The 121,148-nt window shown below is 44.6% G+C and overlaps 2 protein-coding genes and 2 long non-coding RNA genes across 5 annotated transcripts in view; 3 read left to right on the top strand and 1 right to left on the bottom strand.

Moving 5' to 3' along the window:
• The window catches only part of LOC142602644 (uncharacterized), a 19,844-nt gene extending 1,729 nt beyond the window's left edge, over positions 1-18,115 (top strand). Inside the window, exons 3-10 of one of the 2 annotated variants that reach the window (XR_012836402.1) lie at positions 2,321-2,466; positions 3,396-3,436; positions 4,813-4,917; positions 6,039-6,123; positions 8,888-9,064; positions 9,146-9,332; positions 14,298-16,002; positions 17,741-18,115. This is a non-coding gene — a long non-coding RNA (uncharacterized LOC142602644). Of the gene's footprint in view, positions 1-2,320; positions 2,467-3,395; positions 3,437-4,812; positions 4,918-6,038; positions 6,124-8,887; positions 9,065-9,145; positions 9,333-14,297; positions 17,093-17,740 lie in introns of those variants that run through there. The other variant, XR_012836401.1, reaches the window with a different exon arrangement.
• Positions 18,116-26,256: 8,141 nt separating this feature from the next.
• Positions 26,257-28,958, top strand: EGR2 (early growth response 2). The gene is made up of 2 exons (XM_075758840.1): positions 26,257-26,688; positions 27,061-28,958. Exons 1-2 carry the CDS (start codon positions 26,511-26,513, stop codon positions 28,278-28,280), a joined length of 1,398 nt encoding a protein of 465 aa, XP_075614955.1. The 5' UTR covers positions 26,257-26,510; the 3' UTR covers positions 28,281-28,958.
• Positions 28,959-30,717: 1,759 nt separating this feature from the next.
• Positions 30,718-34,224, bottom strand: ADO (2-aminoethanethiol dioxygenase). The gene has a single exon (XM_075758842.1). The coding sequence runs from the start codon at positions 33,899-33,901 to the stop codon at positions 33,164-33,166; it is 738 nt and encodes a 245-aa protein (XP_075614957.1). The 5' UTR covers positions 33,902-34,224; the 3' UTR covers positions 30,718-33,163.
• Positions 34,225-36,531: 2,307 nt separating this feature from the next.
• On the top strand, positions 36,532-96,962 carry LOC142602643 (uncharacterized). Its single transcript, XR_012836400.1, has 13 exons — positions 36,532-36,934; positions 37,321-37,471; positions 38,297-38,407; positions 40,480-42,615; positions 52,292-52,397; positions 52,871-53,951; positions 59,448-59,645; positions 68,423-68,550; positions 70,767-70,861; positions 72,758-72,886; positions 83,327-83,481; positions 93,536-93,694; positions 96,268-96,962. It is a non-coding gene; the product is annotated as an uncharacterized LOC142602643 (long non-coding RNA).
• Positions 96,963-121,148: the final 24,186 nt, after the last annotated feature.

Raw genomic sequence — 121,148 nt, 5'->3', positions numbered from 1 at the left:
TTAGCACATCTGTACTGGAAAGAGAATATTACACTTTTAAGTTATAATTCTTTGATATACTTGTATACTGTATATTCTACCCAAGACTAAGCTCTCTTATGCTGTTTTATGCAAGAGTAAACTTGGGATGAACTGCCTTGATGGGAATTTCCGGAGTCTTGATCTTGACCCTGCCATACTACTTATTCCTTCTCACTTATGTAATGCTTATTTTTTAAGCACCATTATGTTATATGAGCTATTAGTAGGAGACTCAAATTATCACTTGGGTAAGCTTTTGTCTCCTTTTTATCTGTTTGTCTTTGCACTATCTGACCTTTAGAAAAATACCATTAAAAAACATTTTCTGCTGTACATAAATGATTTTAAATGAATTGTTTACTAGAGATAAGACATTTCCATGCAGTGTGAATTACTTATGCATGTGAATGAAGAGATTAAGAGAGCTTTTTTTTTTATATCAGGTGCACAGTATCACATTTCTGTTAAGTGTCTACCTGCGATCAGTGGCCTTCTAAGACCTCTGATGGTTAATTTACAGGTTACAATCAAATTTCTTGCCCATTGGTGTGCTGCTGCTGATTTTACTTTTAAACGCTTGTTATCTTCTTGAGACACTTCTCTGTGAACTTAGCCAGAGATGCAACATAATGCTGAATTCTACTGTATCTCTGCGAGTCATTAATTTCAACCTATTCATGTCCTCATCTGGTTCCCTCTGAGGCTGCTGCTGTTGATTGAACCAAAGCTTTGCGTTCACACAATATGTAATTTGTGTAAATGTATATATCGTTTAGCTCTCTGGCTCTTAGTATTCAATCTGTCTGTAGCAAAGACGTATCTTCCCCCAGGAAGGGAGGTGGGGCAGCAACCGTGTTCTTGAGAGCAGCGGTCTGGGATTGCTGATGGCTGCGAGCAGCAGCCTGATGCCGTACTCCTGCAGGAAGACCAGCGCCCTGAGCTGTAGGAATAAAAACCAGGATTCAGCATCTGAAAGAAAGTGCGGCCCATGAGATGAGGCAAGCCAGCACAGAGTATTTCATGCTCATTCCCTGCAACCACCTCTTGCAGCTTCATGCCTGACTCCTCCTGTGTTTGGAACAAAGTCCTCTTTTCTTACATATCTAATCAAGCATGATACATAAGCAGCTGGCTGTAACCCAGCACGAGACTGAGGGTGTATGTGAGAAAGACAGAGGTAAAACAAGGTAGGTGACAGCCCTCCCCAAGGTTTTTGGATCACTCCAGTGTCTTGCAAGGATACCAAAATTCCTGTTTACAAAGTGAGACAGCAATCAGCCTCTTCCCATTTTTAGGGCCTGCATCTGCAAGGTACTTGTAAAAACCATACAAAATACAATATTGGATTTTTACATTTTTCTCTTTCTTCTATGCTTGGCTTGGCAGATCTGTCTGTGTACCCATTCAATCTGCTTCCATGCATCTTCTGCAGATACCAGTATGCAGCACGTAGTCCTTGCATTGATGTTGGCTCCCATTTACAGGCTGCTCTCAGTTCTTTTGCTCCCCTGCCTCAAAGCCCTTCCCAACTAGGGGTCAGGCAACGGCAGGTATATCTCTGAACTCACAAAATGCTTAGAGGGGTGTCTTTGTTACAGTCAAATCATCTGCCAATTTACTTCAGCTGTTACAAAACTTTGGCTTGCTTTCTTTGAGAAACATGATCTGTCAAATGATTCGGTGTGGGCGTTTTTTCCCCCCAAAGGTTTCTCTTCTTTTTCTAAAACAAGAAGATAACTTACAATTTAGCCAGTCTGCATTTTTCCTGGATCTGACCATTAGTTTTGCTAAAAGGAAGAAAAGCACAAGGAGTACCACTGATCATAAAAGGGCAGCTTTTGTGTTTCATGGACTTATCTTGTGGTTGATGGTCATATGCCTTTGCTGCTTCCATTCAGGCAAATACTGGGACTGAATTTGGCAAATTAACATAACAATGTCAATGTCAAGACCCATAACAATAAAGAGGGAAAGTTCTTATTTGCAAGATAGTGTCTTAACAGCCCAGTGATGGAGGAACACTTTCCCTTCTTGAACTGTGTGAGTCATATAATCATGAGGAAAGTAAGTCAATGGTGGTTAATTTGTTGGTTTATTTTACCACTGTTGGATTTTTTTTGGTTTGTGGTTTTTTGTTTGTTTGTTTTTCCCCAAAAGAATTCCTAAGGCGGCAACAGAAATGTCATTTATCATGCTTCCATCGGTCTTCTGAAAAATTAAGCTACGTAAGTTGTTTTTCAGAAGCACCTATGTAAGTTGTTTTTCATTCCTTCAGTTTTGTTCAATGACTTCAGCTGAGGAACCTGCTTGAAGTTGCACCTGGCAACTTCAAAATTTTCTGAGAGGACAGTGTGACTGTGCCGTCTGGAAGATCTCCAATCTGGTGCTCTGCAGCTTTCAGCTGACTCTGAGGGCCATATCCTGCTCCAGTTGTATCTGTGCAAGGTTTGTTACTGTAATTTCATTGTGCTCACCTGCATGTCAGAGAGTTGGGTCTTAAAGGCCTCATTTAACCACACTGTTTAAATGGGTTCTTTCTCCTGATTGTGAGGACTGGCATGACTGACTCCTGCAGTCCTTAATCTGGCAAATACCCTCATAAAATCAAAGCAGCAGCACCTGTGCTTTAACTAAGTGACCAAAACAGGGCCCTTAGCATCAATACAGGTGACTTAGCAGGACTGCTAACTGATGTTGCTTGTCTTCAGACTGTTACTGGAAATACCACATTTTGTACTGATTGTGCTTAGCTAAAGATGTGTCTGGGTATAACTGTTGTTGGAGTAACATCCAGAAGAATTGTATTCAGGCAAAAGGTCCTAATCTGTGCCCTTGGATCCACCCTGCCAGCACCTTGAGTTTATGGAAGGTGAAAATATTCAATGTGTTGCAGGATCTGATTAGTTGTTTACATGCTACTTTATATTAAAGCTATTGGCCTCCCTTTGCTTTGCAAAGGATATTTTCCACGTTTTCGTGACTGTTAAAACCAAATGTAAATGCTGGTGGCTTACAGTGCTGAGATTTTGCTGCATTGGGACATTGGTGGGGAAATTTGTCAATGAATTCTCTGAAAGGCTCAGGATGAGCTGTGTTGGGAAACCGGAGCCATCAGCTGTTTCCTCATTTAAGGAAATTGTTCCAAGTTCGTTGTAGTTCCACATGCTGAAAATTAATGATAAAATTAAATGCTTAAAAGAGTTATTTTGGGGCTTATAACATCTGAATAAAACCAAACAGGAATGATTCAATTGTTTATATAAAGGACTTCTTCCAGGAATATTTGATTGCTTAACTACAGTCTTCACTAATTTCTACCACTATGCTTGTGGAGTTTTTCTGCCAGTTAATATTTGGTTTTGTTCCTCTTTTAGCTCCTCCTTTTGGAGCTGTGTGGCTGTTCTGACAGCTTTCGGTAAGACGAGTATGTGTTTGTATGTGTACATGTGTGTGCGGGGAGGGGAGGGTTGTCCTTTTTGGTACTGCTGTGTCAGTATAATGGATGTTTTGTTGTCGGTTAAATTGATACTATAAATATCTCCTGCTTGATAACAAATACTGCAGTGTTTTAAAAACTTTTTCTTGCAGTTAAGGCAGTATGTTTCAATAATGAAAAAAATACATTTCTAGTAATAGCATTTTATATTCACTTCACAGTGCTGTGGATTCAAATTCCGTAGTGCTAGGTCTTAATAAGATGACATGGCTTTTCTCTTTGATAGCAACTGCTCTGTTTTATTGTTTTATTGATATTTTAAGCCAAACTGAGCACAACAGTTTTGAACAAGAAGGAAATAGCAAAGGAGACTGAAATATTTTTAATTATTTTTTTTAAGCAGATGACTTTTTGGAAGGCTGTATTCTGCAGTCTCCAAAATGTTTAAGTTGCTGTCGTGTGAACTCGTGTGAGAGGAGGAAGACAGAGAAATCAAGTGCCTCATTCTATAGTGTGAAATGAAGTTTGTGGGTGGACTTTTCACAGGGCCACATTATGCTTTGTCTCCATGTGACACGTTGGTTAAATGGACAGGACGAGCCTTTGTAGTTTTGCAATGTCCCATTGTTGTTTAGCACATAAGATCAGTGCGGTATTGGTGCAGCTGTTCATAAACTGGTGATTGGGAAACCTTGTGCAGGGCAAGACAGAGAATGTTATATCATAATTTTGAGTTTGAGTCTTGAAGATGCTTCTGGCAATGTGAAACTCTCCCTTTCCTTAAAAAACATGATTACCTCTAATCCTCATTGTGTGATGCTGCAGATGGAGACAGTACTGAGCATCTATTAGCAATTCAGATACACAGGGCTGAGGTTGAAGTTTTGATCTTTTATGCTCTCCGAGGATCTCTGAAGAGTACTTTTGGCCTGGGGGTTTTACACAGCCCTGTTTTGTGAGAAATGCTGAGCTCCCATTTCTTTTCTTTCTGCTTTGCTGAGGGTGGGGTTCTGAAAGCCACTGCTGAAAACTTCAGTTGTAGCCTGTCTTTTTGAAGTAGTTGCATTTTAAATACTTTGTGAGCTTAAAGTATTCTAATTTCCTCTGGAATAACAAGCACCTTCCTCTAATGGTAGCCGAGAGGAGACTAACTGACAACACTTTTCACACACACTCCCCAACTCATGTGAAATCTTATACCTCAGGGTACCAGACCTGCTCTGCTGGCCTGGACATTAGCCATTACCTTTAACTTTAGCAAGGAAGGAAGGGTTTGACCTGAGCTGTGGATTCGGGATGTCTGCTGGAAGGCTGGGGTGTATAAACCAATAACTAGATGTCTTCATCTGTTGCAGCTGCCACCTTGGGTCAGGGGCTCCTGGGAGCTTTTGCTGTTCGTAGAGTCCCAGAGAGCTGGTGCCGTGCAGGGAGAGCAAACTGAAGGGTCAAGGGGATGTCAGGTACATGATCATCTGAAGTTTCAGGTGCCCTGGAAAAGCCATACTAAAATGCTAGGGTGTATCTGATGCTTTCCCACATTCTTTGCCCAGGTTTGCATTGGTGGTTTGGAAATTTAGTTTTCCTGTATACTGGAAGGCTTTTCTGGATACTCCCAGGTTTTATCATGGTCATTGAAATTCAGTGTACAAGGACGGATCTGTCCTTGCTATTATTTACTCATAGGTGCTTAGTTTCGGAAGCAGCTATCATGGAACAAGGGGAAAATATCAATTAGTGTGTTCATCACAGAGAAGGTAATATGTCACACATATATTTCTCCTGTGGAATGTGTAAAAAATATGGGACTCATGAGATGACACCCTGTGTTGCACTGGCTGCTATATAAAAGATTAAAGCTTGGAGCAGTTTGTTTGATTAATTCCAGTGTAGCAGAGTCCATTGCTAGTATGTGACCAGAGGCACTGAGACAAAGGATGATCTTTAGAACGTGTTAACCGCGGGGGAGTGGGGGCAACTTTCACAAAGGTCACAGAAAAGGGTCCGTCCTGACTCAGTGGGTAAGTGATCTCCCTGCAGGAGAGAGCAAATGCTGCTTTTACATTCGTGAGGCTCTTATTTGCTCATGATGTGACAGTACAAAAGATAATCAAAATGAGTTAATATATTCATTCTTTTCTTTTTTCTCTTTCTTGATGAGTCATTGTAATTACTGAAAACTAATCTATTTTCCAACATTAAAATATTGCATTGGGCTATCAATATTCTAGTGTACTCTTTCATGTTCAAAATGTGAAAGGGGGTTGCTAGAATATAACTTCCTGTATTTAATTAAGTAGCTTATATGTACATGGCACTTTTCAGAAAAATGAAATGAACAATCTCAGAAAGGATAGTCAGGGTGCAGAGTATGAAATGATACATTACACTGTCTTACCTTATCATTATTTTCCATTAATGAAAACTAAAAAAAAAAAAAAAAAAAAAACCACCCCAAAATCATGAAATGATTATTCAATATTTTTACCAGCAAATATTCTCACACCTGTGTATTTTGGGTTTTTTCATACAATCAGCAAATACTGCCTAGAAAAACTCTGTTGATCCTTTTATCTCTGCACAGGGTCACCTGGAATGATCTCAGCTTTTCCATATGAGCAGTAAAGAGCTGCTCTTTCCAGTGTCAGACTTGCTTTCTGGTCCAACAGGTATGCGAGTACGTGCTGAGGTTCTATTACCGTGAGTTACATATTTATAATTTTTAAAGCACCTCTTTTCAGAAACAAATTAAACTCTTTGGACAGGATTTGTAAAGTTATTGAGGTTCCTAAAATGCAGATAAAGTCTAGCTGAGACTTTTAAAGTAAAAATCAGGACTCTAAGATACTTCTGAGAATCCAGGTTAGTACATATTTGCATCTTTGGGCCAAATGTGGCCGTGAGTCATTTCTTGAGGACAGGATTTAGGAACCACTGTCAGTTGGAGATGTCCCTTAAGGTAACCACTCTACTGGTGAGCCTGGGCTTACCTTGGACACTCATAGGCAAACAGCTTTAGACTCTGTTGTTACAATGTCCTAAACTGTCTGAGACAATATCTAAATATTCCCAAAAGTCTATTTGTCTTTGTGGGTGTCCTTGTTCCTTGCTGAAAAATAAAAGAATGCCATTAACATATTTTGTAGAAAAATTAGGCCATCTTTGCTTTTTTTTACCCATTTCCTTCTGAGAAGAAAAAAATAAAATAAAATCAACCTTTTGATGACCAAGGTACTGGCTACATTCACAGGTTGTACATGTCACGTTTTTGGCGTTCTTGGCATTGCCAGGACAAGAGGTTTAGGATTATGAACAGCTTTAAGGTTCAGCTCTTCAGCAACAAAGCTGTCTGCAAAGCTGATGTTGCAGTATCTTTAAGCAAACTGAACTCTTCTAACCTGATGGTTGGGTTAGGAGTAAGGACTAAGTTTCTCACATTTTGCTATAATTTGGAAATATTTAGGGCTGAATATATTATAGTCAGAGATTTGAAGCCACTGCATTTCATTGCAAGTGTACTCACTGTTAAAAGACAACCTAGATCTGGTTGAGAAGCACGCTACGTCCACTGAAGTAACAATGTATTTGTTAGAATTAATTGTAATGGTAAATCCCCAACACAAGCAGACGTGCAACTTGGTGGCTGAGACTTGTTCAGTGCTGCACGCAGGGGCAGGCAGCACCCACTGTTCAGCATCTGCCGCATACAAGTGATCAGCTCCAGCTGCTCTGACACACCGGTGAGGCGTGTTGGGAGAGCATCCTTGCTGCCTTGCAGCAGCCAGGAACATCTGTCATCTGGCAGGTCCACCCTCTCTCTCGATGGAAGGAGCCCTGCCTGAGAGCACACACTTTGGCAATACAAAGTTTATATAATATGCAAACAGAGAGCACATATTCTATTATGAAGAGTAATTAGATGAGGATATAATTATAGAAACACTGAACTGGGAGTTCATGAAGATAATTTGTACTCCAACCCAGTGGAGGACTTGGATGTCTGTTTAACTGTAAGTCTGTGAGCCTCATTGTATAAGTATCAAATGGAGCACTTGCAGAAGCATTTATAAGATCATGATCGTACTGGTGAGAGATGAGGAAACATCTTTGTGGATGGATACGCAGGAATAGTGCCGCCGCCTTGTGTTTTTACAAAACAAACAAAAATTTCCTAGAGTAGAATAAAAATCATAATGGCAGAAAGACGCAATGAAAAGCCTGACATTCTTCTAGTGTTCAACAGCCTTCATAACAATGCACCTTGTTCTATGGCAGAGTGTCACCACCCAGAGTATTTAGATCAGCAGTAGGCAGATTCATGATCCTGCAAGAAAATTTATAATTGTGACAAAAATGGAATGAAATCCAATTTTCCTCCTTTTTACGTATTTTATCTTGAATTGTATCTTATGTGACAGGACCGCAATTAATATCTCTTGTAAAACAGAAGGCTCGTTAAATTGGTCTCATTATGGCTGCTGAGGTTGTGTGCTGCTGCTGAAAGGGATTCCCCCATTATCTGTGTTTGACATGTACTCCTAATCAACCAGGCCAATTCTGCTTTATCAAAGGTCTGTCACATGAGCAGAGATAATAGTTATTCTGACTTGTACTGTTAGCATAAAAAATGTAGGTTGCGTTGGCAGACACATAACCCTCTGTCACAAATGGCCGCACAGAGCATTTATTGAGGTGTTCCCTTTTGGCAAAGGTGGTGCTAAATATAGCCCACTTCACCGTGCCATGCAGTGGATTCGGGTCATTTTGGTTTCTTAAAATCTCTACTTTCAAGGGGTGTTTATGAAATTAAATTTAAATAGACTGTGAGGAAATATCACAGCAAGAAGTGTTAAGGGGCAAGATTAATATCAATTCTGCAATTTCCTCCACAATTTATTGATGAAAAAAAAAAAATCCAGCAGCCCTACATATCCAACTTTGGAAGCTTGTTAGCAATAAGAGGTCTTAATATGTATCACAATATTACTGTGTTGAAAACTTTCTGAACACTTAGTTTTGTTTTATGTTGATACTCAGTTTATTAGGGATACAGACATTTTCTCTGTTTATAGAACTGTTCGTAGAAAATTGATGAGTTTTAACAGACATGATATTACTTTAGTCTGTTTGGTTTAGCAACACTAATACACTAACGAAAGGCTTAAGAACATGACCTGTAAAAGATTTGCACAGATATTTTCATACTGTTAGAGTGTTATGTGTTCTAAAGAAACATTTGTAGCTGTAATGCAGCCTCATGTATTTGTATGTGAAACCACCTACCCCAAACCACAAACCAAATGCTCTCTTAGTTACTTGTAAGACATTTTGCATAACAGGTAGATCCATACAAATATATATATATATATATAAAACTTATACAAACACTACAGACTAATTTTTGATTTTTCATCCTTTTTCTTATATATACAGCATCTCTTACTAGAGGAGGATGCTTCCTAGTCTCCAGTAATACAAAGCAGTTTCCAATTTGAGGGAGAAGATGGGAACTGGCAGGAAGATGAATTGACGTTGCTCATGCCAGCTGTTGGAAGGATGCTGCAACATCCTGACCAGGACCAATTGCTGGGAGAATGACAAAGAAATGAGGTGCAAGGGTGTGATCAGCTATGGGAGTCCTTCTTTGGTTGTTTAAACTCTCATTTTACATCAGCATAATTTCTTTCATAGGTTACTGTGAAACTGAGAGAACACTGACCTGCATTTTGCAACAGACCCCTTGGTACGGCAGTGCTGAATATTGGCTAATACTTCAGACAAGGTAAATGAAGCCAGGAGAAAACAAGCATCCTTCCTCCCCAGAAGGAGGTGTCGGAATGTGATCACTGGAGAAGTCGCTGTCACATCAAGGAGGAAGGTGAGGAGTTGTAAGGGTGCTTGAGCCCAAATGAAAGCAGATACTGTCCTGCAAGTGCGTGGAAGAGGTTTTGCAGGATAGCCATTATGAGCACAGTTTAGTGCCAGATCTCTTGGCCTCTCCCTTCCTTTTGTCTTGGGGCTGATGGCTGAAATGCTGGGTGTCCAGGAGTCAAACAATTTCCTAGTCACTATTCTGTCCCTGGGAAAGCTTTGTCTGCTAATGAGGGCCTTATATTTATGATTTGCTCCGCTATGCAGAAAAGCTTCAAATGGGACTGTAATTCAGAAGACAACATTTGTCTCTGTCTACAAGAGATCATCTGAGTCAGTGTGTTGATGCCAAGAGATTGAGCCCTTCATTCCCTATTGAGAAGGCAGCTTTCCTTTCTTCTTTCTGTCTTTCTTCCCCTTCCAAGGTGAAAAGGTCTGTATTGTTTCTCTGGTCCTACACAGAATGATGGAGGAATAGCTGTATTTTACAAATGAACAGAGACAGAACACTGCACTAGAAAGGCTTTAGTCTGATTGTTCTTAGGCACAGTGTGTAGAATATTGAAATATCATGTAGAGGTATCATATGCTAAATCAGTCAATCACAACTTGGAAATTATTAATACGTTTTTAGCCAAAACATCCAAAACGGGTGAAGCTAAAAGTAAAATAATGTAGATAATAATCGTTCCCTTTTGCAGACTTATCTTCCATGAGTTCCCACTATTGTGTGTACTTCTAACACTGTGTAGCTTGGTGCATAATTAATGAGCTTGGTATAAAGCCATATTCATACCTACTTCAGATTTATTAGATGGAATATCCTGAAAGTCAGTGTTGGAAATCATAAAGCATGGAGCTAATCTTTTGATGAATAATTTGTTGAGAAGTTGATGCTTTTGCAGGCGTAAATAATCAGTTAAATAAACATGACAACAGAATGGCCCTGGTGGGGTAGTGTCTGCCCGTGAATCTTAACCAGTCCTATTCACCCAAAGTTCCTGCAGGCCTTGTAGAGCTGCTGCCTTGTACGTGCCCTGATCTGCTTGTCAGCTGCACCGTAGCAGTCTGGGTGAGCCGAAACTTCCCAGGCATTGCTGTTCTGGGAACAGTCAATGGCTGCATCTTACTTTGCAGGGGGGCAATTGCTCCCGGCTTCAGTAGGGTTTGGAGCCAGCCCTCTTTTCAGATACTTAAAGTACTCGGAGAAAAGGACACCTACATGAACTGCAGTTTGCATGGATTACCAGTGCACAACTCTGCTTGTGCTCTCAAATTTTCATTCATTTTTGTTGCACAAGGTATTGTCTTAAGCACTTTGCAAGATGTGGCAGGAAGGATGCAGAAACACAGGGCCACGTTTCCTGCAGTAAGTCCATCTTTCCCTCGTTAGTGGACCAAGGTCTCAAAGTTGATAAGGGCAGGGCATAACTCTGTTAACAGGGATGAGTGGGCAAATGCTGGGCAGGTCATAAGTCCAGGCATGGTCTGCTGCAAGAGGTTAATGTTCTGTAGGAACTTCTGAACATAATTAGCAAACAACAGAGGCCAAATTATTTCCTCTGTATCTTCCTAATCGGAAGGAAAGAATGGAAAGAAAAGTCTTGCATCTGCAGAGCTCAGAGAAGTACGTTATCCCAAAACAGTGAGACTGAAAAGATAACTGTTAAGTATTTAGGCCAAAGATGAGCCTTTAAAACTTTAAAGAGTCTTTCATTTAGAGGTCTGGAAAACTGGAGAAACAGAGGTGAAGATCTCTGCTTGCAGTGAGAGCTGATTTCTTGAGGTCAGTGATACTGGGGTCAGTTTTGGCTGGTTGTGGAGGACTTCTGTTGTTTTAATAATTGCACAGACATATCTCAATATTTTGTCAAGAGAATGCAATGAAACCAAAGGGCAGTGGTTTATCTGAAAATACTGAGATGAAATATTTGTGTTGTGAATGTTAGACTGTAGGAGTCAGGCTGGTATTTTGCCAGAAAATGTGATTTTGGGGAATTCTATGAAACTTTCAAGAGATTATAAACAAAAGCTGTCTAGCCAAAGGTATGAAATCAAATTTTTTTGTCTTCTGAAAAAGGCTTGTTTAAAAATACTACAGATATGTGAACAATTGAATGGTACAAGGGGTAGGGGAGGAACTCCTGTTCTTAATTTCCTTCTGACCAATCTCATTTAAGTATCAAGAGGACTGATTTCTAACTGCACCCAGCAAAAAAAGAGAATGGTTTCTTTTTACTCTGTTTAAATTTAAAGTTTGATGTGGATTTTTAGAAAAAGAATATCTTTATGGAAATTGACAATGCTGATGGACTTACAGTTTTCAAAGGAAATTCAATCCAGGCTTCATCAGTTCGGTTACTAATATATATATGCATGTATATATATACACAGCCTCTGCTGCACTTTTATTTTAGAAAGAACTTGAAGTTAGACTTCAGTTTAGCACCTTATCTAAATAGTCCCCATAGGGAGATGTGTACTCAGCTGACTAGCTGCTAATTCAATAGCTGCCCTAGAAACATTGTCCTGACACTTTAGTATCACAGAGGCCTTCTGTTTTAATTCCTTATACATAAGGAAAAATTGAATGGGTTCCAGTGTGAATAGGACAAGAAAATGGCATGCACATGTGTGTGAAGTTAAACATATGTGTAAGTGCTCAACGTACTGCAGCTTGTACTAATAAAAATTACCGATTTGGTAACTTTCAATTACTTTTTCACTCGAAATGGTTGATGAATGACTTTTTATTCTGGTTTGGAGATGTATTTTATTTTAGAGTTTATACAGTATTTCAGACTGCACAAAACATACAGCTCTTACTTGTAAAGCAAATAGAAATAAAAAATACCAGCCTGACTCCTACAGTCTAACATTCACAACACAAATATTTCATTTCAGTATTTTCAGATAAACCACTGCCCTTTGGTTTCATTGCATTCTCTTGACAAAATATTGAGATGTCTCTGGGCAATTATTAAAAAACCAGCCATTATGCTGGAAAACTGCTCTGCGTCTGCCTGAGTCTTCTCCCAGTTTCTCTTAGTTATTGCAGACAGCTTGAAGTGCCTTCCTTTTTTGTGCTTATATACAATGCCTATCTTGCATCCGTATTTTCTATTCTCTAGATAATATTATAATAAAACAGTGTGAAAGTTAGAAGTGATTTTGGCAATATATCAATGTTATTTCAGGAGTAACCTTGTTCTTAATTTTCTATTGATAGGTAGCATTTTTATAATAAATTTAATTTTTTTTTTCTAGCAGTCATTATTCATCAAAAAGGATTTTTGTGTTTCTCCAAATGGGTAGTTCAGTGCTTTTTTATTGGCTTTAAGCCTAAACTTCAACAAGTGTGTGATCAAGTATACCGGAAAAATCCTTTGTCCATTGCTAAACCTTATGAAATTGTAGATCAAAAGAATTTTCCTATCTTACAAGGACTGTGGTACTATTCATGGGCTAGAAATGACTGTCAAAGTAATAAAACAACTACTGTTGTCAGGGAAAGATTAAAAGCAGCAGCTGGATTGTACACAGTCAACTTTAAAATCTTTCTCTGGGAAGGTAGATGCTTTAGAAAATGATCTGGCTTTTCAGTTGATTTGCCATGATTGGCAGCCCCATAAAATGGCTACTGACACAGGAACTTGCAAAAGAAAGAAGCCTTTTTTTCCCTATAAAGAGAATATTCTGCTTCTTGCCTTCTCCCAAATTGGACTCTGCGCTTGGAAGTGAGATATAAGGCAAGTGTCATGGCGATGATGGGTGCCAGCCTTTTCCTCTGTTTTATCCAATTTACCTATCCTCTTTTTTTTTTTTCTGAAATCATGCCTGCTGTCAGTTTTCTGCAGCTTGTATTTTAACCTATGTTCTTTTTACTATTTTAGTTTTGTTCCTTGAGTTCATCTGTACCTTTTGCAATTCTCCTTAAATTCAGTATATTGCAACATCAGTTTCCATGTAATTTTTCCAAGATCATAATCAGCTGGAACAGTACGAAATACACCTGATCTCTATTCAGATTCTACATTTATTCCTGGTATCAAGTAGTGAAATTTTTTAATTGTCTCCCAAACTTCTAGTCATCCTGCTCCTCAGATTAGCATGTGTGCAATCTTTGAAACTTTATTTATGCAAGGTCAGCGTAATGGTTTCTTTAATTCCTTTCTTTCTGTTTTCATTGTATTTGTTATTTCTAGTCATCCAGACTTTCTTGTTCTTCTGAATGAAGGAGACTATCTTTCCATCTGTATCACAAGATTTGGCCATCTGCCTTGCACTTGGTGATTTTTCCCAGATTGTTGTTGAACTGGGGTTTTCTTTCCCTATAGCTTCTTGATTTATGTTTATTTCTTAACCTCTTCCCTCAAATATTTCTGACCAGATAACTTGTTAACTTGGATGAGTAGTTTATCTTTCTTTCATCCTGACAGCACTGCTGGAAATCAACTGAATAGTTTGCAACCCCTTTCTTCTCCCTGGCTTCTGATTCTAGTCCTCCTGGTATATCAGATTGTAATTCTGGGCACACATTCCCCTGTGAACATCACTGCACCTCTACTCACCTCTGCTTGGCTAGCTTGACAAATATAAGACCTATTTGTCTGTGCTGTGTTCCCTTAGGGCTATGTGCAATGAAGTAATGAAATGGACAGCTTTGTTCCACTGCATCCTTTTTTCCGTGCACTGGTCTTAAAAACATGTATGTGTTTGGCTTTTTTGGGTATAAGAATGCATGTGTGTCGCATAATTTGTCCCAACTCAAATTTATTAGTGGTAGCCAGGCCTGTAACGTGCCCAGTTTGTAAGCATGTACGTTTTCTTCTTGCCTGTTCAGATGCTGGGCTTGGAACAACCTGCCCCACAGTTATCAGGTAACATCAGCAGTGTTCTTTATATGTGTGCTGAGGGTAGAAAACTTCAGCTGGGAGCCAAAAGTTACTGTCCCTTCTGATCTTTTTTTCAGTGCCCTGCCTGAAAATCACAAGCTCCTAGGTGATGGCTGAACTGATTCAGAAGGAATAGTGTGCAGAAGAGCTGCTGAGGAAGAAAGGCTCTGGATGCAGCTGCTGGCACAATGGCAGGCAATGTGGTCCACTCTCTCGGCAGTTACCCTGCTTATAAACTCCCTTTACCCAAATCTATAAGCACTGCCGTCTGAATGCCTTCAGCTTCTTTTTGGGCTCAAGCTCTAACAACGGCACCAAGCCTCACCCTTGCTGACCGTGGACCTTGGAAAAGAAAAGGACAATGTCTGATGTTTTTTTCAGATCTTTCTGAAGGAGAAATACGGATAAAAGCAAAGCTCTTTGTGACTGATTTTTTTTCACTATCTACTTGAAAGGCAGTGGGTCAGAATTAAGGCATTTTTGCTGTGGAGGAAATGTGTGGGATGTTGGCTGCAAGCCAGTAGCCACTAACATCCCTGCTGCACTAGGAATACTTGAATGAAGTGGGCGTCAACCTCGGGAGAGCGGGCAGCACTACCTACATCAGAGGAAAACCTCTTCACTGAGATTCAAGGAGTAAAAAATATTGAATGGAGATAAACTGGTCTGGTAGATTTTTCTGTGAGCGACAGTGAAAATGCAAGAATCGTCATCCAGTCTGGAAGAACTTCCTCAAAGGTCCTGTGCCTGTCAGGTCCCGTTCATTCTGTGGGAAAAGAGATCCATACAGTCCCTGACTTCTCTGGCAATTTTAAAGTTTCATCTTCTAGTTTTGCTTTCTCAACACAAAGAATGGTGAAATAACATCCGGAAACTTTCAGCCAGTAGTCCTTGCTATAGCCAGTCTTTTAGTATTTTTTTCCAAAACCAGAATAAAGAGCTGAAGTGTGTCAAATGTTTCTATAGAATATAATTTATTCAGACACTCATCCTGCTTGTGTCCAGCTGAATATCCACTTGGAAAAAAGTGATTTCTGGAGTTCCTTTGTACCACTAAATTATGAATCTTGAAGGATCAAACAGAATTCTCCCAGTGTTGTCTTTCTCATTGTTATCTGCCCTGGTTACAGAGTTAAGCCATGTCGCTGAGTCAGTCACCAGTTCTATCCAGTCTAAATATGACCACATTTTTCTTGAATCAAGTCCATCATCAAAACATCATGCCCATGAAATAGTTTTTCTTTCCAGCTCCAGCTGTAAGCAACAGATTTTTTTGTCCAAAACTACAGATCTGTTTTCAGTACGCATAAGGGAAAGGAGATCCTCTTCTTATTTGTGACATCATTGAATTAGTAGAAAGTAATACATTCATGCTTTCAAACAAGGAAAATGGCAATGATGGAAAAAAGAGAAGGAATTGTTTTGCCTAAGTGTTCACACTGAACAAAAATGGCGATATAAAGACAGAATGGCTAGAATAGAGCAGCACAAATACTTTAAAAAGCTTTTCTCCTCGCATAGAAAATAGGGAGATCCTGGACAAGTGACAAAACTACTTCCATGTAAATCTAGATGTTTACATGGTAGTGATGATTTAGATTTTGGATACAGTTGTGTGTGTTGGCTCAACCATGTCTGGTCTAATAACACTGAGGTTACAGAAAGCTTGGGGCTAGAGGATCCTAAATGACAGCTAACTTACATGGATGAAAAAAGTGAATCTGAGCAGGATTTGGGAAAACTAGACCCATGAACTGGAGCAGGTCTACCAAAGCAGGCAAGGTAATTATTTGCTTTGCTTTTATTATGGATAATAGCTTTGTGTTGACAATTTGCCTTTCAAATTCTGATTTTGGACATGACCTGTATGTTTGTGGACAATTGGTTTGCAGTGTCCTACCTCCTGGGCAGAAAGCCTGGGGCAGCGGGGAGAAACAGCTTTAGTGCCTTGGGGCTGTGTAGTTCCTCTGGCTGGCAAACTGAAAAACAGATCAGGTCTAGGTGGGTTGATGAGTAATGTCTGGTATGAATCAAGCCTGTAAGATCAGGGAAACAAATGTACTTGCTAGTGCAAAACTAATTGTTGGACTTACTAATGAGTTGGAAAAGTGAATTAGGGCTGCGGCTTGAAAAAAGGGATGAGGCTGAGGAAATGTGTAGCCAGGAGAGCCCCTTAATGGAGTTGAATTGCCAAGGTAGGTGTGGACATCTGTGAGAAGACACAGAACAGAGCTGGGAGTCAAAGTCTGAGATGAGGAGAAGGACCTGGAAGAACATTTAATGGCAGCAACATAGGAAGGAGAGGAGGAATGATGCAGAGAAGGTTTGGATGCAATATTGGAAGATGCTTAGACGCTTCAGCAAAAAAAAAATGGTCCAAGGGGTAAAATACTCAGGAAAGTGGAAGAAAAGAATATAACTATAATGTCTTCTACTGTCAATAACCTTTGTTTTTCTGAGATCCCTGGGTAGCAAGCAGCAAATTAGCAAATCCTCAAAATGAATTTTGAAAGTAACCACACTTTCTGCTCTGAGAGAAAACTTTAAAACGTCTAACGTAGTTTTTATAAGGAAAAGGAAAATGTGCCGGAGGGCTGAGAGTTCTTAAGACCAAGTTATAAACCTTTGAAAATAGGATTTTATAATGGAAATGCAGAGATCATTAACTATTGTAAGCACCTCTAAGAATGACACCTCTATAGTAAATTACATTCAAATTAATATAAAACTGTAAAGATTCCCTGACAGCTTTGATTATGTAAGTTGATTTTAGTAGTTAAATGTTGACTTTCTATAATGCATTCTCCAAATATTATACTGAATGCTGCATCATATATAACAATTACCATGTCACAGTGCTATTTTGTGTAAATTAAATTATTGACAGCAATATAATTTTGTATTCACTTTATTATTTTGATTCATTTTTCTGTCAAAATATACAATGACTCTTCACTAGATTTAGAAACCAGAAAAACTCTTTAGATGGTAAAGTATTATTCTCCATACATTATTTTTCCTTAGCCTGTAATGAGGTTGGGGGGGCGAGAGGGAAGCAACATTTCATTCCTTCTCTGACATTGTGTGTGTTTTTAGACACGTTGTCAAATTTAAATTGTGTTATGAGTGTGCTTCTCGGCCTGCAAAGTCCATGGCAGCCCTGGTCAGCCTCTCCAGGTGTGCTGCAGACCTGGTGTTTTTAGTGTGCTCCAGCACAAGTGCTGTCCTGAATCACAGGATGAGGTTTATGACATGTTGATAATTCAGCCTAGCTTTAAGGAAGGTGTGTTGTACATCACAGGGTGAATACTTCCTGTTCTTTGCTATTTCTTATGGATAAAAGTGAAAAACATCATCTGTTTGGTGCTGCTCTTTCTTCACACCTTTTCTTCCCATGTTCTTTGTGGGTTATTGCAACAGTGAGTATCCCTCCTTGGAAAGTACTTACGGGTTGTGCATGTAACTGCAAATTGATACTTGTAACACAGCACTTAGAGTTTTCTCATTAACTCTCCTCCAGACGCATACCTTGTCAGCTCCTCATGACCTGCCCGAGTGTGGAAATTGGGACATCCGCTGCATCTTCCTACTGGATCTCGGCTCTTCTCCAGGCAGGTACCCTGACCTCTGCTGTGGAGCCAGAAAGACACAGGCAAGCCCCAGAGTGACTCTGAAACATGGTTTTGGGCGCCATCCTGCAAGGTGGAAGAAATGGGCTCAGCTGCCTTTAGGCAGAAAAAGAGCTGAATCCAGTGTGCTGCACACTGTGGGCAAGGACTCTAATGCTGGGTATAAAAATTCCCTCCCATTCTGAGTGGTGGTAGAAAGACTCAGAAAATGCTGATCATCTCAGCTGGTCCAGACCAAGGAGGTTGGGAAAAGCCTACTTTGCGAATCTCAGTGGGGTTTAGTTATGGGTTAGTTGCAGCCAAGCCTTAGTCACATCTACATTTGCTCAATAATAAAAAGCAAAGGCACATCAGCACTCCTCAGAGTCTGAGAAGCAGTTTCTGGTCCCTGGGCCAGTAAATGCAGACTCTTTTGTGCCCATACAGCTGTGGGCTAGCTCCCTCTTCAGCAAACTGGCCCAGGTCTGTGCCCCACGTAGTGCCCTGGGAGCCTTAAACATAAAGGTTATTTTTCAGATGCTCTTTGCAGTTGTGTTATTCAGCTGTACTGAGCATATGGAGTTGAGAAGGCTGAGATGAAAGCTGCAAGTTGCCAGCATGGTGAGGATGGAACAGAGGAGGGCTAAATCCTCTCTGAGTTCACCATGGATTTAACAGTGTTCTCCAAATACATCAAAGTTCATTTGCTGTTGACATGAGGTTGGGAACACATAAATAAAATATATTCACTTTCTGTGGAAGCACAAAATTGCGAAAACTCATCTGATACTGATGAAAAATGCTCAGCTATTGCACTTGCGTTTAATTCAGTATGAAATGTTATTATATCATTATGTCTGCAGCATACACCAAATTCCCTTGTACTCAGTTTTAAGGGACAGAAGCCCAAAGAGACACTTGGCAGTCTCTGTTGGGGATTAGTGGTGCTGAAAGTAGATGTCACTTCTTAGCCTGGATCATTCCTTTTTCCCTTTGCTTAGCTTCCATTTGATACGGCACATTCAAGATCTGCAGTGTGGTGGCAGTAGTAGTAGTGTGGACATGGAAAAGAATGTGTTTGCTTGAAGACTGATCTGGTTTTCTGTTAGATGTTTTTCTGACAGAAAAACATTCGAGCTCGGTCAGCCTTGCCCTCCTAAGATATTGTTATTAACGTGTATTCTGTTGGCAAACTGAAGGTATTAACAGTTATTGCAAACACAACTGTGGAAGCCCATGTCAGCATGACCATTTGTGTTAGCTACTTTATAAAATCCCAGGAAGTCATCAATGGATGGAAGAATCATTTCCTTCTAGCTTCTCGTCTAACATTTAGCAGCCATCCCTCCTTTGAATGTTTAACTTGTAAGGAAACATCTTGTGCCCGCATCTTTCCGTGTATAATGTCATGTATCTTTCCTTGTATGAAGCCGTTTCACACACAAACATGCATACAGCAGTACGGTTTTAATAGAACCGGCTTTACTCGGGAGCAGGCACATAGACTTGGGTCTTCTTCTGGCAAAGGCACAAAATGCTAAGCAGTGATGCTGAATTTCTCATTTGGCCTCATTTCTTGTTTGGTTTGCCAATGTGGGAGTTAATCGTATAAACACAGAAATAGGGGGGCTCGGGAGAAATACATTCCGTGCTGCCCTGTTCATGTAGCTCTGTTTCTCACTGGCTTTGTTAATGTACTACTTACATTATGGCAGGGGTGATGAGGAACAGGTGGCGACGAGAAGGAGTTAATGTGAGAGGACATGAAGAAATCATGTTGCTGGATAGGAAATTGTTCCTCCCAGCATATTTCTGTGCTAGCCCGTACAAGTGGGACTCTATAACAGTATCCTGTGACTACACCAGAAGATACAATGGCTTTGAGTTCAAGCGTTCGACAAGTATACATCCTGTTTCAGCTAATTCTGGCACCTGAGCTTTTAGGTGGCAGTCATTCCCCTTGATGTGTGAGTGCCCAGACACTGTGGTGATGAGCTAAGCCTTGTTAGGACCTCAGGTTACTAACCTGGAGAGAGGAATTTTGCACAAAAGGAGGACTTAAAGCTAAACCAGAGCAACCAGGAACTAATAGCTGGTTAAGTTATCCTGAGAGTTGGGAAAGATGAACCTGCTGGGCAGGTATTCCCTAACAATGTCATTTTGACTCTACTAGCCTCCCTTCTCCTCGATGTATCCTCTATTTGTTCAAAGAAAATCATCTGCTCCTCTCAGTTATTTCAAAGCAAAGTCACAAGAATAGCTTGTTCCCACTCTATTCCAAATATAGCTGTTGGCAGCAATTGCTGAGATAAGGGGGAAGGAAAAGGAACTACCAAGGAAGAGGAAAGGCAGGAGGGGGAAGAGAGGAGAGAGAGCTGAAAATGTTGGACAATAGAGAATAGAGAGAGAGAGAGAGGTGAATGAGAGGGGAGGTGAAAGAACAAGGATAGTGCATCGCAGCAGAGAAAACAAATCAAAGATAGAAACAAACTCCCGCAGAACAGGTGGAAGCAGCCCAAATACTGAGTGAAAAGGACCATGCCCACCCTCAGGAGAAGTTTGAGTTTCAGCCTTGAAAAGTAAACAAACCTTAAATAAAATCATGTCCAATTTTGACTTTCACTCAGATTGTAAGGGTTATAGCATCAGAAAACTTAAGCTAATTTACACCGCTTGAAGATCTGGCCCTAGAAATTTTAAAGTAAAACATGTTACTTATTTTAATCTCTTGTGGGATTTAAAAAAAAAAAAAAAAAAAAAAATCTCTGCTCCAATAAACTTTGCTGGCAGTTCCTGACAGAAAGCCATCCATTGGGTCCCTTTGCTGAAAATGAACCTGAACACCCTTCTCCTCAGGGGTTCACAGTCAGGATGGTCTTCTGGTGAGACTGGAGCATGTAGACATGGCCTCAGGAGCAGAAAATAAATGACAATAAAAACTAAGGAAAAGGCAGAACCATGCTCAGACTGACTTACCCAGAGTAAAGAGCTGAGGGTTTCTGAGGCTCAAGGCAGACTGGTTTAAGACCAAAGCACAGAAAAATGAGACATAAATGGAAACAGGTTCTGAGAAGTGGCACATAGACGGGGCAAACGCAAACGAGTCCTTGGCAATCTAGAAATCCTGTGACTGGCTCCAGCTTCCCTGGAGGGGTGGGAAGTTTCTGAGAAACACCCCCCAGAGCTCTTCTGCTTCTCTTCTCAGAAGACTGCTTGGAAAATGGTGCCAGAGTTTTGCTTTCCTTCCTGGTCTGCTGAAAAGCAATGTCATACATGACCTTACTCCTCAGCTGAGGATAAAAAGCCGTACCCAGATCTGAAGGCACTGTTTCCTATAAATAGTGGAAAAAAGTCTTCTGACAAGCTTTCTAACTTCTCAAACACTGGGGAATGGGACCAACAGGAGAACTGAAAATGTGACACTTTCTATACTTGTTTTATTTCAGTCCTTCAAGGAAGGAGGCCACTTGCATCGTTAAGGGATGTGCTCCATTAGTCTCTCTCTGGACTAAAGGCCTGGTGCGGCCATGGCACAGGGCAGTATTTACACACAGCACGGGAGGCATGTTAGAGCAGGAAATACAAGGGTAAGTGAAACTAGTTTTGGAAGAAAGGACTGGAAAGTAGAGCTTAGCAGTCAGACTATCGCTATTCAGAAACAAAGTCGTCATTATTTTGAGAGTCTTGTCTCATGAACGATATGTGTATCTGAGAAATTTTCCCTGTTATGAGAAGCAATTTTTTTATTTTTATTTTTCTTCCTGCACCAAGGATCGTGCCAGAGCTGCTATATTAGCCTTTCAGTAGGGATGCCCCCTCTGTGGCTTGCTCCCAGCAGCTCTCTGGGGTAGGTGGTCTCCATCCTGACACCTTTGGGGAGGCTACAGGGGTCACAGCCTGTGGGACAGCCATCAGGCAGCCCTGCTGCCCTGGCCGGCATCTCTGACTGAACAGGACTATACTTCGGTCTCTCTATAGGTAGCGCGCCTGTGATGTAAAGCTTTAGGGGCGCTGTTACATGGTGAAACACCCGCAGAACTCAGCCCAGCGCACCGCTTTTTGCTCAGCTGCCGAGTCCTCGCCGGCTCCCGGCAGCGCCTTCCCCCAGGAGAGGGCAGTGGAGCCCGCACACGCTCCCCGCTCTCCTCCCACCGCCCGCGGGGAACATCCATTCTCTCGGGTGGTACGTGAGGAACCAAGGGCTGAGCAGAGGTAGGAAGACAGATTTAATACATGTGTTAGAAACGGTGTACGGGAATATCCAGGAAGCGTTCTGCACATTTAATAACGAGAATAGGTTTTGGGTAAACGAGGTTGTTGTTGCTTTTATTTGACTGGAAGTTTTGTGTGTCACACGTACTTGTTTACAGCCGTGCAAACTTAAACTAGTAACTTGCTGATTCCACACGGGTTTGTTTAATTCCTATAGCCCGAATTAGAAAATGTTATTGACATTTAAATAACCCTTCAGGATGCTGCTAAGGCTCTCCTGAGCCAAATCCTCACAATAAAGTCATTTACTTATTTCAAATTTACAGGCATTCATCCTAAGACAACATGCAGCCTTGGCTGAAAACTGCAGAGTGTGGTTTCAAGGTACAGTAATTAAGGGCAGACTGGGATGCCTTCTCCTCTGCTCTCTAACCATCCCCTTCCCCTAGCATTCCAGCAGCCAGGCAGCTGTTTTCTGTAAGTTCATGTTTACAGCAGGTTTCCCTGGCTGGGTACCAGGTTTCAGTGGCTGGCCAGTACAGTCACAGCGCCTGTATCAGGCCTGTGAGGGGCAGGCAGGGTAGATTTAAGGGAATTGGTTTTTGCCTGCAGCCTGGGAATCTAGCAGACACCCCTGGCAAAACAAAAGGTGTTAGTAAACCAGCGCTTCCTCCTGTGAGAACATGACAAATCTCTCTACCTCCAGTGGAAAGGGGCAAATATAAGAAACTCTGAAATCCAGCTTTGGAGAGAAGAACTTCTCTCTTCTGTGAAAGGTTAAAAAATCCCACCGGCCCCAACCTGAATCTAGTCCAGACTTAGGACAGATGTCCCTTGCCGTTGTCAGAGGACAAGGTCACTCACTTCCTGTCCAGGAACAAGTCCCTACTCCCAGCTGAGTCCCCATTCCTGAGGGCACCTGCTGAGCTGGGGCTACCTTAACATTCCCAAAAGCAGCGGGGTGCACAGTGGAAGTGGCAGGGTGCGTTTCCCAAGCAGGTCTGCTAGCATCATTGCTGTTAGCATATGAGGTCAGTCGAATTTTGCTACAAAAGCATAGTAACCCCTTGGAGAGTTTATTCAAATGTGTGATGTTAAGCTGGTTAAATTGCATTGCCAGCTCCGCAGATGATGAGCTGCCTTTTCTTCCTCAGCCACTCTCAGGCTCAGCTACGGAGGCAAGGACAATTTCATTTCTACAGCTCCTGTCTCAGGTACTTGTGGTAGAGAATGACTGCAGGAAAATATACCCAGTGCAATGTCAGCTAGCACCTTGTTAAAAGAGCAAATGCAATAAATCCAAAGTGGGCTGGTTTCAAATAAATCGGGAATAAAAGAGAAGTTCTGCCCTTCAGCTCTGAACCTCCTCAGTCAGTGCTACACCCAGTCAGACGTGTCATGTGCATGTGAGGTGCAGCTCCTCTCTTGGTGTGAGTGGGGCTTTGGCAATTTACACCAGCAATCTGTCCGTCATATGAAACCAGGTGGTTTATAGGAACCACAGGAATCAGAAGGACTTTTTGCGTGTGAGGCTCATTGACGTCAGTGTGAGTTGGACGGTCTAACCCTCGGAGTCTGGTATAATCAGCCAAACGGGGATCAAAGGCACAAAGCACATGCGAAGCACCACAGCAAGAATATCTGAAAAGGGACCAGAAACATTTGAGTTTCATCTGTCAACATCTTCCTGAAGACTAAGCACTAACTGCATTTCCATCTTGCCCTGCACCAGATCCTGCTGCCATTCAGACAAAGCTCCCATTGAGAGAAGTCGAGTGACTTGATTGTCCCTGTAAAGGCTGGAAATCAGACACAATTTACGCCGTTCTTGAGAAAGCTTTTAAAATTAACCAACAAAGACAACTCATAGTAGTATTCCTTAGGCGAAATTAGCCAGGAGATACATTACATTTTATTAGCGTCAGTCTTTCATTGAACCCTTCCTCGTAGTTGAAGGACGTTAAATTTGCCAAGTTAGTTCAAAGGCAGAATTGAGACCTGGGGAGGTTAAGGTGGGATGTGAAACCTTGGTGGTTCTTTCCACTGTGTGCATTATGATTTAGTGTCAGTAGTGGGCACGTGGTATTTTCAAATAATACAGGAAGATGTTGTAGAGTATCCCTAAAACCTGTATCTGATACATCTGTGACGTTTTGCAGTAAGGAGGACACTACTCAGAGTTACCTGTTTCACAAATTCATATAAAGTAACTTGCCCCACTGCACGACAGATTCCAATATTTTGTTCTTTCATAGTAACGATTAGACCAATTATAGCTCGGCTGTAATGGAAAGGTACAATACAATTGCTCCTACTTCTCAGTCAAATTTCCCAGAACCTGTCTCTCTCTCTCTGTCTCTCTGTCACAATTTAACTTTTAAATTGAGATGGGTTTTTTAAACGAAAATATCTAGAATCCTACTGAAATTGAACACGAGCTTTCTTTCAACTGAGTCGCATATGCCAAACTGTATTGGCTGTATATTAAGTGCTAGAAAGGACTGGTAACAAAATCTGCGTTAAAAAAGTCAACTATTATATATTTACTAATTACTGTTCACACTTCCCCGATCACCCTAAAGGAAAATATCTAGGTTTATGCCTACTATTCCTTAGCAACTATGACAAATACCCCTAAAACTTTTACTTTTTTCAGGCACACCCCTGTCTAGCCCGGGCTCTGAGGTGACCATACAAGTAGTGAACTTGGAGCATCACCAAAGGCAGTGAAACAAAAACGGAGGAACTGCGAGAAGCCTGCCTCAGCTGGGGTGCGAGGTGCTGCGTGGATAAAGAGGGGCCTGGGAGACAGACGCCTGTGACAGCATTTGGGACCCAAGGCAGAGGTAAGTGCTCGCGCCATGGGGACACCCGAGCATGCCTTGCTTCTGTGGCACGTGCCGTAATGTACTAAAACCTGGAAATATTGATAGCTGCGGTTAAAAATGTAAGTGAAGAGTTTTTAGCCTTCCTGTGTATTCTCTGGCTTGTTGCTTTGGAACAGGAGTGCGCTTTTGTAGCATCTCTCGCATGTTGCAGTGTCTTGCTGCTGCTCCGGTTGTCAATGGGGTTTTTTTTCCCGCAGACCACTGAAAAGGGGCCTTGCACGCTACGGACCATATGTGAGGGTTGCTTTCCTAAATGCAGGAATAAACAGCCCTAAGATGAAATATTCCTAAGTAATGAGATTAGTGACACGAACGTAGCATGGGATACAGCTTTCAAAAATAATTACATCTGACACCGTCGTCAGCAAGAAGATGTAGGGGCTGCAAGCTCTGAGCTTGGGAACAGCATATGAAAGATTGGCTTCTCCTGGGAAGGGAGGCACAAGGGAGGTTATTTTTAGTACTTTGAAAAAAAAATCAGCTAGAATTTAAGCACTCTTTGGTTTGATACCCTCATTAGGGAGGAGCTCATAGGGAAAGAAAAGCAAAAACGGGAGTGGGAATGGCAGTGAGGCTGGGGCCGCGGGACGCTGCGGAAGCGGGACACGGCGGTGGAAGCAAGAGGCTGGCCCGAGCGGCGGGGACGGGACGGGACGGGACAGTCCCCCTTCCCCTTCCCCTCCCCGGCTGCGCCCGCCGGCACAATAACAACCCACCGACGGCGGAGCAGGCGGTTCCGTTTTCGCGACGGTGTATATAGATCAGACACTTTCCAAAAAAAGCAGCGACGCGCTCGCTCTGCTCGGCACCTCTTTCCACTCGTAACTAAGAAAAAAAAATATTTTTTTTTTATTATTTTTAAAGAAAGGAGAAGCCGGATTCCGTAAATGCGGCTGTTTTCTGACCCGCCGCCGCTTTGCGGTTACGGGCTGCTAAGAAAGTGAGCAGGGTCCGGCGGGGCGGCCCTGGGACCTCCTCTGCTTTTCCGAGCTTTTTTAAATTTTCCGGAACGAGCCCTAAAAGGGCAGGCGGGGCGGGGCCGGATCCTCGCCTTTTTAGGACAAGGGCCCCGCCACCGGAATACCCCCCTGGGCGGCGCGGCGGGCGGCGGCGGGGCGCTGCCGGCGCGGCGGGGGCCAAGCGGGGCCGGGGCGGGTCGGGGCCGCCCCCGCGGGGCGCGGGGTGGGGGGTGGGGAGGGGGGGAGCGGGGCGGGTGCGGAGCGGCGGGTCCCGCACGCGGGCGCCCACGTGACCGCCAGGCCCCGTTCCTCAGTCCTTATATGGGCAGTGACGTGCCGGGCATTCAGGGGGCCCCCATAAATACTTACCGCCAGACTTGTCCTCCAGCGCGAGCTGCGGCGGGAGCGCGGCTCTCCCGGGGCACCGCGGGCACCGCACCGCCGCGACGGGGCGGCCGCCCGCCCGCCCGCACATGCCGCGCCGGCTCCCCGCGGTCCCCCCGCGCCGGTAGTGGGAGGCAGGGGGAAGCGCCCCCTCCTCTCTCTCCTCTCCTCTCCCCTCCCCGCCCCGAGCGCACACCACCGGCCGGGAGCGCCGCTCCCCCGGCCGCCCCGCCGCCCCCATGATGACCGCCAAGGCGGTGGACAAGATCCCGGTGACCCTCGGCGGGTTTGTGCACCAGCTCCCCGAGGGCATTTACCCCGCGGATGACATCTCCGCCGCGCTGCCAACTTCGGTCGCGATCTTCCCCAATGCCGACCTGGCAGGGCCGTTTGACCAGATGAGCGGTGTGGCAGGAGGTAAGCGGAGCCCCCGCGGCCGCGCAGGTGCGGGCCGGGCTGCCCGCGGAGGGCGGCAGAGCGGCGGGGAGGCGGGCGGGCGGGCGGGCCGGGGGGGGGGGGGGCGGACTGGGACGGGGGGCGCGACCCCCCCCCCCCGGGCTCGCCCGCCGCCCGGCCGGGGTCCCCGGCGCCCCTCGCGGCACCCCTGCCTCCGCGCCCGGCTCGGGGGAAAAGTTGGGGCCGGCGCGGAGCCCCCGCAGCCGGAGCGCAACATGTGCGCGCCGCAGCCCCGCGCCGGGCCGGGGCGGGAGGCGGCCGGGACCTGTGCCGGGCCGCCCGGCGGGTGGCGGCGCGGAGGGCTGACCGGCTCCTTGCCCCCCCCCCCCCCAGACGGCATGATCAACGTGGACATGGGCGACAAGCGGGCCCTGGACCTGCCCTACGGCGGCGGCTTCGCGCCCAACGCCCCGGCCTCCCGCAACCAGACCTTCACCTACATGGGCAAATTCTCCATCGACCCGCAGTACCCCGGCGCCGGCTGCTACCCCGAGGGCATCATCAACATCGTGAGCGCGGGGATCCTGCAGGGGGTCAGCACGCCCTCCTCCGCCGCCGCCTCCTCCGCCTCCTCCGCCGCCTCCTCCGCCTCCTCCTCGGCCACCGCCGCCTCCGCCGCCTCCCCCAACCCGCTGGCCGGGGCCCTCGGCTGCACCATGGCGCAGGGCCAGCCGGCCGACCTGGAGCACCTCTACTCGCCGCCGCCGCCGCCCTACTCGGGCTGCGGCGACCTGTACCCGCAGGACCCCTCCTCGGCCTTCCTGCCCGCCGCCGGCGGCGGGGCGCTGCCTTTCCCCCCGCCGCCCTCCTACCCCTCCCCGAAGGCGGCGGCGGCCGACGGCGGGCTCTTCACCATGATTCCCGAGTACGGCGGCTTCTTCCCGCCGCCCCAGTGCCAGCGGGAGCTGCACGCCGGCCCCGACCGCAAACCCTTCCCCTGCCCCCTCGACTCGCTCCGAGTCCCGCCGCCCCTCACGCCGCTCTCCACCATCCGCAACTTCACTATGGGGGCGCCCCCGGCGGGCGCCGCCTCCGGCAGCGCTCCCGGCGGCGGCGGCGGGGGCGAGGGCGCGGGCGCCCGGCTGCCCGCCGGCGCCTACAGCCCGCACCACCTGCCGCTGCGGCCCATCCTGCGGCCCCGCAAGTACCCCAACCGGCCCAGCAAGACGCCGGTCCACGAGCGGCCCTACCCCTGCCCCGCCGAGGGCTGCGACCGCCGCTTCTCCCGCTCCGACGAGCTCACTCGGCACATCCGCATCCACACGGGCCACAAGCCCTTCCAGTGCCGCATCTGCATGCGGAACTTCAGCCGCAGCGACCACCTCACCACCCACATCCGCACGCACACCGGCGAGAAGCCCTTCGCCTGCGATTTCTGCGGCAGGAAGTTCGCCCGCTCCGACGAGAGGAAGCGGCACACCAAGATCCACCTGCGCCAGAAGGAGAGGAAAGGAGCCGCCGCCGCCGCCGCCGCCGGCGGGTGCCCGCAGCCCGGCGGCGGGACCGGCGCGGCCGCCCTGGCCCCCTGCGCGGCGCGGACGCGGACGCCCTGACGGCGCGGGGCGCGTAGGACCCAGCGCTGAGCCGCTGAGCCGCCGCCGAGCGCGGCGGGGCGCGGAGCCCGGCGGGGCGCGATGAGCACCTGGCGGCGCCGCGGGGCTCCCCCGGGCCGGAGCGGGCCGGGCCGGGCCGGCGGGTGTACATAGGGTCTGCGGCGGGAGGATGGATGCATGCAGTGCCGTCGTGGTGAGGTGTCCTTGGTGCCTTGTGTGGTGTAGAGCCCGGTCCCCTGTCTGCATGTGGGGGGTGCCTTACCGATCCGCTCCGACGACAGCGGCGACACCGAGACCGGAAAGTTTTCCCTCCCTGGTTTTAGTACGGCTGTACATTTCTGCCTATTAATATTGGGATTTTTTTTTTTTTTTTTAGAGACTATATTTTTGTACGCACTGGTTTGGGGTTTTGGTTTTGTTTTTCTTTTTGGTGACTTAAAAGTGTTACGTTTGTAGTAGGACTGGGGCCGGGATGTAAATACTCTGGCTGGAGCCGACGTCCGTTGTCCGCCGGGACCCGGCGCGCAGCAGATAACACGAATAATGCACAACCACTAACGGGAGCTGGAAGGAGAAAGGGTTTCTTTCTGGCCGCTCTGTAAATAAACTTTTCGACAATAGGGTCGGTGCTTACAACGTTTATAAAAGACGACAAATAAATCTCTTAATTATGCTAAATTGACACCTTTATTTCCGTAGGTTCCCCGGCCCGGCCCGGGACAGAGAGTGCCTCCCTCCCGTCCCCGGGCCGCCGCCGGGCGCACCGCACCGCCTCGGCGCGGAAAACCAGCGGCCCCGGCCCCGGCGTACAAACACTCGCTCTGGGGCGCGGGGATTTCCCTCGGAGACGAGAGACGGGCTAATATTAACCGGGGAGCGGGGTGGGTTTTTTTGACTCACTTTCTGTTTTGTTCCGCGGTTACGATCCGCCACAGGAAACCTCCCCGAGTGGGCTCCGGAAAAGTGAGCGCCGCCGCCCCGACGGACGCTGCTCGGGGAAAGCGGCTCCCGGCGGCGCGGGGCTGCGCGGGCGGTGCCGCGCCCGCTCTCGGGGGGCTCCGCGGGGGCCCGGGGGCGGCGGCGCTCAGCCCCGCGGCACAGCCGGGCTTTTTCTGCTGAACCCATCTGGCCGCAACATCGTGGGTTTGTTTGTTTGGGGTTTGGTTTGTTTTTTTTTTAACCTATTTTGATTATTGTTTTTAAGATGTTATCCCGGCCTGGCCCCGCCAGGGCCCACCGTCGGGTCCTGCCGTCGGTGCAGGGCAGTACCGGCCCCGCGGGTTCACCCCGCTGCCGCAGAGATCCCCGGTACGGCCCACACGGCACCGGTGAGCCGTGCAGGATGGGCCTCACCGCTAACGCCGCAACCCAGCACCGCAGGGAGCGGGGCAAAGCCCTTGCCCAGCCGCTCCCAGCCTCTGCTTGGCCCGGTCCCGCTGCGCAAAGCCCAGGTGGCACCTGCCTTTTCCATCTGAAATGCCCTGCTCCCTGTGTCCCAGCACTGGCTTTTGGGGCAGCTGCTCTTTGCTTGGGAAAGGCGCTCAGCGGTAGCTGAAGTGACGTGCCTGGTTTTGAATCGGACGTGAAGCAGGCTTCCAAACCAGGCACGTACCAGTCTGTGCGGGATGGAGAAACCAGAGAACGCCGCCAGCTCCAGAGCCGCTACGCTCACCACCCCGCCGTCCACTTCAGCAGTGCAAGTAAGCCTTCGCCTCCCCTGCTGCACGTCCCTGTCAGTTGCAGCTTCGCCACCTGATCCCGTGTGCTGCTGGCCCCCCAAAAAGAGACCGTGGCCTGCTGCCGGAGGGATGTCATGCGGGAGTGCAACCCCACAGGAGCCGTGGCCTCCTCAGTTGGCATCGGTGGGCTGCGCTGCAGGGAGGTGTACAGGGATCCGGTGCTCTCAGCATGTTGGGCTCCCGGACGTACTGCCACGGCCTTGGATAACCACAGCTCGGTCACAGCCAGAGTGTCGTGAGCAAAACTGGGATTGCGGCTACCCAGGTGCACAATCCGAGGCCCCGCTTGCGCTCTCCAAGCTACTGTCTGCAGCCACGCTACAAGATTCAAACCCCAGTCAAAAGCAAAACGAGATAACCACCACAGAAATTGTCGATGAGCTGAACTAAGGAAACTGCCGATGACTAGCGCACAGCTACAAGAGCCTTACGTTGTATAATAGTATCAGCGATCTTAAACCTGTGCCTTTGCCTGACAGTAACAGCCAGCTTCAAAAGCGGTAACGTTGCATGTGTCTGGATTTGTCTGCGGGGCGCCAGTGGAAGATTTGGGCTGAGAACCCAGTGCTAAGCATCGCTTTTCAAAGAAAGGCCAGTTGCACCATCATCTGGACCGTTAGGCAAGAGAAAGCGCACTCTGTACCATACTTGGTTCAAGACTCTCATACCTGTGAAGGAAAGTAATGACTGGCCAGTGGTGAGATATCCTGTATTTATTCTACAATTCAGCAGTAACAGTAATTTTGCTCTTGTGAAAACACAATAACCAGACTGCAGAGAGAAAGAACGGCATTACAGACTTAAACCTCCTGCTTACAGATATCCAGAACATATGAAGTAAGTTTCAATTACTGAGTAAGCAAGAAGTTACAGAAAGAGGCTTTTCTTTAATGCATCTCAGGTTGTCTTTGCTATTTTTCCCATCTTTAATACTTTGACGCTAACACCTTTATTAAAAAAAAAAGGAAGGAAAAGGTTTTGCCACGGTTGTTAACAGCACTCCGCAGTGTAAAGGGCCATGCTGTCCTCTACGGAAAGATGCATTAAAGTCCTATCCCATTAAACATCTCAACTAGGTTTTACACATGGAGAAAAAAATTAAAAACCAAGCAGAAAGACCTAAGGGGAGGACAGGGCAGATGAGATAAAAAATGCCCTCTGTCGCAGTTTGTTTTTCCAGTACAGCTGTTTGCATGCGCCACGCTATCTTCTTTGTGGACTTCTGAAAAAGGATGATGGTCTTCATTAGCATGGGAGAGAGTTAGAAACAGGCTGTAACACAGGGAGGCATTGCCTTATGGTTAATGACTACATTCGATAGAGAATTGTTGCACATTAACTAACGCTAAGCTGCAGGGGAATTCCAGGAAAAACAGGTAAGCCAGCTGCAGAAATATCAGGCACTTTAAAGTGCTGTAAGAATAAATGGAAATTGCCTGAAATAATTTCCACCAATTTTTCCTTGCAAAAGAATTAATCTGTGCATGCATAACACTGACTGTATTTTACATTCATTTTTTCGCAGGCACCAAAAAAAAAAAAAAAAGCCGTATCAGAATCATTTAAAAATTCACACATACAAGCCACTGTACAGGAAAAACAAGTCTGCTTTTATAAATACACAAAGAAAAATTAAAGCCAGTTGTGGAACGATTTCTGAGGGAGGTTGGTACATCACTCAGGAGGTTGGCAAGTTGTGTTTTCTTACTCAAATTCCCACTTCATGACCAAGAGGGCCAAGGCTGCCCCGGCGTGGGTCTGTGGTACGAAGCGTGCGTTAGGATGAACAGGCACGAGACCAGTCCCTGCAGTACAGGTGGAGTATTTCACCTATAGAAAAGGTTTCTCCCTTGTTAGAAAGATCGCATCCCCTGCCGTGGACAAACTGCATCTCCAGACTGCATCCATCATAGCAAGACGAAATTCACGGTGTCTCTTCTACACTACATGTACTTAAAAGCCGTATGAAAAAGTAGTCTTTATAAATAGTATAAAGAGGGAAACTGCAAGGCTTCAAAAGCCCTAAGTGTTCACTTGTCCATATAAAAACACAGACCACACTTTGAAGAGAAGACATCAGGTCAAATCTTATGTGTACCTAGGATATGCGTGCCGCCGTATATATAAGGTTTGCAAATACGTCACGTTTCTAGAATAGCTTCCACAACACAACAGTGGATGATAGTTGGTTTTTCTCTAAAGATGCCCACAGTTTCTGATACCCTCTGCTACTGCTGCACGAGCGGTTCCAAGCGACGTTAATTAGCAGCTGACTAGTCTCCTTCTCCTAGCTGAAGGAAACATGCATAGACGAACTTTGCAATTCTCAGTTGCAATAGCGAGATCTCATACGCAATGCTTTAAGGAACTGTGAAACAGTAACTCTGAACCCAACAGTGTCCGTTCGGAGCGGGAATTCCCTTAACTCCAGCCCTGGGGATCAGTGGCGTTTACTGGAGGAGCGTGTCCTGGCTCAGGAGTTGTTCTGGGGAGTTTTGCTAGCAGGGTACTGCTCTTGTTGAGACTCACTCTGGAGATGGAGCCCCCAAAGGCTGCGGCCAGACCTGCCCCAGCTGGGTGGGCACGCTCCGCTGGCCCAGGCGGTGGGAACCCCTCCGGTGGATGTCAGGGCACCCCGAGACCGTTCTTATTGCATTTACTCTCCCAGCCGGAGCCTGATCCCCCCTCACCGACGTGTGGCCCTAACTATTTACAGAGGATGCTGGATTATTTTTCCCCCAACCCTTCAGTTGAGCAGAAGTGTAACCGTGCTACTCCTCCACATCAGCTCACAGGAAATAAACACTTTCTGGCGCTTTATTTCCCCCGACTCATGGAGCCAGGCAGGCCTGCGGACAGAGGAAGTCTTTTGACTCGTAGCGCTCCCAGGAGCCCCAGCCAGCACCCGCGGTCCTACCGGCCGGCCACGGCACACCGGCAGAACGCAGCCGTGGTTCTGGCGGTGCTGCCGGCCGAGGCCGGGGCTGGCGGGGCCCCGCCAGGCCGGTCCGTGAGGCGGCCCCGGCGGCGCAGGGCCGGGGAGAAGGCCGGGCGGGGGGCGGCGAGCGGCGGGCTCCCCTCACGCCGGCGCGCGGGGCGAGCGCTAACGGTCCTAACGGCCGCCGCCGGGCCTGGGCCGCCGCCTCAGAGGCAGACGCGGGGCCCGGGGTAGGGCTCGCCCCCGCACCAGAAGTCGGCGGCCTGCGGGGTCTCCATCAGCCACACCTCCCGCGGCAGCCCGGGCGGCTCGGCGCCCGCCGGCGACCCCTCCAGCAGGCGGTAGTAGTGGCAGTCCCGGCCGTGCTGGGGGTCGTAGGGTGGCGCCAGGATGTCGAGGAAGGCGGCGGGCCCGTCCACGGCGTCGATCTGGTGAAGGTTGTCGGTGTGCGGCGAGAGCAGGCAGGGCGGGGAGGCCGGCGTGTAATGCTGGCGGGAGCGGAACAGGGCGCGGTGGCAGGGCCCGCCGGCGGCGGCGGCGGGCGGCGGGGAGGCGGCGGCGGCGGGGGGCAGCGTGTCCATGCAGGCGATGCGCAGCGTGCCGTAGAGCACCTTCAGCATGCCGTTCATGCCCGGGTGGTCGTGCAGCGGGATGCAGGCGCCGCTCCGCAGCAGGAACACGCCCATGCTGAAGCTCTCCGTCTCGCAGATGTGCATGTAGCTGACGGGCGGCACCACGCCGGTCCACGGGAACCCCCCGCCCGCCGCCGCCGCTGCCGACGGCCCCCGCGGCGCCAAGTGCAAGTCCTCGGCGCGCACCTCGTCCAGCAGCTGCTGCAGCCGGTGCAGGTTCTCCCCGAAGGCCGGCCCCGCCGGGCTGCGGAAGGTGATCCGCGCCTGCCGCGCCACCCGCTGGATCAGGGAGGCCATGTTGTCCCGGGGCATGGCGGCGCCCGACCCGGCCCCGCCGCGCCCGGCCGCGGCAGGCGGTCCCGTCGCCGCTTCCGCCTCCGCCTCCTCCCCCTGCCCCCGCCGCGCAGGCGCGCCCGCTCCGCCGTGCACCACGGGGCTCGTAGTCCCGCCCGGCGCCGCGGCGGCTTCGCGCTGTCCCGCAACCCCCGCCGCTCCCCGGGGCCTCTGCGGGGTCGCGGAGCCGGGGGGAGGCAGGGTGGCCCGGCGGCGCGGAGCCGGGGACGGCGGGGAGGGAGGAGGGAGGAGGACTACGGCTCCCAGCAGGGCTGGCGGAGGTGAGTGCCCGGCGGGGGCTGTGCCTGGCGGGGCGGTGTGTGAGGGGCGGCGGGGCCGGCCGGCTCCCGGAGGTGTGCGGCGGGACCGCCTGCGGCCGCCATCTTAGCGCCGCGGGGGGTGAGGCGAGGCCGGGCGTGCGAGGGAGGGCTTCTGCCCCGGGAAGGGCCCTCCGCAGCCCCGTTGCCCCGTGGCGGAGCGCTGAGGGACGGCGGCGGGGGCCCGGGCACCCGCACGGTCCCTCCTCCCGCTGGGCTGGCGGTCTGTCCCGCCCGGGGGTCAGCGCAGTGCTCTGCCTGCCGGGGACGGGGAAGCCCCATAGTAACAAAGTTCCCGTGGCGCCTGTTGTCTCCCGTATAGCTGTGGGAGGCGAGGGGAAGGTGCAGGAAGAACTTTTACTTGTAGTTTAGCCGTGGAAAACTGAGCACGGTAGCGCAAGTACAGTGTCACGGACATATAGTGAGCTATGTAAACAGCTTATTTTTGATCACTAATTGCTTGTTACAGCTAACCAATTTTGTCAAATTTATCAGATTTCAACTTACTTTCAGACACTGCCTCTTCCATTGGGGTATAGGATTGAGGTCTTGCTGTACGGCATGCGCTGTCCTTGATGTGTCTCCTTATCGTCATTTTTGAGTGTGATTGTATCTGAATTCATTATCTTTAACTACAGATGAACATTGAGCGAGCACATGGAGTTCCAGACACTGATCCTTGGAGAATCCACGTGTGACAGAAAGGATGGATAATCTTTTGGCTTAGTTCCAGCCTGGTGGAGCCTGCGTGTGATTGTTTCAGGCTGATGTACAAAGGGTACAGCACTTATTCTGCCAGGTCATTACATGGAACATTTTAATTCGTTTGTATATCTGTGGCAACGATCCTGTTACCTTCTTTCTAATATGCGTGACTGTACATAGCAGATCATGCCTAGAAAATACTGTGTTTTTGAAGTCACAAATTAACCTATTAGTGCCAGGATTTGTTAAACAAAGTTAGGCTCTGATTGCAAAAATATACAGGGACATACCACCTTGAGCTCAATTATTTAAGCGGGTGTTCAGCAGCTAAGTACCATGGTAGGTCTAGGCCCAGCTGGTTAGGATTCTGAAAAACAGATGAATGATAGTAATAAAATAGGACTCCAGTGGCTGCAGCCCACCAAGTTAACAAATTTCATTTAAAAACAAGGTAAATCCATGTGTTGATTAAAAAAATCAATGTCTTGATTAAAGGCAAACTCAAGTCTTAAGATATGCATTAAACTTAAGATATATGTGGCCTCATGGTATTCTTACATATTATACATGAATTGGAAATATTGTACGTTAGTCAGAAATATAGATGTTGCGGTGTGGTGAGTTGACCCTGGCTGGGGGCCAGGTGCCACCACAGCCGCTCTATCACTCCCCTCATTCACTAGACAGGGCAGAAAAAGTACAACGAAAGGCTTATGGGTCGAGATAAGGACAGGGAGAGACCACTCACTAACTATCGTCAAAACAGACCGAACTTAGAGAGGGAATTCATCTAATTTATTACTAAGCAAAACAAAGTAGAGGAATGAGAAATAAAACCAAATCTTAAAACACCTCCCCCCACCCCTCCCATCTTCCGGGGCTCAACTTCACTCCCGGCTTCAACCTCCGCCCCCCTCCAGCGGCACAGGGGGACGGGGAATGGGGGTTACGGTCAGTTCATCAGGCGGTGTTTCTGCCGCTTCTTCATCCTCAGGGGGAGGACTCCTCTCATCGTTCCCCTGCTCCAGCATGGAGTCCCTCTCATGGGAGACAGTCCTTCACAAACTGCTCCAGCGTGGGTCTCCTCCACGGGGTGCAGACCTTCAGGAGCAAACTGCTCCAGTGTGGGTCCCCCACAGGGTCACAAGTCCTGCCAGCAAACCTGCTCTGTCGTGGGCTCCTGTCTCCACGGATCCACAGGTCCTGCCAGGAGCCTGCTCCAGCATGGGCTTCCTATAGGCCACAGCCTCCTTCAGGTGTCTCCACCTGCTCCGGCGTGGGGTCCTCCACGGGCTGCAGGTGGAATCTCTACACCCCCTCATCCTCCCTCCATGGGCTGCAGGGGGACAGCCTGCTTCACCATGGTCTTCACCACGGGCTGCAGGGGGATCTCTGCTCGGGCGCCTGGAGCACCTCCTGCCCCTCCTTCTTCACTGACCTTGGTGTCTGCAGAGTTTCTGACATCTTCTCACTCCTCTCTCCAGCTGCAAAAGCTCTCTCTAACTGTTTTTTCTCTTTCTTAAATATGTTATGACAGAGGCGCTGATTGGCTTGGCCTTGGCCAGCGGCGGGTCCGTCTTGGAGCCGGCTGGCATTGGCTCTGTCAGACACAGGGGAAGCTTCTAGCAGTTTCTCACAGAAGCCACCCCTGTACCCCCCCTGCTACCAAAACCTTGCCACGCAAACCCAACACATGCGGGCATGTGATGGCCCAGCAGAGGATGAAATACCGATACTGTAAACAAAGATTGGTGACTTGACTCTCTCTTCCCAAACCTATTTCCCTCCTTTTATAAATAACTTTGGTGCACAGAATGCAAATTTAGGTCATGGCATTATTGCTTCCTCTTTGTAGAGGAGGTTGTTCATTTGAGTTGCTGCTTTCGAGTTCCACCTGAAGCTACAAAGCATTGCAGTCATCATCTGTTTCATGTTCATGCACTGATGTTTAAAGTGCCAGTGCTGGGAGCATGGGGTGAAGGTCAGGTGAGTGTTTCTGTACCTGGCAGGATGCTTAGGATGAGGGGCAGACTTCTCGAGTTGAGAGGTGGAGTGAGCCGCATTGGAGCGAATGGCTGAGGACACCAACGGTCTTGCCACTGCTGTGTTGATTGGCGACTGGCATTTTGTCAGCAGCCAAGGGATTTGGAAAGCTCCATGTTCAGTGTGCTCTGCTATTCACTCCCCTTCTGCAGGGAGAGTTGATTTAATTATGGAGGTATGGGCTGGAATTTTTGGCAGTTATTGTTATCATCAGTGATAAGGATAAATTATTGGCTTAAGCTAACTTTGTCCTCCCTCAGCAATTACATTTCATGCTTACAAGTGGCTGCTAGAATGCTTACTTTTGAATACACTGGTTCTTTTTCTGTGCAGCACAAAAGCCATTTTATAGAAACAGAAGTGCTTGGTATTGGTAGGACATCGTGCCTATGGAGTAACATGCAGTTGTAAGAAAGATCGTCATGGAAAACCAGGATCCTAAGTTCTGATCTCAGCTTGATCTTGACTTGCTGGGTGATATTAGGTGAGTTACTTGACCCTTTAGTGTTTATCGTTCAGTAAACCATGAATCACACGTCCTGTGTACAAGGATATTTATTAAGAATTTAAGAACATCTTTATGGGAACATTCCTGGTGCCATGTTATGTCGGTGATAAGGTTTATATTTTGCATAATTGATCACCTTATGATCCTCAATGTTTTTAACTACTGTATTGATTTCCATTTCTAACAGATACAGACAGAAATATGTCCTCGGCACTTAATGTTCCAGTTAAATGCTATATCACACCCACATTTTTCAGTGCAGTAATATTAAAAAAAAAATCAAACCCAAAACAAAAAAAAAAACCCCAAACCCAAAAATCCAAAACCTCAAAAGAAAAGCAAGCTGTCCAGCCAACTGACAATTAAAGTGTCATGTTTTTTTTCTGAAAGGCCATATTATTAGCTGGCTTCTACCATCTTGAGTGCATGTGAAATAAAAAAAAAAAAAATAATCACGGTGTAGTTGCTTGGCTGGGCTTTGACACTGCTTTGTGTTGGTGATGCAATGACCAAAGTTCAGCCCAGTGGTTTTATGATACAACCAGTGTAGTGAGGTCAGGTTCAGGTTACGGTTTTGGCCTCCTGCTGTGTTTGTTCCCCCCCACACACACACAGAGAATGTGTTGAGAAGTGTTACAGCTGTTCTCTCCTGCCCAACTCCCCCTATTTCTAGGCTTCTTTCTACCTGAACTCTCCTGTGGGATCGACGGTTTTTCAGCTTCTCACTTTTTTGTTGCTGTTACGTATTACAATTCCCCCAAGTTTGTGAAATATCCTTTGCTCATTTTCACTTTCTTCTAGGGGTTGCTTCCCAGATCCTCTTAATTTGATTTGAGAAGTTAGGATTACGTGTAGCCATCAGGTAAAACAACAGTCTTGACTGGACAAAAATGACAGCCACCTGCGTAGAAGGTCAGTTGTTAGCTATAATTAAATGTTGCGTTACGATGCTAGAATATTTTACAAGGTGTAGAACTTGGACAGGCAGTACAGAAACAGCTGCAGATGTGTGTTTACATAGGACAAAAAATAAGAATCTCTGTCAAAGAACGTATTTTTTGCACTGTTTTGTCACAGGTTCTGCAAGGGTGTGTGTGTGTATATATATATATATATATAAAAAAAAAGGTACCACCAATCAAGGAGATAGATATGAATGCTAGCCAAACATGATTCAGATTAGAACAAGACTAAAAAGAGAGAAGACAAACAACATGTCTGTAATATTTGCTGGCTCTCCAGTAATGGCTTACGTAAAAGAAAGTTGGTTATCAATTATTCATCAGAGAATTTATATATCAGTAGAAACACAGAGGAGCGCTAGATATAACTGTACTGAAATTAAAAGGGGAATTAGGTTCACGTATATACCAAACTTCAAGCAGATCTATGTAACATTGACTCCCACCCACCTTTTACCACTCCTTCACTGACACACATCCTGTATTCCATTAACCACGTAATTCACCCCTTGCTGCACTCTTCATTTGTTGTAGCCTCTTAGTTAAATGCACTGTTTCTATATAAAGCATGTCATTAATGAATTTTATTGACAGTTTGCTACTGAACAGCCTAGAGCGGGAGTTGGAGTGACTCAGAGTAGGAAAGGCTGTGCAGCATGCAACTCTCTGTGCTTGAATTTGCAGGGATAACTAAGCCTCATTCTAATCTTCTGAGTTTAGCTCCTCTGATTTCATGCTTTCCACTGGTGCAAATCAGATCCATGCTGATGTCTCTGATGCCACCCAGGTTAGACTGTGCTGTGACTTAGTCATGGCCTTATTCCTTCTGAACTCTCTGACTGTCTAGGACTGATCCTGGGTGCGAGGAAGATGATGTTTACTGGCGTGGTTAGAAACTGCACTCCCTTCTTGGCATCTGGTTTGCAGGAAGGCATCTCTGGCCAGAGCCGCTTTTGTGGTGTCACTTAGCCGCTGCAGCTGCAGAGCTGTGCAATACTTTCACCGGTTGTATGCAGTGGTGACAAAAATAGAGAGAGAGAAGGAGAAATCCCCTAATGGTTGTGGAAATAGTTATTACTTGACTTTCCTCAGTTTTTCATGTATCTTTAATGGTTTCTAAAGATAATCTGATTATATAATCTGGGAAAATATTAGCTTTATATCTAAAACTTAAAAATATATTCAAGAATATTGTTGAAGTGTCCAGAATCCTGAGTGCTCAGACACGGGCAGGAAGGAAGAAAAAGATTTTTTTGATAATTACTAAGATGAAAGAAGCTCACAGCTCATTTGCAAGTGTAATTCTAAGTCCACAAAAATCTGTATTATCACTCTTTCTTTTTACTGGCATAACTTTAAAAATAAAATATCAACAGGAATTCATATGGGTACTATGTTATGAAGAATGTAATTAGAAATAAATGGGAATCATTGATTAAACTGGTTAACCTTACAATGTATGGAATGCTGTAATTCAGACCATCGCTTCTAGTCTTTTAACTGACAGCAGAAAAAACACGGTTAAAGATGTGGTATGTTTACTTGTGATTTTTTCCCCTGCATATCTTTATCCCTGGTTGTATAAAATAATTTTATATTTTATATACATGCATTCAAAAGCAGCAAAATACATAAAAGTAATTTATCATTTTATTGATATAAGTTACTGTTAACTTAAAAGCTGACACTACCTGTTGGGAAAATTGAAATCTGTTTCCTGGGATAGTTGCTACAGAATGAAAGTCATACTTGGCTGTAGTCCTGACACTTTATTAGCATGAGGGGTTTGTCTCCTCCCTGGAAGGTCCTGCATAGCGGTAAAGTGGAGCACCCAGAGTCCTTCCTGCTGTTGCAATTTCTTGCGCTCAGAGTGTGTCCCTCTCCGCCATTTTTGAAACCTCTTCCTTGTAGGTCCTTTGAATTCTGTCACTGGCTGCCAGACCCATAAGGCCCCTCCAGCCTCTACTACATCAGTGCCGAACTCCACTTGTTGTTTTTTTTCTCTCTCTGTTACTTTTTCAGAGAATCCCGAGGGTCCCGTTTGGTCGCTCAGTGGGAGAGCGGAGGGTGGGAGAAAGCTTGCAAGGTCACTTCTGTTTGGAAGCAGCTTCCTTGGCCTCCAGCCCTCCCCTCAGCAGCTGGCTTTCAAATGGCAAGAGAAGGTTTTGTTGATACGACCCAGGGGAAAGGCCCGCTTAGCGTACAAAGGCTCTGCAGAGTCCTTGTGGTCGGGCAGTGATGAGAAAAGCTGCTCCTTTGCAGGGAAGGCTTTATGTTTGTCTCTGTGCATGTCTGTTCTCCCATTATCACTGACTTCAGGGCTGTGTTTACTTTTGCCTGCTTTGAGATAGGTGCGGTGTACAGGCACTTTTGTACTAGGGTAGGGTGTGATCCTGCTCTGTTGCAGTCTGAGAGTTGGAAGTAGATAGTTTACTAATTGGGGTCCCCGAGGGGGTGAGGTGTGGGTCTACCACTGCTTGTGCTGCACTAAGTAGTGATCACACACCAACTTTTAGGCAACCTTACTAGCAAGGTCTAAAGTAATCTTATTTCTGAGGCTTAAAGAGTTACTGCTGTGGAACTGAGTCACTGTAACCTGCTTGGTTCTCACTTACAGCTTTCCCTCACTGCCAAAAATGCTTTAGCACAGACTATCTTTAAGCTAAGCCTTTCTTATTCACAGTCGTGAGTGAGGGCTGGGTATGATCATCACACAGGTGATAAGCAGTAACGCATGAAGCCATAGTGACTTGATTGCCTTGATAACCAAGGAACTCTTTTCTATTTTAAATAAATAATAGATCCTTTTTTTTTTTTTGTGGAAAGACTTAGCGTTCAGCAGAAAAAGAGATGAATGGTAAAATTTCGTGGGTAAGGTATTTAGTGGGTCAGGGAAATTTCTTTCAATGTTTTCAGGTGTTTGTAGTGTTTAGGTTAATCAGTAAATCCAGTAAAATCCTTCTTTGTCCCATAGGTAATGTTCAATATTAAACTTGAGACCTTTGGGAGGAGGAAAGAAGTGCAAAGTGTTTGAATAAGGGAGGTGGACTGCAGGAAGCAGAAGAAAAAGGCCAGGACCCACAGGACTGTTACAGCCGCCCACACAGCAGTGTTGATCTCTCTTTGAGTTGTGATTATCAGCCAGGATCTGACTACTTCCAGGACGAAAGTATTAAAATACAAGAGCATCAATTAGAAAATGTTGGCAATTAGTTGGTAGAGGGAAATGGCGAGGAAAAGGAGAAGGAAGGATGAGATGCCAGTGTGGATGAAATGTCAGTGAAAGAGGCCAGGGGATGTTCCAGAGAAGCAACACACAGAGGTGAGTTGGTGTTTGAACGTGCAGGGAATGAGACAAGGAGGGAGCAGGGCAGTTTGGTTCCATGACGTACAGTTGTGGGATGAACAACTGTTAAAGGGAACTTACAAAGGCATTTGGAAAATCAGTGCTACGTGTAGGCTAGGTTTTGAAGTGTGGATTGAAACAATGATATAAAAATTCTATTTTCTTTAAAAATGAAGAAAGTAATTTTAATGGTATTTTTGAGGACAAAGTGAAAAGTCACAAGTTTGGGGATGACAAATGCTTGCCAGAGCTATAAGCATGACCTTTGCTGGTTGTGATCTAGTACTCAGAGTATTTACATGACCACACATTCTTTTTCAGTTAGAATAATATACTTGTGAGTAACATACCACTTCTGCACCATGCTACAGTGTGCGTGGATATATCTTCAGATGATTGAGGAAAAAAAGCTGAATGTTACCAAGGTATAAAGGGAAATTAATTCAGATATTTAGTATCTAGATGTTACTTTTCTATTTCACAGCATGGTAGCATAAGTGTGGCAGATTTTTCTTGGAAAATTAGGATGCATTCCAGCAGAAACTGATGCAGAGACTCAGCTTTTTCCTAAAAAATAGTTTGCACTTTTCCCCATAGCTAAGTATTTAGAGCTTGCAGGATCAGGGCCTAACAAGCCACACATCCTTCTTTCTTTTTTTTTTTTCTTCCAGGAAAGCAAAACTCTCCATGTTAAAATGATTGGAAATTAAACTTAGGGGGATCTAGAATGTGATTACTTTTTTTAGACAGGATTTTCTTCATAGCTGAATTGGACTGAATCTTTTTTTTTTTTTTCTCTCCTAAACCAGATGGTAAGTGATTCAGTACTTTTAGCAGTAGAAAAATGATTTGTTTTCTTTCCTTGGTAGTTGGTGTGAATGTACTTTTCTTTATCTATTTACATATTACGTAAACACGCTTTACCAGCATTTATGTACATAGTTTACAGTTCTAATTCTGCAGAGAGCCCTGTATAGGCAAGGCCTTGCACATAAAGGGGTTGACATTGCTTACGGAGAGCTGTTCGCATGGAACTCGTGGCAGGGTTGTAACTGTATTTGTATTTTTATGTATGCACTTAAATTTATGACACTGTATGAGGATGCCAACAGAACCGTAAGTCCACAAAACAGATGAGTAACTTTGCACAGTTTACTTTTCACCTAACGAAGTCTCTGGGGATGCCCTTGATCTCTTCTGCTGCCTTCCTGTGATAGCCTGTAGTCCTTGTGACTTTTGAGTAAAAGCTAAAAGCTTTATCCTTATTATCAAGTGTTGGGGTGAGTTCTTCCTGGTGTGCAGGAGGAGCTTGTGACCTTTTGGACTTGCACTGATGCTACCAGGGCTACTGGAAGGGATTCCAGTAATGGCGGAGAGTATTAAAAAAAGCGTCTTTCACATGTGTACCTGATTTCTCAAGGTTATCTGCATCTATGTTTGTTTGTGTATATACAATGTTAAAACTGAATGCTAAATGCAGTGCTGCTCCTTGTTTTGTGCTAAATAAAACATACATGTAAACCATATATGTGCCGTGTCAGCATATGGGAATTTGAGGCAGAAGTTGATAATAGAGTACATTATAGGGAAATAGTATGTTGCAGTGTCCAGGCACTGGTTCCTTATACAAGAAGGTAAAAGCAAGATTGCCCAAGCGGCCTTACGGTTGTCCTTTCCAAGCCATTAAAGAGCTGTTGTGTAAATTTGATCTGCTTTTACCCTAGCTTTGTCTGAGACATAAAACATTGAATGCATAGTCATAATGCTGCTTTACTAAGATGGTAATACTCCAAAAGCAGTGGCCAGTTTCTCTGTTTTCAAATCTGGCTGTACACAGTTGGAGTGGGATTATCCAATTCTCTTCTTGATTCTCACCTCATCTGCGCACGCTTCGGTTGAGTCACTGGGCGTTTGCGCACAGAGGAGCTGGCCCCTTGCTTTGTTTTCCAGGTTTACCAGAGAGTTGAAACCCAGTTCTTAGCATGTCCCACTTTAAAAATGTGACAATCTTCTGCTTCCGTGAAGTCTAGTAAGGAAAAAAAGACACATGAATTAGCATCAGAAATACTGTACTGTGACATGTCAAGTTTTTCCCCTCAATTGAGTTATTCACTGGAAGCGTGGCAGAAGTGGGCCCTTGAAACTAGCACTGCTTTTTTGGCACGGATCAGTAGTCAAGCTGGGGTGATTCACTGTGCCTTGTATCTGTGTAATAAATTACTTTTCGCTTTATGCAAGTGGAATTGTTTGGGGGAGTTTGCCTCTCGGGCTATGTGGCTGTTGATGTGGTCACGCAACGTGGCAGAAAACTGTGTCTGCAGGACACATAATCCCGCGGGATGCTGCTGCGTGGGGTGGCGTGTGAATCCTGTCAGGTCAGGCTGCCTGCTGCGAGGAACGAGAGCTTGTTTGGCCAACACTGTGTGTTATGTACTGAGGGCTGTACCTCTGGACATACCTCATCATGCTTGCAAGCAGTCAATTTTTTTATAATTGGGAATTGCTTTATTACATTACCAGAAAAATAAAAGCACAAAGCAATGGTTGCTAGCTTTTAAATGCAGTATCTATAGAAGAGCAGAACAATAACTCCTTACCCAGCTGTGGGCATGCAGGGGCAGTAGGATTAAGATTTCTGTTCTCTCAGTCTGTTGCTGTGCACGCTCTTGCACTTGTCATTGCCTTCTGACCAGCAGCAGAGTGCTTGCTTCCCAGTGCCACAGTTCCTGGTGTCCCCTGGCACCTAGCCGCCTCTCCCGCACTGGCCAGGCATTGCACTGGGAAGGGTACCGTGCCTGGGAGCGTGGCAGTGGCTGTGACATTTAGAGCAAATGAAGAGAGTCCAGGAGAAGTTAAACCAGATGATGGATCAGTCAAGGAGAATAAGCAAAATCTGCTGTCGGTGTGGAGGGCTCTGAAAAAAACAGGGATGGAGACCAGTTATCTGTTACCTCCTGTGAGCCTCAGGGAGTAAATACTGCGGAGAAAACGTGGCTCAAAGCTTTGAGGACTAAGTAATTGCAGGAAGCTCTAGGTTACTTAGGACATAAGCATGCATTTATAAGCACTGGAAGTACTGAAGAGAGTTTCTTCTGGTTTCAGTTAATAATAGAGCACGTTATGTACAGTTTGTTTGCTTGCTTGCTTCATTTTATTGTGTGTAAATACACTGTAGGAACAATTTTGTCTTTTGTTGAGTGTTACTCAGCTTGTGTGCTTCTTGTAAATCCGATGAATTAAGGGGAATAAGTAACTTGCTCTGGTCTATCTGTGAAACGAGATCCATTTAAAATAAAGGCCCGTGGGGCATACGGAGGGATTGCAGAGGAGTTAGAAGGACGGTGAGCAGAGGAGGTGGTGTGTGCAGCAGAACGGCAGCCTGCAGGCCATGTGTGCCACAGGCACAGCAACTCACTGGTGATGTGAGTTGCCTCGGTGAAAATGGAGTTCTGCTCTCCCATGGGGGGAACAAAACTCAAGCTCCACTGATCTTAGTGGAAATGACGTGGTTTTGCACCAGGGCAAATGAGAACAGAATCTGGCCAACTGTTAATAGCTTTTTGTATTTGGGGCTGAAATAAAGTGGCTGTGTATGCAAATAATTGTGCAAGCGTGACTCCTAAGTGACTTATAAAAGATGAATTCAATATTTAATTGTTGGAAACACAAACTGTTTGGCACAAATTTCCTGGTTTGGCTGAGCTGTACTTGACCTGTGACAGAGAGAGCAAAGGTGATTTTAAGTCCTGGGATCCAAGGGGTCAGTCTGTAACGTAACTCAAGGCAGAGCCAGTGCATTGGCTGCTTTGTAATTACAGATGCTTATTTTGTGTGCAAACCCAGTTGATTCATTATCTTTTATTTCCATTATCTCATCTCAATCTTTATGTGTGAATCTGAGCTGTTTTACTTCAAGGGGGTGGCACATAACTAGAATTAAAAAAAAAAAAAAAAGGTTGATAACAAGAAGTTGGTTGTTTTGATATAAAGATGTTGTGATGTAACCAAAATTATAAAATTGGCTAAATCTGTGTGCAGAATCTGAAAACTTCATGGGAAGCCTAACAAGTCGAAAATAACCTTTCTTCTGCTCTCTACCCTGCATTTCTTGCAAGATTTTGACCCATGGCTTGGAACAGGGATAGTTTAGCTCTTAGAATATAAAAGAGACAATTAGAAGCAATCACATTGCTGTAGCTTAACACACTGTCACTCCTCAGCTGCGCTTCAGGACCTCTGCTCTCACATCCTGTGGTGAAATGATACCTGTTGGCTTCAGCTGTCTTCATGTCGGTAAATTCTTAAACTGTGGTAATCAGCTGTCCTTATACCTAGAAATATGTCCATCCCATTCAAACTCCGGAGAACAGAGAATGTTTTTTGTGAGGCTGACATTTAAAAATGCTTTCATGTTTCAAAGAGCCTCCAGAATTTGACGAAGTAAATTTTACTTATGCAAACTCTTTTTTTTCCCCCCTCTCCTATAATTTAAAAGTGACAGTACAAGTATGGATGGTGTGGAGAGACATCAGATTTTGTTGGGACATAAGCGTGAGCCTGGAGCTGATAGGGTATGTTTGAAAATAGTTCCTGGCAAAAGTTGTGTTGGCTGAGAATCAGGAGCTTGCATCCAGTTGACATCACTGGAAGATGCACACACAAAGCGAAAGTACTATGTGGCCTTTAAGCTTCTGTTCTTGTGGTACATGAGCTTTTATACTACACAGAAGAATTGAACCATTCACTTTTCTAGGTAATTGAAATAAAATAGGTGTCTGTGATCTATTCCAGTCTGCTCTGTCTGGAGTATGCCTCCATGACTTTAACGAAGTGGCATGTATGCACAAAAGAAGGCTCTTTGGATGGAAACACTGTAATGCAGGACTTGTTAACTGATGATACTTGATAATTTTTGAAGAGATGAGTACAACAGTTGCTGCTGATCTAGATCATCGAAATAACTTGAGGGAATATGTTCACCAAAGTGAAATGTTCTCTAAAATGCTTGCTAACAGGTTACTTATGCTTGTTTACTCCAAAAGTAGAATCTTTTCCCCTAAGCCAAACGGAAAATTAGATGTTCTTCTTGTTTAAGTATATGAGGAGTAACTGTGAAAATTGGTTGAGTTACATTGATGTTAAGTAAGTGTCACCAGTGGAAAATCAGACCCAGGGCTTTTTTTGTGCGTTTGGCCAAAGGAAGGGGCATTTCCATTTTCTGTTGCTGATTGAGTTCCCCTATGATCTTGTCTAATATTCAGAAACACTGAAACCATATCAAGAATATGGTATCTCTTGTGCCCTACCACACAGAAAAATCATGCAATCAAGTTCCCCATTTGTGTGCGAGTCTTTGTCCTTTTAGATGCAGGCTCTCTGGGACAGGAGCTGCCTGTCGCTGCGCCCGAGCCTGTGGGCACTGCTAGAATAGAGAGAGCAGCTTTCCATCCGCTCTGCTGTTTGGGCGTGACTGAGGGCCGAGGTGGAAGGCTGGTGGCTGGCTGGCTTGCTTTTCTAGGTGAGCCCGATGAAGCAGGTGGATTGCATGAGGAGTCTCATGTTGCTGTGGCTGGCACCAAGCGTGGCTGGATGCATCAGAAATCCCAGAGCTGCTCAGCTCTAAGTCCTGGCTATGCGTCTACAGCACCGGTCTCCGGGGAACTGAGGTTACGAGATCGGAGGATTCAAGTTGCATTAAGAGGCCAGTCCCTGGGGGTTTAGGAGCGATAGCAGAATACTTACAACTTGCTTTCACTTTGCGTGACACAGGATTTGTTCTCCCTTGCAGATGACTTCTCCAGTGCTGCTTGGACGTGCCTGCTGCTCTGTGATTGCTCTTAAAGCCTTGGTTTGACACTAGCCTCTGGTGTGCTGTGGGCCAGCAGATCCACATAGCAGCAGGCACACCAGTCTTCCTGCAGAGATTTAAAGGAGTTTTGGAGAAATTGAGTGATTCAAAACTTTGCCACTCTCTTCTCTGGCAGTTCCCTGGATTTGAGGTGTCCCTTGTCTCTGGCACAGCTGGGCAGCAGGCTGGGGAGGAAAGCAGCACTGGCTATATTGTCATTCAGGTGCGTAGGGCTGCTGATGTTAGGTGCTGTAAGTGTAAGTGTTTTGAGAGGAGGTTTGTAGGTGAGGAAGAAGCATTGCTGTGAGGTGAACTGGAGGGATGGTACTTTGACATCTTGGCACACAGGGCAGGCTGAGGAGAAGGAGTAAGACAGAAAGAAAATCCTCTTAATCTGGGCAACGTCAGCTTGTCATCATCAGTTCAGTAGTGATGTACCTGCAAGCCTACTGCTGCCTGCTTTGCAAGGGGCAGATCATTAATGACAAGGCATGGCAGAGTGCAGCATGCTTAGGGCTTTGAGGTGCTGACGAGCTGATACCATCCAGAATAACTCCAGAGAGCATGGTCGTGTCCAACACGAGGTACAGTTTTAAGAACTGAAAAAAGCTGTTATCCAGCATGTCACCCTTGAAGACAACATGTGGCATACATGCTGTAACCTAAAACTCCCTCGCTTTCTGCACCCCAGCAGCTGCATACATGCATTCAGCTTCTCCTTAGTGTGAGCCACAAGGTGAAAATCAACATAGCACAGGGATCAGAAGAGCTTTGGGCTTCATTAGGCTAGCTGGATGTGCAGCTGTCCTGTGCCTTTTGACCTGAGAAGCACTGGAGTGCCTGGGTATCCGTGTTGGAGTGGAGCGGGCTTACCGTTAAGGTGTATAGATCTCTGGCAAGACTGAGAGCACAGGCAATTTTTGTAGGTCAGAGAGAGTGTAGGACTGAGGTAAGAGAATGCAAGAGCACAGTCTTTATATAGCTGCTAAGCAGGGAGCAAGAAAGGATTTTACTGTTTGTGGCTGGAGGGATGGAGCGAGGAGTGATGGATCAGGTAGAGAAGAACCTGGTTGGGCTGTAGGGTAATTGTACAGCGTACCCAGAGCTTGCAATTTATCCCAGACCTGACTGGAAATGTTCTCGTATTCTTCAGTAGTGCTTACAAGCATCTGATAGTCACTGTGCTGGGCACCTGGCTCGCTGCCAAAGCACTGACAGTTTGCCCCCTCTTGTTTGTCATACATACCTGCAGATTTAATACTTTTCTTTTGGAGAATACAGCACTTTCCTATCCTGTGAAACAATGATTCTCTTCTGCCATTCTCATGGAGATGTGATGTGATGATATCACTTCCTAGTGAGGGGCTGGTGAATCACTTTGTTGGTGTTCATGAATCACTTCTTTGCTACCAGTTTCTGCACTGGTCTTAATATAATTTCCAAAAGCAAAAATCGTCATTTCAGAGACCTTTTACTTTTTGTTAAAGAGACAATACTGGAATTATCTTGTTGCATAATGTACTGATCCCAAGCTCAGTGTGCTGCAGAGGAGCTCTCCCAAATCTATTTGTGTAGCTGAAGGCATTGCCACCTATCCAGTCGATCTCCTCCCCGGCAGTGGAGAGCTTGCTTGCAGCTGGGTGGGGAGAGGGAGCGTACGTGTTTGTCTCACAGGCTCTGGTGCGTAGTCCGATAACTTAGTTTAAAGTTTAAAGCTCTGCTGTGGGTCTGATAACCTCTTGCATGGGAGCAGAAGTGCTCTGAGGTGTCATGGCTAGGGGTGCAAAGGCTCTTCTGCTAGTTGAGAGCCTCCAATATCTTATTGCCTACCTAGGAAGTGTAACTGGTTGTTCATCTCCTTCAGCTTTGCACCTCAAGTGGTATAAAGAAGGCAGGAAGCAGGAGTAAATAGGTCCTTGGAATTTCCTTGTCCAAGGGAGGAACAGACAGCAGGTTGTGTGGTTGTATTGAGGCAATGTCAAAGGTCTTCGACAGGCATCTTTTTATGCATTGGCACAGGGCTTTTTCCTGGGGAAGAAGGAGTTGTGCATGGTGTGAATACGATCTTGTGAGGCTAAAGGCACTTGTGGTTTATTCTTGGCAAAGCCTGAGCCTGCTTTAAGTCATCTTTATGACAGTACTAATCTGGCAACCGAAGGGTCAGGAAATTGCACGGGAATCGCAGAGGTGCCTTTGCCCATTACCTTGTTTGATGGGCCAGGCATCCCTCCATCACAAAGATCCAACCCTGACCAAATGCAGCACGGGCTCTGGCAAGCCCACTGCTGTCCTCGGAGGAGATTTCTCTATTGTTTTGTTTTGACTGTTAGGCCTTTCCCTTTCTCTGTGATACGTTGCATGTTCCCAGCTGGTATTTGTAACATGTTCAGTAGAATTTTAAAATGAAACTTCTTTGGAGGAGGTCAGCGTGCCGTGTGGGACGTGGCCTGTGCGTGGGCAGCATCTGACAGATTCCTGTCACTGTTACCCAACAGGCTTGTCAGAAATGACAGCACCTGCCTGTGGACTGCACTAACACAGCAGTACTAGCCAAAATGGGAAGTGTTGATGGTATTGTTTGCTCTGTGTGTTCATATTCATAGTCTCCCCACACTATTATGGGCGCACTGTAAATGTCTGGAGGGATAGTTACATGTGTTAGGATAATGATACCAGATTCCATTCAGTTCTGAGGAGCTGATGTGTAATTATTGTAAGAGAAAAGCAGCACCGAAGGTTGCTTAAGAGTTTTTCAGTTATCAGTGACTTTTCTGCACACAGGCAGGTAAGGAGGTAACCTATCCGAAAGATTTCTCATTCCAGAATTTGTGCCAGGGATCAGATCTTCCTGACCCCATTGCTGGGAAGCTCTGTTCTCACATTTACACTGTGCCTACATGCTGGAGATTTTCCTGTTTCATTTCTCTTTTGTGATGGATGGAATGACTTTAAACCTGTTTGGAAGGTTATTTGACTTTTTCTGCCCATGTTGCAGCTGTTAGTGTGTTTCATGTATGTTATTAGCGTGCCGTAGCAGAATGCTGGTTTGTGCCCAACAGGGATTCTCAAAATAGTCATTGCTTCACCCTCTCTTAAGCTTGTCTGCAATCCAAGCTGCTTAATTTTCCATGTGGTCTGCTGTCGGCCTCCTATTGTAAATTATCTGTCCTTGTAACCCACAGCCTGATTTTTCTTACTCTGTTCAATGGAACTACTCACCATTGAGTTTAGTAAATCAGGTTGGTGTTAAGAGAATACCTGTGAGAATTTCCAAGTTGCGTGATTTGTACTTATTTTGTAAGTTTTGTAAGGCTGTTTGGTTCCCTGCTGCCCTAGTCTGAAATATACGGCCTTGGAAATAGGTTGATTTGAATGTAACTTTTTTTTCATTTGCAGTCCCTGGAGGATTGTAATTGCAGCATTGCCTTGTGACTGTGCTGAATTAAGAATCAGCACAGCTGAAATTCCCAGACCAAAGGATATGATGGCTACTAGTAACCTTGGTGCCTTTTTTATGCTTTTTTTTCTAAACAATATCTTTTTGCCTTGTATATGGTCAGTGTTTTTGGAAGAAGAAGTTATTTCTTAGGTACCTATTGAAATTTAAGAAAATCATGGGTTCTCTTCCACCTTATGTGCACACCTTCTCCTTTCGTATGCTTTGGTGTTGTAAACTGATCATCTCTTTCCATTGTTATAAGAAAACATTTAAATAACACACTGTTTTATAGAGAAAGAAAAGAGAAAACCAGCAACTTTGTACTCTGCCTGTAGGAGCTCTAAGTATGGCAAAATTAGCAAATATGAAAGGTAGGCCAGCAGATAAGAAGGGAGCGAAGTTGCAGATGCTAAATAAAGACAGGATGAGATTGTTCAAAGAGGCAGGAGGAAGGACAGAGGATACTTGGCAAGACAGACCCAACAATATGAGTCAGTTTTGCTCCCACGGAATCTGAGTGTTATCCCAGAGTCACGGAAATTCAACATCCAGAGCCCTCTCAGGGAGAGATCTTAGCCCAGAGGGCGGCATGGGATAAGGCTCAAAGCATGGAGAAGAAGAGGAGACACGCAAGAACCACAGACTATAGGAACAAGAAAAATAGAGAGTGAGTAGGGAGGAAGAAAAGCAGAGGGCTTGGGAGCAGCATGGGATAGGCCTGTGTAAATGTGAACTGGGACCTTGGGTAAAGTCAAAGGGAGTTTTCCCAAAAATAACAGTGGTCTCAAGGCCAGCCCAAGAGCTTGAATTTGACCCGAAGGTAGAGAGAATTATAGCAATTCTGCTATGCCTTAGTTCTGTATTTGGAATTTCAAGCTTTGTTTTGCCTCTGGAGTCCTCAATCTTGCACAGTCCCATTATGCAGTGGTGGGCAACGCAGGGTTTAGTGAGAGAGAGTTCCTATCCTTGGGCAGCTGCACCCATCATGTGCATTTTTAGTAAAGGCTGTCCCCAGAGTGAAGGTTAGCTGGTGGAACTAACAACAGTGGCTTTTTGGAAAGCAACACTGAATTTGCCATAGCTACAACCTGGTAGCATTTTCCTCAGCCAAGCATTGGGACTGTGTGTGGAGAGCTCTGTTTGATAAAATCTGGGGCAGCTGAAGGGCAGACAGGCTATTCTGGTGCTTCTGTGTCTACAGGAGAAGGTGGAGGCGTACCTGTGCAACATGGGGAAATACCGGTGCATGCTGAAACTTTCCCTAAAGTGCTCTGATTAGAAGATGCAAATGTGATGCTTTAGAAAAGGTAATTTGCTGGCAGAAGAAAAACTAGTAATGAGCTGAACAATTAGCTTATCTTTCACCTTCTAGATACTTTAACAGCTGAAGATTTAAAATTAATCTAGAAGAAGTTAGAGTATTAATTTGAGGCTGTTAAAGTCTTCCTGATCAATTTATGGTGTTCTTTTGGAGGGATAGTGTCTGTCTTCAAGTTAGCTTAACACTCACTTTATTATTGTTACTGGTCAAATTAATTGCTGTCTTTGTCAGAGATCACAAACCCTCCACAAATCTGATTGTATTTACTTATGTGTTTTCATTTCTTGAAAGACGAAGATGTATAGAAAAAGTAAGGGAACTTTGTTGGCGTGAGGAATCAAAATTGGATTTTCAGTACATCTTAATAGTGTACAGGAATCCGTAGAACTTACCTGAAAGTTTATATGAATTTTAAGGTTTGCTCTTGTTCCACATGCGTCTTTTCCTCTCCCTTCCCAGTTATTGTTTCAAAAATGTCAGAGGAACCGCAACCGAGCATTTCTCCTGTTCCCACCTGTGCTTTGGGATACAAAAGAATAACATTAGCACACAGAGACCTTGACTTCCTCTTGGATGCATCTGGACGATTTTATTAGGCAGTCCACTGTGCCTGTGATCAGTCTGAGAGCAGCTGATGATGAGCATCGCCAAGATATGGTATTGGGCTGTTGATCAATTTTGTGTCTCTCAGAAGACTTGAAAAATTAGATTCATGAAACATCACTCTCATAAGCCACAGCCTCACTATGAGGACATTAGGGCAGCCACAACTGTACAAAGTGTCTTCACCGGCAATCTTTCACCCTCTGACAAATCTTTTCTTCTTGAAGGTAACTGTGGGTGGTCTCCTTTGTCTAATTTCTGTAAATTCGGTACATCACTTTCTAGTTATGCAGCTGATACTCGTGTTTATATGAATGGCTATTTAAAAAAGGAAAGATCAGATGTTTGTTGTTTCATTTCAACATAAATCAAACTTTGTAGTCACATAGCAATTCTAGTCTAGCCCCAGGAATAGCTTTAGTATTGCTAAGTGTCTGGAGAGTATTGACTACAGAGACATGATTTTAAGCAGGCTATAATAGTTTCTACAGCTGTTAACAGTTCGCAGAAGAAAGGCAGTATTATTCATCGGTGTTTAAAATGTGCATGACTTGCATTGCACAGAAGTCAGATTGGGAGAATGTCAGAATTTTTTTTCTGAAATTCTGCCAGGAAAGTCTTCAATAACTGGAGAAATTCTTTTCACTGGTGAAATCAACATGCAGCACATTGTGTTATTATAATTGCTTATAGCTCACCATGAAAGTTGTCTTTGTATGCGTGGATGTACGGCTTGTACTGTTTTGTTTTTATTTATTCTGCATTCTTTATTATAATGTTCTTTCCTTTTTTCCAGACCAGAAAGATTGTTATTGAGCCTTCCACAAAGCTGAAATAATGCTGTGTGTTAAAAAAATGTTAACAATTTGAAGAAGTTATAAAAATTTATAAGTTGACTGAATACTTTGGAAATTTCTGCATATTTTAATATAAATAGGTAATGCAAATGTTTGTTCTTTGCATTTAGAGGTGGGTCTCTGTTTTCTAAAGGTCTTGTATATAAATTTGATTCTTACAATTACATTAGAACAAACCCAGTATTTTTTTAGATTGTATAATAGGAAAAATGTATTCACGAAAGACGCAGAACATGCATGGGTATCTCGGAATGTCATATAGTCATGAAATTTAACATAAATAGTATCAGTTGTTTGAATGACTTCATTAAGTGCATTTAGGGGACTGCCTGTTGCAGTCAGCTGAGGTCTTTCCATTCATTTCTGCGGGTCCTGGGCTAGCCCACAAAGAAAAACACCGTGCTGCAGCTAACTGAGAAATAGGAGGTGATTTCTTTATAGATAGCGTGAAGTTCCAGATTGCACTGGTAGAACTTGCATAGAAATTCAGTCACAGAAAATCGAAGAAATCACAGAAGGCAAAGGAGTTATTTCAGATGAATTTGGTGTTAGCGAGGATCTCATATTCATATGGGCCTTATTCATAACTAAAATCATAAAACAGAACAAGAGTGTCCAAAAGAAAGAAAATAAGAGCAGAAATAGGTGAAAGGGAGGAGGTGAGTGACAGAATACTGGCAAGTGAGCAAGGACCTAAATGATGACAGGCAGCTTTAACAAAGACTAGTCCAAAATGGCAACAGTTCAAATGTCGTGATCCACTGGAGATGCTGGTCACATAAATACCTGAAAAGCCAGGCATCAAGCTGCTCTTTTGGGAGGGTGGAGGGGAGCAGTGTGAGTTTTGGGTGGTTGTACAGTGTGGAAAGGGTTTGTTAAGTCTGGTATTCTAAGGCAATTTCTCCACAAGCAAGTATAGTAGCAACTAGAAGTGGACCTGGAGAGCTGTAGCTCGAGTGAGGTCCCCTGGACTGCACGCTGCGTGCAGCTGCGGTGCTTGGCCTGTGCTGCCGGGGTACCTCTGCCAGCTTCGTTTGGTCTGAAAGGAATCCAGTCTGCGCGCTTGGGGACTGCTCCGTGATGCAAAGCAAAGCACGGTAAGCGAGCATTTGAGGGGCTGGCTTCAAAAGCACACTGCTGCTCCAAATGTGCACGCTAATGTAGAGGCGCCCTGCGAAACTTTATGGTGGGAGTGGTGACGTGGGACAGAGCAGAGGGAGTACGGCACCTGAAGAGGTCACCAAGCTGTAGTGAAGGGTAAGCGCTGCAGGAAGGAGAAAGGGAGAATGATTGATGCAAGGCTGTGTAGGCATGTTTAAAAGAATAAAAGGGATGCAGTCCCCTTAACATACGTCTTAGAAGGAGGATTGTGGGATGGTTTTGTCCAATGAAACAATTATTACCCAGTGAGTAAGTTCACTCCAGAAGGGACAAAAATGCCTTTTAGACGTGTGCAAGGTGACAGCGAAGTTAGCTAAAGCTTTGCAGTGTCTGCCTTCTCCTCAGGATAAAGAACTCCTTAGGAAAGTTGGTGCCTATCTTAAGGTTACTGTAATTTAGTATTTCAGGATGGACTCTCTCCTGACATACCGCCTGTGAAATTTTGATGGGGCTAGAAGCACTTTGTAACACCAACTCTTTTAAGAAGCATGCAAAACTAATGCACAAAAGTCTCGGGTTTTCAATGTGCAGTTTTTATAGATCGTTTTCTCAAGACATCCTGGAACATGCTTTGCTGTGTTGAAAGGCTTTCTTGGTCATTGTGACCAGTGCTATGGAATAACACTGCTGCTAGCTGGCGGTTTGCTCTGTAGAAAGCTGCTTATAATTTCCAAACACTGCTTTCCAAATGGAATCACTATGGTAAATGAACCCTTTTAAACTTAAACTCACAAAACTGAATTCAGTTTAGGAAATAGTGTTGATTCTTCAATCTTTTGTGAGTCACTTCCACTGTAACATTCTCTGGAATCACTCATTTTTGAGTGTTAAAAATGACTGGTTGGTAATGGGGAGTTACAGATTCAGAGGTATCTCCACGTTCCCTGTCAGTATGCCACTTCATACTATATTTATTCTCACAAGGCCTGTTATATAAAAGTACCATTTTACTGAGCGGAGGCACATAGAGAATAAACGATGTAGATAAGTCTGTGTAAGGAGACATATTGCAGAACTGAGCTTGGGTTTCCTCAGCTTACAATGAGAAATTAGCCGCTGGACTAGCTCTCTTCTTGTTCCGCAGCACAGTTATATTCCTTTCTAGCTCTTGGTTGTCCCATCCAAAAATGCTGCTGCAGATAACAGCGATCAGGTGAGTCTGAATGTTATCAGAAAGCTGATAGGTTTCTTAGCTTTAGTGGCAGGATTATGTCAAATAACGTGATGGTTAGCTGAGACAAATGTGTTTGGTACCTAAACATAGCATGTTTATGTACGCCAGTACTTTGAAAATGAGGAAAGCAAAAAATGTATGGACAATAGGTTCTTGTCAAGAACTGGTATCCTTGCTACAAGCAATGGGCATACACAAGTTTGGCTTTTGAACTTTGCTAAAATGATTTGCTAATAAGATTTTGGCTTATGAAAGACGATGAAATGCACGAGCTGAATACAAACGTCTTTACTAGATCTTGTCAGCAGTTGCGAAGATAAATTTTAACAATGTTAGGATTTTCTGGGCCCCTTTCAAAATGACTGTGTTGCCTCGCTAAATACACTGATTGTTGTATGTCTTTGTCCAAGAACAGTTGGCCATAATTGCTTCTGAGCAGTATTTCCTTGGAAGCTCTCAGATAACAAAAGGCAATCCAGAGATCTCTGACGGAATCTCTACTTAGAAACTGGCCATGTTCAATCTGTAAAGTATGTAGAATTTTTTTTTTCCTGGGGAAAGGCAGAAGAGGGCAATAGGTGCAGGATGTGGAGGGAAGAAGCAGTGCCACGACCCTACAGCATTTCTGCATGTTGAGTCATGGAGTGACATTTAAACAATTCTCACTGCGCCCAATATGAAAAACTATAATCCAGGTCAAATTGCTGGCTGTGCTCAGAGAGAGCTGAGGAAGAAAAAGGTCAAGGCACTTACCCATAGGTAGCCTTTCCTGTGTTTCAGATGTTGGGGGAGCTTACCAAATAGCCAAATGGGTCTTTAATACTTTTTTTTTTCTTCTTCTTCTTTTTTCTTTCTTTGAGGGAATGAATGGCTCCGGACTTTCCATCTTTAGAGCTGGTGGTTTCCACACCACAGTGATTCAGTCAGCATGAACTCTTGACCAAATCCCAGTTTATATCCTGGTTTTGTTTTTCTAAAATATTTTACATTTAGCAGAGCATAAAGGCCTCCCTACTATGTGACAGTGTAAGAAGGAGAGCCATGCTCTTTTTACCAGTTAGCTCTCAAAGGACAGTTCTCTGCTTCTGAAAACATTGCATCTGAAGCAACTGTAAAGGAATCACTGAATTTTGACTAAAACTAAGACCAAATTTTTACATGCTCCTAGCTTTTTGATGCTGCGTGTTTATGTGGAATTTCCTTTGAGGTTTAATAAGGTCTCATTTTTATTTGAGAAATATGCCCTGCCTGAAATGTTGTAAGGTTTAATCAGTGTGTTATTGCATAAGAAACTCATATACATTTGTTTGGTTGCTAGATAAATAGATTAGTATTGACAGTGATTTCGGGGGATAGTAGATTGTTAAAGTAATGTGAAGGGCCTTGTTCCTTTGCCTTGCTGGATGTTTTTTGATGACTGAATTCTCTGGGGTGACTTTTTTAGGGAATATGCTGATGATTATCCGTGCTATCATGTAAGTGGTAGGCTCAGTCAGGACTTAGAGTAGCTTGGCTCTGGAGTTTTAAACACAGTTTATTTCAGAGTCTCCTTCATGCAGTGACCCATGTTATCTCTTTTTGTTTTTACGCTGCTCTCCTATATCTCCATGATTTTCTCCCTGTACTGCAGTAACTTGTTGTCTATCTCAGATTCTGCATGGGTTGCCTGAGGCTGTGGGCTGAGACAAGCTAGCTGCATGTGGCCATCTTTCTTTTCAAATATCAGTGCTTTTTAAATGGTACGGGGCATCCAAAATGCAGGACATAGGTGTATGGGTATGCTAATAACATTACAGTTGATTAACAAATATTCAGGTCCCAAGTGTTTGGAAACCGCAAAGCGTCTGAACTAAGGTTGTCTTTGCAGTGGAAGTTCATTCTTGTTTTGCATATGTGCAATGAGATGAGGTTTCATAACATGAAACTAGCACAGCCTACTTTCTAGCACAGCCTTTGAGTAGAGTGACCAGGAGAGAGCTGGTGCAGGCATTGCTACGTGCATTGCGACTTGAAGAGTGGCTCTATCCACCGCCACGTGGTACTAATACTGTGTCATCTTGGCCTTGCATGAGATTGAGTCTGGTCATAGTGCACGTATTGCATGTGAAGCCTATAGGGGAGCAGGTCAGTGTCCTTGCTGCTGTGGCTTTGGAATCATTGACGATAGATTGCATTGCTGAAATCAGTGATATAAGATCAACATAGCATCCATAATCATCTCTGAAACCTCAGATTTTCACATTTCAGAATGTAAAACACAACTACTTTTTTGCACTCCATTTTCTAATGTCACTGGCCCAGTTTGAATGTCTTGTCCTGGACTGGGTAGCAAGTGCTGTACCGTATGTGGAGGATACTACATGGTATCCCATATTCAAATATATGGTTTTCTTCCTGAGCAGGGCAAGATGAAAAGGAAAGAGAAATTATTTCAGCTAACCAAATAATTCACACAGAAGAATTTTTCTAGAGTATCCAACCTTCTTTTCTACTTGCATCATGTTGATGATGCAATTGCTATTCTCTGGTATTTACGTACCTTTCAAAATTTCTATTACTTTTTTAAATTCACGGATTGATGTGAAACAGTGTTTTATGAGCTACCATTAATTATGGTGTTGGCTTGGGGGGGTTTTGCTCTTATTGTATTGTTGATGCTTTCTGTTTGGATGTCTGTTTGCACAGACACTTCCAAAATAAACACTTCTGAACTAATATAAGCTTCAGTTTCCCTGAAGACTGTTCTGTGAAGCTCAGACACTGGCTTTAAGTGCAATTGCTGGTACAACTCAATTGCATAAATGTTTGCAGACGGTACAAAGAAGAGGAGCACAAAGAAAGCTTGAGGTAATGGAATGGAAGGAACAATCTGCAGCATAGACCTTAGCTCTTAAAGGGTGCTGAGCTCTTTCTGTGCTCAGAGATGCTTATCATGCAGAATCTTCATACACATCAAAGATGAAACTTACACTTAGTCAAGTGCTGGAAGGGTCACTGCTCTGTGACCTGCGTGTCTCAGATAGCTTTTCAGTCTTGTGCCTGTTAACAAGTGGTTCTTGTTCTTCAGACCGCTGTTACCTGCTCCAGCAGATAAGGACGGTATGGAATACTGTAGTGTGTGTGATGACTGTTCACTGTGGCTGGTTCCTTCTGCTGATATCAAAGGATGTTTTATGCTTTATTGTTAAAGCAGTGCAAGGCCCCAGATTAGCCAAGGCGTAAATGCTTTGCTCTATTACAGCCTCACTGCGGCTCCCGGGGAAACAGCACAGGCCTTGTGTGGTTCAAGCTGCTCACCTGAGCCTGCTAAAGACCAAACTGCCCAGCCTGAGGATCCTGATGAAGCTCTGACCATGCTAGCTGCTGCTTCTGTCTCTTTGCTGAAGGCCTCTGGCCTCCCATTGGGCTGCATGTAAAAGCATCTTTCAGCCAAGAAAGTGTGAGTAATGTTGCTCAGCTTCATGGCATTTGTCTGCATAGAGCTAACCTTAAGTTACTGAAGGAGGTTTCAAAGAGCATCCATTAGCTCAAGGGGAATGGGTGAGGCGTGAATCAGCAGGACACGGTTAAATTGGTTCAGAGGCAAGGAACTGGTAGGAGGAGACACCTTGGCACCAGGACAGTTTTACTGCTCCTCCTGAGGGTCAGGGGAGAGTAGGTAAGGAGAACATGGACCTCCAGATGGGGAAGGGAAGAGCCAGGGGCCCAGATACAGAAATCTGGCATGAAGCTGAGGCAGGGCCAGGGGTTTCAGAGGTGTGTCTGGAAGTGAAGGGATGCTGAGAGATGATGGGAGGGGACTTTTGGAGTGAATGGAGGAAAGAAGGGCACCATGCACTTGCAGGACTGCAATATATGCTATCCAATACCCACTTGCCCCTGCAAGCAATAGAGAGATCCCTGTGTGGGTCTGCAGTTTTGAAAACATCTATTTATTTTGTCTGCCTCCATGATTAGGAGGCCAATTTAGGTTTTAACTACTTGGGGAAATCCCTGCAAAATAGGCTAGGGTATGAATTTACAGCCTACTTAAAGACCCAGCAGTAAATGCAGTGTAAATTCACACTTCAGCTTACTTCACAAAACTCCCCCGCAGAAACAAACCCTCAGAGTCACCTCTGTACCTCAGTCTGGTGCTAAAAGTGAGTGGAAGCTTCTCAAAATGTGGGCCTCCAATTCCATTTTTATAGCTGGGTTTTTCTGTCTCCTGGGGCTTTTTGCAGCTGCTATAAATCACTGTCGCTTTGCTGAGGTTGGAGAAGCTGGACCACTTTACACTGCTCAGGATCTGACCCTTTGCCTCAAGTAACCTTTTATTATCAATTGGCCAGAGGGTATTTTCCTTTTTACTGGCTTCGTTATTAAGCTTGTTCATTCACTCCCACCACTGCTGATGTCTTTTTTTTTTTTTTTTCTCTTTTTTTTTTTTTTGTCCCTGTGAATTTTGTGTTATGTCTTTCCTCCCATGTAATTTCCTAATAGTGAACTAGTGACAGAGTGGGCTGCTGGTATTTCATCTTGTGGCTGGAGAGGTCAGGCTGTTTCTGACACAGACAAACACTCCATTACAGTAAACTCACAGAAAGTTTCCTTTTCAACCTGAAAGGAGAAGGAAACGGAGTCTCCACCAATGGGTTTTCAAGAATTATTTCTGTGAGCTGAACTTAAACTAAAGGCCAGTTTGGTAATGTTCTGTGTAGAGGAAGGAAAAAAAAAAAAAAAAAGACAACATACTATTTCTTCTTTCTCTTTTTGCTGAGATTTGGCTCGAGTCTTGGCTCCTTATCAGATCATAGTCCTGCTGTGAAAACACCAACCCTTTGCACTGTGCATTATTGAAGGAATGGCCGTTGCTGATGTCTAGCTAAAAGAGCATAAGGATTTAGACCTTCAAAGTTCTCCGTCTGCTTCTGATACTTAGGAAAATTTGCTCCTTGGCAGGAAGAACTTAGTTATAAGGGAGATACATAGTGCATTAACCTAGTGCAGAGATACAGTGCCTCTCCTCTGAAGGACAGCATCACAGCAAATATTCCCAGCTTTGCCTCTCCAAAGCTCTGAGCAAAACCTGGACGTAGTAAGGGTGAGACGAAAGAAGCTGATGGGAAACTTCTATTCCCTCCTCTTCTGCTCATCGCTTTCTAATGTTTGCAAAAGCACGCGTGGTTGCCAGATTTGATTACAGAAGTAGCCCTTGGTGCGGACACCCTTTTGGCAGATTGCTGGCCTATGATATTGGTGCCCTCTGAGGAAATTCAGTCCCACATGTCGCAGTAGTGCAACTGGAAATCTCTGTGTATTGGCCCTGCTTTGTTCATTGGGTGAATTCAGTACGTGTGGTTTTAGTTTATTTTTCATTTGTTTGTGTGTCCAGTGAAAAGCCTCTTCACCAGTGACCTGAAGTCATGATTTCTGTAGAAGTGCCACGCTGAACTAGTGCCGTGCTGGTCTTGTGTTGAGATTTATGAATGTTTTCATATTTTTTGGAGTTCAGCAAGTATTGCAAATATATTTACAAAACCAGAATTTGACCTTCTGTAATAATCTAATACCCACAATAACCTATGGATTTATGCCAACTATCATTCACTGTTTGTTTAAATGACATATTTCTACTCACTAGAGTGACATCATTTCTGTAGAGAGCAGTAATTTACATAACTAACACATGTAAGCACCACTATCCTGGTGCTAATACGTCACATGTTTAATGAATTTGGCTGTCAGGTGACAGACGCTATTTCTTTGAGGGATCAGTTAAGCATCCATCTCATTCTTTATATGCCAGTTGTTCAGGTAATTCAAAAGGCTCGGTCTAATTAGCGGATACCGAAAGTTGGTAGCAGTAGTACTGTTTTCTGAGTGACATACGGATAGTTGCCTGCGTGCTTGGTGATACCTGCATAAAAGATGTGATTTATTGTCTGGTTAAAAAAGAACTAAAACGTAACTGACCATCACTACAAGATAAGGAAACATTTCTTGCTGTACTCTAGGGCATGAGTAAAACCACTGCCCCTGTCTACTTGATGGCAGTTTAATTTAAATTTATTAGACTGCTCTGGGGTATACACAGGAGTCTAATCCTGTAATCCGTGGTGAGATTGTATGTACCCAGTATTGCAGTGTTCCCTGTGCATGGAATAATTTGACATATAATGTGCTCTCTACTTCTCAGGGGAGAGACAAATGTGAGAGAGTATTGTCTTACTGTTTGCTACTTGGCCTTAGCTGAGTTCCCCTTTATTAGAAAGACAGGAATAAAATTAATCTAAGTGTTGAAGGAATAGGAGCTGCAAGATAATAAATATTTATGTCCCAAACTTGACATAGTATCATAAATCAATAATTTCTGAAGATATTTAATTCTTCTTTCTGCCTAATTACTTGGTTTGTGGCACCAGTTTGCTTAAATTTGTTTCTGTGGTAACTTGACTGATGTTATGCTTCTCCCTTCTACAGAAAATTTAGTATTGATTTGCTAATTTCCTCTTTAAATGCAGTCAAAAATCCCCTGTTTGCTAAATTAAGAAACCAATAACATGGAATGAAAACACGCACTACATTACACTGCATGAGCAATGTGATTTGTTGACTTTGCATGTGCTGTCAAGTATTAAAATATATGTTAAATATATTTTATCTTTTCCTTACCATTGTGGTATTACACCTATGTGAAAAATTAGGTTAAAGGATAGTTAAAAGTTTGGTTAATTGAAGTGTGGGAGCATATTGTCAATTGAAAAAATGTGATTTGCAAGATGACTTTGCAGTTGAAGCAGTTCTGTTACTTGAATGAACATTGCAAGGTCAAATGTGGACCAAGTGAAAAGAAAGTCATTTGATGTGTGTGCACACATTTGTGCTAGGTGTAAGTCATGATATTCTTCTCCCATCTGTTATACGCTGATTTTTATTATTTATAAAATACTTGCAGAGAAGAGACTGTATCCTCCTGCTGCTCTTGGTTTGTGGTGTATCTATCTATCTGTAGCACATACAGAACTTGGTCTAGACAGCCTAGCTAATTATGAGCCATGGAAATCGGATCCTATAAGGAGTTGTACAGGACAAACTGCTGTACATAGTGCTCTCAAAGTGTTTACTTTATATTGCATAATAAGTGTATTTCAGTTGGTGGCATACACTTGAATGTGACTGATCTTTTAAAAGCTGGTCAATGAGGGATGCTCTCCTAAGCTTGGGAAGCCTCGTAGAGCTGTCAGTGCCTGGCTGCCTGATGCTGTGTGCTGACTCAAGCAGAAACCCTTTTTCTTTCCACCTGTAGCTGACGTAGGCATTCGCTGTTCTGCCTCAACCACAGAGTAGGTACAAGCCCAGCCAGATCGGTATCTCACTGCCATTGCAGTCTCTATGCCACATCTATGTTTAAAGACATCTCAGTTGCTCTGGTCAAAATTCCCATTGAAAAAGCAGAGTTAGAATTTTTCAGAGGGAGAACAACCCACAAATCAACGATCAACAAAGTGTTAAATGAAGAATGATGTATATCTCTCACAGTCTTCACACCTACAAGAAGACTTTTCAGAGCCTGACTGTGCTGTATTTCATCTAGCTACCTGCTTTATGTGTTTCGAATGAAAATTCACGAAGTCCCATTCCCTCCCAGGAGACGCCCTGTCAGACCACAGAGCTGGGTGTTTCAGAGCCAGTTGAACTCGATCCGGTCCCTGGGCCTGTTCCTCTGGGGCTGGAAATGCCCTCTCGTGGGCATCGCAGCAACCCCCACTGCAAAACAGGCAGCTGCTCCAACATCACTGGAGCATGAGGTCACTGTGTGCAAATCTTGTACCTGTGTATGCTGCTGTGGATCCCTCGGGTCATTTCTGCCTCCTGGTAATGCCGCCATTGTGGAGAGAAGCCCGGCAGCCCACCCTGCCTGGTGCGCCCCTGCAAGAGCTATGAAACCAGCAGGAGAGAGTCTAGCTGCTTTCACTCTGGCAGAGCCGCCTTCTTCCCTGCCACTTCCCCAGCTACGCAGCTTGGGCCCAAGCAGACTCTCTACAGAAGGGTTAAAAGTACTGCAGAAGCCAAGCCAAGGATATAAATCAATGCCATGTTGAAAGGGCAGGGTTACCAGTGTTTTTCTGGACAGAAAGTTTCATGCAGGATACTGAGATTATGCAGAAGGAATCTCGTGACCTGGTTTCCAAGCCCTTGGGCCAATGGCTACTTTTCTTTTTCTCTGTTTGAAAACATACACAGCATCTGATTTGGCAGCAGCCTTCATAGTGGGCATGTGTGCGATACACATCTATACGCAGGTAGGCTGCGGCACACTTGAGTTTCATGTGGGACAGCTGCTGTCTTCTACGAGAATTACCTTTTGTGTTATTATCATTGATATTAGTGTTGTTGGATTACTGCTTTCATGATAGTTTTGTATGGTTATTGTGTCAAGAAGCCACAGTCTGAGTTTTTCATTTGTCTTGACTATTGGACACATTCAAAAGCAAAAGACCATCCAGGTAGGTTATATCTTATCTTACCTGAGCTGCCTGAAGGCTAAGGATCTAGTCTAAGCAAAGTGTATGGGCGTTCTCCATTTCTCCCTCATCGCTGAAGATAGCCAGAGTGGTTCATCAGACATGTCAGAGAGTGAATCATCTAGCAATACTGGCTGTCTCTGCTGGTGATGCAGAGAGCCAGGATGATTAGCCTAGACTAGGCATTAACTTTAGGCTAAAGGGGCATGCTTTTCTTGCTCAGAGCCAAAGAAGTGTGAGTTTAATTTCCAATTAGCAGTATTTAGATGCAAATGAACATAAAGAGAGCCTGGAGTTCTGCATGTCTGCAAAGGCAGCTGTTGCCCACAGACAGATCGATGTGCTGCAGATGCTCGAACATACTGTATGTGCCCAGAGCTCCTCTTTGCCGCATCTTCAGGGAGCATCCCTTGCATGATGAGACATAGACAGAGCTGCTCTTTCACTGACCCTGCAAGGGCAGCTGTGGCTTCTGGCAGGATGTACATAGACAGCTAGGGTGGAAATATCTTAAAGTCAAGTAGAAGGTGGACTGAGTTGATCTGTCAAAAACCTCACTCCTGGTTTCCTCATGCCAGCAGTGTAATTGGGTCAGTTAGAGGTTGGAGTCTCCTTTACTGAAGCGCTTTTCCTCTTGGGAAGATAAAAGTATACTGGTATGAAGATGGCACTAAAAGTTTGTTCCCCTTCCTGTGGGACAGACACATCAGCACTTAGATCAGGCAGAGCAGGGGCCACCTGAGAGTTGGAGACCTTTTATGTTGCTAGCATGGTGCAAACAGGCATGTGTTATAAATGAGCACTGGAACATAATTAAAAATCTCTCTTTACAGTTTATGGAAGATCTGTCTTTCTCTGGGAAAAAGAAGGCTGCTGTGTTTTATTCCACTGTGGTCAAGTGTGAAAGACAAATCAGGAAGTTTTAGATACCAACTTTTAAAGACAATGAAACTGGATCCAGTACAGCTCTCTGTAGAAAGGTAAGGTCGGGCAACAACTGCAGTACACAGTTACTATTCCAGTTGTCCCTCTTCATCATTTTTTTATACATATATATGGTCTTAGATTTTTCTGATTTATCTAGCTCAGGCATACTTTAGTTCATTCTCTGTAGTGTTGGCATTAAAATCTAAGACCACTTCTGGAGATAATCTGAATTATTTCATAATTACGAGAAATCCTGGGGAGGTATCTTAGTGTTTACAAAGAATTATCTTGCTTTATCACACTCCAGGTTTATCAATACAGCCAAATCTCCTTTTGGTGTATTATAGTTTAATTAGCTCCATATCTTGAGTTGTAATCTGTTTCTCTGGGGTTGAAGCACCACCGGTCTCCCCACCCCTCACCCCCCCCACCCCCAAAAAAACCCAAGCCAAAAAAACAAAAAACCCCCCCAAAAAACAAAATGGGAAATGCAAAGAAGTAATTGTGATTTTTGCCACTTGGATTTGGTACTACCTGTTAACGTGACTTCTAAAGTCAGTTTCAAATTTGTTTGTTGAATTGGAGTTTCATGCTGTGGATAACATTTCCCTTCTTGTGAAATGCTGTCAGAGGTAAGACCCCTGAGAAAACCTCCCTGCCAATCTGAGATCTGGGGCATAATTGTCTCCTGCTCAAAATTGCCATGCTTCAAGAAAGCAGTGGCACTGTTTACTCTAGCTGAGGACCTACCCCATAAAGTCCTTCAAGGGCAATGAACTAAAATGACACCCCAGAGGAGCAATTGCCGTGAAAATCTCGGCAGAGTTTCCCCAGATGTGTTGGAGGCATCTGGGCTTCCCAAGCCACAGATTTTTCTTTGGCTTCTCTAGAATATTACTTCACTGTTAACTTGGTCTGTTTACCCCTCTGTCAGAAAGGTTGATGTTTCTAATTTATCATCCTCTTTTTCACTACCTCTGTCTTTCAATAACAAAGTGTTGGAGGAGCTTCAAGAGCTGATACATCCAGAGCTGGCCAGCCTGTGCCTTGGAGATCTATGTAGCTGTCGAGCAGTTCAAGGGTGCCTGTCACGTTGGGACAACATCATATGTAAAGGTCTCCGTGCTCACCAGGGCTGCTAGGTGGTCTGGTCTCCTGGCTGTGGGTGGAAGTGAGCTAGGTTGCTACACCAGCATCTCTGAGATGCCCAAACCATCTTGCTGTGGAGACACAGGGTGTGGTCAGCCTCTCCTGCCTGTCAGTTCCTCCTGGACTTCCCCTACCTCTCAGCTCACTGAGATAAGTGGTACGTATCTCATTGATCTCAGCAGTGTAAAGACTGTGATGTGTGGTTCGTTAGACTGGCTACTCCAGGGCAGCCTGTCTCTCTGTTCCAGTGTTATTCCTGGATCTGTTTTTAAAATCATCCACTTTAAACCCTCTGCACTTAACCTCTCCTGATGCTTCACTATCAAATTTTTTGGAGGTTTTCCTTTTGTGTGCACTTTTCTACACATCAGTTACATCTTCTCATGCTTTTCTTGTTACTCTTACTGGTGCAGAGTCATGGCAGCATATATGACAACTCTCTCCTCTGTCACTGTCATTGTTAACCAGCAGTCACATCTCAGTCATCTTGCCCTTATAAGCTGCAGAGGCTAATGGCATCAGGCTCTACATATTCTTACTGTGTAGCCTGTATTCCTTTCTTGGTCATGTGTCAATCAGGCACAGACAGGAGAACGAAGCAGTTAAATGAGATCAAAGACTTTCTTTTGAAACCTTCACCGAGAGTAACCACTGCTCTCCTACAACAGGAGTAGAAAATAGCAGCTTGTGTCACTTTGTGTGATGATGATTGCAATAAGAATGGGAAATAGTACACTTCCCTCGTGTCTTTTGCAGATTCAGGAGTAGATGAATGACAATTTTGGTTCCTTCTCTTCAGTGAGGAGTGGGTGACTAATGTCATTGTGACTGGTGCCATCTAACTGGCTCAAAAGAATTTTCTGGTTGTTCTCATGATGAGCATCATTTCCCATCATGTGCAAGCTGTTGAAGAGCAAAGACCTCCTTTTGAGCTGTCATGGTATGGAGAAGATGTAGAAGTACTGGGTTCCTGAAGCAATTCAATGTATATGAAGTATGTGTGAATCAGTGTTCTAATCTTCCTGTGCAGCAAGTCATGATGACTGATCTGTTTCTACAGTTTCTAATTATATTATGTTAAAAAATACTTCGTGTTGAAGTGACTTTTATGCAAAGTTTCTGTGAAGTTGTGATTTAAGCAGGACTCACCAGGAAGGTATAACTGAAATATTTTGCTTTGAGTCAGTTTGATCCATTTCAAAACAGTTTGTTGAGCTGGATTGTTGTGCGTTACTTAATATTAAGTCTGAGCCATCTGTCTGAAATGCTGTGGTATTTTTGGGACAGGTAGCATTGTATTCTGATTATTTCTTACAGCCACCCCCACCTCTGCTTTACCTAACTAAGGGTGCATTGCAGTCTCCCTTCTTTACCTACTGCATCATGGGGAAAAGCTTGGTCAGAGAGCCTTCTCTTTGATATCAAACTGAGTCAATCATTTTGCTTTGGTTCAACTCATTGAAATGTTTCAATTCAGGAATACCAAACCACTTCATTTTTTTTTCATCAAAAGTGTGAAAATAAAATATTTGGCACTTGCCAATGCCAGATTTTAAAGGGAAAGGTATGAATTTCTCAGGTGTTGTTGACAGGAGATCCTCCCTTCCACCTAATAGTGGATGTTCTTACACAGGCTTGTTGGGGACAGGTGGCACTTAGGTGATGAAGAAATAGGAGTCCATCGCATTGAACCATACACCAGCCTAGTGAGAAGAGGGCTTTATGCTCAGTTTGAAAGAGGCCAGTGCAAAACTTACCTATGTAAGTAAAAATTAAGAAACATATAGAAGAAAAACATTGGTAATTTTAAAGGAGCGAATATTACAGTAGCACCTTTGGAAGGTTAAGAGAGCAATGTCAATACAAACAGGAAAAAATGGAAAGGACCTGAGGTTATACTGTGGAATCAAATCAGATATTTAGTAGGCATGTTAGATATTTGCTGGGATAAGTCACAGGACTGGAGTACTAGCACAGCTCATTCTGGAAGGACAGGCATGGAGAGATGGAGAAGCATTATCCATGCTTGTTCTGAAGTTGTGGAATAAATGAGGGACAGACTTGTCTGGCTGAAGTTAGAAAGACAGAAAGAATGGAGCCTCTTTGACAGGTGGGTGTAGTTTAAGCCACCTCCGTGGAAGGAGTGGAAAGAGGTTTTTGAGCCATTCTTGGAACTGCTTAGTAGCCAAGCCCCAGTGGCAATGGACAGTTTATTGGGATATTGCTTGGAAAGGCAATATGGCAAAAAACCTCAGTGTATCACCATCTTGGGATATATTGAGGCAACTCTGTTTCACAGGGAAGAAGTTATTAGGGAGTTATTTTAGTTGAGTCTTACTAAGGAGGGTTTGCCTGTGCATCTAAAGAAGGGAATGTTAATGAAACTGAAAATGCGAATCCACCTACGAAGGAGGTTTGGATTCCTGGGCAGATAGCGGAATGAACTATCAGACAGTCTGTACAGACCTAGATTGTAAAATGATTAAAAAAAATATAATTGCCAGGAGTAATTAATGTTAAACTAATGTAATTTCCCAGTTTATAGGGCAGCTACCTAAGGGAAAAAAGTGAGCAATAGATATTGTTCAGATATTCTTTTGATCTTGATATATCTCTTGGTCTTGGCTTTTGACATCATCCTTCATTACATTCTCTGACTAGGTTACCAGTCAAAATCTGGGTAATAAGACTGGGTAATCTGACCCAGTCAAAGTTGCCTGGTTGGACCAATATCCTAACGAAGTGATAAGGTGAAGAGACAAGGCTCAAGCATTAGGAAAAATGTTCTAATTGCATGAGTATTAAAATCACAGCACAGATTACTTAGGGAGAAAGTGGAATAATCTTGACTGAATTTTTGCAAGAACAAGGACGACAAATATTTCTCAGAGGTGGTCTAAATTATTTATTCTGCCATAGAGCAAGGGCAGAGATTAAATAATCCCTCCACATCCCCTCTAGGCATGGATTTTCAAGCTTCTATGAAGTGGACACTTTGGGGACTCCTAGGATCCCTGCTTCTCAGGTAGAGTCCAGACAAGGATAAACATTGTACTTGGAAATCTTCCTCAGGGCCGGTGTACATACAAGTACAGCTTTTGGGTTGTACTGAAAAGAGTTGTTCTTCATCTGCTCTGCAGAACTTTAGACAAAGATGCCCAACTTCCCAGGTTGAAATATTGCACATCACACCAACATAAGCATTTCTGGAGGCTACAGCAGATAATCTGAAAATATTTTTGCATGAACCTAATTTTAATAAAGAGTTATGCTCCAATGATGAGGAACAAAGGAAGGGCATGTGATGGAAATGTGCAGTGTAAACAGCTCAGATTGCTTCTAGCAATTGCATGATTTTAATTGGGTAACAGATCATGAACTATATTTGTAAAGATTATTCAGCAGTTTCAAAAACCAAGAATATTTAAGAAAAACATGCCCTTCTGGAGGCATCTGGCAAACAGATAAAGAGCCAAAGTTCATTAATAGATGAGTCATTGCTTCTATGTCCTTCCTTGAGATACTCACACAAAACTCTTGCTGGCTTCAGCTGGTGGTGTGCTTGGCCTGAAGGAGAGTGTGGTCTCTGGGCCTGGCTCTGGCCTGACTTTGATCCCACGCTGATTTGTTGGCGATTTTAGGCAAGCAGAGAGGAAAGACTGCTGTAACCGAGAAGGTGCTTTAGCATTCCTCTTACTCCCTCTGGCCTTCTTGTCCTGTCCCTCTCATTGCTGCTTCTGCTCTCCTTATGGCCAGGGACTTGCTGTCCCTTTTCCTGGGTGGTGACCACATGGCCAGTCTCTCTGCAAAGCCCTGGCTTGTGATAGCCGTAAAACTTCTTGCTTTAATTGGCCACCACTGCATTCATCCAGAGTACCTTACCCTTGCTACAGGGATGGCTGTTGCTTGTGAAGCAGGGGGTGACTTGTAAATTACGAAATTGCAATAATTTCATCTACTTTTATATTGAATTGCAGAAGTACTGATTTAATTGAGTGCATGGATTTGCAACCAGCAGTTCAGCAGCTGTTTCATGAGCCATCCTTGCAGGAGGGGAACCTTGGAGAGATGGGTGAGTTGAATGCTGAGAAGTGGGAATCGATCTAGTCATCCCAAGAGAAATCATCCCCATTTGTGAGTCAAAGCCTGCAGTCTCTTGCCTGAGATGAAGGGAATCTCCCAAAGGCAGCTAATCTAGCACGATCTCATCACTTGAGATCAAACATCACGATATCAGGTCAATAGATATTTCTAAAAGTACATGCAAACCTCATTCAAATTCACATTTAGCTCTAGCCAAAACACAACCCGAATCACGATCCAAATAACCTCCTCCTCAGCCCACCTTCATTGCCGTTCTGTTTCAGTGGCAGATGCAGCACAGAAAAAATGCCTGAATGCTTAATTCAGAAATTTACTGTTTAAGGCATTACTTGTATGAACACCAGCGTAACACGTAGAATACCAATGCCCTAAATTTAGTAATTTTGTCTGAGTCATTTTCACTATGTGGGAGGGCTGTGAAGACACTCCACAGAGTGGAGAAACTTGCTGGTGGTGTCTGTCCAATGAGATTATTTTTTAAAAAAGTCAGAACACAACAGAACTACAGATATGTTTGTGAGTAAAATGCAATTTTGTTGCAGACTTCTGTACAGGAAAGGGGTGGTGTTGCTCTCCACCCACTTCAAAAGCGGGTCAAGTTTGATATGCATCTCTGATACTGAAACAGGTACTGAACTTTTCATGACAGCAACACACAGACACAGGTAAACACTCTGGCTGCATGATTTGGAGGGACATGATGTGGTGTAATCCCCAGATTTGTCTGTGCAATTGCATCTTATTTTCAGATCTTCTAGCAATAGCAGCCGAGTTGTTACAATCCTACACGTTACCAACCAGCAGCCAAAAGCTATTCCTGGGCTTATTCACTGAGGGATGAAATGTTGTCCTGCTGAAGACCAGGTGACTTTTGCCACAGAAGTCATTCAGTAAGGCTAGGAATACACACACAGTTTTTGAAATACATGTGGGCACAAGTAATTAAGTGTGGATGTGACAGGGGCATTTAGACTTCTTGTTCTGAGCTGGTAGCACTTACCTTCCTGCCAGGCTGGATTTTATTCTTACTCCATTAGCCTTTCTGCTTGAATCTAGCCAATTTCAAGTTGATATGAATGAACTTAGCAATTCCATTTTGAAGATTTTTCCTGGCACCCTGTGGAATAAAACTGCCCCTTTCCTCAAATGAAAATTTAACTTCACTGCCTGAGTTCAGTCAGAATTTACCATGTTTTTACTCTGAATAAAGTTAGTTCTAGCTCAACTCCTGCACTCTGGATTTGGAGTCAACTCTTCGTCAGGCAGAGATGAAGCATGTTTTCATGTACTGTGTACTGTCTGGTATCAACCATGGCGGATACACAAACATGCTAGGACTTGATCCTATGGCCCTAATTCTCATGAGTTGTGCCACGGAGTTCAGGGCTCCGCTCACACAAACTGGAGGATCAGTTGCAATGTGTTTAATGCCAATGAGATGAACTCTGTTCCTAGAGAAACTCCAGTAAAGTCAAAAGCTTGTTAATAGAAAAAGTAGTTAGCTGTTACCATAAACAGAGCAAAATGCCAAACAAAATTCTGCTCTGCTATTTGTTCCCATGCAGGCATTTAGCTGCCAGGAAAGACCAGTCTTATAAACATGAAATTATATCCATGGTAACATGCAAACCATGTTTAACTTTGCAGCATGTTAAAAGGTACATTAAAAAAAAGCCATTTTTGTATTTTACTTCTGAGAATAGCAATTATTACTTTTAAGTCAGCTATTTTAACTCAGCTTGGGAGTTGTTGACTGGTGAGGGTAAGGGCCAGAGGCACAGCTCCTTCCTCAGAACACTTGTTACTGCTAGATGTTCCCAGAAGGTATTATTGCTTAAATACAGCCTGGGTTTTCTTTACCCAGATTCCTTTAACTAGAAAGATATGACAGGTTGTGATATCGGACTGCAGTGAAGTCCCACCTGTGCTATTCTACCCTTCAGGAGTGAGCACTGCTGGGGCTGTGCAGCTGTCGTGCACGTGCTCCTTTTGGGTAAGTACTGGATTCAAGGAGCCTGCTCTGTGATACGGCAGCCTGGGATTACAAGCACTCTGCTCAGGTGCTGTCTGGTGACTCCTGCATTATGCTAGAAAGCAGACGTTGCTTACAGAGGGGGAGAGCAGCTGGAGTAGGGAGTAGACTGGATTAGTGTCTGGGCTGGAAAACGTATTGGGAAAAGTAACTGAAAGATCCCAACTTGGAGCAAAAGCTGACGCTGAGGACTGCAGATGGTTTTCTTGTATGTACGATAATGTCAAACCCAAAAAAGGGAGTTTTCACACGCTGTTGTCTGTTTAGCACAGAGTGAAAATTATGTACTGGAAAATGGACCCCCGTGTCTGGAGAAAACAGCTATGACTGTGCCTATACAATACCAGAGGTCTGCGGAAGTTGAGCTTGACTGCTTTTGCAGAGGTCTCTGAAGGCTTGAGCTCCGTGTGCCATGGAGTGGAGGGAGGGAGAAAGAGAAATGGGATGTGTCCTCAGTAGTTTTTATCTATTAGCACCTGCATGATAATGCCACTCTGAGTGAATTGTACCAGGGATGACTTCTAAAACCCAGAAATTTCATCTCTAGGGACAGCAGAACAGCCTATGCTGTGTGGGAAGCACCGGAGGTCACAATGGCTACAGCTGGATCCCACAAAGCGTGGTGGAAGAGAAGAACAGGATGTTCTGGTAGCTACTGACGTGTGTATGTCTTCAAGCAAAGGAGCTGGTGGATGCTGGGTGTCTGGCTCTGAAAAGGCAGTAGCATCTTTGAAGAACATACATATATTTGCTCTCTTCCCTTAACTGTTCTTCAGGGTTCTGGGATTTTTTTAACTACACAGAGGTGAGACAAAGATGATACAAGGTGTACTTCATGTAGAAATTTAAGAATGCATGTACTAGTCCATATCTCTCTCAACAGGAAAGTGGAGATAGTTTATCAGCACAACCTGTCCCCTCACTTGGGTAAATCCCTTTTTTCTAACAGTCAACATTGTTGTACAGGAGAGACTCAGACCTGTCTCTCTAGCTGGACAAGGAGGGTTGGGCTGGGCTGTGCCTTTTCCACTTTTGTAAAGCGGACATAGACTGTGTCTTCCAGCAGGGCGTGCGATTTGACACTGCAAGTCCCAACAGTTCCTCAGTTCCTGGAGGTACCATGTTCAGGCTGGGGAGGATGAAGAGTGCCTGAGATGCCTCGCCACTAAGTTGTTTGCTCACTGGTGTGAGGGGAAAGAGAAGAAGCACCAGGCAGTATCAGGATAGCATCCTAGGGGCCTGAATCCATGGCATCTTTCTACATGCCACTTCCGTGAGAGTCGTCTGTTCCATCACCTTTGAAATACTTATCTTCAGATGCCTAAAATGAGACCCTGGGAACCTGAAGTACCTGATTTTGAGAAGAAAATGGCCTTTGCTTATGAGAAGTTTCCTGAAAGGGCTTTAGTGGTCATTTTGTAATGAACTTTGGATTCTACCTTGGGTGGTGGTGTCCCTCATGGGATATGCATCACTCCAGTCTGTAGAGGGGTCAATGCAAGGCATATTTGCTGTATCAGCCTTGTGGGTACTTTGGCTTTTGCTCTGGATCTTAGATCTAGTCATGCAACTCTTCTCCTTTTGCAAGACGATAGTATCTTTAGACCTGTCTGCTGGGTTCTTCCTGCTTTCATGCTGAAGATGTGTGTGGGAGAAGGTGGCCAGGCGTGTCAGTCATGTAATGACCTTTTACTGATGGAGAGGCTCACTGGTGCTGTGTACTGGTAACATGCTCCACCAGTGGATGCATCTGTTTTGGCAAAGCTGTGCCTCCTACTGATTAATTTTGCGGGAGCAGAAGGAAAGAAACAATACCTGCAGAAGTCTAGGTTGGGGGGTGGTGGGGGGTGTGTAACAGCTGTGCTGGTGGACACCCAAAGCGGGGGTCCAATATTAGCCATGGGTTTTACCCCTTCAAATTCCAGTGTACATAGCCATTCCTGCAGAAGTCAGTGGTGTGCATCTAGCTGGGATGCCGTCTGCTGCTTTCATTTCTGCTGTGGGAAATCTCATTAAAAAGGTCCTTGAGCACTGGCTAGAACAACTGTGGCACACATGTGGACACACTGGGACTTGGAGACCCCATTAAGTCAAGGACTTTCCCATAACCTTAGCAGACCTCAGGGAAGACCTACAGCACCTAGATCATGACCTCAGACCAAATGCCTCTGTCAGGTGTCAGTGAGTGGAATTGGATAGGATTTTCCTCGTTCCACCAGTAAGTGCCCACTGGTGGGTTGTTCTGTTGATGAGACAACAGGACCCACTGAAAGGCTATTTTTCCATGAGGTTAACTTCTGCTTACTGGTGACAGCTGTGGTGGGTGTCTATTGAACCAAGAGTGTCAAAGCCAACATCTAAAATGACCTTTAGGCTGTTTACTCAAAGCAGTAACAGACTCGCCCCCGACTTCCTGATAGGGGCCATCACTTATCAAGAAATAAGAAGAGCAAGTGGCTAGATATGGAAATCATTGTGGGAGTGAGCCTAATTGAAAACATACAGCATCGTACAGAAGTAATATTAATACACCAGTAACCTTTACCTCTTCTGTGGAATATATAAGTAGAAACTAAGCCAGGAAAATTACCAGGAATTTGGAAAAAAGAAATGTATTCAAAGTCTATTCCAAAGCAAACAGAAAACCTTTTCTTGGGCAGACAGATGTGTATAATTTAACTCAAGTATCTCCCTAAGGCTGTGCCACATGCCCCATGATCCTTTTGCCTAGCTATGCAGTAAAGTGTCAGAAATCAGTGATTTTCATCTACAGTGAAACTTTTTAGAAAAGGAGTCTGAAGTAAGATAAGGGATTAAGTAGACACTACAAATTCAGTACGCTCTTAACTTAGTAGCGAGATATGCAGAAAGCTAAGTACCAAGTAGAAGCCAATGAGACTGGTTTGCACTCTAATTTAGAAAGCTAAATTAGGTTCTTTCTTAAAAAAAGTTTCTCCATAATCATAAGACAAACAAATACATAATTTCATACATGCTTTAAATGTGCTTTAAAAAGTGCGTGGAATTCTAATGGATTTACCTCAATAAGCTATATTGTAGCATTTCACCATCTCACACTAAGCTTGTTTTTAGCTAATGTTTACCTGTTTTTGTTCAAGAGGTTGTTTTTCTTTTTTATTAATTTTCTGTTCATTTGAGTCAGAATAGCAGCACCATCTAATCCCACTTTTGTATTTGCTAGAAAATGTCTAGACTGGCTAATGTGAAGGTTTTCATCCTGGAAGGTTTTAGTAAGATCCTTCTCCATTTGATATATACGTCACATAAGTAAGTACTGAAACTGAAAGTTTCAGATGGGATACATCACGTAGTAATAAACGGTTTCAACTTTTTTTTTTTAAAGTTAAAGAAACACCATCTTTTGGCAGTGTTTCCTCTCAAACCTCAGAGACTTGCTGATCTGGCATGTAGGTCTGTACTGTGGTTGCAAAGTATCAAAACAGAACTAAGGATTTTTTTATCTACTCTTCCCACCCAGCACTCACAGCTCCTTCCCCCTTCCCTGTCTGTCGGGTAGCTTCCAAAGGCGTTGAGGAGACGGGAAGGGAAGGGACCCAGAACTGACCGTTGGACACGTAGTGCCAACAACTAAGCCTCATTTCTTTAGGAATGTAGCCTGAAAATGCATTGATAATTAGAATGGATTTGGAATATTTTATTTCTTGTGGAAAACTTTAGGTTTTTTTGAGAGGGGGGAAAAAATGCAAGGTAGAAGCGACTGGTTTCCACATCAGATTCAGGAACTTGCAAGTCTTCAGGTCAAATGACCGATTCTCTTCCTTAAACTCAGGGCTTTTTTTATGGGAATGATGGTTTTCTGCTGTCTTGTGCTGTTGTGATACGTCATGGGAACATCTGGCAAAGACGCCTGTTGGACCTGGAGTCCAGTTGCAGGAAATGGTCCGTGAAGGATAATGACATCTAAGCTCCTGTAAGTCACTGGGATGTTGAACTTCTTGTCAAATTTTGGAAATTTCTTCGCAATTTTCTATGCAAGGCAGGCACTGGGAATGAAAAAGGTCATTTTGATAAAAATCCAACTTTTCACTAAAATCAGTTCTCTTCAGCACCCTGTCCCAAAATCTGTTATGTTCACAGTGTTCCAGAACAGCCTCGCCATCTGTCAGAAGCATTTTTAGGTAACAAATTATTCAACCTAACTGTGCTCTATCTTCGCCACACCAGTTGTGCATGTCTTTGAAAGTCCTTGGGATAGATAAGCCTGAAGCTCCCAGGTGCCTGTGGGAATCCCCAGATGCTGAAGGGGGAACCCCTAGAGCCAGGAAACAGAAATATCCCAAGGACATGGGTGTTTCTGAGGCACCAGCCATCTTCTGAGTAGAGATGTCTTTACCTACTACTGCAGAAAGCAAGTGTGTTCCAGCACGGAGGTAGCGCTGTTTCAGAGAGGAGCGTATGTCTTGCTCTCCCTTTAAAATGGATCCTCTTTTGCATATTGTGTATTCTGGTAGGAGGTGGGAGGTCACACTCAGACTCTTCCTGACAAGTTCCAAATTCATATTATCCACCCCCAGTTACTGCCTAAAACATATGAAGGGTCCTCAGATAAAGGATTCATCTCTTCAAGCCGTGTGTCCTAATCACGGGGCTGAAGATTCAGCCCTTTTAGGATCAAAGCCTGAATTTTTGTTGCATGATTTCAGTAGGAATAAGAGGGGAGTCCCCTGTCCAAAGCCCTGTGGTTAAGGCACCTTCTGAGGAGGTGAGAGACACGGGTTTGAACTGATGAATACATGTCTTCTGCTTCCTTTCAAGTGCATGCTAATTACTAGACTGTGATATGACAAGCAGACGGAGCCACTATCAAATCAGTTACTCAGCCTGGGTTTTAAAAGAAAGTGGCCACAGCCAAGTTTGAGATCCCAGCCAGCACTGGGTCGGCGCGTTCGTAGCTGTACTGTCGCTAGTGTGGGAGGTAGCCAGGCTTTCTGAATCTGGGTTTCAGTCTGGGTGCGAGTTCAGTCAAGTCTCCGGGGCTGGGGGATATCCTGGGCAGGTGGGGGGTGAGGTGCTTAGAGGGCACGGGCACTGCAGGCTCTGGTGGGGAGGCAGAGGGAAAGCCTTCTCGAGCCATAGTTCAGGACTTAATTTTCTCCAAATGCTGAGACATAAATGCAATGTGTCACGAAGAGCTGTTGAATATTTTGTCATGAGACCACTAATGAATTTGATAGCCACCACATTCACCAGTTGGTGGAACAGATTTACCCATCATGTCTGAATTTGAGTTTAAGTGAATGGGACTTCACTTGTGGTTAAAGGGCTGGGGTTTTTTTTAAATTTACTGAAGTACCTTGCTGGACTGGGACTTTTAACAGTGTTACTTTGTCTCCTTCAAGTTAAGGTTTTCTTGTATTCTGAAATGATGTGGCAGAAGGCAAAAAATAATCTTGTGACTCATTAGGAAATAAACAGAGGCATAATTGCCATCTGTGTTCAGTCCATTTGATCTTTTCTCTCTCCAGTCATGGAAAAAAGTTCATAAAAAAAAGTTTGGTTTTGTGATATTTTTGAGAGAAGCTGGCATAAAAAAATTACAGAAAAGAAAGGAAAAAAAGAAAACCCAACAGTGGCTCTATACATTATCTTAGACAAAATGGATTAAATTTCTGACACCCTACTCATCAAATTCTGACCTTGATTTGACCCCATTGGCTTTTTACTGTTTGATGTTCTCAAACGATTTGGTGCCACTTTTCCTTAGTAGTGCAGTTAATTTTGAGTGTTAGATAGAGATCAATAGTCATAGCTTGAAATTGGCACCTTTGGAGGAAAAATATGTTGTGTGGCAGTAACATAGATTTGATAGTACTTCAGTTAAGAAAATGGTGTACTCTTTCATTATTGTTTCCAATGACAGTATCCAGAGTGTTATTTCATTCTCCTACCAAGCTTCTGACAGTCTCTTGTAATATCTTATCTATCAAAGAGTTTTCATTCCTCTCCTTTCATGCTTGGCTTCTGGAGTGGAACTTTATTTAAAAGGTCCCTGAAATTAGAAAGAATGACCATGGCACTTCTGCTATCAAGCTGGTCAGTAAGAAATAAACACCCTTACTTCTAGACTCGCATCTGGCCTCCTGCTTGCCCACATTGAAATCTCATTTAATATGCTGGCTGTAGAAGGAACACTTAGCTGTCAGGAGGAGGTAAGTTGCCTGTTGGATAGGGTCTAGTCTTCTCACAGGTAGCTGGGTTTTGCATATTGGCATTAAGAGGAAGGATGGGAATGCCATCCCTGCCTTTGTCCATAGGAAAGTGCCCTGTGCTTGCTTTCAGCCCACTGCTGCAGCGAGAAGTTGGCTTCCATTTGCAGGGGATGGTTGTTCCTACACTACTCCTTGGAGTAGCTGCCTCTGGGGTACTGGACTGGGGCTGAGGCAGTCTCTAGGGCACAGGATTTGCCAGGACTGTGCTCCTTTCTGTGGGATCCCACCCCAGAGCACCTGGTACTGTGGAGGTGTGATGAAGCTCTTCTTCAGGCTTACAGCAATGCAGGTGCTGAATTTTCAGCACGCCACTAAAATCTGGCTGCAGTGCAAGCGTGCCCTTCTTCCTGTGTACCTTTGGATAGCCTGACTAGTTCCATCCAAATTTGACAGGTGCTTGGAAATACCTTTTTGATCAAATTCAATGAAATTACCTATCTGGAGGTAGGGAAGAAAATGCAGGTAAGCCCAGGAGAGGAGAGGCTGTGGAGAGAGGCACTTGGCAGAGAGACGTCATGACAGTCTCAGGAGCAGGGAGATGTCAGCCATGGCTTGTGCCTTCTTCATGCCAAGGAATCCAGCCTTTGGACACAGATGAATAAGGAACCTGGCTGCAGTGGGCTGATTAATTTTCACATATTTTCTAGGAAAATCATGAGCGCTTTTGTTCAACCAACTACTTGAAAAACATTCCCCTGTCATCCCCTGAAAAACAAACCCCTCTCCCCTCCCCCCCAAAAAAAGAAATTTTCTTAAAAGAGGAAGTAATTTGTTTGTCAGGTGCTCTGAAGAGCTTTTTAAATGCCAAGCACTAACAATTTCAGATCAGCAAAGTCTTTAGTTTCTCTTTTAACTTGGAACCAATGACAAAAATTACCTGGATGTGTTTTTGATTAGTGGTGATGATAAAGCAGTGAAGGGTGGAGCTGTGCGGAGAGTTGTTCTCCTGTGCATTAGTTAACCATTTGAATTACTACGGTGTAATCTGGACAATTGTTCCTTTTACACCACCAGCCTTGTGGCTGCTGCCTGGGAACGGAAATAATCTTCCTCTCTGCTGGGAAACAGTCCATTCAGATGTGCCGATGGGATATTCAGACTCCTAATTCAGAGGAAATCATACCACCAGAAAACCTCATCAAAGTGACCGCTATCTGTCATGGCATGTGTAGCTACTCTTTCTAAGTGAATCACTTCAGATCTAAATGGCAGATGAGGGGACACTTGTCTGCTACACAACGTGGTGCTCTGCAGGAACTGATGCTGATGGTGGCAGTGGCCGGGCAGGAGAGGCTCAGGCTGTAAGCTCATTGACTTGATTGAAGCTGTTGGCAGCCACCAGTAATTGTTCCACTGTTATCTTTCACATTTCAGTGTGTTACTGCCATTATTCCTCTTGTTTGAGTTTGTGATTAAGAGAAACAAATGCACTTAGTAAAAAAAGACCACAAACGTAGTAATTTGATACAATTTATTAATACATGCTTCACAAGTAATCCAAGAGCATTTCAAGAGTTGTCCCTTTAGGATTGTTCGGCTCATTACAACAGCTGGAAATGAAGGAAGAGTGTTACCAAGCGAGTTCTTTCTACAGGCACAGCTCTTTCTTATCCCATTCCACAGAAAGGAATACCAGTTTCTGTTTTTCACCCTCCATGGCCTCTTCAGGCTGTTTACTTGAGAACCAAGTGGCCAAGCCACACATTATTTTTACACATTGGAAACCAAGATGCCCCATTAATACCATATCGATTCTTATTGACTCAGTTCTCTAAGTCATGATACCTAATCTCATTGAGGAAGAGAGTGCACAATAGGCAAAGTACTGGCTTGGATGGTATGCAGGATCTTTGGGTGGTGTAAATAACTGCCAATCCAAGAAATTCAACAGAGCATTGTCCATTTACAGTCACTGAAGATCTGGTCCGTGTTACTAGCAGTGAAGTCTTTTTGGAGCAAAAGAACAGGGAGGCACTTCCAAAAGGCAAGGTTGTCTTATTTTTGTAAGAAACCTGTGGCATGTCATTATCAGCTCTTCCTAGCAGCAATCAGAAGTTACGGAGTCTGAATGCAAATGCAGACTGCAGGGAAAATAAGAGGGCGACCAGGCCCCATTTCCAAAGGAGTCCTGCATCTTTGAGTAGGCACCTCTGCAGAGATTCACCTCTGAATGATAGCTGTTGTGGCAGATGCACCATGATGCTTTTCATGACGAAGTGAGGAGTTCTGTAACAGGGACAGACCTCTGAAAGTGCTAATATTTTCCTTTCTTCTTTCGTTATTATTCAGTCTCTGGAGAGCACATGCAGATAAAATGAGGAAGAACTATTTCTCCATGACTTTCTGCTGTTTAGCAGAGGACCAGTGACAGAGTGATAGGATAAAGACTGCTGAGAAGGGATGTTGGAGATATCCATGACTCATGCTCTGTACGTGACAACACCTCTGAGGCCTGCAGATATGAAAGGGAGTTAGACCTTGTACGAAGGAGCTTCATGCTTTCGTTCTTTGACTCAGGCCTGGAAATGCTTTGTGTACTGCTTTCCTGACATTTATCGTCTCCTGAAGGCAATTGTATTTAGCATGCTTTTCAGTAGGCCTGTGTTCTCCTAGGCACAAGCCCCAGCCTGCTGTCAGGAAGGCTTGGACCTATCAAAGCGATGTTTTCCCAACGTTTAATCTGCAGTTGTCTGGAGAGGTTTTCCCTGATGGGAACGCTGGGGGTGTGCTGAGATACCAACTTCTCAGATGCGTGTCTGGGGTTCATATATCATCTTATAGAGGGCAGTCCATAGGTGTACATGTACTCCAAGGGGAGGACTGAAAACTTAAGTTCCTTTCAAGGGTGTGTCTTTGTGGTGGACTCCTGCTGTAATCAATGAGCTCATGATCAATCATTAATTCCTCTCCTAGAGACAAAGCCTCACTGGTGCTGAGTACCAGCAATTCCCATTAGCTTCGATGGCAGCTGCAGGGGCTGAGTGTCCTGGTCATGTCTGTGAGACTCTGGCCCCAGGGCTCACCTCCTGCAAGGGGCAGCCATAGTGTAATTCCTTACTCTGCAGCTGGACGTTCCTACCTGCCAGATCCAACTGCATTTGGATACATGCTGTTCTCCTTGGCTGGGATTTGTTACCAGTGGAATTAAGTTACCATGCTGCTTTAAATCCAGTTTAACAGCAGGAAGAAAGATTTAGTAAAAACAAACCTTTAATAAAACTTTGTTTATCTTAACTACAATTTTTACCATCCCCTGAAAGTTGTTTAGGTAGGCCAGCTTCTTCACAAACCCTCTGTGACTCGTCTGGGCCCTGAGCAGCTGCCTTCCTTCCCAAGTTCAGTTTTAAACCTAAACCAAGGCTCAGGCCTTGCCTCCCAGCAACCATAAAGTGTGTTTTGAAAAGCAGTGCCACGTAGCTGCTTCTGCTCCTCTTGTTTATGCTTTTCCCGACTGATGCGTTTCAGTGCCAATGTACATTACTCGTGAGTTATTCTAGAGCAGTTCCAAAGCTGTGCCAGGGAGTTTTCCCAGTTTATGGCACCAGCTGTACAGACAGGTGTTTAACAACCTGCTTGATGGTACATTTAGGTGATGCTATTGATTACTGAAGCAACACATTCACTTACAGGTAAGACATGCTTAAAAACGTCTTACTCGGTCAGGACTGGAGCCTTTAATCTGCTCTGCATACTGCAGTTCACCAGGAAGGCTGGATTTGGTCACTGGGTACAGTGGGAACAAGAGCCAGCTCCAGACCACTGAAGAGTTGAATGAAAGAGGGTAATCACTAGAAGACTTTGCAGATGAGATTTGATTGCCTTGCTGAATCTGGGAATTCTTCAGGAATGGGATCTGCGAGGAATCCCTGGCGTGCTGCTCGTTACATAAAATTGCTATTAATAGGAAATTATTTTTAGAAAGGAAGCTGACATATTGTAAAAGTGTCAAATGATAATGATATGGTAGTTTTGGTATATGTAATGTGCGTTTGCAGCCTGGATTGTTAGGCGCTTCTAGGTTTGCTAGAAATTTCAGGTATACCCTTACTGCAACTTTTACTGTCGGCAAAATACCCACCAATACTTAAGTAAATGAATTTGAACACGAACTGCAAATTCAAAAGAAATGTCTTATTTGCTTTATTACTAGGACTACACATGTGCTGAAAGAGTTTGGTCCGGTTCATTAGAGCCAGATGTAAAAATGCTGCTTCCAGCTAGCTCCATCCCCTGCAAACTGCCTTCTGTGAGCACCTTTCCTCCCTGCTGCCCTCTCCGGCGAGCCCTCTGATCTCTGCCCAGCAGGTGAGTGACTGCTCATCCTCTCACCTTTACAGACCTTTACCTCAAAGTGCCCACCCCCTCAGTAGCTGAGGTCAAAGCCTCCAAGTCTATCCAAATCTATAGTATTATTTGCCTGGTGTATACCCATATTGGTGTGGCACAGTTGCATTCTTTGCATGACTGTACAGAAAGGAGTGTCTGAGTGTTTGTGGATCTGGAAAGGACCGCTTTTGTGTGCACACAACTGGTATGTGGGGCATGAGTAAGAACAGTTATGCAGTTTTATAGAGCAAGAACAGTATGCTGGGAAGCTCCACAGTGCCTGTGATATCTTGTCTGAGCTGTTTTGTTCTAGGACTGCATTTGTCTAAATTGTGGTGATAGCCATTTTGAACAATGTCTTGCTATAATGTCCTGGAGCTGATTGTAGCAATGCAATAAAAAAAAGGGATTGTGTGAAGCAGAGGAAAATACTGGACTTTCGTGCCTGTAGGGATAATACAATGTCTGTTCTGCAGTCTGTTTAGCAATGCATACGGAAACAAATGATCTACGGGGTTGTTTAGTGTTTTTCCAAACTTTTATTAGGATGTTAAAAGTAAAATCTTGGCCGCCTTGAAGACAGTGGGAAACTGCCTTTGCCTCTCTTGGGTCAGGATTTCTCCCTTCCGTCTGTATCTCCTGTGATTGGCAAATCACCAGAAACCCCATTGCAGCTAAGATAGGAGAACAGAGAGGAGCAAGCATCTGAGCTGTACTTTCTAAACAAAACAGAGTTCCCCCAGGTGCTGCTCAGGCCCCTGGCCACCCTCAGTCCATCTCCATGCTGAGGGTCTCTTGAACAGAGAGGTGGAAAGAGCCAACAGGAGACAAAGCTGCTTGAAAACAGGGCTCAGAGATGGTAAGGGACTCATGGCAGGCCAGGGACAGAGCTGGGAAGAGACTCTGTTGGCCTGACCACCTCTGATTGTGTAGCAGTCCATTTGAGTAATGAATTTGGGTAGTATTACAAGTCAGTAAAGTTACATTGAGTTAAATGCATCCCAGAAGAAAGCAACTTCTGCTCTAAAATCCTGACAAACAAACCAACCAGACACCTCCCCCCCCGCCCCCAATTGCCCAGAAATCTTGCTTATGATATGTATTAGTGCCTGGAAATTCTCCAAATTTAAGTGACAAATGTTTGGAGCTGGAGTGTGTGAAATGGTGCCATACCTCATTTCTGAGCAATGCAAACATGGACCAATTTGACCGCATGCTACTACAGCTCAGTCATGGGCTGGGAATTTCTGTACTGAGTTTTAGCCTAAGAAGAGTTACAACAGCCCAACTTACAAATCTCTCAAAGATCTTAAAAAGATGCTACTGATTGCCAAATGATAGCCTCTTAGATATTATTACTGAAACTTTCTGGAAGTAGTGCAAACCAGGAGGGAGCAATTAATCCTTGGAGTAACCCCATTTACTCTAGCAGTTTGGCCCCGAGGGACTAGGAGCACTTGATGTCTGACAGCAGCCCCACATGTCAGTATTTCTCCCCTTGTTCATTTGCCTGCTTGCTGTGGTAGATTTCATGCTGTTATAAGCTGTTTATGTACAGCCTGATCAAAGTACTTAACGACAGGGTTAATTTCTACGTATAATGAGGAAGTCAAGACAGGAGACAGGTACTGTGTAATCGAATTTTTCATTTTGGAATTTGTTTCTCTTCACGTAGGGCTTAGCTTTGATTTTATTACCATTAATGTCTGCATTTACTGTTCTTTCTAGTCTCTCGGATGAGCTAAACCTACTGTGGAAATAGCGGAGGCACTGAATTGTTCCAACAACTTCCATAAAAGTATGATGATAAAGTAAAGAGAGTCCATAACTTCTCTGCAACAAGACCTCAAAATGCATTTTGGTTTGGGGGACAGTTCTTAACAAAATTATACTGCTTAAATAGTCTACTGAGACATCTAATCCTCTTTTTATGACTCAGTAGGTATGTGCACAGGCATGGATGCTTAGGTATGTGTGTACGTAGCCAGATAAAGAGACAGAGATCAGGTTAAAATCCAGAAATCTTACAGTTTATGAAGTGTGTGTCTTCAGCAAGACTTTGCAGACATAAATGAATCCCCACAGCATCTCTTTGAAACAACTGATGGTGAAAAGGAGGTTTAGTCCTCGTGTCTCAAAAGATGGAAATGAGACGCGGCGCGTTAGATCTGCATTTGCCCTGCTTATTTTAGTTTTCATTTTTAGATGCACTGAGCATTGTGAATATTTCTGGACATTCTAAAATCTAGGGGTACAGAAGAGATGGAGGCCTTAGAAAATATGGCTCTCGCTGAGGTAGAGCCATCAGGAATCAAGCTGGAAATGAAGCTGGGCATATCCAGCTCACGCTGCATCCACTGTTTCTCTTTTTCTAGCCCTCTGTAAATTTTAGGAAAACGGGGATTTAAAAGTTCATGTGATGCTAAATTCTGTGAACCACTGTTAGCCAAGTTTCCTTATAGCTGAGGTAGAAATCTGTCTTTGTGAGGATAGTGTGCTCTTCTATTAGCACCACCGTGCAAGCTGTAGTTTGCAAATGAGGTGGGAGGCTTTGCTCATGCTAATTTGGGCTCAGTCATGCACCTTCTTTTCCTCTTTTACATGCAAATAGCAGCTGTGTCAGTCTCTGGGATGCCTGCTTGTTCCTTTAACGAAGCGATTCCAGTTCATACCTTCAACCAGTGCATTGTGCGTGGGCAGAGGTATAGCGCAGTGGTACAGTTGCTGACAAGGAAGGAGCTATGATGGAGGTTGGAACAAGTTAGTGAAATAGAGAAGTTTTGAAAGAAGATGCTGAGCTCTTCTGGTGTCTTTTCATTTATTAAAAAAAAAAGAGAGGGGGAGGAGAACAGCAGAGGACTACACAAAATGATAATCCATGATCCTGCCTCCTTAAAATGGGATCTCTTGATTGCCAGAGGGATCCATTTCTTTCTTCTGAACCCAAGGGTTCAGGTAGCAGCCGTGGGGCTGGAGCTGGGACATTGGTGGGCTCAGTGCAGGTGCTCTGATTCCTTGCCGAGGTGGCCCATTGCTGAGGGAGCGGAGGTGGTGAGCTCTCCTGCTGGGAGCCACGGCGGGACCACGTTCGCCTGGCTTCTGCAGGCCCTGTGCTCCAGACGGTCCTTGGCCTCACCGAGCCACTGGCTGCTCTGCTGCTCTGCTCTGCCAGCGTTTTCCATGGTAGGGCCATGTCTGCCCTGCTGCAAAAACAAGGAGGTTCATGGTACGTTCTTGGGGTCAGAAGGCAAATTGAGTAGAACTAGTTGAAAATAAAGCATATTGACATGATGTTGTGTTCTCCTCTGTCTTCAGCCTTCACCTCTGCTTTATGGTTGTGGCCACTACGTTACTGTGGCCTCTTCCTCTTCTGAAAGGCCATCCCTGTTCTTGTGTCAGAGGTCAATACGAAATGAAATCAGATAAAATCATTTCCATGGCATCACTTTGGATGCCACTGAACTTACTGAAGAAAGTAGGCATTAGTGCCATGTGGGTCACACAATGTAAGTGGTGCACAACAAGGACCTGTTTAAAAGGGTGTTTGATTTAGGGTGCAAGGATTTCCAGAAATTTGGCATGCAAAGTTTTTTAGGAAGGTCAGCTCAAAGAAATATGATGTCCCTGTGGAGTTCTCAGTTGAGTCCATAGGTGGCTTGCCACAAGGGTTTTCAGAAGGTGACAGCCCACCTTTCAGAAAGCTCTGGCTCTAGTGTTTGTCTGTTCTCCCCCAAAAAGACTGGCTTGATGTCAGTGCCACAGTGGGACTCAGTGGACAGCCAGGACTCTGGCTTCTTTATGTGTCCATGGACGCCCTTGGAGGCTGTAACATAACAACTGTGAAAGACCTGTGCTTCAGCTCCCCTCTGACCTGCTTTATAATCTTCTTAGTATATCCCCTCTGTTTGTGTGCAAGTGACAGAGCGCAGAGTAAGGGGAAGAAGTGCGTGTACCTGCTTTAATCATACTGATGGGGTGAAAGTGATGCCATCTTTATATCGGGAAGGCCCTTAAACACCTCTCTAGCCTCTCCACTGATCCGTGGGGAAACAAGGCTGTGACCTGTAGGATTTCCATTGACTTCAGATTTGGCAACACTAAATTAACTGGGTAACACGTTGCGACACAATAGGATGAAATCCTGGCCCTAGTAATGGCAGTGGATTTTAGTACTGATTTGGAAGGTGTTTTAGGATTTCAGCTGTAGAAATTAGAGGTGAACCCCACAATGAAATAATCTAGTTATTTCCTGTCAAACAGAGACTCCTCAGCAATGTGAGTATTACAGAAAATGCTTTTCAAATGGAAATTTATCCTGTTGCAAAGGAACATCTTGAGCTATTGACCCTGCAAAGTAATACATGCATATAATAAAGTTATAGCCTGTCTATTTAAAACTTCCTTGTAACAATGTGGGTGGATCTGGTTATGCTGTTCTCCGCCATAACGACGATTTATCCAAAGCAATTTGTTGCCTGGCTTAAATTTTGCAAAAATATCTGATCTTTAAAACCTTTGAGAAAGGGAGATATTTGCACCTGACATGTCTACAAGTAACTTAGATCAGGTTATTGATCGGTCCTGTATATGTTGTTTTCCAGTGGGAGGATGAGATGGAGAGGCCAATCCATTACTGCAGCTATCTACCACTGGAAAGCAATAGCGCTAATGATACAGGTTTTCAATAGCTGATTTATATTATCCTGCAGTCAATAAAACCTCAGGATTTTGTCACTGTACTGTGTAAAGCAATGCTCTCAAATGCTGGCAGGCCCCAAATCTGACTCTGTAACACTGCTGCTGTGATACAAGTAGATGAAAACTTAACAAAACCCCACGAGTTCTTCAGAGTATGGTCTGTTAGAGCTCTTTGCTCACTAGTCCTGTGAGCCACAAGCTGGTATGAGGCTCGCGCCAGTGAGCGATTCCAGTAAAGACTAGCTATGGCTCCACCAGCTTCTCCCCAGCACCGTGCCACCCAAGGGGGAAGGATGAAGGAGGTACAGTCCCTTCCCTGAGCAAATATTGCACTTAAAATCTCAGCGATTGCTAATCTGGTGGTGATTAATAAGAAATCTGTGTCAGTGGCTATAAATGAGAGGCAGTAACTGGATTCTGTCTTCCTCCTTCTAGTGATGTGGGTACTTTTGGCACCACAGAGGAACTGCCCCTGAATCCACCACGATGCAAAGCTCCCGAGGGAGAGAGCACAGCAGTGAGGAGCTATGTTTGCTGGAGAAGGCATTTGACAAGCCATAGGAGAGCCAGCCCGAGCAGTCAGCGCACACGGTCCCGTCCTCTCTTTCGGCTCTGAACATGAGAGTGGTCACATCAGAGCAGACCGTCGTAGCAGGTCAGCTCGGCTAGGCTGGGACTTGCCTCGGCATGTGTTGGCAGTTCCCTGCAACATGTGCACGAGGGAAAGGCTGTGCGCAGACCCGCCGTGCGCTTGGAGAGGAGAGCCTAGATGTAGCGTGGAGGTTTGCATGTTCAGATGGGCTGACCTGCAGGGACAATGCATGCTTTTTTGGACTTGTCCACACCCTGTTTTCATGCAAACATTTCATGCAGATTTGTAACATGCAATAGCTGCCAAGCATCCTTTACACAGTCACAGTCTAGTGACTGAAGGATCCACTAATTAAGAAGCCCCTAATTAGGCTTTTAAATGATAAACTGTAATAGCTCTAGTGCAGCTGTTGTAAACTATAGAGTAAATTATACCCAGTTGAAAGAGGCTTTAATTACGTATTTATATAACAGACTTTAAGGACTTCGAAAGATAAAAGAATTTTTAGTATCTGCAATTAAAAAACCAAGAGAGTAACAATAGAGCTCTTAAACCAATGAAAGCAAGAAAATTCAGAGTTAATCTGAAAAGCTGCGCTGGTACTTTCTTTTATGCTCATGGCGTTCTAATTTTTTTGGGGGTTGTTTTTGTTCTTTTTTGTTTTCATAATGGATGAGATAAAGAAGTATTGTCAGCCAGGAGTTTATGTCCCCCACTCTCAATTTCCTAGTTTTTGTAGGTCCGTGTACAGCATTAATGTTACTTTGGCAAACCTTCTGTGGTTTCATTTTTGCAGAAATCCTAGCAAGATGACCCTTATCAGCAAGCTTTTCCCCTTGCATATCCTGATTTACCGAATGGTTAGTTGTACACATGCCTTTGTGAAGTCAACAGCTCAAAAATTGGTTGTACTGGGCCCTTGGAGACCATGTTCAGCCCAAATCTGGCCTGTGTATTGTTGGTGCAGTTTTGGCAGCCATTTGCCGTGCTGTGCTCACCAAGCGGAGAAAAGGTTTGGACGTATCTGGGACTGTTTAGCTATTTGGAGATTGTGCTCTGGGCTTCTTTTTTTACGGGGCTCAGTCCTGCTCCACTGAAATCGAGGAGAGTTTAGCCCTTGACCACATTTGGGGCCGGAGGAGACTCCAGTCTGCCTACCCTTTAGACATCAGCACTGCTCTTCTGCCCGCAGCTCTGCCTGACAGTGCCTCTCTTGGTACCTCACCAGTTCTGTCTCCAAACTGGCATCTGCCCTCAGCCTCCTGCATTTACCCAGCCCTGTTTGCTGCCCTTCCTTGCCACCTCCGACCAAACTAACACTGATGCACTGCAGTGAGCAAATGCCTCTTTATAGAGAAAAGGAAGAACGTCTCTGGTGTGCCATCCATTGCCTGATGGCTTCCCTCATCTCTTGCCAATTCTTTTAATTTCTTAGATTACCGCTCCTCAGGACAAGGGCTGTGCCTTTTGTGCCTGCGTGCTGCCACCACATAGAGGTTACACTGTGATGTGCGGAGAGCTCAGGACCTTTAGCTGCTCTTAGGGACTGGCCTTCACAGCTGCAGGACTTTGCTGCCCATGACAGGCAAACAAGGTAGTGCTTTTTGCTTATTCCAGCCACATCCAAGTATTTTTATCTGGAAATGTCACAGCAAGGGAAATAAGGAATACAGTTCTCATAGTTAATTTTTATGGCTGATTAATTAGCCCAAAGAGTATTAAATTGTGCTAATGTAGTTTGCCTCTTCGATGCTGTCTTTTGACTTCAATGGAACTAAATACATGCTTAAAGTTAACTACATGCCTAAGTGCTGTGGTGAATCGGGGCCTAGGGCATTAATTAGAACTTGGCTCAGATTTACTTTCAAGGCTTTCTCCCTCTCTTTTTTTTTTTTTTTTTTAACTCTTCAGCGCTCAGCAGTTTAATTGGTATGCAGATGTTCTCCTTTATTGCTGGCAGAGGCCTCTGTCACTGTTCTGAAGGTACTCAGACATCAAGGCTGGTACAGTGGGCAGGAAGAAACCCCCCCCGAAGGCTTTCAAGCTTTGTGGGATATAATGATGTATGAGACAGGGATTCCTTTGGAACCTGAAGGGAACATGACAGACAGAATAATATGGGAGGAAAACATTGTCTTCACAATTGAGACTGATGGTCTCATCTTGTCTCCTTGTTATTGTTACCAACCAAGACTGAAATGAGCTTTCTTATGAAGAACTTCATTTCATGGCAGGTTCTATATGTTGGACACACTGCGCTCAGTGGTAGCTTTCCATCCAAGGTACAGATATTGACAGGCTCTGAGGAAGCCTTTGGGGTGGTGTTTTAGCTTAAAACCTAAAATTCCTTCCAGCATTGAGATGCATTTTGTCAGGAATGACAGTTGCAATTTGATAATCTTTTACCACTTTGCCTGCCTATCTCAAACAGCTAGCTGGAGGGGAGAAACCTGGAGTTGTTGGGCACAGGAGTGTCAGCTTTATGAATCAGCTTTTCTCGCGCTTTATTAATTTCACTTTCCAGTGGTTAGCGCATGTTTGCAAGAGACAATTGATTTGTACGGATCTGTGTAGGATGCAGCAAGGCTAGGACTAAAGAAGGAGTGCAAGTTGACAGTAATGCAATAGCTCTAATTGACAGATATCAAAGGCACTATTTAAAGCAACTTTTTTCCCTGCCGCTTATGTTAAAAATGTCCCTCAATTTGTCCTCCGATTGCCATGTTCAAAAAGAGGTGTTTTCATGTATATTCATTTCAAATGGATTAGCTGAAATATCAAGTGCTCATTTTCTATACTTGTATTTTCAAGTTAGATGATTCAGAATGCTGTTGTGCAAGGTACTGGAAGATGTCTGTTTCTTAATTCATCCAGAGTAAAAGCTGTCTTTCGGGGACGCTTTGCACGTATGAGATTTGTGTTAGTATTTTTTGGCACCCACAGTTTCATCAGAAATGCATTTCAGCTAATGGGAGACAGAAGGACTAATACACATGCTGTATGTTGTGGGTGCAAAAATGCAAATAGAAATTACACCCACCATGGGAAGGGCTGGGAAAACGTACCTTCCTGGATGTGAGCAGGGCAGGTTAGGAAACATCATCTTCCTTTTACAATTGGCTGTTACTCTTTACATTTCTGGAGAACTGGGACCTTGCTGTTAATCTTACAAAAATAGATGCTGTGGTGAAGCCTCAGGCATGAATAAAATTGGATGTTAATCTTAAAGCAGATTTTTTACAGCTATGCACTCACAGCCAGTGAATCCAAATGATTTTGGAAACTCTGTGTTTGTTACTTATTTAGATCAAAATGCCATGGGGAAGAGGTCAGTGGCACAGGTACATATTTTAACACTTGGGGCTCCTTAAAGTTGAGCAGATAAGCACAGCAAACATTGAACATTGCTGGCTTGACACAAATAATAGGCAAAGCTGAAAAAAGCCTGCTGACAAGAGGAGTGGGTGTTGGTGGGTGACTTGCTGCAGTTTTAGAGCTGTTAAGTGTAGGTTTTTTAGCATTTTCATTATTTGAAAGTGGAGTGGTAGTTTCTTCACTCCCTCTGAAAAGTTACTAATTTACTCTGAAATACAGGGTAACCCACAATGATTTAACAGATTTGTAATGTGCTTTACAGTGATTTCAAGTAACAGACACCCTCCCTCTCACCAAGCTTCCCACTGTCTCAGCTCTGCCCTCACTCCTTTCTCTGTATACATCTGCACCAAAATGCAAAGCAGGGGCTGCCCCAGCGTGGCTTTCATCAATCCAGCTCCAGTGCCAACAGGTTGGGCGGCTTTGACCACCAGTGCTTGTCCAGGTTCGCTTCGTTCCCGGTGTTCAGACGCAGAGGCTGTTAGTTATGTTTGGGTGTTGGGGATGGCACCCTAGACTGTGGAGTGGTTCAAAGGCTGCTGCTCTGCTGGCACTGCTGCAAGCAACCAGGCCTGCCTTAGAGAAGCCCTGCCGTGCCTTTTGCCTAGTGTGTGGACACGCCTAGTGGAGCGTGGCCCAGGGCCGTGATTAAGGTCCCCAGGATGCTTCTGGAATAGAGGCAATGTTAAGTACTCTGCAGTCCTCTGTGTCTGATTCAGAGAAGACAGCTGAGTTGTGTTGCCAAGGGGCTGTCCGACAAGACAGGCAGCCCGTGGGGATGGGAAGCGGTCAGGGGATTTTCTCCGGTTGTCAAGCTGAACGGATCTCAGCTATCTCTCAGTCCAGCCAATTCGTGCCTACATATCGCTGTGCTGAATAACCCTGCCTATGGCAGGATGCTTAAGCCAGATGCCCTTTGCATGGATGATATTTAAACTTGATGGAGCCTCACTGAGAAGGAGCTGGCCTTGCCTTTACTCAGAGAGGTCTCTGGTGGTTTGTGGTAAGGAATTGGGACCTGGGGCTGAAGCCACAGCCTCCAGGATCAAACCACAGAATTTACACAACTGCCAAGGCCTGCCCATTTGCCTTCCCAGCTGAAGGTCTGTGTCACCACACATCTGCTGCTTTTCTGTCTGCTCTTGTCATTGCTGTTTGAGGGAAGAATCTGTTTTGTTCAGTATAGCAATGTTGTCTAGCTTAGTTTAATTTTATTAGCTGCTGCTGATTCGTTACTATTCAGTGCATCCATGGGTTTGTTTAGTATTAATAACCAGGGGTAGAAATACTTGAATGGAAAGCTAGAGGGAAATGCTGAGGTTCTGGAGGACTCCAGGGTTTCTCTTGCTCTTCGTTTCCCTGTTCTAGGAAGCCTGGAGAACACTTACCCATTCATAACAGAAACTATTGAAGATGCACAGACCTGAAAGGTCACTATAAGTTTCTATTGCTCTTCTGGTGTGACTAGTATAGATCATGCCTTCTAGCAAACTTTAAGGAAGCAAGCTTTCGTTACAAGGAGAGATGGTAAGTTTTTGCACCCAACCTCTATTTGGAAAAATATTTTGTTGTGAAACCTTTCTTCTTCTGGAGGCTTGAGCCAACTACTTTTGATCTGGGAGCTTACAGTGTGGGTAAGCGCGGCCAGATTAGGCTGGATAGATGTCACCCTCGGGGATTCGCACGTGTAACTCTGCTTGACTTGAACTGGAGAAGGGCCAGAGTGTGTTCATTTTCACTTTCTGTCACCGAGAAAAAGAAATGCTTTTCTACAGAAGCTATAACTTCTTCCTTTCTTCCCAAGTAGATGATGACTAAAGAAGGCCTGAACTGAGTATAGATATGCTTGTATTTACTTGAAATGAATGTAGCTCATAACTCTTATTTTAGCACCAATCTGGAACACTACTGTGAACAGATTTACAATGTCTGCCTGTTCCTTACCTTGGCATTCTGGCATTTATGCTCGTTCTTGCACCGATGCTTGGGAGCTTAATGAAGCCAAATGTCTGAAAGGTGAGTAGGTAAAAGGTAGATGCTTTCATATACAAACCTGTTCCTTTTGTGTGCTCCATAATAATCTTTTAGTTGTTAAATATGGTTTTGTTCTTCTGATACGAAGGGTCTCGGCACTGATTTTTGTTCTGGTATGTGTGTCATCAGCAGAGTTATTAGCTGTGTTACAGTTGCATGGTCCTTTGTTGCTGGATTGAAAAGATCTACTAACTTCAATCATGTGTTTTTAGACTAGACACTCACAGAAAACCTTTACTGTGTTTATAGAAGAGCAGATTTAATCTGGAAGTCATTGAGAGAAACCAATAAAGAACTTCCTTGATGTTTTTTTTGGAGTTACTCTGTGGAACTGAATTGCATGTTTTCAGGTATTGGACATAAGGGCACTTGAAAGCATAGAGAAGGTTAAGTGTAGATGATAATGAAAATGTTAACGGTATTTATAGGTGGGTCGATAATGTCAGTATATTAAAGTGATATGAAATATCTCTTTGATTTCATGGACAGTGCCTTACTATATACTGTTTACTGTAATAACATGATCCTTGGTATATACATTGATGATAAGTTTAACTTTTTATAAAGTTTTTTAGTAATCCAATTGCCTTGAAATGCCTTATGAAAAGAATGTTTATTACAGAACACATACAGTTGCTATCTGCCTAGTGTTATCTCTGTTTTAGCAACCTAAGCTAAGAAAACACATTTGTAAAAAACGTGCCAAGCAGAGATGGTTGGTTGTTTTTTTTTTTTTTCTGTTACACTTGCTGGAAACATTCATCATCAGTTGGAGATGTGGTCTTTCAACTATATTTATTTCACTCAGATTATATGTAAATTGCAAGATTCTTCAAGCATAAAGTCATATGCCAGGAGTGTAATATTAGCGTTTCTTTTAATAAGAATAACTTTGGAATAAGTACCTTCTCTAGTGAATTGCCTTCCTTGACATTCATTGCTGTGTACCATATTTGTAGAACTGGAGTAAATGGAAGGAAGGAAAATACCGGAAAGTGTTTCTGTAATTGGAGCTGGGTTTGGCAGAGAGTTCTGCTTTTCTGAAAGGAAAAAAAAAAGAGGAAAAAAAAGAAAAAAGGAAAAAAGGAAAAAAAATGCTGGTTTTGACTCTTTTTGACTTGCCATCCCCTTCTTTTGCTGTTGTGTACTAGAATAAAAGAATAAAGGTGAGCACTAGATGAGCTGTGAATTCCCTTTGGACCAGACTTTGGGAATCTGCTCCGACACGCATTTTGGTGTCATTTTTCTTGAAGGACTTTATTCAAAAAATGTCAGAACATGGTCTTCCAATAAGATTTCGCATAGTTTGATAAATGTTTGGATAAGTTTCATACCATCTTATCAAAGTAGGCACAATAGTTCTTTCTTGAGGAACTGAGCTTAAATAAAATGCTGATTTATGTTGGTGGGATAATAAGTGAAACTACAGATCCAAATCAGTGGTTTGTTATTCTGTTGCAGGAGTAGGCTGAATCAAAACCTCTGTCAACAATTAGAGCTGAAATACTGAATTAACATACTGAATAGTAGTGTGTCAGGAGTTTAGTCTTCTACTCAGGACAGCATTGAGATGCACCTTGCTCGTAGAAGCTCTGGAAATGTTGTGAGACTTGGACAACCGCAGTGCATCCTCGGTCTGCGAGAATGTTGCTACTCTCTGAGCGCTGCACACTCTGAGCGTGTGCTCGGCTGATGGACATCTGCCCAGTATTGGGGGAGCTTGCTAGTATGGGAGACAGTCACAGCTGCTCTGTCAGGATGGTTATCCCTGTCTGGTGGGGCAGCATACAGCCTCTGCTCTCTTTTGCATCTGTGAAACTAGTATAATATTAATTAGTTTGTCATCAGGCTTCATTAGTGAAGCCCCATAAAACAAAAAAGGAATGGCTCTATAGTGACGCTAAAATTTGGTATGCCGTTTATATTAAGTGGGTGAGCAGAGATCAGTAGCCATGAAGACACTGCTTTTCCAGAAATGTGAAATATTGTGGTAAAATATCTGGTAAAACCTGAACAGAAATTTGGTTACTGCCTGCTAAAATGGTGACCTCTTCCTTTCTAAATAGGTTGGATTCTCTTCTTGATGAGACCCCTGCACCTTCACCTAGATTCCTCCCCGGGCAGCTGCGGTGAACGGATCTGACCACCGAGGGAATCTGGCCCACTGAATTCCTTTCTTTTCTGTGCAATTGAATGAAAAGTGTGTGTCTTGTGAAGAACAGTGACTGAAAGAAATATTGATGACTGCCAGGGCATCTACAGAAAGGGATAAGAAAATTACTCTACTACAACAGGGAAGACAAAGGGGCTTTGTTAACTCTTTCTTGTAGGTTGTATATATTAATAGTAACAACTAAAGTTTTGTATTTTTTCAGAGAAACACACAAGGCTTTGAATTGTATTGTTTTAATTGCAGCTAACTGAATGAATTAAGTGGAAAATCGCACACAGTACTTTGATTGTCTAACTCTCTGTATGTGAGGCTTTGGGAACAGTTTGTTATTATAAAAGAACAGCACTAACAAGAAATCAGCCAACATATAATTGCTAGGCTGAGGGGCAGTTTGGGGAAAGCTGATATTTATTTATAAATTATTAAATAAAAGCACATAATATGTGGATCATTTCTCACTGCCTCCACACTTCATACATTACTCATCTTCCTAAATTTCATGATCTCCAGGACATTGCTGCTTATAACCAGTGCAGGCATCAAAACCACCCACGTCCAGGAAAGGAGATGCCTGTGCATTTGTTACGATGGCAGTTTTGGTTATGGGACTGATCTAAGAACATGAGCCTTCAGCTCAAGGAAGGGACTCCTGACCAGGCTTTTAAAGGTTGTTTTGAGTGCCTAAAGTACAGACGAGCACCTGGGACTCTGTTCAGGTAGCCTAAACTCTGGCCAGTGTTTCCTAGTGACCTTTGGAGATGTACAATAAAAGCCAGTACCCTAAATAGAAGGACATAAAAGTGATTTAGGCATTAAATTTAGCAGGGTTCTCAAAAAACATTGGTTATCTAATTCCCATCAGTTTTGGTAAGAATGAGGTAACTTCTGATTGCACCTTACGCTTCTTTCTGCACACTTAGCACCTCACTGCCCTGGGAAACACAGCCACTTTGCAGGACACAGATGGGAGGTAGATGGTGGTTGGATTTGCCAAGAAGGTGGAACAGTACTTCATCCTCAATGCTTTTGGCTACCAAATACCTGTTCTAGCTCTCCTGGGGGATGGAGCTGCAGTTCTACAGCATAGATTTGTGGGCTTTTTTCACCGTTTCCTCTCATTTCCAGGCAAGAGCCAATAAACTGAAATTATTGGGGATTAGCCCTCCGAGGCTTTCTAGCTGTGTGGGCAGAGCATTCTCCCCTCCACCTTTCCCTTGGCAGCTGGGGTGATGATTTCTGGGAAGGCGCACAGCCCAGGTTCCTCGCCTTGCTGCCTTTCTGGAGGGGCAGCAGCAGGCGCCAGTGCGTGTGGCGCGCAGAGTCAGGTACGTACATAGGGCAACCAATAATAGTCTCTATGTCAGAGGACCCGGTTGCCAACCAGGTGCCCTGACACGTAGGCAGTTCCTCACGTGCCCATGTAACGAGAGGGTGGGTAACATCCTGGCCTCACAAGCGAGATATCTCTCCTACAGACCGAGAGGCCCCTGCGTTCTGCAGCAGAGGGTCTGGGGACGGAGAGGTGTGCCATCCCTGCGTAGCTGCCACTGCCTGACACATCTTTGGGCTCACTGTGCTACTATATACAGATTAAGTTCGTGCCATACAAACAAATCACACTATTAAGCCACTTTATTTATGCAAATTTAAAATGGCAGAGGCTTAATTTTATGACTTCATCTGCAGGCATGTTAAAACTTACGTGTCCACACTGAGGTGATTTGAAGATTATGTCACTAATACAGACTACCAGCCTGGCTAATGTGAGACTATGTTGCGCAGAAGGTGCTCGAGAGGTGGAACTGGGCAGGGTTTAGCTTTGCGCAGCTCTTGCCAAGAGTTGTTTGGTATGCTTGTCACTGTTTTTTGAAGTCCAAAAATATTTTCCCCCAAATAACCTATTTTTCTACAAGAAAACACAGCTGCATTTATGCAAGGTTTCGGCTTTTACAGTAAATCTGGTTTGTATAGTTTCTCTATGTATGTTGCCTGCATAACTACCAACAGTCATAATGAAAAGCACAGTTTTGTTACGTGAGCTTTCAATAGTGGTTTTCAGTAATTTAGAAAATATTGGAGCTACTTCCAACAAAGTAAAAAATCAAAGCAGCTTTGGAAATGTTGATGCACTCAGGGAAATAAATCTTCATTTTTAACCCTGCTCTATTACTCTCTCTCTGACACTAGAACCCATCTAAAGCACTATTGATTTCAGCCAGCTCAACAGGAGATAGTGTAGGGCTTCTCCCTCGCTCTGCCCTGCCTTGGGGGGGCCAGTCTCAGTCATGTTCCCGTGCAGCCTTTGGCTGGGTTTTATGGGACAGCCCCTAGTCAATGCTACCTGCACTGCAGAAGCTGTCCTGCTGCGAGAAGTAACTCACCTTCCCTGCACCACTTTTTTCCAGCAGAACATGGGAAAGTTGGTGGATTAAATTACATTAATACTTGTTGTATTGGAGGCACTCAAAATACACGGCCTTTCAGCCCCCTGTGAGTTCACAGTGTTTAAAGAGAAGAGCACGACATTGCCAAGAAATGTGTCCTGTTGAGGCCCACGAATAACTTTATCAAAAGAAGGAATCTTATTTTTGTCTACTGCGGATAGAGGGTGCATCTCAAAGCAGCCTCAAGTTAAAGATAGATATAGCGTCTGGTTCAGATCACGATATGAAGAAAGATTCAGGTTAATTAGTATTTATTCTGAGTTTATAGTTACCCCTTTTGGCTTGAGCTAACAGGCAGGAGTTGGAGCTCCATAAAGTTGCTGCTTCTGTGATGAGAGAAGAACGAGAGATGGTGTCTCTGGTGAAAACGTATGTAGGGGCAGGAATGTCACTAAGGCAGACTGGCCATTGAGAACCCCCGGGGCTCCGCCAGTCTGCAGGGAGGGTGCTCTGAGGGGGCTCAGTGCCAGCAGGGTGGATCGGGTGTGGGCATGGACCGAGGGGTCCCAGGGGGACATGGAGAAGGGGAGGCGTCCCAGGTCCCTTCTGGACCTGGTGCCCTTGCCCCGCCGTTGGCCGCCTGTCACCCTTTCTGGGTCTTTTTGGCTGCAGGGAGCAGTTGTGCAAGGGCCGGCCAGCAGCTGGCCGGCTGTGTGCCCGTGGGGAAGGCGGCTTTGCAGAGCCCCTCCAAGGCTTTCAGTTCCCCCTTCTTGCCACTGTTTTCTGCAATGCCACATGGGCTCTGCCAGCACCACCACCACAGCTTGAGTGCCACCATTTATCTTAAATGGAGCTGTTTTTTTCCTGAGGTTTCCCCACTGCTCCCACACTCGCCTGCCGGAGACCCTGCTTGGAACCAGACCTTCACAGTTTTGCAGCTCCCATTTTTTGAATGTTTTTTTCCCCCCGTCAAAGTTCAGTTGAAGTTGAGATGTTCCTAACAGGATCTCCTGTGTATTTGGGCAGTACCCCTTTTCCAGCAACTGCATGGACTGTTTTATTCCCTCAGGCACTTGCAGAGAAGTTAAATTCTATTTTGGGGTAGAATTTTGCAGCTTTGTGGATGCCCGGTTCCACTGGCCCAAAAAAGGGCAGCCCCACGGTGGGCGGGCTCTGGGCTTCCTGCCCTGCAGCTATAGGGCACTGCCTCTCCCACTCTGTGACGTGAATGGCTGGTCCCTCCCAGCAGGTGGGGCTGTTGGTATAAAAGGGCTGCGGGCGTGGCACTGCTGTCCCAAGGCGCTGAGGAGATGGCGGTTGGGCTGCCATCACAGCTCGGAGCATGGCGTGGATGCAGCCAGGCAGCCTTTGCCTTGTGGGCATGGCTGCACGAGCACAGCTGGAGGCCAAGCAGCGTATGTAGGCTTGTGTCTGTCCCCTACCCTCCCTTCTGGAAATGTTTGCTATAAAGTCTCAACAAAATCTGAGTTCAATTCTCTTAATGTGGTAATTCTGATTCTGGAGAGACTATCGAGCAGTGAGCTCCAGCCTCAGAGTATGGTGCTGGGCCTTGCAAAGCTCTGGTATCGCTGGCTCCTCAGCAGTCTGCAGCAGCCAAGCAGGCACCTCTGTGGACAAGACTCACTGCTTTTAGCACTATCCTAAAGTTTAAACCAAGCCATGTGTAGTAAATGCAAAGAGCACCCATTTACAGGGATTCCTGTGCCATCATAAAGAAACTGCTAAAAAAAGACAAGCAGGAGTAAGCTTTGTTGCTCAATTATGTAAGTTTTATTATGTCCTGCTGTGCTGGTGATAAAGGCCTATTACCAAGGCTAAATCCAAATTAGATCAGGTGTTTTCCATGTCATTGCAGTCTTGAGCATCAGCTGTTTTAGCAGTGCAACAAAACATTTGGGACAAGCAGCCCGATTCCTTAAGAATTTGCCCATGTAGATGTGTTGATTGATTTGGCCACCACTTGCTGTCATCATGGCACCCTTATACTACTCTTACATATAAAAAGGTGTGGACAGATGGGCTTGGAGATTATTAAGCTGGTTTAAAGCTAGCTTTGTTTCTCCTTTTCCTGCTTCCTTCCCCTGGTCTTTAATTAAATGACTGAAATGTGTGTTCAATAAATGATTACAAATTGTCTCTGTCTTTTGTTTGCCCCCAGAAAGAAGAGAACAGCACACCTACTGGTTACTTCTGTGTTGGAAATGTGAGGACAACTATGAATCTGCAGTGAACTCCAAGCTGTGTGGCAGCTACAGGTAAGCTCAGAAATTAAGCTGTTACTATGGAAAACATAAAGTATGGAAGCAGCTTGCTCATGCTCCTTGTATTATTGACTACTTGAAAGTAAATTCAATTTTATACTGTGCTGAGGTACAGTCTTTGGAACAGGCTAAGCATTGTGCAGGTTCACTGGACAGAACTGATGTTGTGTTTTGGAGATGTGATGAGGCTGGCTGGGGTTAGGTGGATCTGCCACCCTGGAAAACATTGCAGCTGGATTATGTTTGTGAGGTGCTAGAGTTGATAGAAGTTTTTAGTGTGTCTTCCCTCTCCTTTTTTTCTTGTGCTATTGGGCCAAGTCTAGGACCTCAAGCTTAGGGGCTTGGATTATTAATTCCTGCTTTTTGCTGTTCCAAAGTGATGGTGGTCCTCCTCCAGCCTTTGCACCAAGTCTGAAAGCTCTGAGCGAGCACAAATCTGTTCCAGGGCTGAATGTGAATATAGTTGTCAGTGTTAATGTTCAAATTATTATAGTTGGTTTTCAGAGTGAGCCTTTCTTTTAATATGAAATGTATACTTATACGTTTCTCTGAGCTGTTGTCTCAGGGTTTCTATAGATTCAGGAAGACTATAGTGAATGTTGGCAAGCTCATACTAAAGAGGATGTGGTTGAGTTCACATTTTGAAATAACTTTTCCATTGCAAGGATTAGTATCTACTGCCTTCCTTTTAACTGATGGCTTCGATTCTTTAGTATAAATTTGTGGCAGTGTCTGTGGAATATATTTGTAAATATATTTGCTGTAATGTATTTGCCAAAGTCATGTATTGAATAATTCCTCTGTTTCCAGCATGTCTGAAATGACCACGTACAGTATGTATTTAAAAATGAATATGCCATGGTAATTGCATGTTTCTATCAGCTTTTTAACACCTTACTAGGAAATACTTTTTCCTGGTTTATTATATCTTCTATTTAAAGTAATGTCATTAACATGAGGAAAACAAGCATATGTACTGAAGGGGACAAGCTAAAACTATTAATTTGTGTTACAATATTATGAAGCATTTTCACACTAGAAGCCGTAAAAAAAAAAAAACAAACAAACAAAAAAAACAATAGCACGGGAAGCCTGTGGTTTTCAAGTATTTGGTGTGTGTGGAAGGGAAAGGTTATAAAAGAGGCTTGAGAGGAAAAAGGAGGTTGACTTTTTTGCATAGTTTATTGACTGGTTGACAAGTTAGACCATGTATATTTCTCTGACTTCCCATGGCTGGCCAGGATCAAGCAAAGGATGTCTTGGAAAGGAAGGGAGAAGTCTTGGATTCCCAAACATGGCAAGTTTCCACTTGGTGATTATCATATACTCAGCTCTGTCAAGTGCTAAGTCTTTGGTTTAGTTTCCCATACAGAGAAATGGAACACGACTGAAGCAGAGATTTACACTGTGGGATTGCTGGCACGTTTCAGAAAGTCCATGAGCTTTCAGCAATGCTCCATACAAACACAGCACAAGTGCCCAGTTCTTGAGGTAACGCTTCACAATGCTATGTTAATTTCTGAAGTTGTATAATTACTAGGGGAGTAAAACGTACTTGGAAAGAACGTCTTTTTCTGAAAGGTTTTCTGCTGCTGGTTTTGGTTGAATTTACATTACTGTACAGGCATGTTTTTGTCATGCGCTCTGCATAAGGAGAGCACTCCCAAATAATAAAAAAATAGCAGGATACAAGGGGATATCATACTGTCCTGGTGCTCATGTTGCCAGCTGCCCACCAGACTGTCTCTCCAAAGTGGATGGCTTTGTCCAAGCATGAGAAATTTATGTGTGGACCTGGCAAAAAGGTTGTGTTTGAAATGACATCATCTTGGAAGAGCTCTCAGGCATTATGTGTCTGAGTAACCACGGCTGTCCTTTCCCTCTTCCTTTAGTTTGAGCTTTCTGCCATCTTGGTGGGAGGTCTCCTTTTATGTGTATTTCTTAATACTTAGGAACTGGATGTAACTTGTATCTGTTTATGGGTTCTGCAGCATTCATAAGATGACCCTTTCCCAACAGCAGTGAATGCTTTTTCATTCTGCATGAATGATGCACACAGTGTTGGGCTGTATATATTATTTTTCAGCAGAAATAAATTTTATTTCATGAAAGTGGCCGATTGTAGAGAAGATTTGCAGATAAATGCAACTTGGGCAGATGTGCGACAGAACAGCAGCATAAGTATGTACGTTGAAATGTTTTACTTTCTTTCTATAAACCTCCTTTTAACTTTGCAAAAATTCAGGCTGTCAGCATTGATACCGTTTCCTTGTTGGCCCTTCAGATTCCAAGTGTGTTTGGTAAACTGCCGAGCTGAGCGCGTTTAGGAGGGTGGACACGCTGCTGGCATCATTGCAATCTGAGATAGAAAGAAAATCGCTTTTGGACCCGTACGCTCAGTGTTTCTAGGAGGCCCTTGTAGTATAAGGAGCGGGCAGATGCTGTAGTGGGCCCGTAGCCTAACACTCTATGGATCCCCAGATAGATGAGGCTACCAGAGTGTGTGGGTTATTGCTACAAGCAGCAGTCCCCTTCAGTGCTCTGGGGCCTGGTCTGTTTGGAAGGAGGTAGAAGAAAGGAGACAGAGGACTTGGCACGCACATCCAGGGTTTCCTGTCTTCAGAGAACTGGCAGAGCAGCCCATTGCACTCTGGCATTGCCAGTACATCATCCTAGAGAAGGTGGTGGGTGTTTCATTAGAAACACACTGCTTTCTCTTTTCAAAGAACTCTCTCCAAGCCTCCCAGACCGTATGCTTCTGTCCTCACCGAGGAACTGCTGAAATACCCAACCATGCAATCTCCCTCTCCATATTCTTGGGAGAATGGTGGACAAAGAATTCCAATAAAGCTGCTCATGTGCTTAGGTAATCAGGCTCTATCTGTTCAGACATCTCTGTGAGATCAAAGAGCCAAATGCAGGTTTCTACACTCCTGGGGCTCCTGTGTTTCTCCATATGGACCTTTCAGCTTGTTAAACTCAACCCTGGAAGAGCCTTCCTTTCCACTTGGAGGTTGTGGTGTGCAGAATGGAAAACTTACTTTATTTAAGTGTTAGAATAGTTGTTCCATAGGCTTTCATAGAGCTGTGAATCCCTCTTCCCCAAGTCAAGTCACTTATCCCAATTCTTCTTTCTCTCCCAATGCAGAACCATTTGCTTCAGTAGATCCTTGACTCCATTGTCTGTTGTGTGGCCCCTGTTACAATACCATCCAAACAGTTCAGTGCCTTCCATGAACTTACTTTCTGCTACACACAACAGTTAGAGGAGCGATACTTACAGGGAAAACATTAAAGCAACCAAAGAGCAACTGAGGCTACAGAGCACACTGAAGGAGCGTTGCCACTGCTGTCCTGGGTCCCTGGATGGGATGTCCTAAAAGCTGCAGCTGCTTTCCCATCTTACCTTAACTCTCTGAACAAGGGTGGAGAGGAAGCAAGAAGAGAAAGATGTTTCCACAGCGATTGCAACACGCTGTGACATGCAGATTCCCTCTCCCTGCCCTGTGACAAGCATGGTGTAGGCCACAAAGTGCTGCAATCCTTACTGGGGCTTTTTGGACCGTTTTTTAAGAGAATTCTGTCTTTGCTGTCATGTCTTCCTCCCTCGCTGACGGAGGGACTGACTAATTAGCAACAGTTTGGTGGCAGATACTATTGTGAAAATGGTTTGATGGTGATCTAACTGGCAATAAAATCCTCTTAAAGGTCTGGGCAGACACTTTCTAACTTCTCTGTGATATGGGCTCTTTTGGCTGGTGCATAAAACCAGCCCACACTGTCCTGAAAGGATAAACCTTGTTGCTTGCAAATGGTTGCTACTCTTCTAAGATGATAAGCTGTGGACCTTATACTTGTATCCTCTACTACTCACTGTAGTGAGTAGTAATGGCATTGACTGTTTGATATACCTAGTAACGTTTTCTAATTGGAGAATAAAATGGCAGGGTTGTTGGTAGTTACCTGTTTCACTCCTCTGAACACAGTTAGCATGCAACCAACATTGGTTGTTTCCCTGTCAGTCTGAAATCACACTAACATTAGTCATGTAAAAGGCCATACTGTTTTGAAATATTTATCAACATATCCTATTGTGGTTTATTTTTAGTCTGCTGATGTGTTTGACTAGTATCTCATATGACAGTGACATTTGTAAACAGAGCAGTGAGGGTGTGTCACTGCCCTTTAGGTTGGTATTTTCCTGGTAATTGTTATCAGATCATGATATTCACATGTCAGACCCTAAACTTGACTTCTAACAGTGCAGACAGGAGAGTTATAACTTGATTTCCTGTGATTACCAGTTTTTCCATTTGCTTTTAGTTTGGTTTCCAGAGGAATGATTCAGGTGTGAAAATGTAGAGGACTAGTGCTGTTTGAGGTGCCCACGCGTGTGGTGCCTGAACTCCAGCTATTGCTGCAGAGGAGCAGTGGCCTCCCAAGTGTCCTGGGCCCCAGCCTCAGCCCCATGCAGGCATTGCAGATGCCCAGAGGTGGCTAAATGATGTTGGACAAATTGTTCAGGCAACTGAGCCTCATCCTAGGTTTTTGCCAGCTGTTTCCCATGGGTGTCATTAGGGAGATACCTTCAGTGTGCAGCCATCTGCTGACACCTGGCGAGGAGCTCCTCGTGCCTCCCACTGAGCAGGCAACGGGCTCAATCCTCTTCGCTACTCCCTTCACTAATCCCTACTTCAGCTACTGCATCGCTCACTGCAGGCATGGCGATTTGGGCAGCCTCCAGAGAGATGTACATATTTTTTCCCCAGTACTATTTGGGAAGATTTCCTCATGTGTATGATAAAATACAGTGGTCTTGCTAGTAGAATATAGTGAAAAGCCTCAAAACTTTGAGTTAAAACTGCCACGCTTTAAGGTGTAATGAATTTGGGATTTTATACATAATTGAAATTTATGTATGAAAGTCAACCATATCAATTGGATTGAGGCTCATAGAGCTATTGTGCGGAAGATCAGTGAGCAGTTCAGAGGTGCGTGGGCTGCGGGAGGTCTCTGCAAGACCCAAGAAAGCCGCTTGGTCTCTTATGTCTCTCCTTGTTTCTGATGATGAACTGTGGCGAGAGAAAGTGTCTCTCACATTTATTTTGGTACTTTCCCAGTACTGAACTAGTTTTCTCCCTAGTAATTTCTGCAGCTCTCAGAAGAGTGGAATGAGCTTTGAGATTGTGGGGATGTGTCCTTCTCTATCTGAGATGATGCTCAGGAGTTAGCTGGCAGATGTCACACCCCAGACAAGAGGCTGAGGACAGCAGTGGGGACAACATTTGTGCAGTCATTGCACAGCATTGGACACAATGTGGAACTCTGTCAGGCCTGTCTGAAGGATACGGGTCTGACAACGCAGCGTGGGCAGCTCTCAGGTGCTTCTCGCCAGTTGTGCCCTCTGGGGAAGGGGGCGAGGGCTGCCTTGGTGGGGCACGTCCTACGTACGGAATCGCTGCCTCCTGCTTGTGCCACTGCTCACGTGTGCTGTTGCTGGCAAGTCCTTCCAGGCTGCAGAGGGGTATAAAACTGAGGGCCTGCTCCCACACGTGGCCAAGCTGCCCAGGAAATAAGTTTAATTGACCGTGGATGGTATTTTCAAAATAAATGAAGGGATCTGTCCCCGCTCATCACTATTTCCATCCCATCACAGGCTGCTGCACACCTTTTTATATTGTGTGAACATTCAGATGGATCACTGAGACTGCGCTGTGTCAGAGTGAGTGCTTTCCGTGCCTTTCCTAAGCTGGCAGATTTTGGCAAAAGCCTGCCCAACCACTGCTGCAGGGAGGTGTAAGTTCCTAAATCCCTTTGGCTGCTTCAAAAAATCATAAGCTGCAGAAGTAGAAAACCTGGTGGATGGAGCTACCAGTTACGCAGTTAAGAATGAATGAAAAAAAACAAAGAAATGTAGGAAATAGAGAGTCAATCAGCTTGTTGCCTAGGAGAGGAGGATTTATGGGATGCCAGAGTTCCTGCTGCCTTAAGGAAATGCTGTAATGACAGGCCAGCAAGGCAAGAGAGAGCCGGAGGGCCTCGTCATTGTGTCACATTGACAGTGTGGTTCAGACCTCAGCTGAGGTGAGTGGGTGGTGTCTATCACCTTTGCTTGTCAAAGTCCTGGACATCAAATAACAAGGTAATTGTTAAAACCCTTCAAAATATTTTAAAGGGCATGCATTTGCCCATGTTCATTGTAATTTTTTTAAAGCAGCGGTGCTCAGCAGTGTCTGTTATCTTGGGAGGGATTTCCTCCCAGCCCATGTGAGATCGGGGAGCTGTGCAGACGCACCCGTACCCGTGGGGAGGTTGGTGCTTGACAGACAGCCCAATTTATCTTGGTTCATAGGGCATCCTGACTGACCCTCCTGTGGTTCCAGCTGAGCTGAGAGTGGAGTATGGCATGAGAATCTCCGCTCCCCACCTTTGGTTTAATCCTGAGGAATGGAGACTTTAAAATTGATAAAGTCAGTGCCTTCCATCAGCCCTGCAAAACTAAAGATAAATGCTAATTGCCAAAGCCTTTCTCAATATGAATGGGCATACATCAGTTTCTGAAAAATGCACTTGCTGTTTTAGTTAAAAATAAACAAATCAATTCTTGGGCTTTTGAGCATTTAAGCTTCCTTAAGTAAGCAATAGATTTTTCAGAAGAAAAAAATTTTACTAGGAGGCAATCCAGTGAGTCCCATTAAGAACAGGCAGGAGCACTAGGAGACTCAGATTCAAATCTCAGTTTTGCCAGAGTTTCCCAATGTATTCTTAGAAAAAATCAGCTAAATCATTTATAAGACAAGAATTACCTTTCAGTGTGTTCACAGTGTACTTTTCTGATAAACCCAGAGGTATGACAGGTTTGTTACAGCAGCAATAAAATTCATCTTGCTGATGGGGTAATGTGATAACTAATTAGATAAAATGTTTTTAACCCAGTGAAAAGGTAAGTGCTATCAGTTCACTGGTTGCCTGAAATCACTGAGGGGAATAGCATGTCTTGAAAGAAGCTATTGCCGAAATGACCCTGTGGTTCATTTGCATTGGTTGAGTGAAAGGATGGTGCTGTCCTCCTATTCTTAATATCTTTGATATCTGTCCTAAGTGAACTGAGAGAGCTGATGGAGGTACTGACTGATAAGCGCTCCTGCTGTACAGTGAGATTTTGGTTACTGTGGGGGGACTTCCTCCCTGCCAGGACAAACTGGATACTGGAAGAAGAGAGTAGGGAAGGTTCCAAACAGAGGGACTTCTTTTAAATCAAAAAGCCCCACCAAAGGTTGGTTTTTTTTTTTTCAGTTTGTGACAGTGAGGCAGCCTTAGCATTTGTTTCATGGAAACCTCTGCAGTTGATCAAGACAGGCGATGAGTAAGATCATGCTCTGCTCATGAAAGCACCTTCTTCCAGAGACCACTTCTTGCTCCTGATCTGCTGCTAATTAGTCTCCGCCCTGTGATACTGAGTCATTATATTCTTTGCCCTTTTCCATGGCTGCTTTTGGTGTGGAAACTGAGACAAATATTGCTCCCCTGCTGGAAATCATCATCATGTCATCAAATTCATCAGTACCTGTAAGCCCAGATGAGAGGGGAACAGGTTTTTTTTTGGGGGGGGTGGGGGTGGGGTGTGGGGTGTGTGTTCTCTTTTTTGGCCAGTGATCTCTGACAGGAATGTTTTGAAGTTCAGCCGTGCTATATGTTATGGTGATGCACTGCATATAGTATCTGGCTAGTTTCTGTAATGTCACAAATTATTTTATTTGTTAAAACAGCAAAGCCATTAAGCAGCCTTTAAAGCTACTGTCAGGAAAAGGTGGAGGGATTCCACACTTGAGGCTTTCACTGTAGAAGAAGATCAAGTTCAAGACTATCTAAGGAACCTGAAGGTGCACAAGTCCGTGGGACCTGATGAGACGCATCTGTAGGCCCTGTGGGAACTGGTTGATGGCCAACAGTTGCTAAGCCACTGTCCATCATGGCAGTCTGGTGAAGTTCCCACTGACTGGAAAAGGGGAAACATAACTCCCTTCTTTAAAAAGCGAAAAAAGCAAGAACTGGGGAACTACAGGCCAGTCAGTCTCACCTCTGTGCCCAGCAAGATCACGGAGCAGATCCTCCTGGAAACTATGCTAAGGCACATGGAAAATAAGGAGGTGATTGGTGACAGGCAACATGGCTTCACTAAGGGCAAATCATGCCTGACAAATTTGGTGGCCTTCTATGAAGGGGTTACAGCGTTAGTGGATAAGGGAAGAGCAACTGATGCCATCTACTTGGACTTGTGCAAAGCATTTGACACTGTCCCACATGACATCCTTGTCTTTAAATTGGAGAGACATGGATTTGACAGATGGACTACTCAGTGGATAAGGAATTGGCTGGTTGGTCGCGCTCAGAGGTGTGGTGAATGGCTCGATGTCCGTGTGGAGACCAGTGACGAGTGGCATTACTCAGGGGTTGGTATTGGGACTGGCGCTGTTTAACATCTTTGTTAGTGACATGGACAGTGGGATCAAGTGCGCCCTCCGCAAGTTTGCTGATGACACCAAGCTGTGTGGTGTGGTCGACACGCTGGACGGAAGGGGTGCCATCCAGAGGGACCTTGACAGGCTGGAGAGGTGGGTCTGTGCGAACCGCATGAAGTTCAGCAAGGCCAAGTGCAAGGTCCTGCACATGAGTCGGGGCAATCCCAAGCACAACTACAGGCTGGGCGGAGAATGGATTGAGAACAGCCCTGGGGAGAAGGACTTGAGGGTGTTGGTGGATGAGAAGCTCAACTTGAGCTGACAATGTGCACTCACAGCCCAGAAAGCCAACCGTATCCTGGGCTGCATCAAAAGAACTGTGGCCAGCAGGTGATTCTCCCCCTCTACTCTGCTCTCATGAGACCCCACCTGGAGTACTGCATCCAGCTCCAGCTCTGGGGCCCTCAACATAAGGAGGACATGGACCTGTTTGAGCAAGTCCAGAGGAGGGCCACAAAGACGATCAGAGGGCTGGAGCACCTCTCTGGTGAAGACAGGCTGAGAGAGTTGGGGTTGGTCAGTCTGGAGAAGAGAAGGCCTCCAGGGAGACCATATAGCAACCTTCTAGTACCTGAAGGGGCCTACAAGAAAGCTGGAGAGGGACTGTTTATAAGGGCATGGAGTGACAGGACAAGGGGTAATGGCCTTAAGCTGAAGGAGGGTATCTTTAGATTAGATATTAGGAAGAAATTCTTTACTGTGAGGGTGGTGAGGCACTGGCATAGGTTGCCCAGAGAAGCTGTGGATGCCCCCTCCCTGGAAGTGTTCAAGGCCAGGCTGGATGGGGCTTTGGGCAACCTGGTCTAGTGGAGGGTGTCCCTGCCCATGGTAGGGGGTTTGGAACTAGATGGGCTTTAAGGTCTCTTCCAAACCAGTCTGTGATTCAGTGCTGCTGTCAACAGCAGGTGCCTGTGTTTGTGCTTGCCCATAGCTTACCACTAGGTGTATTGCCTCTAGCCATGGCTTCCCAGCTTATTACAGGATTGTGCAGGATGTTGCCCCACAACTTTCCTGTGTTCCCTTGTTCCGTGCATCACTGGATTAAATGCCTCCTGCCTGGTGTGTCAAGTTCTGTTTTGCTTTGTTTTCTTGGTGGAGGAAGAAGGGAACAAGTTGCCAGGGTCACCGGTGTCTTTCCCTGGTATGACTGACTTCCTTGATTTGGCAGGCAATTCTTGAGAACGTGTCCTTCTGCTGAACTGTATTTGACCAAGGCTGGTTCGGGCTTGGTCCTGTGACTCAGATGAGCTGGATAGAGACCCTCGGGACTTATGGAAGCAATTAGCTTAGTTGGAAATTTGCTTAGTGGGTTGCATAGTGGGTTACTGTAGGAGATGCACACAACGATCTCATTACGCCTTAACCCCTGAATTGGGACAAGAGCCTCCTAGCTGTGTCCACTGCAATGGGTGGCTGTAAAGCCGCAGCAGGTACGCCGAGGCAACAGGAGCAAAACTGAAGTGAGTCATTAAAAACTTTAAGTAACAAATAGTAGCACACAGCTAACAGTTCCCCAAGAATCCGTGTCCCATGTTGTATTGCTCCTTCTCCTGTTATCCCTGAATCCCCAGTGTGTGCTGTTTCACTTTCTTCAGCACTTTGGGGCTAGGTGGCATCTTACCTTTCCAAAAGGGCTTGTCAGTTGAAAAATGTAATTTCCCTGGATGGCCAGTATGTGCCTCTGGGTTGGCAGCTGGGAATCCTGTGGTGCTCTACTTGGTCAGCTCTTGGTGGGGAATACAAAACCCCAAAACATAGCTGAGCCTTTCTGTCTGGGCAGCACAGGGAGTGTAAGGGTGCTCTCTAATGGGCTGGGAGGAGGCTGCTGAGCCCTCCCCACAGCAGCAAATTCCTGCTTTTTTTCTTTGCTGTGTTCCTGTGGGAATTAGGATGGCTGTGACATCCTGGTGGAAATAATTCCACCCATTGCACATGCACTGCACTAAGACTGATAGTAATTGTGTCTGAAAAGGCCGCGTGGATGGTGAGAACTGTCGGTGACTAATTTGAGGAAAGGATGAGAAGATTGTAATAAAATGATTTTGGAGTAGCCCAAGCATCCAGTAGCACCCTGAAGACTGGAGGCTTTTTCTACTCTTTCTCCACATCCTTCTCTTAATAAGTGTCTGTTGCAATAAAAACAAAGATGCAGGAAGAGAGGAAGAAAAGAACTGACTGCACTCACGTGAAATGTTAAAATAAAGGCAGGTTTTGTTTTTTTTTAACATGCTTGATGAAACAGTTCTATGGTAACACCAAGAGTTACGAAAGGGACAAATCCTCACCACTGGATATTTGTTCCTTTTGCAGTGAGCCTTGGTAAAACTCAAATAGTCTCTGACCTTACAGTACTAGTTTACTGTATCAGTAGTTTCCTGCCATGACTCAGTGGCTGGAACAGTAATATCTGACAGTCATTTTTTTCCTCTCTCTTTCCAGATCTCTTTTGAAACTTTTCAGAGTGGGCGGGGAGAGACGAGTGACAGATATAGTCCTGGTTCTTGCCCTTCCTCTTGCCTCCCCCCCTTTTTCTTTTTTTTTTTTTTTTTAATAAAACAAATCAACCTGTTCCTGCTTTTTCTGTTCCTTTCAGTCCTCTTATCCATCAGGCTTCCCTTTCACACATGTCCTTGACCAAATCTTACTTTCCTTTTCGTTCTTACTGGTGGTGTCTAGGCCTGCTGATAATGCCTGGGAAATACTGAGCTCATTCCCTTTCTGGCTCTTTCCCCTCACTGGTACTTTTCTGCTCTCCAGATCAAACCTCTTTACATCCTCCCTTCCTCTGCAGTTATCTTTCTGAGCCTGCGCTGCTATAATGAAGTCTGCTACCAGCAGAGATTGATAGAGTTTTGTATAGTCTGGGCTGCATATAGTCTACGGGTAAGGTTGGAGTAAAAGTTGGTTGTACGACTGGGGGCAACCTGGCCTTGAAGGTGCTGCTTCATCTTTGGGTCTTCCACAGAGGTAATGAGTGATAATGGAGTAAGACAATGGCAAGCCCCACTTGTGTGGAAATGGTCTTAATTCTGCCTTGTGGCCTTGCTGTCACAAGGTTCTCCTCCTTCAAGGCTAAGGAGCAGCAACTGATGTTTATTCCTGTCAATTGTCAGCAAGCCCTGAGACCTTCCCAGGAGCCTAGAGAGAAACCCTTCTGCTTCTGCAGCTTGATGGCTGACGCAGCATCAAGCACTAGGAACAGGGAGGGTGTTTCATTACATCCAGAGGGGCAGCCCTCCACCCTCCCTACAGAAGGTGTAAAAACCTACTTGTAGTCCTTACTATGCCTTCTGACCCTACTTAGCCTTTCAGTCTGGACAACAGAGCAAAATGCCCTTCTTGTCAAAGTTAAGAAGAAGACTCCAGAGCCTCCATGTACCAATATCAATTTAACTCTCCCAGATTTTCCAATACTGTGTAGTAATCCTGACTCTGCAGCTTCTCTTCTGGAGACCCCTGGTCCTACACCTCTGGACAGCACACTGGAAACTTGCTTCAGACCACAGTTAAGAAGTCCTTTGAATTTGCAAGCGATGGCTATGAGCCAATCTTCTAGATTGGCAAAACTATTCCATAATTTGAGTTCTGTAGTTTCTTTTCTGCTGAACTTAACCCTTGTGTGGGCTGTGGATTAGGAGCCCATCTTCACTGGAAAATTGATCTTGCTTCTGAGGTCTTGGAGTAATAATCATGGCTCTTCTGCATGTATTCAGGAGGTGTAAAGCTGAGACTGACAACAGATAGGTGTCCATTTCAGGCCAAAATTAAGTGGAAAGTATTGTAGTCTGCTGAAGGCCATCTTCAGCTTTGTATGATCCTTTCAACTTTGGTCTAACCACGGCAGGCTCACAGGCTGGGAAAGTACCTGTGCTTGGTAGAAGTCACTGGTACATGGAGTTGGCTGTATTTCTCCAAGGTTACCTCTTCAGGGCATGTGAAACAGGAGCAATTTCAGGTGCGCAGCTTGCTTGTAACTCACAACAGGGAACCTGACTCTTACCCTGGTAGATAAGGAGTACAGCTGAGGCCAAAAGGAAGCACGGGATGTTTGAATCTACTGATAACTGCTAAGCTGATCATGCTCTTGCAGCTGCTGTTTCTGGGATCCTTCATGTTAATGTAGGCAATGAAGCAGAAATGCGTATCAGGCCAAAAATTTGAGGGAAAAGTGTACTGACACCAGTCCTTCACTTTTTCAGGGGGACATATAAAATTTGGTAATGGTCCCGGTTCTCCTCAGCAAAACTCTAGCACTATGCCTAATCCGGAACTGGCCTCGGAATATGTCTTGGGCTGGAGAGTCAGAGGATAAGTAAGACTGCAGGCACCCAGGCTCACCTCAGGGGATATTCAACATCATTTAATGATTTTGGTCCTGTAGCTTCTGTTTTGGGGACAGAAGCCTTAATTAACCTTGATTTTTTGAAACCGAGTTACAAACCTGACCCTGCCCTGGATACCACGTCAGCAATGTATTTCAGGCCAAAAATACTTGGAAGCCATCACAATGTTTTGTTTAGGCTGTAGTCTAAAGATGTTTGTTGGAAAAATGTAGGAAGAACTATTACAGGCTACTGAAATTGGCCCTCGGTTCAGCCATGCACTATTTGCTAGTATGAGATATAGTCTTGCCTCTGTGACCTACATTCAGGAGAACCCCTAACTGCAAAATAGACAACAGAGAAGAATAAACAATGCTTTTCATATGAAATATTAAGAAGCAATGTTAGTTTATGGGGACCAGATGTCTCTTTGCAGGATTTATAAAATCAGGTTTTTTAGTGATACTCAAGGAAACTCTAGAGTAATTGCTTGGCTGAGACAGGAGGAATGCTTTTTAGGACTATGTGAAATAGAAACTGGTTGAATTTGCTTCATTTGAAACTGAAGAGACCAACCCAATAGAAAAGACGAATCTCTCATAAACTCTGCAGCGTGGCTTGGAAATCTCTGCTTTTGTGGAGCCTTCTTTGTGTCTGTATGGATGTCAACAGGAGTGCCATTTGGGACCCAGCGGCCCTGAGCCGTGGTGGCAGGAGGCGGGATGCGCTGCCAGTGGAGCTGCCTGCTCTGGGCCCTCCGGGCTGAAGGGAGAGGCTTTGGGCAGGCAGGGCTGGCCGACAGCTTCCCTGTCGTAGGGGAGCACATTAGGCAAAAGTATCATTTTTTGAAGTTGTTTTCAGTGTCTCCAAACTAGATGTAAACACATGGTGAACTACGGTGCTTTGAAAATGGCTTTTTTTTGTTGTCTTTTCCTATACATCTTGGATGTTTACTTAATTTTTTTACAGTATGTGCAATTTCCTATGAGAATTTAGCCCTTCAAAGCCCTGAAAGATCTTTGTGTATATAATTATTTTTTTAAAAAAAGCAAAGCCACTTCTCCAACTTCCACTTTCCCATCCCTAGCTATTTCCACAAGAATCTCGCTCTCCACCTAACACCCAGGAGCTGTGAACACACCTGACCTCGGCCATCTCTCTGACCGGGAAGCAGCCCAGATGCTGCCCAGCCTGCGGCCGCTCTTTAACCCTCCGCAGCTGCCGCCGCCGGTTTCCCCCGCCGGGTGCGCAGACCCCTGCGGTCGGAGCAGGGATGGGGGGCCCGGGGACAGAGCCGCCCGGCTGCCGGCCCGGGGAGCGCCGCTCCGCCGCTGGCTGAGCCGCCAGCGCCCTCTCTCGGCTCCGCGCCGCCGGGCCCGCCGCCCCGGGGCGGGATGCGGGGCCGGGCCGCAGCCGGCGGGGAGGGGGCGGCGGCGGCTCCCGGCTTAGCCCTGGCCGCTTCGGTAAAGCGGTGCGGTCCTGCGGAGTACCGCTGAGCCTGCCCGGCTTACGGCCCGAGCCCGCTCCCCCTTACCTGGATGCGAAGTACCTGCTCGTTTCGGCTGGAGAAGGCTCGGGACCTTCACAGTAACTGACAAAGGATAACGTTTGTCTCCTGCTTGTCCATGCAGTCGCTCTGCATGAGAAGGCTCCTTACTTTTGGATCCCTAAACGTTGAGGGATCTGGTATACAATAGAAACCTTTCTGAATTTTTAGGGCTTGATTAAGTTGCTCTGGACAACAGAGAGAGGCCACTGCTGGGAAAGCAGGTAGCGGGATTTCCCTTGCAAACCCTTTGCTTGATGGCTCCTTTTCTCCAGTTACTTCCTCAAAACTAAGTCTTGTCAGCAAAGGCCTTTCCTTCTAATAAGGAAACAATTTATCAACACCCTGAAGCCTCTCAAATTCATGTAAAGATAGACCAGTCAAGGGAGAGTCCTAGAGAGCTCTCAGGAGACTGAAAGTGAGCAGATTGGGTCTGGCTGAATAATAACAATAACTAGTGATCTAAATTCACTACTGCAAAGCACTCTTCCATCTAGCCTGAAATTTTGGGTTTGCTAATTTTTTAAGTAGTGTGCGGTTGGGAGTATTATTCATGCTAATTTCAGAAAATCTTTTCCTTTTGTTACTGTCTCCAAATTTAATTTTAATGTCAAATACAAGAATTCGCATGTGAAATCTTTTATGTACCTGAAGATTATGAGAAAGTGAAACTGAGTCCTATCATCTCAGAGCAGTATTTTGTGATAACAAAAGTAACGGGCCTTTGCTTTCTCAAACACTGTGTTGAGCATATTAGGCCCAAGTGCTGGGGAATTTCAAAGCAGAAGTCAGACATCCCCTTCGGATATTATCGTAAAGGTGCCCGTGTGTTTCTGTAGTTCTGCGCTGCAGTTACCGTCTGTCCAACATCTTTCTGTGCCTCCTGGTCATCTGGAATCACAGCTGCCAGGCGCAGCCCCGAAAACTGTTCTGAGGATGATTCTCATGACGTGTTGGGCACTTGTGCTTCACACTGAACTTGCTGTACTACAAAAATCTTGATCCCGTGGGCAGACTGTTAGTACGGCAGCACACGCAGGTAACTTGCAGGCACAAAAGAAGGCTTTTCAGTGGGTACTACATCAGCCATGATAGGAAGTCCTCCTCTTAGAGCAGAGAAAAGTACTGTGGTAATGTGCCCTGCTGTGGGATCTCTGTCTGAGCTGAGTGTGGCACCGCTGGGTCAGCAGGGGCGAGTAGGAGCGGGGGTGAAAGAAAAGAGATCCTGAACAGCAAGTGATACAGCTAGGACCCCTGACCTGGGTACACCCTTGTCTTGATTGCTGGTATTGTGATATTTTTCAGTATTTGTGGAAGCTCTCAGTCATCACACCACTTCTAAAGACAAGGTGTGATTTTGCTCCATGTACAATAGCAGTTTGCCAACCCTTGCTGGGGGCACGATGCAGGGCTGGGGGATGTTACCTGAGGCACAGTGGCAAGCTCCTGCCTTGCTTCAGCAAGCACCTGGGGCTTGCTGTGGTTTGCAAACACACTTTCAGATTAAAATTTGAAGTATTGTAATAATTGGTAATGTTTTGGTACTTTATACTGTGCTTTTTATTATAGCTAAGATGGAGGTGAACAGTAAACTCAAATCTTCCCCTTTGCTCATTTCTTATCTGTAATACAGCATACATGTTTCCACTATAGTTATTCTTGTTGCTATAGACCCTGCATCCATCCCACAATCCCTGTGCTAGTAAGGGACTGTAAAGTTGGTTTAAGTCGTCACCCAAGAATTTCTGTATTGTGGCCCAAGTGCACAGGTATCTGGACCGCACTTATTCCCCCAGTCAGGGCTGTCTGGTGTCGCAGTGGGTCTTTGCTGTTGTAGAGCTCCTCTGAGCAGTACTGAAGCCGGAGGAAGCCCAGCAGAAATCTGGTGGTCACAGGGTCTGAAATCTCAGACTGATACTCTTCCTCTTACCTGGTTGCACAGAGGCGTGAGGGCGAGTGAGAAAGCAAGATACTGTGTCTTCAGGACCGGATGGGATCCATAAACCAGGCAGAAGCTTTGCCCCAGTATCGCAATGAACTTTTGGTTTTAAACCACTTAAAAAACAAATAAAACCTTTCTTCTGGCTGAGAGCTGAAGTGCTTAAGCAAAGGCTGTCTTGCAGGGAGAATGGAGATGCTTATCTTCTCAGTGTTTCCATGCTCCAAAAAGATACATGAAGTGCTGTGGACTATCTTTTTACTGTGATGAATTAATTTCCCAAATGATTCCCTGGCTTTTGGGCAAGTTTTTGGGTTTTGTTTTTGCTGCAGATCCTTCAGTCTGTTGTCCTGTTTGCTAGCAGGAGTTGGAAGTATTTTTGGAGAAAACACTTTGGAGCTTTTGTGGTTTTTCTCCATTTCCCACAGAAAAGACTGATAGGGCTAGAAGGTTTTGAGTCCTTAACCTGTTGGTCTTCAGAAGATTTCTCTCAGTGTTTGTGCTCTGGAGACCGTGTTTTTTGGCCATCCAAGGAAGCAGAAGAGTGCAAATAATGGAGGGTGGATTTTTGGCGCAGAGTTTGCTGCATAGACCAATATATCGAAATACCACCCAGTACAGTTTGTTAGGACTTGGTGTGTCACCTAGTAACAGACTTTGCAATTAGATCTCTCTGTCACTCCTGCACATTAAAAAAAAATCCTATCATCCTCTGTTGCTGTTGTCTCCCTCAGAAGAGCAGCTCTGGCTTATAGGTCCTGTGTTTTTTGTACTGACCCCAGTAACATCAGTTCTAAAGCTGTGGAAACTTGGGGCATGTCTTTTCCCCAAGCAGCTGCATTCGACATCTTTCCCTCCAGCGTTTGTCAGGCAGCTCTGCATGCTTTCCTCTGAATGCCTCTGGCGCGTTGCGATGCGATGGGCTATACCTTCCTGGAGGCTTTCTGCTACCTCTTTCTGATCACCCCCCCTTCAGTGGGAGCTCTCGTAAGCTGTAAAGTATAAGAAATTTTGCTTCAGAAACTCTAGTTACTTTGGGTTGATGGTGTCTTAACATCTGGACCAGCAACCTAGATATTTATATATGTGTCTGCATATAACAAGTCGCCTCGGTAGTGGTAAATCATCCCAGTTAATGAATTTTCAATGTGGCTTTAGGTAGCTGTTGTTTTTATAAACAAATGGCTTTGCTGTGTATGTTTCTCCATAAGGGATGGTTTGAGCAAAGTGCTGCTGACAGTTGTGAGCAAGTAGCGATGCCATTTCAGATGTTTCATGTCCCTTTGATGTCACGCGCTTTGTGGTAACGCAGCATAGTGGTTGCTAATGAGAAAGTGGGGTGCACCGTCTCCTGTCATTCCCACACGAGAGCTGCCGGTGCTTGCACGTGTCTTTAATTCTGTATATGAGCACCCTGCTGAATCAGTGGGCAGCTTCAGTGAAACTCTTTCGAGTGATTTGTTTTATACAGCAGCGAACAAGCAGCCTGGCTCAGCACAGCTTCAAAGAATGACATTTTTAATATTTTGATTGACTCAATACAAAAAGGGATGAGACTCCAGCAGCTTGGAAAGACACAGTTACTGTGGTAGGTGTTACCCAGTGATTAATGTCTCTTAGTTTAAATCCAAACCTCTCAGCTCCTTTCATACATTTTTGCTAGCAACAGCAGATCCTGTGCCAGTCTCCTAGCTCTGAATTTCTTTAGGTGCAGACACTATTGCCAAATTTGGTTTCTTGGCAATTTTGGGCTTAGGAGTTCAGCTCTGACTACGCATTCAGATCCCCGAGTATTCTGCCTGGAAGTTGTTATCTGTTGAGCTGAATTATAGAATGTGTTATTCTGCTTTTCTGTGGCATTTTTACTGTATGGAAAACATTTTGTGCTTATTATCACTTGCCACATGCATTTAATCTATTTTTGGTAATTCTTCAGGGCCCATCACCATGGTATCCTAGCACCAGTGAACATAATGCCGATACCCATTCAATATGAACCATGGATGCACAACTCCTTCTAATATTAACACAGCTTTGTTATTTTTCATTTTTTTTTCAAACACAAGGCATTTATGTTTTTAAAAAATAAAGGCTTAAAGCTAAGACCATGCACACTGTAGATGGAACCATTTTGAATGGCCAAATGGAATTAATAAACCCAGTGAACTAGACCTGCCTGTTACTGCTGGCTACATGTGACTGCATTGGTTCTACATTTGAGATGATGTTGTTTTGTTTTTTAAAGTAAAAATCTGTATCGCTCTAGTGACACAAAGTGGTCAAAGCGCTGTGGGTGGCTCTGTCTTGTGGCACTATCTAAATAATTTTTTCCTATGTGCCGGATACTCTAGAGTTTGTAGAGCATGTAACGGATTGCTGATGTGATGGCATTGGTGTAACATATAGGGGGACGTGGTCAGTAAACCTGATGCACAGCAGTGGATCCAGATGTGTTGACTGCTGTCAATCACCAGTGTCACTCACTGTCCTACTTCCAGCCCAGTTGATGGCAGAATAGTAATTTAGTTATTTCTAACTTTTTCTGAGCTCATACTGTAGGAAAATGAAGTGCTTAGAGGACATAAGTGATGAGTGTGTAGAAGATAATGCTGTAAGAGGTTGTGATTCAGCTCCCCTTCTTTCCACATAACACAGAAGTTTACTAAGGAAGATGACTCTGTGCAAAACAATAATATGCACGTTTAACATGTTCAGTGCTTTTCTTGTTACCTACATTAACCTCCTGCAAAATCATTAAGCAAATGATTCTGAACTAAATGCTTCACAACTAAATTATGAATGAAAACAGGGTTGTATTTACTCTTTTGGCAAGTACAAGCTCAGGGTATATTGAAAAGACATCAAAGTGGACTCTGCATGGAAAAATGTAAACACCTTTGGATCAAAATCAAACCGGTAACCTTGCACTGCTTCAACAATCTGTGGTGGGAATGCCTGAGACTCTTTAGCACATGCTGGGCAGGTATGCAGAGAAAAGGCAGCTCTGAGAGCTGAGTGGTATCTCCTGGGGCCAGTGCTGGTGTTGTCTCAGCCATGTTCTGCTCCTGGTGCATGTACCCTACCAGAAGTGAAAGGTGGCTTGATATTTTAAGGCCAAGATCCACAAAGGTCCCAAATGACTTGCATGCCAGTAAAAAATAATTCTAAACCTGTGTCTCTTCTTCCTTCTCTAACAGCGGCAGATCTCTCCTCACACTTTTTGTGGGTTCATGGGTCCCTTTATGCTATGCCCCTCTGTCAATGTAAGGCAAGTGGCATTTTATTTACATGTCTAGCTGTGGTGTGTCAACTTTTTAAAAGTAATACATGTGTATTTTCATTATGCCTAGAAAATATTCATAGAAGGATGGTTAATCTCTTGGCAGAGGATACTTTTTAAAGTTTCTCTCTAGCCATAGGTGTCTGATCTCTATTAATTGTCTATATTCAAGGGGAGGAGGTGGGTATCTCTGGGGCAAACACAGCCCATCTGTCTCAGGGCTGGACAAGTCATGCTACGTTTCCAGCTACTGCATGCGACTCCATGATTACCAGGTTCTCTCAGGAATCTGTTGTGATTGAAAATCAAAGCAAAACAAGAAACTCCAGCATACGGTATCTAGGATGGATTTAGATGACAACTCACTGTAAAAAGTAGTGTGCTGGCCATGCAGGAAAGTGCCATCTTTGCCAGTAAAGCCACTACTTCCTTTCCTTAGTTTTAAATTATGTCCTTGCTCTATATGATATTCTCCTAATAAGACTAAAAGTTTTTTAGT

This window comes from Balearica regulorum, chromosome 7 (genome assembly GCF_011004875.1).
Source record: "Balearica regulorum gibbericeps isolate bBalReg1 chromosome 7, bBalReg1.pri, whole genome shotgun sequence".
Classification (NCBI taxonomy): Eukaryota; Metazoa; Chordata; class Aves; order Gruiformes; family Gruidae; genus Balearica; species Balearica regulorum.
Note: the sequence above shows the minus strand (reverse complement) of the source record. Positions and strands in the feature narration are given on the sequence as shown.

Coding starts and splice junctions, on each gene's coding strand:
- EGR2 (XM_075758840.1), top strand. CDS start 26,511: ATGATGACCGCCAAGGCGGTGGACAAGATCCCGGTGACCCTCGGCGGG. Junction 26,689..27,060: donor GATGAGCGGTGTGGCAGGAG/GTAAGCGGAGCC, acceptor CCCCCCCCCCAG/ACGGCATGATCAACGTGGAC.
- ADO (XM_075758842.1), bottom strand. CDS start 33,901: ATGCCCCGGGACAACATGGCCTCCCTGATCCAGCGGGTGGCGCGGCAG.